This window comes from Myotis yumanensis, unplaced genomic scaffold, assembly GCF_028538775.1.
Source record: "Myotis yumanensis isolate MYYU_CA2020_CCGP unplaced genomic scaffold, mMyoYum1.0.hap1 SCAF_2, whole genome shotgun sequence".
NCBI lineage: Eukaryota > Metazoa > Chordata > Mammalia > Chiroptera > Vespertilionidae > Myotis > Myotis yumanensis.
Window position 1 is genome coordinate 190,123,681 of NW_027223753.1, and position 144,179 is coordinate 190,267,859.

Genomic DNA, 144,179 nt, shown 5'->3' on the forward strand with positions numbered 1-144,179 from the left:
ACCCAATACCACCCCACCAGCCACCTTCTAATTAATTTCCTTTCAATGTGCACAAATCCATGCACCAGGTCACTAGTGAAAATATAAAATAGAAGTTGAAAGGTAGTTAACTGTAACACAATTGTCTCATGAAGCTGAATTAAGAAAGTTCAGAAAGAAATGGTAAGCACTTAGAAATAGTGTTACTGGTCAAAGAATATGAGCTATCATGAGGTGGTAAACATACTTATGCCCTTAGGAATCAGAAAAACTTTTCTTCTTTGAGGTTATTGTTATTGTGCACATCTTAATGGAAGGCATTATTTAATCAGAAGAAGTTAGGCCTTCTCCCTACTTTGTGGCTGGCTAGAATGTGAATAGTTAAATGCACATATCTCCATGTTTTATTCTTGAAAATGTGGCCAAATGATCTGGGTGTTTGGAGACTTTCCCCTGCAGGATTGGCAATCAGTGCTGTGATAGTTCAGGAATGAAGACAGTGATAAGTAGTCAGTGGAACTAGAGCCAGCAGCAAAATCCTAATCAGACTGTCCCTGATGCATGACATTGGCTCTCTTTCCTGCTATCTAGATGCCCTTGGTAACTGCCCAATTTTTTTAGCTTGGTTTCCCAGCCTCTTGTGGATATTAAGAACTGGCACATGTCCTTGAAGCAAATTCCCTTTCTGCTTGAGTTTTTTAAAAATATGCTGGGAACTGTTGTTGTCATTCTGTTGAGACAAGATGGACCCCCTTCTAAAATTTAATTCTTATGTCAAAACTGATGGCACCAAAAACACACTCACCCAGAAGATATGAAAAGCTCTAGTTACTCATGAAGTGGCTGGCTTAGGAGAGCAGTACTGGGTCCCAATCTGGTCAGAAAATGGCTTTAGAGATCTTGGAAAGAAACTGGCTTGACTTTTATCATGATTAGGGGTGGTAGCTTGATGAAGTTTCTCACAAGTGCTGACCTCAATTGCATAGTCTGATCTTACAGTAGCCAAAGGTGGTAGCATCTGGGCTTCATGATAGCTTGCCTGGATGTGGAGTAGGAGGTCAAGAGAAGTGGTGGTTCTTTAAAGCTGTTAGCAGTTCAACATCAAAAAAATGGAGTTAAATTCATCATTAGAAAAAATACTATGAGCATCCATTAACCTAGACCAAGTTAACCAGACCAACATTATAATTAACTAGAGACCCGGTGCATGAAATTTGTGCACTCAGGGGTCCCTCAGCCCTGCCTGTGCCCTCTTGTAGGCCAGGAGCCCTCAGTGGATGTCTGACTAATGCAGAAGCAGGAGAGGCTCCTACCACTGCCGCTGCGCTCCCCAGCCGTGAGCCCGGCTTCTGGCTGAGCGGCGCTCCCTTGTGGGAGTGCATTGGCCACCAGGGGGCAGCTCCTGCATTGAGCATCTGCCCCCTGGTGGTCAGTGTACATCATAGCAACTAGTTGTTCCACCATTTGGTCAATTGGTATATTAGCCTTTTATTATATAGGATGCTTTTTAATGGAATAAAATTGTTGTCCAACTAAGAAAGATTGAGCACATGTATCTAAAACATGGTAAATGAAAAATTAGAGGCCTTTGAAATAGATATGAATTAAGTTCTAACCCATCCCTACATTAGCTAAGTAATCTTGTGTTAATTATTTAATTTCTAACCTTCAGTTTTCTCATCTGTTAAAAAGGTTATCTACATGATACCTTGATAGGATCATAAGGGTAGATCTTGTTTTCAACTAGAACTCACAATAGCAGAATTTTTCTATAATGAAGATTGTCATCTCAGGAGTCCCAGGACTTTGGTTAAAATCCCCATTATACCATTTACCAACTCAATAAACTTGGGCAAATGATGAAAGCTCTCAGAAAATAAGTTTCCTCATCTAAAAGAAGGGGTACCCCAGCTGGTTTGGCTCAGTGGATAGAGCGTTGGCCTGTGGACTGAAGGGTCCCAGGTTTGATTCCAATCAAGGGCACATGCCCAGGTTGCCAGTTCAAACCCCAGTAGGGGTTGTGCAGGAGGCAGCCTATCCGTGATTCTCTCTCTCATCATTGATGTTTCTATCTCTCTCTCCCTTCCTTTCTGAAATTAAAAAAAAAAAAGAATTATTTAAAAAATGAAGGGGTAAAAACAGTACCCTTAAAAACATTTTTGGGGAGGACTGAAGGTGATTATATATTTGGTTCAGAATACTAAATTCACTAAATATCAGCTGTTAATATCCTACCCACCAAATGGATCCAACTCTACTCTGCATTCACAGGGATCAGATAGTTTACTGGAGATACTGGGGGGATGTGACCAGGTTTTATGTTACACACCACACAGAAAATGCTTATTCAACATGCTGATTTCATGGCTTGTTTCTTCCTGATTAAGATCTTTTCTCTTCAAGTCACTTGTCACCTATCTTTCCCTCTATAAACACTAAAATTATCCCATAAATTTAATTCTTACCTTCACTCCAATACCCTAATCAGTCAAATAAAAGCCTGAGGTCATTGCATTGAGAATTGATAGTCCTCTAACATTCTCATGGAAGAGGGTCTTATTTGCTACCACAGCACTAGTGATTTACCATATTATTAAATCAAGAAAGCACCTGTCTGTATAAAAGGGAGTAAATCTCCCAAGAAAATAAATATGTCTAAATAGGGCTGCATAGGTGTTGTTATACTTGCCTCATTTAACTAGGTAATTTTGGTGAAGAACTTACTCTAATACCTTGCACATAATAAATGAACATTTTATATTAATATTAGTAATTCATATTAGTTACTCCCATTGTGCTGCATGAATCTATTCTGTGTTTCTCAGGATAGCATTTAATCTTATAATGGACCTGATATTTTAAAACTTATTTGTTAAATATTGTTTCTTATTTGTGAAGCTACCTTATTTAAGTTCAAGTGCCAAACAGATTGTATGCCATTGAAGGGAAAGTAAAAAAAAAAAAAAATAGAGGCATACCAGAGCAACTCTGGACTGATAAAATATACTCTTTTTATGGACCTTTAAATTTTTGTTAATGTTTCAACTTTGCTTTTTCTCTTTAGACTTATGAAATATAAATTAACTTGGAAAAGTGTGCAAAGATTCTACTTTTACATCCATGGAAAATATTCTAAGATTATAAAATGTTCAGTTTATTTTCTTGTCCCATACATATTATGTTTTTTTTTTAAAAAACATATTTTTATTGATTTTAGAGAGGAAGGGAGAGGGAGAGAGTGAGATGGAAACATCAGTGATGAGAGAGAATCATTGATCAATTGTCTTCCACATGCCCCCCACTGGAGATTGAGCCCACAACCCAGGCATGTGCCCCTGATCAGATTCAAACCTGGGACTCCTCAGTACATAGGCCACCTCTCTATCCACTGAGCCAAAACTGGTAGGGCTATCTATTGTTTTTTGATTTTCAGAGCCTCTATGTAAAAATTGCAAACAGCACATTTAACTTGTTCTCCTTTAAATATTTTGAGGGCATCTTTGCTTATTTATTATTTTAAAAACCTGAACAATGTTCATGAATACTTGGGAAAAAATATCTATATACATAAAAGCCTAAGTGACCGACTTACCAGCCAACTGGCCAACCATCCAGTAGCTATGACATGCAATGACCACCAGGGGGCAGACGCTCAATGCAGGAGCTGCCGACCTGCGGTGACTTGGCAGATGCGGTTCTCAGGTGACACACCAGGAACCAAAGAGGAGGGAGCCTGATTCCAGGTGTGTCACCCGAGAACCGCCCTCTCACAATCTGGGACCCCTTGGCGGATGTCGGAGAGCTGGTTTCCACCCGATCCCCACAGGCCAAGCTGAGGGACCCCACTGATGCACAAATCCGTACACTGGGCCTCTAGCAACTAGATAAAGAAGGTGAAGGGGTTAGCTGAAGAACAGATATGCATATCCCATGGACATGGACAATAGTTTGATGAAGGCCAAGGGAAGGGGAGATGGGGAAAGGTAGAGGTGGGCAAAGGGGGGTAAAAAGGTGGACATCTGCAATAATGTCAACATTAAATTTATATATGTGTGTGTGTGTGTGTGTGTGTGTGTGTGTGTGTTAGGTGTGCACATCCTCTGTCTGAAAGTTTACAGATCTCTACTAGTACTGATGTTGCAATTGTAGAATCCTAAATAAAATCCCATAGTCCCTTTCTCTTTCAAAGTACTAAGGCAGGCCTTGGGTAAATGGCTTAATGGTAAGTTCTTGCATTACTAACATACAATGTCATCCACCACAGAAAGAAGGAAGAAAAGGCCCAAGTAATTTTTAACTGTTGAAATATTATTGGTATTTGCACACAAGGCTTTTGGATCAAGCCTGGAGTGAACATGCAGAAAGGTTAAAGCTTTGACAAGAGATGGGTAAAAGATGGAGTTTGGTGGGTAATTCTCACCCTGAAACCCACTTCTTGAAATACATTCAATCATTCTAATGCTATGTTTCTGTACATCAGCATTTTTATTAGAAGAAGTGTATTCTGTTAAGTACAATGGTGAGGAGGAAGGGTGTTTCTGAGCCTGGTTAAATCTAGGTTGAAAGACAAAAAGTGATAAATACAGGTACAGAAACTCAAAGCCAAAGAAACTATTTACTAAGCAAGCAATCAAGAAGTGCAACAACATGCTTATAAATATATTACCACTGTGCAAAAGGAATACACTAGTCATTAGCAAGTGCTGAAGCAGGGGCGTAAGACTCAGACATTATTCAGTAAATATTTGTTGAATTTAATTGCATGTATGTCTTCCTAAATTGTTTTGATCCTGATTTGAAAACCAAGATCTATTTCTTCACAAACAGGACAGTGGAGCAACACTTGGTGTGACTAATATGGATCCAGAATAGCTTTTGATTTCTCAATGAGCATGACTAGAAATAGTTAATGAATCTTAGGTCAACGGTAACACTCTTCACAATCTCTGCCTCCAGTGAAACATCCTTAATTCTAAAGAGAAGCAAGCTGGCAAGCTCCAGTTTAGAGGAAACAAAGTGGGGACTGAGTAGAAGGGAGTTTAGTCTAAAAGCCAATAACAATTTAATTGTCAAAATTAAATTGCCATGACATTTATCAACAAACAAAGATTTATGTCTAATCTGAAAGATAAATAAAGATCTGTCCATGGAACCTACATGCAAATGATCCCCTGGAGTCAGAAAGAACTGCCTCTTTCCTATGAGATATGCACTCAAGTTCATTTAAGTTCCCATAATGCCTTGTTGTCTTGTCATTAACATTTCACTCTAATATATTGCCTTTAGTTCTACAGGCTTTAATCTTGGTACGTGCTATACTCCAACCCAATCAGGGTTAATACCAAAAACCATTGATATATAGTCAAATATAATTTTGCTCTTCATGCCCAACTCTGATTATTGAGCTTTTGTCCTATACCTACAATCCCATTCTTTCCATATACCCAGTTTATTGGATACAGTTTTGAACCCATGACTCCAAGTTCTACCATGGTAACCTGCCAAATGCCTGTAACATGCTAGGTCTTATAACTGCCCATTCCACCTTCCTCTTTCCCAAGTGGAGCCTCTCTCTGAATTCCAGTTATCCTATATAATCAAAGGCTATTATGCAAACAGTGGAACAACCAGAACAACCCAACAGCCGGTCACTATGATGTGCGCTGACCACCAGGGGGCATGTGCAGAACATGGCAGGCATTTGCCGTGGCAAGATGGTGGAGCAGGTGAGCGGGAGTGCCAGTCACTGTCATTGGAGCAAGCCTCTGGTGGTTACTGAAAATTCTTTGCTCTCGTGTGCCATGGCCCCACGTAGCGCTCATACCTGCTACCAGTACCAGAGATGCCATTTGAACCCACTGCCAGTGCCAGCCCTGCTCACACCTGCAGCTGGCACCAAAACCGCCACTTGCACCATCCACTGCAAGTGCCTGGCGCCCATCCAGATCACTCAGCACCATCAGCTGGTGCGAGTGGCAGCTGTTGGCCCAGATTTCCCCTGAGGGCTTCTCCACCTTGCCCTGCTCCTGAGGGGTGATCAGGGCAGCAGCTGCTGCTTGCACCCACTGAAGGCGCTGGCCTCACTCGCACCAGCTGCTGGCGCCAGCCCTAATTGCTCTGCGCTGTCAGTGGGTGCAAGTGGGCCTTGCGCTGTCACCCTCTGTGGGAGCAGAGGTGGGAGCAGGGCTTCCAGCAGACAGGGGGTCGGGGGCCACGGCGAGAGGGTCCAGGCAAGGGCGCGGAGGATGGGCTGAGAACTGCCCCTATGCCTACTGCAGCCTCGCGGTCCACAGTTCCTTTCAAGGTGCAGGAATTCGTGTACTGGGCCCCTAGTGTGTTATACATTTCTAATGGTACTTCCTGCATGCATGCAGTACCATCTTTAAACTTTCTGCCTTTATGATTCCCCAGTGTTGTCCTCCATATACCAGTTGGGATATCACTTCCCCAACTTAATGTTGTATCACAACACACATTGCACTAGATAGAGCTGCCTTCCAGAGGAAGAGCTCTGCCCATTGCAGTTCCTGTTTTCTGCTTCTATATGCTATCAACACTTCTTATGCCTTTGGAACACTCTTCTTCAGATTCAAATGCAGCCAAACCCTTTACAACAAAGTATTTGGAATTTCAAATCACTTATTTCCAATACTCTCTCACAATTCCTAAAATTGTTCTCCTATTTTACATTTTTATGTATCTTTATGAGACATAAGTAATTTTCACAGGTTATCATTGTCTAGTGAAAGTGTTAAGTTGCTCTGATATTTTGACGATAACTCATAAAGAATAAAACAAAATACCATCACAGTATAGAGCAGAAATATCATGAGGCATTTAGCTGTTTCATCTGAAGAATGATGGGGATCAGAATGACAATTCCCAATACCCTGTTTCTCGCATTTCTTGAGTTCCTAGAGTTAAATGCAGTTTCCTCGTAGAATGGGACACTGTAGCATCATACACTTAAATTGCTTTTACTTCTCTGTACTTCATTCTTTCAATTATTTTGAGTTATGTTAAAACCTATAGTTATTTTAATAGTCTGAACATAAGACTGAGAATTGATTGAAATAATAATATTGTTATTGTTTTGAATTTTTCCCTAATTACTATTTTTAAATATAAACATCATCATAACTATATACATATTTTATACATTTTACATACTTTTGAGGAGTCTGAAAGATAAATTATTTATATTTTATTGTATAGCTTCTGATGAATTATTTTTATTTTATCATAAGCAAAATATATGAAGCTAGAAAAATAGATTGTCATTCTGAAGATTTTGGACTTCTATAGCAATCTTATTATATTCCCACAATGATGTTAGACCAGTGGTCAGCAAACTGTGGCTCGCGAGCCACATGCGGCTCTTTGGCCCCTTGAGTGTGGCTCTTCCACAAAATACCGACTTCTGCGCACGGGCCATGAAGTTTCAATCGCACTGTACATGTGCGCCCGCACGTGGTATTTTGTGGAAGAGCCACACTCAAGGGGCCAAAGAGCCTTATGTGGCTCGTGAGCCACAGTTTGCCGACCACTGTGTCAGACCCTACTTTTAAATTATAGGATGTAATGACTTTATGCTTGTTAATAATTTACAATATGTATTATTCGATTATTAACAGAATTAAAACTAAACATTTTGTTTTTTTTTTCCAATTTAGAAAAACTTAAAGAGGTGACCTAAAGCATCATTGATTCTTGGGAAGTCTGATGAAGGCCATCTTATGTTTCATCCACATAAGGAGACAATTTTGAGAATGTTTGAAGCATTCAAATGTGATATTTATATTGATGTATGGAACATTTGCAGAACTATAGTTGAATATATAGATGAATTATCAATCTTATTTCAGTATCTGAAATAATTGCAATATTTAAATAGAGATAGTTTGTATGTATGCACATGTGTGTAATTTTTAATGAATTGCTAAACATCCTATCTAATAAAAGAGAAACATGCAAATTAATCATCACTCCCTCACTCCGCCACTCCACTATACCCACCAGCCAATCAGAACGACTATGCAAATTAACCCAACAAAGATGGCAGTTAATTCACATATGCAGGCGCAGAGCGAAGACTGAAGATGACTGAAGATGGCAGTGGTCACAGAGCTGGAGCAAGCAGGAGGCTTGGGTTGCTCCTGGCAACAGAGGAAGCCAAGCTTCCCGCTGGCCTTGGACTCTGCTCAAGGAGGGGCTGGGGGCCTGGGTCTCTGGGGGAGAAGCCAAACCTCACTGCTGCAGATGCAGTGGAGAAGCCAAGCCTTGCTGCTGTGGCCGGACCAAAGGCCTGGGTCCCAAGTGCCAGAGGAAAACGGGTGCCAGCAGCCAGGGGAAGGAAGGCCTATTGCGCAAATCTTCATGCAATGAGCCACTAGTCCTATATAATAAAAGCCTAATATGCCTATTGTCCCCTTCAGTGGACATTCGACCAGGAGTTAAACAACTCGCTATGATGTGCACTGACCACCAGGGGGAGGTGCGGAACATGGCGGGCGTTGGTGACACGGTGCAGTGGAGGTGCTGCTGGCCCCAATGGGTCCCTATGAGAACGGGACCATGGCAGGATGGTGGACCAGATGAGTAGGTGGCACCAGGCCAAAGTGGGTGTGAGCGAGGGCCCAATCGCCCCGCCAACTGCCCTGCATATGGCAACCAGCGGTGGAGGCAAGGGGTGGGGCCACCACCTGGCTCCCAGGCACTGAGGGCATCAGGCGGTGTGGGGGGCTGGCCCTGATCAATCACTCCACAGACAGGATGGTGGAGCAGGTGAGGAGGTGGTGCCAGGCCAAGGTGGGGTGCCAGGTGGGGTTGCGGGGCTGCAAGGCTGGGGGTGCGAGCTGGGGTCTGATCTCCACAGGCCATCCCAAGGGACCCCACCCATGTACAAATTAGTGCACTAGGCCTCTAGTTTAAAATAATAAATCCATGGATTCCAGAAACAAAGTGAATACTGGAAACTTGGAAGCAGTTAGGAGTAAAAGTCATGTTTCTGCCCAAACCTAGAAGCCTTAATCATCTAATTTGGGGCTATATCGGATATTGAGAAAAGGACCTAGAGCTTACTCCCAATATTATTTCTAATATAATGAAATATCACAGCATAAACCTGAGACCTGGCCTAAAGTTGAGACCTTGAATAGTTATAGTGCCAGTATAAGAACAAATGAGAAATAAATCCCACTTTGAAGGAAAATAATCTATAATGAACCAGGTATTGACTTGATGGGGGGAAGATATTCCCTGGGAATTTGTAATCATAGAATCATCCATTTGAGGGGTTTTTATTTAAATTAACACTAACTATTTGATCTGAAAAATAATCACAGATTTTTATTTAAAGCACCACCTAGTTGACTAGCAAGACCAAGGCAGGTGCTCTCTAGTGAAACCGGGCTTCTAGTTACTCTTCTAAAAAACGCCACCGAGTTATAAGGTAAATGGTCAGGCAGTTCACATTTGATTTCTCAAACATTTCATGAAACAATGTCCATGTATCAAAGCTAAGAGACAGGGTAGAGAAAAGTTCATAATTTTATATTAAAATCAGAGCTAAGATTTACCAGATACAGACTATAAAACAATCACGTATAATATTTCAAAAACTAAAAGAGAAAACAATGATGTGGAACAAAAAGAAACTAATCAGCTTTGCCAAATAACGAAATATAACTTTTAGGAATAAATAGGATAATAATTTAAATTCAAATCTCCATAGATGGATTAAACAAAAAATTAAACACAGCTAAAAGGGAATTAATAAAAATGACAATCAAGCAAAATCAATTACGCAGAATGAAATCCAGAAAGACAAAGCTAGGCAATATAAAAGGCATGTTAAGAAACATCAAGATAGAGTTTGGTTTAACATACGTCCATTTGGAGGTCCAGAAGACTAGAGAAGACATGAAACTGAAAAAGATAATTGCTTAAATGTTCCTATAATTGAGAAAAAGAAAAACAAACAAACAACAAGAAAAAAAACAAACTCATATCTAGAAAGCTCCCCTCCATATTGCTTGTAAGATAAAGGAAAACATTCTCCATCTGAAACATCATAGTGTAATTTCAAAACACACACATTTTTAAAGCTGTTTTTAAGAGGGACAGAGATTTTGAAAGTAGCCAGAAGGAACAATAAATCATGTAGGATAAAGCAATTAAACTAATTGCTCTTTTCTCAACAGCAACTGTAGAAGCCAGAATACAATGGAGTCACTGTTCTATGGTTGCAAACAAACATATCTATCACAAAGTTCTCTGTGATGATAGAAAACAACTGCCAACATAAAATCCTTTGTGAGGCGGCCACTGAAATGAATTGCCAAGATCAATGTTCAGGAATAAAAAATTTATTACACCAGTACCGGAGACGGTTTCAGGACAGCGCTGAACCCTTAGCCCACTTTGGGCCTTGTCTCAGCTGGAGAAACCTGCTTTACGGAGGTTACAGTTTCATTCTCATGCAGACCAGAGCCAGTGACTGATCAATGCCAGGGTTTTTCAAAGTCTTAGCATCCCTTCTAACTAGAAATAGCTTCCTTTTCCACCAAAAGACCTACATAGGAAATTCAAAGAAACGTATTTAGGAAGAAGGAGAATGTTCTCAGATAAAAATGGAACATTTATGAATAAAAAATTAGTATAAATATTATAACTAACTAATAGAGTAAAACTGAGCTGATATTTACAGTATAAATTGATATGAATGATGTCAATTTGGGTTGAAAACAAACCAGGACTATACTATTAACAGCAGAATAAAAATGGGATGGGTCATTCTATTTTTATTAATATTATGTTTATATTTTTACTGTTCAAACAGAAGTTAAAGATGCTGGTCAACTTTAGATTTTATTAAATTAATATTACTATTCAAATAATTATAAAATTATATACATGAAAAATACAATTCTCTTGTCTAAAAAATAAAGGGAAAAATGTAATGACCAAAAAAGTGGTACTTTGAAAATCTAAACAAACAAGGAGGTAGGACCTGGCCAGCATGACTCAGTGATTGAGCATCAACCTAGGAAACAGAAAGTCACATTTTGATTCCCAGTCAGGGCACATGCCCTGGTTGCAGGCTCAATTCCCAGTGGGGGACATGTTGGAGGTAACCAATTAATTATTCTCTTTCCTCATTGATATTTCTATCTTTCTCTCTCTCAGTTCCTCTCTAAAATCAATATATATATATATATATAAACTGAGTGGCCATATTATTATGACCACCCCATCAGTACTTTGTTGGGCCACCTTTTGCCTTCAATACTGCGGTGATTCTTCTTGGCATTGACTCCACAAGATGTTGAAAGGTGATGCGAGGAATCTGATACCATGCCTGATGAATAGCACTGTCCAATTCTGTGAGATCTGATGGTTGTGGAACCAGCTGCCTGATGGCTCTTTTAACTTCGTCCCACAAATGCTCAGTTGGATTGAGATCTGGTGATTGTGGGGGCCACCTAAGCATGGTAAAGTCTCCCTCATGTTCTTGAAACCACTCCTGCACAATATGAACACCATGGCATGGTGCATTTTCTTGTTGGAAGAAGCCATCTCCATTGGGATATACATCAACATGATAGGATGAACTTGATCAGCAACAATAGTTAGATATGTTGTGCTATTCAGATGTTGTTCCACATGAATTAAAGGGCCCAAATCATGCCAGGAAAACATGCCCCAAACTATAACACTGCCCCCACCAGCTTGAAGGGTTGTACTCATGCATGTGGGATGCATGCTTTCATTCCGTTTCCGCCAAATTCTCACTCTGCCATCTGCATGATGCAACTGGAAACGTGATTCATCGGACCACATGACTTTTTTCCAATGCTTGACTGTCCAATCCTTGTGTTCCTGTGTGAATTGGAAACATTTTATCTTGGTAATTGCAGACAGCAAAGGTGTTCAAACAGGCCTTCGGCTTCCATATCCCATATGATGCAGTGTACAGCTAATTTGCCTACAAATGTCAGGTGGTCATAATAATCTGGCCACTCAAGTTCAAATATATCTCACATTCAAAGGCTGTTAAATCACCTTGTTTACCCATATCTTCAGATAAAAATCACTTCTACTGTTGTGATAAACAACCTGCTTCCCTATTTATAATGGTCTGGACCTCTAGCAACTTCAGCGCAAAATTATAGCTAATTTTCCTACAAATGTCAGGTGGCCATAATAATCTGGCCACTATGTTTTTTAAAGAAGGTAGATGGGCAAGATTGAAAGAAGAAAGTAACACAGGACACAGGAGAAAAAAGTTGAAATAGTATGATACATAGTAGAAATAATTACCAGTACATCGCCAGTGTAGGGAGAGGCTCTAGAGTCAAGCCTCAGGGGGCTGACCTGTGGCAGGGCCACAAGTCCCAGCCTGGAGGGCAGAGCTCTCCTAGCATAATTAAGCCTGACCTTGTAGCCCTCCTTAATTCCTTCCTAAGTAGCTAATGGGCTGTGGGAGGTTCAGCAAGTGTTGCCAAAACAAGAACATTTGTTTGTTTTTGTTTTTTTTTTAAATATATATTTTTATTATTGATTTTTTTACAGAGAGAAAGGGACAGGGATAAAGAGTTAGAAACATCGATGAGAGAGAAACATTGATCAGCTGCCTCCTGCACACTTCCTACTGGGTATGTGCCCGCAAAAAACAAGAACATTTGTATACATGTTAATCCACCCTTGTTTTTATGTTTGTTTTTTTTGTGTTTTTTTTTTTTTAATATATTTTATTGATTTTTTACAGTGAGGAAGGGAGAGGGATAGAGAGTTAGAAACATTGATGAGAGAGAAACATCAATCAGTTGCCTCCAGCACACTCCCCACTGGGGATGTGCCCGAAACCAAGGTACATGCCCTTGACCGGAATCGAACCTGGGACCCTTGAGTCCGCAGGCCGATGCTCTATCCACTGAGCCAAACCGCCCAGGGTATTCCACCCTTGTTTTAATCAGACTATAAAAAATAAAGCATCGGCTTGCAGGCTGGGTCTTTTGTGTCCTCATCCAGGCATGGAAGATCTACCGAGCCCTGGCTGTATTCTCTTGTCTGTTTTTTCTTCAATCCTTCACTGCCTGTGGTGAGCCTGCACGGCCATGGCATACTCACCTTATGTGCCACCCCAGCTCAGCCAGGTTCAGTGACCCTGAGAGGGGATGGTGAAGGGTGGAGAAAAGACAGACAAGAGAATAAAAGCTGGGTCTGGGTGGGACGTTGCTCCCGGAAGGAGAGACAGTGCCATAGACTACAAGCTGTGTTTTTATTTTATAGACAGATTCCACGAGGCAAAGTAAGGGCATGGTCAAGTTGTTCAACATTCTCATGGGTTTCGATTCTACTCAATTACATGCACCTGAACTCTATCAAGTCCACATTACTCAGACACGTGGGGCCATGTGTTCAGACCATAGGTTCAAGCTTACAATTATAGCTGTTGGCTATAATTGTGCTGGGAGGGCTCTGCCTTCCAAACTGGGACTTGCACTTGGCCATGAGAAGACTGTACCCTCTCATTAGTCCAAGACTTGAACCTGTCCAAACACTGTAGCCGATCTCCACACTGCTCCTCCTCAGATTCACCCTTGGCCATACTGGCTCGGCACACTCAAGTATCAAAATAAATTCAATAAACTATTGAGTTAAAGATTGTCAAACTGGATTTCAAAAAATACAGGTATCTATAATTTCAAAAAATGTAAGAACATTAAAAAAATTGAAGTCAAATGTCTGTGAGCTATATATATAAAAAATCGCCAAATAAATGGTTGTGTAGTAATATTAACAGCAGTCAAATGGGTTTTAGAAACACTTTTCCCAAAGTAAAAAGGATGGAACCTAAATATAAAGAATTTAATTCTACAGAATAATAAGACATTTTTTAAACATGTCCAAATAAAAACAAACAGATACCCTCAAATAAGGTAAAATAAACATTAAAGAACAAATCCCACCCTAGCTGGTTTGGCTCAGTGGATAGAGTGTTGGCCTGCGGACTGAAGGGTCCCAGGTTCCATTCCATTCAAGGGCACATGGCTGGGTTGCAGGCTCGATCCCCAATAGGGGGTGTGCAGGAGGCAGTCGACCAATGATTCTCTCTCATCATTGATGTTTCTATCTCTCTCTCCCTCTCCTATCCTCTCTGAAATCAATAAAAAAAATATATTAAAAAAAGAACAAATCTCTATTGGTAATTAATAAGAAGGAGAAATAGAAAAGCAAATAGAGGTTTTTATTCAAGGCCAAAGTAATTATTTTTGTTTTTAATTAGGACTTTATATTTTTTTCTGAGCAGTTTGAGATTCACAGCAAAATTGAGAGGAAGGTATAAATATTTTCCATATATTCCCTGGCCCCACACATGCATAGACCCCCCCTATTATCAACACCCCCACTAGAGTGGTATATTTATAAATGATGACTCTATATTGACACTTCATACACCTTCAATTCATAGTTCATATTATTATTCATCCTTGTTGTACATTCTATGGGTCTATGCAGTTTTGGACAATGTTTAATGACCTGTTTATAAATCATTATGTTATCATATAGAGTATTTTCTTTACCCTAACAATCATCTGTGCTTTGCCTATTAATCCACCCAACCCAACCTTTGGCACCCACTGCTCTTTTTACTGACTCCATAGGTTTACCTTTTCCAGAATGTTATATAGTTGGACTCAAACAGTATGCAATCTTTTCAGATTAGCTTTTTTTCTTTTTACTTAGTAATATGCATTTAAGATTTCCCCCATGTCTTTTATGGCTTGACAGCTCATTTCTTTTTAGAAGTTTATTTTTTAGAAAGTTTTATGCCCTGACTGGTTTGGCTCAGTGGATAGAGCATTGGCCTGCGGACTCAGGGTCCCAGGTTCGATTCTGGTCAAGGGCATGTACCTTGGTTGCGGGCACATCCCCAGTAGGGGGTGTGCAGGAGGCAGCTGACTGATATTTCTCTCTCATCGATGTTTCTAGCTCTCTATTCCTCTCCCTTCCTCTCTGTAAAAAATCAATAAAATATATTTTTAAAAAAAGAAAAGAAAGTTTTATATCTTTTATCACTGAATAATATTCCATTGTCTGGCTATAACATATTTGTTTTGTCCACTACTGAGGGACATCTCAGTTTTTTCCAAATTTGGGCATTATAATTAAGACTACTACTAGTATAAGCATTCATGTGCAGGACATAGGTTTTCAGTTTTTTGGAGTAAATACTAAAGAGTGGGATTGCTAGAACCTTTGTAAGAGTATGCTTGGTTTTATAAGACACCTCCAGACTCTCTTCCACAGTGGCTGCATCATTTGCATTCCAACCAGCAATGACTTAAAGTTTATTTACTCCACATTCCCAGCAACATTTGGGATCATCAACGCATAAATAATTATTCTGTACTGTAAAGTATGTTCAATCAAGATGGCCACACAAGAGACAGTTTTATACTTGGTGTGCTGTGGGACAAAATATCATTCTAAAATAAACACCTCTTACAATTTAATAATTGATGGTAGCTCATAAAATCATTTTCTCTAATGGTTTAAATATACACCTTCTGCCTAATTTACCTTTTACCTATACAATATCTACACTATAATTATGTCTTTATTTCTTAGATGCCCCTGTTTTCTCTGTGTATCGTCTCTCTCATGAAAAAAAAAAAGTTCCTCAAAATCAGGTATTATTTCTTGAAACTGTTCTGCACTTCTTTGAACCAGAAAAATTCTCAGATGATTTACTTTCCCTTAGAGTTAGTTTAAATTGGTTATTTAAATGATAACATATAATGAAAAGTGAAAATTTAAATAATGGCTTTTGAAGTGGATAAAAATTTGTTATTATCAAATGAAAGCAAACTACACATATTTGTACCAGGCACTTAGCTGACACTAGTAATACATGAGTGACTAAACATAGTCTCTATTATTAGATTTAACACTTCATGGATGAGAATAAATATGAGGGTAGAGCTGCCTAAGAGTGATTACCAGATATAGTCCCAAGAATTAATCAAACCAAGAGGGATGCTTATCTAAGGAACCTAGGAAACCAGAAGTGTTTTCTAAACTATCATAAGTAATAGTATGGGAAATGGAACCAGGCTTTGTAAACATGGAGTGAAATGAAAGCAGAGGCTAAATAATGGGTAGTGTGTTTCTTGTTAGCTGATGAAGATGGAATCAAAGAGGAATCAGGTAACATTTCTGAATTTAAGAGAAAAACAAGATGCTTTCAATGTTGTAATCCCCAACATGATCCTGGAGCCAGCTGGTGGATTAAAGGAATAGTTCAGCTTTGAGCTCTATTTCAGACATTCTCAAATATTTTGCAATTTTGTATGTATCTGCTCAAAAATGTGAGCATTTTTGCTATATGCAAAGCCACATAAACATAAAAAGAGAGAGAGAACCTACCTCTTAGGATTCATTTATTCAGGTTGAGAAGATTTGATGCTCCACAATGGAAGCAAAATTTATTTATTTAGTTAGTTATTTATTTAAATTAAGAGACAGAAAGGATAAACTATGAAGACCTAATGAGTCATATAAAGACAGCTCCTAAATAGGCAGGCCTTACAGATTGCAGATTCTAGGTTTATGGAGGGACAAAAACCCTCCATAGATGAGGAAAATAATGCTTTGTGATGAACAAAAAAGACTTGACTTTCTGTTAGTATTGAATTCTGTAGCACAAAGGTTTTAAGACATTTGTGGATCACAGGAGTATAAAATGGGGCACTTCTATTCTAAGGAAGATTTTTTAAAGAGATGAATGGTGTGCTGTGGGACAAAATATCATTCTAGAATAAATACCTCCTACAATTTAATAATTGATGGTAGCTCATAAAATAATATATATATATATCCTATATAATAAAAGGGTAATATGCAAATTGACCCTAACAGCAGAACGACTGGGAATGACTGGTCACTATGACACACACTGACCACCAGGGGGCAGACGCTCAATGCAGGAGCCGCCCTCTGGTGGTCTGTGCATTCCCACAGCCAACCTCCCACGGTCCTTCCCCTCGGCTGGCCAGCCCCGATAGGCCCTGATCACCAGCCAGGCTGAGGGACCCCCCCACCAGTGCACAAATTCATGCACCAGGCCTCTAGTGAGATGTGGTGAATGGTCAGCAAGGTCCATAGACTTGAAAGATAAAAAAAAGTCATTGTAACTGAACTTGGCAAGGGGCAACAGAGAAGCCAGCATAGCCCACCAGTTAGAGCTGAAAGGCCAGAAATTAACCCCTAGAGTGCTGGGGAGCACAATTGCGCTCCTCCTGTCTTTCTCCAAAAGTGCCGGGAGCACTATCGCTTATTAAAATTTCTACTAGTATTTTATAATACAATCAGCAAACAATGTATGTCAAAGATGAAAACAAATGTAGTAAAGGTTTCCGTAAGTTTTTGAATATGTAACTTTATTTACTTGTGATTCATAATTTTTTCCTAAACTGCTGTAAAATCAGCAAAAATGCCTTGGCAATTTTAGCATAGTTCCTAGGATATTGGTTGGCACTCAAAGGGTTAAACCTGCCTTAGCCTATTTTATTTAGCATAATGTCCTCCAAGTTTATCCATGTTGTCATATATGGCAGGATTTCCTTCTTTCTCAGGGCTAAATAATATTCGTGTGTGTGTGTGTGTGTGTGTGTGTGTGTGTGTGTGTGTTACATTTTTTAATCCATTTATCCATTGAGGGACATTATTTACATTATTTCCATATCTTGGTTATTGTGATTAATGTTGCAATAGTTATGAGAATACAGATATCTTTTCAAGATCCTTATTTCAATTCCTTTGGATATATACCCAGAAGTGTGATTGCTGAACTATATGGTAGTTCTATTTTTATTTTTTTAAGGAAACTTCATACTATTTTTCATAGCAGTAGCACCATTTTACATTCCCACCAATAGTGCACAAGTGTTTCAACTTCTCTACATCCTTGTCAACACTTGTTGTTTTTTATCTTTTATAATAGCCTTCCTAATAGTTGTGAGATGATATCTTATTGGAGTTTTTATTTTCATTTCTCTGCTTGTAGGTGATGTTGAACATCCTCTCATATGCCTGTTGGACATCTGTATGTCTTCTTTGGAGAAATGTCTATTCAAGTCCTTTGACATTTTTTAATTTGTCCCCAAAACAAGTACTGCCTTATCCCACTTATATGAGGTGTATAAAATAGTCAGACCCATAGAAACAGAGAGCAGAATAGAGGTTGCCAAAGACTGTAGGGAGGAAGAAATGGGAAGTGGATATTCAATAGATATAAAGTTTCAGTTCTACAAAATCAGGTCTAGAGATCAGCTGTACAACACTGTGCCTAAAGTTAACAATATGTTATTATGCAATTAAAATCTATATCAGTGATGGCAAACCTTTTGAGCTTGGCGTGTCAGCATTTTGAAAAACCCTAACTTAACTCTGGTGCCGTGTCACATATAGAAATTTTTTGATATTTGAAACCATAGTAAAACAAAGATTTATATTTTTGATATTTATTTTATAGATTTAAATGCCATTTAACAAAGAAAAATCAACCAAAAAAATGAGTTCGCGTGTCACCTCTGACACGTGTGTCATAGCTTTGCCATCACTGATCTATATTAACCAAAGTTCTTACCACATTTTAAAAATTGAAAACAAAACAAAAAGGAAAAAACTTCAGGTGGAGAATCAGCACCAATTTTTTTGATAGTATAAATGTCTGTGGGAAGAAGTACTGCTAATGTGACAACATCTGGTAAACCTTTCTTTGTTGCTCCAAAAAGTCCCTCTTTGTAGACCTAAGAAGAATTTTTTTTTAAAGGTAACATTGGATTTCTCTTTTGTTTTTGAAAATTGGTTCACAAGTTGGATTTAATTTGTTTTCAAAACAGACCTTCTCAACTGAGTTTCCATGACAAAATTTCTCTCTAATGCCTGAGGCATCCATTGTGTATAATAAATTCACTCATCTTTTATGCATCTAGGATGGCACTAGCTGTGTACCTTCTTTGGGAGACCTGAAAAAAAAATAGTGGTGTTTAATTTTCTCAGAACCCTGGTTGACAAAGGCTATTCTAAAGTTGTAAATAAATATAACATGTGCTACACCCCAAGTGTTACACCAAAGTTCATATATGTAACATGTGTTTGAACATGTAGAGATACTGAATATCTGAGATTACAACAGAAATACTAGTTTTTCATTTTGACTAAATTATAAGACACATGTAGAGTTATGTTAAAAATTGCAAGACTTTTAAAGTGGGTGACAAAATTTGTCTATCATCCATTAAAAAATTAAAATTTATTTAAGTTTTTTGAGAAGGATGTTGGGAAGCTCCTGTAAAGCATATAATTTCAATTCACAGTGGGGGCCTCTGTGTTCTCCTTGGCAGACTTCTTCATGCTCCCTTATAAACTCTGCTATACAGTCACAGGAAAAACAATTTAAAAAATCACCTAACTTTGGAAAATCCCATGCTTGCCTTAATATGATTGTTAGAAACTAATCCAAGTGGACACATTGAGGGTAGGTTACTCTAAACTTCTTACAACCCAAAATTACTTACATGGGCTCCTTCAGGGACCTACTGCACAAATTCCCCAAGGGTGACTGATTCTCTACTTGGTCACTTCCAGCAGGTGACAGACTTGTCAAGGAATCTCACAGTGAATTTAGGCTGATTTCAATTGTATTGATTCCTTGCCACAGTTTATCTGTGGGGAAATGGCATGAACCTTAAACAGTGAGTTAGGTGATGGCCCTTAGGTTTTTTTTTATTTCATTCAAAATAGGGATGTAATGGGAACAGAGCTCAACTTTAGGAAGACTACTTTGATAAACTGGAGGAAGAATGATAGCAGATGCACGTAGTTAGGAGACATTTATGCTTCAATCAGGTGTTGGATGGGGTCTGAGATTATAAAAATATAAGAGACTTACCATAAGACATACATACGTAAGACACAAAATGTATATACAAGCCAATTAGTGAATAGCAAATCTTAAAATGTAACAGCTCACATATTTGACATTCAACAACAAACTTTTCATTCCTGTGACTAAAAAAAATAATTTAAAACACAGTATCATGATCTAAGATATTCTACTTCTCTCCTTCTACTCTGGAAATAAACAAAACAACTTCTTGGTCTATGTATCATGGGTAAATGAATGGATTTATAGGATGTGAATTATTTTCATTTGTGAGAACATGTCTTTTCTTTGTGTTCCTCTTTTTTGTTGTTGTTTATTGATTGTTTGTTTGATTTTTTTAATGTTTTTTCCAGAAATTGTTTTCCAATGTTAATTAAGAATCAATGCTATTGTTAGTTAGGTCAAATTTGATATGAACAACAAAATTTATATTAATCAGAAAATGGACTGACTTCTTTATTTCTTTTGTTCTTTGAATCTATCTTTATTCAGTTAGCCATGGTGCTGGAAATTTGCAAGTTTCCTGTATGCTACAAGAACCTGAGTGTCAGAGTGCCAACATGTTTTGGTTGGTATAAAATGTCACAGTATCCCAGCACAGTGGGACGTTCCATTTGTACATTAACTCGTCATCCTCAGGCAGTGCTCACAGTGAATTTGCTCACAAACAGTCTAATAGTGTAATTAAAAGTATTTAATGAGTTTGAAACAAAATTAAGCAGTAAATTAAAATAAAATAAACTTTCCAATTCAATCTATTTTTAATGAATAAACTAAAATTCCTCTATTTTCAAGTAAAATAGCATTTTAATTTAAATGGGAAACTTGGTGTAGAAATAACATTTTATAGTAAACAATTTCATACACAGCTAACTAAATATATATATAATCTCCAAGGAAAACAAATGAATGAATGAATATAAGACTTTTAATTAAAAGCAAAGACAACTTCAGACAAAGATCATTTAGTAAACCTTAAATAGGCACTCCCTGTTTCATTTATGCTGGTGAAGCTTTAAGAATCCACTGATCCACTGTTGTATAAAATCTGGGATCCTGGGGTGCTACGTCAACTATAAATACCCAGTTAATATATTTTTGTTTGAAAGCCAAGAATCAGCTTCTAGAGTGGGGAGAGACTCAGCTTTAATCTTCCTATTGTCAGGATAACCATTGTGATTTTTTCTAAAACCCTAAACCTAAGTACAGAGTCTTTGGCAAATTGCAAACATGGCCATTTTTTACAAAAACCCTCACTGATCTGTCACAATGGGTCTCTTGAGGAGCCATAGCATTGTCTCTCTGGTTCCATTTACCTTCATCACCTACAAATTCCACCCCAAGTCTAAGAAACAGAAAAAAAACTAGAGCTTCCCAGTTAATTTTCATAAGAATACCTCATAAACAAAATACCTTAATAATATTTTATTTTTAAAATTCTTCAAAAATATTTAAATTTCTCTAAGAGTTTTTGTCTTTGGAAAATTGATATCGTTGTGAGGATTAAATGAGACAATTTTTTAACACTAATAGTGTATCTGAGTTCAAGAAATATCAGTGATTATAATTGTTACTCTTCTTCTTTTTTTTTTTTTTAGTAAACTTGTTTTTTTTTTACCTCAGTTCCAAAACCCCAGAGCATATGCACAGTGATTTTGCATAATAAATAGTCAATAAATGCTTGTTGACCAAGGAGGCAATGAATTATAAAGGGGAAAGAAGTCTATGAAAAAATGCATCAAAAGCGGTGATGATGACACTATTCCATCTGCCAGAATGTGGCCTCATGGAGAATATGGGGAGAAGGATGGGACAACACTCTTTTTAGTAGTGCACCAGTGGACAGTTCCAGTGACTAAATCAGCCGTAGGCAAACTATGGCCCGCGGGTCGGATCCGGCCCATTTGAAATGAATAAAACTAAAAAAAAAAAAGACCGTACCCTTTTATGTAATGATGTTTACTTTGAATTTATATTAGTTCACACAAACACTCCATCCATGCTTTTGTTCCGGCCCTCCAACCCATTGTGGCCCTCGAGTCAAAAAGTTTGCCCACCCATGGACTAAATTCTCATCCTCATGCTTGCTTAAGTGCTACGCTTTCTTTTACATTTAAAAATATTTTAGCTTTATTGCGGTAAACTTAACATATTTTAACTTTACACCATTGTGATTTGATGTAAGTATACATTGTGAAAGAATTCCCCTCATCTAGTTAACTTTTCCCAAGTTTGTACCTTTTACCAACCACCCCTTCTAGCTTTATCCTTCTTTCTCAAGATTGCATTGGCTATTTTGGGTCTTTTGTGGTTCCATACAAATTTTAGGATTTTTCTCTATTTCTACTATGATTTTTATTTACTTATTCAATAACCTAGCAAATATATGTCTCCTGATATTTAAAGTTGTTTTTATAAACATAAGTTTAAATTTTATATAATGATTTATCTTACCTAAATTGTCTTTATTGATGGGCAAGCAGCATGGTTCTAGACTAGAGCCTCAATATAATGACTATTCTGAATAATGTCTTTCAGTATATTCTTACTGTGTTTTTATTTATTTCACTTCTAGTATAGGATCCTAGAAGTGAAATTCATGAACAAAGGAAGGTAAACAATTTTAAGATAGAATGTGCCTCCAAATAAACTACTGAATTGAGAAATAAGTTCCTATTTGGGAAAATTTACAATAGTTCAGCTTTCAAATCATTCTAACATAATATTGTGTAGATTTGCTGTCTGTTTCTCTGAGATAACAGGTAAACATCTTCTTTAACAAATTCCTTGAATGTCCTTCCTGCCACTAGAAACTATTAGAGAGAGGCTAAACAAGAGACCAGCAAATGTGGCAAAGCTGTAGTTCTTGGCATTACAACACTAACAACTGATTCCAGCACATTAAACATGAAAATCCCACTTTTCCTGAAAGTTTTGCAGATTTTCAGGCATTGTCATATTACAGTTATCACTTACGCATGTTGAAATTGCACCAATGTAGTCAGGAGTAAATTTTATAGCTCTGAATTTTCAAAAAAGAAATCATTATTTGGGTCACTGAAAATTGTAAAAAATACTGTCAGGCATTAATTCTTCTGCTTCAGCAGACAATAGCTACTATAGTACAAAAGTGGTAAAAATTGTTGTATTAATATGAAGTATCAGCAGTTCATGAGAAAAAAAACACAAAATCTAGCAGTACAGATATATTCAATCAGGAGCATTTTCAAGTGGCCACCTGAAATGTTGGAGGCAAATAAATGTTATAGATTATTCTGGCTGAAGCCAGGAGTCATTAGGTTATAGATGGTAGTGAAAGGAGTATAAAAATCATAGAGAATGAGACCTGGCCAGTGTAGCTTAGTGGTTGAGCATCAACCTGTGAACAAGGAAGTCACAATTCAATTCCCAGTCAGGGCACATGCCCGGGCGGCCAGTGTGGGGCATGCAGGAGGCAGCCAATCAATGATTCTCTCTCATCATTGATTTTTCTATCTCTCTCCTTTTCCCTTCCTCTCTGAAATCAATAAAAATATATTTTTAAAAATCACTGAGAATGGGAAAGCCAAGCTGAGGACTGGGAAATGGAACAAGAGCAGTGTGGAAGGAAAAAGTGAATCTTTCTCATTATAAGCAATTAAATTTTGTAATTTATTTTATTTTATTGATTTTTTTTACAGAGAGGAAGGGAGAGGGACAGAGAGTTAGAAACATCAATGAGAGAGAAACATCGATCAGCTGCCTCCTGCACACCTCCCACTGGGGATGTGCCCACAACCAAGGTACATGCCCTTGACCGGAATCGAACCTGGGACCCTTGAGTCCGCAGGCTGACGCTCTCTCCACTGAGCCAAACCGGCTAGGCCAAATTTTGTAATTTATTGCCACAGCATATCCTAGCCTATCCTGATAAGATATAATTTGATACAAGAGTGTGAACTCATGTTCCTAGCATAAGGATGGACTAGATCATGCTATAGAGACAAATAATAGGATAGCTTACCAGCTTTAAATGACAAAGTTTCATTTTTCTCTCATGTTGCATGTCCATCATGAGTTAACTGTGGACTCTGCTCCATGTTCTCCTCACTCTAGGCTCCAGGCCAACAGAGCAGTCACTGTCTGGATTATTGCCAGTTGCCACAGTAGAGAAAAAAAAGTAGGTGGCAAATCATACAGGGGCTCCTTCAGCCTGAATAGGGCACATGTCAATTCCACACACATTTCCTTTCAGTTTGGGTTCCTCAGAAGTAGCACTTGAGCTAATGGTTCCTGTGAAAGTAATATAAGTAGTAAGTGTTCACAGATAAGAAACGCTAGCAGAATGGGGAAGTGGGACTGAAAGGAATTGAAGCCAAGAAATGTTGCAATATCAAGCAAAGTGCCTTGAAATTTTGGCTCCATCATCAGGGTAGCTGTGGAGACTGGGCAAGTCAACTCTGAAACTTGTTCTGACCATGTGGGCACAGAACCTGTACTATTATACCTCTACTTGTCAGGTACTTTGTGGGGTTCCCACTGTGGTGATTAAAAAAAAAATTTTCAAGGCTTTTTGGGCTCCAGCAGTCCAAAGAACATCATAGATCTGAATTCTGGCAGTGAAAACACAAGAGTCTTTGTGCACTAACATGGCAAAGGGATCCTAGGGGAGAAAAAGGCACTGACAGTTCTGATATGCATTTCAATGGAAAGGCACAACACACCTAAGTTTACGGAGGCAGGGAAATGCAATCCTACCAATGGGCAGAAAGGGGAAGAACTGATAACAGTGAAGGGCATTAATCACCCCCACAATGACAGGAGAGATAAAATAGAAAGACATATGGAATTGTAGCTTTCTTAGAAAAAAACATGACTGGATAAAAGAGCTTTATCCAAGAGTCAGTGGGAAGGAGAAGAGAAGATAAGAGGAAAAGAGGAGAGTGAAGAAGAAAGATAAAAGAACTCACAGGAGGTTTTGTTATTGCTTTTTTATCCCCCCCCCCCTCAATTTGTCAGGTTTATTAATTATTTAGCAATAGACACATTAAATGATGACAGTTTTTATTCTCCATCATTTAAAAGTCCTTACTATATATCCTATATAATAAAAGCTGAATATGCAAATCGACTGAACGGCAGAACAACTGGCAGAACAACCAGTCACTGTGATGCACACTGACCCCCAAGGGACAGATAGATGCTCAACGCAGGAGCTGCCCACAGCCTGCAGGCCCCAGGCAAGCCAAGGTGGGTGCCAGTGGGGGCCCTCTGATCACCACGCCTGTCACTCCACAGATTGGCCCTGATTGCCAGTCAGGCCTAAGGACCCTACCCATGCACGAATTTCGTGCACTGGGTGTCTAGTAGTGAATATGAAAGGTGACTTTAAAGGTGTAAGTAATAAGAGATAATATATGAAATAAGGCTTTCCAGGAAGCACAAGAGAATGAAACCAGCTGATAGGTGACAACTTTAGCAAGGTGAATAAAAACCATTTACTTAAGTGAGAGGGAGAAAAATAGTTGTAAGACTTATTGGGAATGCAAATAAACCTGCAGACATGGGACTGGAGAAGTAAGGAAGACCTCAAGTTTGGCCTCCCTTTTCTCTCTGAAATAAAATCACCAAGGCAGCTCCTGGAAAGGTGGAAGGGGAAAAACCTGGGAGTAAGGGTGAGTTTGTAATAAACACCGAGGGGAGTGAGGGAGAGGCACCCCTAGGTTTATCATGAAGTGCATAACGGCAATTAGGACCCAATGAGGACCCAGAACATGAGGTTCAAGTGAATCAACCCATGTGATGGCTCCACATACAGCCACAGGGTATTGCAAGGTGGAGTACACAAGTGCAAGAGGGAAAATAGTTTCATGGTTTTGGCTAGAGACTGATTAAGTGAGATATTGTTTGGCATTGTCCTAAAAGGAAATAAGAGAGTGCTAAAAGATAGGGAGAGTAGAGTGTGTTAGAGGCTTGAACATAGTAGAACTAAAGGCATACGATAACTGTGAGGCAAGAAATTGTACATACACATAGTCTTGAACTTTTGAATTTCCGGAATTCTGTATTGAGTGATAAGAAGATTAAGTGGATAGCCTTCAGTTATGGTCAAGAAATTACAAGGTGGGATAGAGTGCTGGGCACTTTATTTACATGACATTCGTGTACTTGGGGCAGGGGTCCCCTCAGCCCGGCCTGCACCCTTTAGCAGTCCAGGAGCCCATGGGGAGTGGGCCTAAGCCGTCAGTCGGACATCCTTAGCGCTACCGCAGAGGCTAGAGAGGCTCCTGCCACCACCGCTGTGCTGGCCAGCCGTCGAGCTTGTGGCTGAGCGGAGCTCCCCTGGGGGCAGACACTCAATGCAAGAGCTGCCCCTTGGTGGTCAGTGCACATCATAGTGACCAGTTGTTCTGCCATTTGGTCAATTTGCATATTACTGTTTTATTATATAGGCTACAACTTGATTTAGACAGCGAGATGAGGAGATCAAGAATAATGTTGTAATTTTGGAGCATAATATTCTACAGTCCAAATGCACAGAGTTAATTGTGGAGACATTACTGTTGGAGTCCTGGATCTCTACAATTCAGTATCTAAAATGATAAATTGTGATTAATTATATCTGCCCTTCCTTCTTCATGGGTCATTATGGCTAATTATATTCTTTCTCTTGAAAATTAAATACAATAATAAATGTGATGTTTTATCTAATATGTAAAGTGTTAGGCAAATATTATGCTACCCAACTAGATTGTTTACTCAAAATCTCACAGTGCAGCAAGTCAGAGCTGTTCAATGTACTCTAAATTAAATAGAGCCATTATGTGAAAATGCCAAATACCTTTACTCTTATTCAAACGCAGTGTGATTAGAGAAAAAGTGGTAGCTGACTTCAGATCATATGGTATTGATCAATATTCTCCTTAGATAAACAAGAATCATTTGATCTAAGTTACTATTTGTCTTTGTCTAGAAAATACAATTGAATAGTCAGCAGGAAAACCAAATTGCAACTCCATTTAAGTAATAAGACACAGCAGGGTATGGCATTGTTACATTAAACACCCTGAAGTGAGTTAATGGGATTATAATGTGCCTTCCTTAAACAACCCAATTACAGCATGCACAGGTGATAAATTATTATCAGTATTAGTATCTAAACCTTAATCTTGCATTTTCTATTTATACATATACAAAAATTTTAAATGCATCACCATAAAATATGAATGTTTTTATTTTAATTCACCCAGCTGGAAATATTTTACTCTTCATTGAATTTTTTAAGTCTTTCATTTATGTCTTTATTCTTTTATTTACTTATATAAAATACTTACCAGTTAAAGCTAAATGGGGGATTTAAATATGATACCTGCTATATATGTGGTTCATGTGTGTATAATGACTATGTATTAAAGATGTCACATTATAACCACATCAACTCACTGGTGGGGGAGGAAGGGATACTAATATGACAATAGCTTAGCTTGCTGTGGCTTAATATTTAAAAGAAGATGGTTTTAAGGAGTTTATAATTTGATAGAGAAAGAAACATATTCAGAACAATAACTCAAATGTCAGGAAATAAGTGTGTTAAGCTCCACAGAGATAGAACTGAAAAATACACATGGAGATTCAGGGGAGGGAAAAATAATATTTCCTTGGAAGAAGAAGAGAAAACTTTCAACAGAAGAGAGTATTTCAAATAAGCCATGAAGAAAGAGCAAAAGTGCTACGTTCATAAATGAGATTTGTTGAGAGGAAAAAAGTTTATAGTCAAGTAGTATTGAATAAGTTCATTAAATAATGGGTATTTCCTTTTAAACTGTCTTTTTATATTGTTGACTAAAAATTGTAAGCTTCTACACTAATAAACATGGTAATTAGCATACGACCGCTACCCTTCCCATTGGCTAATCAGCATACCCTTATGCAAATTAACTGTCAGCCAAGATGGTGGCCGGCAGCCAGGCAGCTGGAAGCGAACATGAGGCTTGCTTGCTCCAGTGACTGCAGACTCCAACGTTCCCCGCCTGACTTGCCGGTCTCTGAGCTGCAATTCTAAGAAACTTTGTAACAAATATAGAAGCTAAACAAAACCCCAGAAGCCAGCTTTCAGGCGGCCGGATCTCAGAGCTGGAGTTATACATTGTTTCGATTATAGAACCGAAACAAACCAGATACCTGGTTTCAGCAGCGGAAGCCTCAGAGCTAGAGCCAGAGCTAAAGCTGGCCCAGAATAAAAAAGAAAAAAAGGAGCAGTTGGGAGCTTCAGTCAACTGCCACCCTGAAAGCAGCCCTCAGCCCCTCACCCAGACTGGCCAGGCACCTCAGTGGGGACCCCCACACTGAAGGGTGTGTGACCAGCTGCAAACAGCCATCATCCCCTCATCCAGGCTGGCCAGGCACCCCAGTGGGGACCCCACCCTGATCCAGGACACCCTTCAGGGCAAACCAGCCGGCCCCCAGGCCTCTATCCTATATAGTAAAAGGGTAATATGCCTCCCAGCACCAGGATCAGCGGAGCCACGAGGCCTCCTGGCACCAGATCAACATGACAGGGGGCAGCACCCAAACCCCCTGATCGCCCTGTGGCTCTGTGTGTGACAGGGTGCAGTGCCCCAACCCCCCACCCACAGGCCCTGCTCTGTGTGTGACAGGGTAGAGCCATAACCTTCCCCTCAGCCCTGCCCTGAGTGTGAGAGTGGTGGCGCCCCAACCCCCTGATTGGCCCTGCTCTGTGGGTGATAGTGGGCGGCGCCCCAACCCCTCCCCCTACATGGGCCCTGCTCTGTGTGTGATGGGGTAGAGCCATAACCTCCCCATCGGCCCTGCTCTGTGCATGACAGGGGGGAGCTCCCCAACCCCCTGATTGGCCCTGCTCTGTGTGTGACAGGGTACGGAGCCCCAACTCCCCTGATGGGCCCTGCTCTGTGCATGACAGGGGGCAGCGCCCCAACTCCCTGATTGGCCCTGTTCTGTGCGTCACAGGGGGTGGCGCCGCAACCTCCCCATCGACCCTGCCTTGAGTGTGATAGGGGGCAGTGCCCCAACCCCCCAATCAGCCCTACCCTGAGAGTGACTGAGGGTGGCATCGCAACCTCCCAATCTGCCCTGCTCTGTGCATGACAGGGGGCGGCGTCCCAACTCCCCAATCAGCCCTGCTCTGAGCCTGACCAGGGGCTGCACCTAAGGATTGGGCCTGCCCTCTGCCACCCGGGAGCAGGCCTAATCCAGCAGGTCGTTATCTCCCGAGGGGTCCCAGACTGCGAGAGGGCACAGGCCGGGCTGAGGGACTCCCTTTACCCCCCGAGTGCACAAATTTTTGTGCACCGGGCCTCTAGTTTTCATATAATTTTTCCATGAATATAGGCATAAGTAATGTTTAATCAGTATTTCTAGAAAAGTTCACTGAATGGGAACAGCTATTAAGAATCTGTAGGCCTGTGATTCCAAGATACAGGTGATTTATCTCTTTTTTAAAAAATGCTAAAATGAATGTCTTTAGGCATAGAGAATTTCCATAGTTAGGGAGCTGTGGAGTTGAAGGGGTCTATCTTTTCACCTTTCATGAAGTGGGAAGTGAAACAGGCCAGCTCTTGTACTTTTTCTTCCTGATCATTCAGATAACCCATCTCTCTGTCGTCTCAGATCCATTCCTATGTTAGCAATGAGACCCATCAATATGCAACTTGTCTCCGTATTTATTGCACCACATAAAAAGATATTGGCCAAACTTCTTGGAAAATCCCTTCCCTCAGATCTGAGGAGTGAGGTCTGCCATGGGCTTCTCCTCCTATCTACCTTTCAAGGGAGGGATAACCTCCTTCACGAAAGTTTTCTTGACAAAAAGTGACTACCTTTCTCTGCTCAATTATCAGACCAATTCAATTACTCTCACACTTGAAGGGAAACTGATAACACACACACACACACACACACACACACACGAGAGAGAGAGAGAGAGAGAGAGAGAGAGAGAGAGAGAGACTAAAAACAAAATCCTATTACTGATTTAACTGAAGAATCCCAAATTGGTGAGAGTTATTTTCCCAGTAACTGCTATCAACTATGCCCTTTGGAACCACACTTTCCCATGGGTTGTGATTCCCCCTTAACAATATATCAATTTGGGTGCACACATTTTAGTCATATTAAGAAGTTGCTCTTACTCCTAATACTAGTAGAAATTTATTTATGAGTGTTTAGCTAAGGAGTGACATGACATATTTAGTGTATTGGAAAATTATGCTGAATCGATATAGAAAAAGAATAGCCCGGGAAATATGGGAAAGTGTTTGGTAGAGACCTTTTAAGTTGTCAAAGGGAAAGAATATTACCTGAATTAAGAACGCAACAGAGGAAATGGAGATAAGTGGATGATTTTAAAATATAATTAGAAAGTAGAATCAGTAGGAATTTTGGAATTAGAGTTCTGCTCTTTGTGCAAAGTGAGGAAAAGAAGGACACAAAGATGATACTGGGTTTCTGCTTTTGACAATGATGTAGATGATAATGGTATTTTGTGAGGTAGGATGGACATAAGGAGAGGCAAAGGACAAACTATTGTCAGTTTTGATCATGTTGATCCTAAGCTAACTGTGTGTGATATTTGATATTCACTTGAGTGCATGAGTCTGAAGCTCATTAAATTAGTACTATTTGGCTAGCTAGTTGTAATCATTAGAATTTATGGGAATTGAGCCTTTAGAGGATGTGTAAAAACTCAAATACAATAAGAGACGTGAGAAGGAAAAATATTCTACAAAGAACCTGATCAAATGTAGCAGGATAATAGGGGAACCTGGGATATTGCGACATGGAAGTATTTAAAGGAGGGATCCAATGTAAAATGACTCAGTGAGCCCTAGCTGGTTTGGCTCAGTGAATAGAGCATTGGCCTGCGGGCTGAAGTGTCCGGGTTCAATTATGGTCAAGGGCACACGCCTGGGTTGTGGGCTCTAACCCCAGGAGGGGGTGTGCAGGAGGCAGCCAATCAATGATTCTCTCTCATTATTGATGTTTCTATCTCCCTTCCAATCTAAAATCAATAAACATATTTTTAAATGACTAAGTGAGTTGATAAAACTAAAAGTGTATATCTCAAAAATAAAGATATATGTGATATCACATACTAGTACCAGGGTACAAGTGAGAAATGAATCCATCTAACAGTAAATTGTGGTATGAGTGGGAGTGAAGAGGTACAGACACAAAGGAAATCAACATTTTGAAGGAGTTTGGAGAAGGCTATGGTAGGCACTGCAGGGGAGCTAGAAACCTAAGACAATGTGTAAATATCAGAGAGATGAGCATATTTAAATGCTATGAGAAGAATATACTAGAGAAAGAAGTTGAAGATACATATAGAACATAGATGGGTAATACATAGTGTGGAACTTTAGGAGCAAAAGATAAATTTTTGGTGGCCTAGAGAAAGGATTATCTTTAGAGTAGGAAAATCTAGTCCTACTTTATTTTAAAGGAAATAAAAAGGACAAGATGAATGAAATTACAGCTAATAGTTCAAGTTTGGTAGTTGAATTTCACAGACAATCCTAGTTGTAAAGAGTAGACAATGAAGTAATCTTCAGAGTTTGACTAAGGGCCCTGGTAGAATTGAGAATTAAGAGAAGGGAAGAACAAATGAAAATGCTTTGCTGAGAAAAAGGAGAGGCAGCTGATAGGACAAGCATAGAAGGATTTCTAGGCTGCATTATAGACCCAATCAAGGTTAAATAGCATGGATTTGGAAACAAAATCATCTACATAGCTCATTAGGGTTTTTCTGTTCTTTTCTTGCCCCAAAGTGAAAGGTCATCTGGCAGTGTTAGTTTTATAAATCCTATATAATAAAAAGGTAATATGCAAATTGACCCTAAAGGCAGAATGACCAGGAACGACTGCTTGCTATGATGTGCACTGACCACCAGGGGGCAGGCGCTCAATGCAGGAGCTGCCCCCTGGTAGTTGGTGCACTCCCACAGTGGGAGTTCTGCTCAGCCACAAGCCAGGCTGATAGCTGCGAGCTCAGTGGTGGTGGAGGGAGTCCCTCCCACCTCCTCGGCAGCACTAAGGATGTCTGACTGTGGCTTAGGCCCACTATCCATGGGGAGCAGTCCTACACTGTCAGTTGGATATACCCCGAAGGCTCCTGGGCTGCCAGAGGGATCTCTGACTGCCAGCTTAGGCCCGCTCCCCTGGGGAGAGCAGGTGGACATCCCCCAAGAAGTCCAGAACTGCAAGAGGGTGCAGGCCAGGATGAGGGACCCCCTTGAGTGCACAAATTTTCATTCACCAGGCCTCTAGTATAAAATAATAGCCAAGCTTACTGTAAAATACAATCTAATTTTGTCATTTTGTTCTTCCTAAGTTATTTAAAATATTATTATTATTTAGTATAAAACTCTTCTGTGTCTGGATTCTTTCATCCATGTGGTTATTCATAGTTTACTTCATAGCTCTACAGGAGGGTTTCTCAATCTTGCACTGGTCAGATTTGGGGTTAGATCATTCTTTATAAGAGGTGCTATCCTGTAGCATGGTAGGATATTTAGCAGCATCCTGACATCTACCCACTAGAAACCAATAGCACTCCCCAGTGTGACAACTGGAAATGTCTCCAGATGTTTTCAAATACCCCAAAGGAAAATTGCCTCCAAATGAGAACCACTGCCTCATGGGATTCAACCCAGTATTGCAAAAATTGTTAATGCATTTTACTATTTATTGACATTGAAGCTGTTTCTCTTATTTGTTGTTATAAACATTCTGGTACATGACTTATGGTAATCATAAGCAAGTCTGTTGGCTGTAACCATAGGAATGGAATTACTGGATCAAAGGATATACGTTAGTTTTCTAAAGTGGTTATGCCATTTTATTCTTCTATCAAAAGTGTTTATCACAGTTGCTGTGCAACGATAAAACAATCTCATACGCATTGAAATGAGTTAAATTGTTTATTCCACCTGTATGGTCTCTGTACACTAAGATAGCTCTATGGACTCTCCTGCAACATTGAGATGAAGTGACTAAAAAAAATTTAACTTACCATGTAAAAGAAACTGAAATTTATTTTAAATACACATTAAATAGAAAACTTGAACAAGTTCACAGAAGATTTCTCTAGTGCACATCATTTCTGTGAACATCACAGCCTGAGAAAACTATAAAGGTGAGCCATGGACATTGAGGCAGGATAGTAAGAAGCTAAAAAAATTCCTTGGCAAAGGGAATGGGAAAACTGAGAGAAAACATTTAAAGAAAGCCAAACAATTTGAACAATTTAGAGCCAGCTAGTGAATCACAAGACCTTATCTTTCCTAACTATGGGCATTTTAAGAGTAAATGGTTTATGCTTCTCATTTCTCACCAGAGAATAAAGAGCTTAAATCACCCTGGTCAGGGACATAGGTAACAGAGACCCAATTAATGCCATTTGTGCCAGCCAAACTCAAGGACAGATGAAGTCAGGGAAACAAATAACAAAAGCCCTATTAGAATCAGACAGACCCAAAAGTAAAGCAGTGAAATCAACCAGAGAATGATCCCAAACTCCCCTATACCCTCATTTTGATGCATCAGCATATTAAAAATACACCTGGAAAGCTGAAGAATATTCTGCTGAAAACTCCCCTAAGATTCTTGCCCATAGAAGAAAGATAAAAAAAATCTCAAGACAAAGACCCAGCACAAACTCTTTCTGGAACACACCCATGCCTTTCCTCAGGCATGAACTTTTACTATCTTTTCCTAAATTCTAAGGGTCCCCACGAGACTTGCCACCAGGAGAGCAGCAGGCAGCCACAGCTCCTCCCAAGCTTACCCCCTGGACCTGTCTCCAAGGCCCTCCATTTTTCTGATTTTCTAGTGAGCTAACTCAGCCCTACCTTGCCTCACTTCTTTCCTATAACTCTTCTAGGGAGCCAAAGTGGAGCACCACCTAGGCTCTCTCCTGCTTCTTCTTCGACCCCAAGTCCTTCCTTGTTTCACTGTCCCCAACTTTAATGAACATACTCTCCGAATCACCTGGACTCACCCGCTCCCAGCCCAGCCCCTGTCCAGTAACAATAGAATATTGTTGGTAACATAAGATGATGGCAGATGAAGGTCCACTTTATCTTAAGAGATAATGATATCAGAACAGGCTTTGTAAAGTAGAAAACTCCACATGGTTTGACACTCTTTTATAAGATGTATAATCATTAGCAAAGCCGTCCCCTCATTCCATTTAGCATTACATCACATGCTCTGTGAACGCATGTGCCTGCTACATTGCACATGCCTTACTGTAGAAAACAGGTGAGATTCTTTAACATACGGTTTAAATGTCTAGTTAGGTGTTACTTTATTAAATATTATTGAAAGAAGGAACAATCACAGATAAAACTATTTTAACAGAGCAAAATAATATTTATTTAAAGATGAACTGGCTTATTAAAATCTATTTAAGTTACTATAGTTTCTTAATCTTATTGTAAGTTTCCTAACTGACTCATCTTGGAGATTTCACAGAGAAGGAGATTTGCTCAAAGTTAGTGTTCATTTATAATTTGTTTGCTTGATTATTGTTCTTGTTAGTAACTATGCTTTTGTTGTTTCGAGGTATTGCTAGGTTAAGCCTTTAGTTGTGCTACCATTAAAATTTCCCAAATTACATTATGATGGCCAGTGGTCACAATAGGTTTTTTCCTCTATAATTATTTACTATATTCAGTCTAAATATCTAGCAGACTAATGTCTATTTTAAGTACAGTTTTACACATGAAGGCAAAGACTATATTGTCTTTCGTTAGCACCTCACCTTTGTAGGTACTCAAGAAATATGTTAAAATTATGTATGTATTTCATACACTTTTTTCATATTTAGTTTTCCTGTGCCTTGAACCTGTATATTAAATAAGTATAAGAAAATGCACAGAATGTGTGATAATTGATGATGGTAAACAACGGAATGCTAATTACTGATTTCATCTTAACCGTTATACAACCCATATGACTATATAGTTCTGCTCAGCTATGCAACTATCTACACTGACATATTTTTTTCATAAGTTCAGTGTCCTCAGAAAGGTTCCTGCTCAACTTAGTCATTTTATCCTATTTTTTTCTTGCACTATTTATTTTATTATCTCATTATTCTTTGGCCCCTATGACCTTATTTTACATTTATGAATTATTTTCTTCCAGAGACGTTTTAAAAATTCCAGTACCATGAATAGTCTGTTGTATCTAATGCTTTTAAACCATTGCTGCTTTATTTTCCAACTTTTCCATTACCCTTTAGACATTTCCTTAATATTTCAAAATCTAAATAGTACTTTTGTTTCTGAAGGAGCAAAGAATATACCACCCAAAAAAGTGCCACTTTGGCATATTGAACATTTTTAATATGTTTTTTATTGATTTTAGAGAGAGGAAGGGAGAGGGAGAGAGGTAGAAACATCTATGGGAGAAAAACAATTGGCTGCCTCCTGCATGCCCTCTCCTGAAGATTGAGCCCGCAACCCAGGTATGTGCCCTGACCGGGAATCAAACCAGCAACCTCTTGGTGCATAGGATGATGCACAATCCACGGAGACACATCGGCCGAGCCATATTGATCATTTTTAATTAAAATTACTTAAGAAATACTGGTTCAAGAAGGACACCCTTACCTCTTTGTCCCCTTGAAAGCAGGAAATACATTTTCCATGTGAAAGTTATCCCACTGTACCATGAGGGTAGAAAACATTCTTGTCACCAGAGATGGGAATTTCGGGGCCAAGAAGGTAGTATGAACCAAACTTGTTACTTCTTACCTAATTTACTACCCCAAACTCGAACTTCTTTGTCTTGTCAATTCTTCAAAAATGTATTGCTTATCTGTCTAAACAGTATAATAGCTGCTTGCTTTGGTCATTTATTTGAGCCTTATCTTTGAGTTTTGTGTATGTATAAAATTAAACTTGTTTTTCTCCTGTTAAACTGTCTTTTGTCAATTTAATAATTATATCAGCCAAAGAAAACTTTCCTTCTTTTACATTTTCATCACTTATTTTTCTTTAACTGCTCTACCCTGAACAGAAGTATTTGTTGCTGTTTTGTTTTTCATCCTTGAGATCACAATAAATTTGATATTAAATGAAAAAAATAAAAAATTAAAACAAAAAATCATGCAAATGCAATTATTGTGTAGGAGAAAACACTTTACATAAATATTGGCTACTTCTTTGTTTTTCAATGATATTTTATTTGCCTCTCTTTGGGGTAGATAAAGATTGAACTATTTTTTTTCATCCTTATGTGAGGTTATTTTCGCATTGATTTTTAGAGAGTGGAAGACAGAAGGAAAGACAGAAAGAAATCTCAATGTGAGAGAAATACATTGATTAGTTGCTTCCTGCACATGCCCCGATCAGGGCCCAAGCTGAGCCTGCAACCAAGGTACATGGCCTTGACCTGAATCAAACCCAGAACCCTTCAGTCCACAGGCTCTATCCACTAAGTCAAACCGGCTAGGAGCTGGCTTTGTTTTTTATTATTAAAATATCTTCAGTAAATTAATAGGTATTTGTATGTCAAGTTCTCTGTTACACACTTTTAGGGAAATATAATTAAAAACAAAAATTCCTCCCAACCCAGATAAATTTCCCACAAAGGTAGAAGAGAAAGAAAATAGTTTTATTACTGAGCAAGCTCTCGAACAAATACTACCCATATCGCAAGCAATCTAAGAGATTGTCCAGTCAGAAAGGATTCTCACGCTTTCTTATGAACGGTTTCGTATAAACCATTATATGTGTTCTCAAGAAAAACAATCACTAATCCTCAAATAAGAAGAACTAATAACACCATTTGTCACATATGTTCATCCTAAATTCATCTGGAAATGGGATGACCATTTGGGTTAGTTCATCAGTTTTATTAAAAAGAAAATAAACTCGTATCGTTATGACAGATAGTAATTTTGGAACGAGGAGCTCACTAAAATTAGGCTCCTACCCTCCCATAGAAACTAAGAGATGGCGGGGGGGGGGGGGGGGGGGTGGGGAGGGGGTGATTACATTTTAAAGAGATGGCTCCTGGGTCTTTGACAAAGACTTTTCTGGTCTGTAAAACTGAGAAGAGGTTTAATTAGGTTTCAGACAGGCTTAATTAGGTTTTTGCATGTCCAAGGGACAGAAAGAATGTATAATATTTTTAAATGAAATGCGTTGAGAGAAAAGAGGCAGGGAAAGGAGTCTTTTGTTTTTTAACCAGGGATTTTTAAAAATTTATGTTTACCATTACAAAACCTGGGGCTATATATAATTATTCCCTGAAAATCAATGTTGGTGAACTATTGAAGATGGCTTTAACAGGATTTTTCACCCACACACCCACAACACTAGGGTCTATGTGGGGCCAGTGGGTTGAGATCTCTGTTTCTGACATCTTTTAGCCTTTTAGATGAAGTTCATTTCAAAAAAAACCAAAAAACATTTATATACGTTAGTTAGTGATGTTTATATAAAAGCATCGCTCTTCATGTGTTGTTTTTTTTTTTCTGGTCAACAAATAATAATTAGAATGCTTCTTTGTTCAAATGAGAGTCCAGATTGTATGTGCATGAAACATTTCTTGCTATTGCTATTTCAGGTATCATACATTTTCTGAAGTTTGAAATAGGTTTCTTTTATCATCAGAACACACAAAAAGTCTATTTATAAGTTAAAAAAAACCTAAACAAATTATCTTTTAAAGAGTCTTTGAATAACTATAACATCATCTAATTAATGCATTTATTGTATGAGTTAATTTGTCCTTTTAACATTTGTCATTTTCAGTCCCACACACACCCCCTTTTTTTTTTTTCTTTAGTTAAATTATACTTTTCAGTGACAAGTAACGGTCAATGCCATGGCTATTTCTGGATAAATTTAGAACATATGATGTAAAATCGTTCACTACAAAGGACTTTCTGATTCTGACAATGCATGTATTGTGAGCTCTTAATTTCCTCTCTCAAGTCCTGCAGGATATTGCATTGACATATTTATTAAAACACTCCTGGGGGTACTTTTCTTGATAAATGAATTTATTTATATAATTTAGATTCTCCATTTGATAATGTTGTATTCAAGCACCCTAATTTTAAGTTTGCTTTTGTTACACAATCTCCCTCTTTCTTTTTCTCACTCTTCTCTTCCTTCCCTACCCCACTCTTCTGTTCTACCATTTAGACCATTTAAAAATAGTACTAATGCACCAAAGGAAAGCACATGTTTTCCATGGGCTATTTTATAGTAAGACTTAAGAATACTTAAAATTCTATCTGTTGAGAGACCACCAAGATGGCGGCATAGGTAAACACTGGAGACTGCTGCCGCAAACAACCACTTCAAAAATACAACTAAAAGACGGAACGGACATCACCCAGAACCACAGGAAGGCTGGCTGAGGAGAGACTCTTCAACTAGAAGAAAAGACAACAGCATACCAAGGCTCAGAGGAGGCGCAGTGTGGAAAATTTAAAGGTACTGAGGTGCGCGCGCCAAGCGGGCTGGTGGCTGAGGGCACGGTTGTCGTTTGCAATCAGGAGGGAGTCTCAGACTCTGAGCTCCAGATCCGGGCGAGTCTCTAGGGACTCAGACTCAAACGGGAGAAGTGGGCTTTTTTTTTTTTTTTTTTTTAATATATTTTATTGATTTTTACAGAGAGGAAGGGAGAGAGAGATAGAGAGTTAGAAACATCGATGAGAGAGAAACATCGATCAGCTGCCTCCTGCACATCTCCTACTGGGGATGTGCCCGAAACCCAGGTACATGCCCTTGACCGGAATCGAACCTGGGACCCTTCAGTCCGCAGGCCGACGCTCTATCCACTGAGCCAAATTGTCTAGCATCAGTTGGAACGTGAGGGCAGCTTTCTCTCCGAGGTTTGCAGCAGTTGCCGGGGTTCTGAGAAGCAGAGCCTCTGGGAACGGGACTGAGAGCAGCCATAACTGCTCCCTCTGCCCGCCCTGTTGAGCCCGCTCCGCCCAAGCCCTGCACAGAGCCATTTGCCAGATCGCCTCAGGCAAAGGCTAGATTAGCACCTCCCTAGAGGACAGAAGTTTTCCCACAGCTGATTCTCACAGCCAGTTGGCCTGGTGGTCAAATCCCTCAAGTATTAACTACAACAATCAAGGCTTAACTAGAACAAGACTGCGCACAAAGACCACAAGGGGGTCCACCAAGAAAGCATAAAAAATGCGGAGACAAAAAAACATGACAGAAATGGAGGATATAGAGCTAAAAAACGCAATTTTGAGGGCTGGCAATAAACTTGAGGAGAGCCTCATGAAAACTAATGAGACCCTCGATGCTATGATAAAGAACCAACTAGAAATTAAGCATACAGGGACTGAAATAAAGAATATTATACCCAATAGCAGACCAGAGGAGCGCAAGAATCAAGCCAAAGATTTGAAATGCGGCCAAAACCGGTTTGGCTCAGTGGATAGAGCATCAGCCTGCGGACTGAAAGGTCCTGGGTTCGATTCCGGTCAAGGGCATGTGCCTGGGTTGCGGGCACATCCCCAGTGGGAGATGTGCAGGAGGCAGCTGGTCAATGTTTCTCTCTCATCGATGTTTCTAACTCTCTGTCTCTCTCCCTTCCTCTCTGTGAAAAATCAATAAAATATATTTAAAAAAAAAAAAAGATTTGAAATGTGAAGAAGCAAAAAACACCCAACCAGAAAAGCAAAATGAAAAAGAATCTGAAAATACGAAGATAGTGTAAGGAGCCTCTGGGACAGCTTCAAGCGCACTAACATCAGAATTATAGGGGTGCCAGAAGATGAGAGACAGCAAGATATTGAAAACCTATTTGAAGAAATAATGGCAGAAAACTTCCCCCACCTGGTGAAAGAAATGGACTTACAGGTCCAAGAAGCACAGAGAACCCCAAACAAAAGGAATCCAAAGAGGACCACACCAAGACACATCATAATTAAAATGCCAAGAGCAAAAGACAAAGAGAGAATCTTAAAAGCAGCAAGAGAAAGAGACTCAATTACCTACAAGGGAATACCCATACGACTGTCAGCTGATTTCTCAACAGAAACTTTGCAGGCCAGAAGGGAATGGCAAGAAATATTCAAAGTGCTGAATACCAAGAACCTACAACCAAGATTACTTTATCCAGCAAAGCTATCATTCAGACTTGAAGGTCAGATAAAGAGCTTCACAGATAAGGAAAAGCTAAAGGAGTTCACCACCACTAAACCAGTATTATACGAAATGCTGAAAGGAATCCTTTAAGAAGATGAAGAAGAAAAAGGTAAAGATACAAATTGTGAACAACAAACATGCATCCATCAACAAGTGAATCTAAGAATCAAGTGAATAAATAATCTGATGTACAGAATGAACTGGTGATTATAATGAATCAGGGACATAGAAAGGGAATGGACTGACTATTCTTGGGGGGGAAAGGGGAATGGGAGATGCGGGAAGAGACTGGACAAAAATCGTGCACCTATGGATGAGGACAGTGGGTGGGGAGTGAGGGCAGAGGGTGGGGCGGGAACTGGGAGGAGGGGAGTTATGGGGGGGGGAGAGGAACAAATGTAATCTGAACAATAAAGATTTAATAAAAAAAAATAAATAAGTAAATAAAATTTTTAAAAAAAAAGGAAAAAAAACATTCTATCTGTGTTTTTACTCGGGCCACAATTTTGACTTTCATCATTAGAAAGTTCCAAATCGTTATATTTCAACTACCTACAGTTCTTCAAACCCTTGGGTAGAGTAAGTTGTTTTATTCTTCTGAAAGAAAGAAGTAGCACAGTCCAAAACAAAGCAAAATATAACTATATCTCAATTCACTTTCTCTGAAGCAATATTTCTAAGAGATTATAGATTTTTTTAAGTTAAGTATATCAGTCATTTGCCAAAGGGCATTAGCCATTACTAACATGAGCTCCTAGGAAGCACTTTTTTCTAATACATTCAGAGACAAGCAGAAAAGGGTAGACACCGAATAATATAATTAAAAATACATAATAGGAAACAACATATTATCTAAGACTTTTAATTTTATATCTTTTAATAAGAACTTAAGCACTTTATCCAACATCAAAATGCTTTCTTCTTACCCTGCCAGTGTGGCTCAATAGTTGAGTGTTGACCTATGAAGCAGGAGGTCATGGTTCGATTCCTGGTCAGGGCAGATGCCCAGTTTTGGGTTTGGTCCCCAGTGAAAGACATGCAGGAGGCAGCTGATCAATGATTCTTTCACATCATTGATGTTTCTACCTCTGTCTCCTTCTCCCTTCATCTCTGAAATAAAAACAAACAAACATATATATCTTATAAAAATGTCTTCTCTGGAATACATATCAGACCTGTTTTTTTTTTATTTAAATTCTTTATTGTTTAAAGTATTACATATGTCTCCTTTTTCCCCCACTGACCTCTCCCCAGCCACCCCCACCCCCAGTACATGCCCTCACCCCCTACTGTCTGTGTCCATTGGTTATGCTTGTATGCATGCATAGAAGTCCTTCCATTGATCTTTTATCCCCGCCCCCTTCATCCTTCCCAGCCTTCCCTCTGAGGATTGGCAGTCTGTTCGATGCTTCTGTGTCTCTGGATCAATTTTTGTTCATCAGTTTTTGTTGTTCATTATATTCCACAAATGAGTGAGACCATATGACATTTGTCTTTCTCTGACTGGCTTATTTTGCTTAGCATAATGCTCTACAGGTCCATCCATGCTGTTGCAAATAGTAAGAGTTCTTTCTTTTTTAAAGGAGCGTAGTATCCCATTGTGTAGATGCCCCACTGTCTTTTAATCCACTCATCTGCTGATGGGCACTTAGGCTGATTCCTGATCTTAGCTATGGTGAATTGTGCTGCTATGAATATAGGGGTGCATATAGCCTTTATGATTGATGTTTCTGATTTCTTAGGATATATTCCTAGAAGTGGGATCACTGGGTCAAATGGGAGTTCCATTTTTAACTTTTTGAGGAAACTCCATACTGTCTTCCACAGTGGCTGCCCCAGTCTGCATTCCCACCAGCAGTGAATGAGGGTTCCTTTTTCTTCACATCCTACCCAGCACTTGCCTTTTGTTGATTTGTTGATGATAGCCATTCTGACAGGTGTGAGATGATATCTCATGGTCATTTTGATTTGCATCTCTCAGATTATTAGTGACTTTGAGTATGTTTTTATATGTCTTTTGGCCTTCATATGACCTCTTTCTGAAAGTGTCTTTTGAGGTCCTTTGCCCATTTTTTATTAGATTGTTTATTTTCCTTTTGTTAAGTCATATGAGTTCCCAATAAATTTTGGAGATTAAATCCTTGTCAGAGATAACATTGGCAATATACTCACCCATGCAGTGGGCTCTCTTGTTGTTTTTTAATGGTTTCTTTTGCTGTGCAGAAGCTTTTTATTTTGATGTAGTCCCATTTGTTTATTTTGTCCTTAGTATCCATTGTGCTAGGAACTATATCGGTAAAGACATGGTACAACATATGTCTGCTATTTTGCTGCCTGTAGATTCTTCTAATATTTTTATAGTTTCCCATCTTATGTTTAAGTCCTTTATTCATTTTGAGTTTAATTTTGTGTATGGTGTAAGTTGGTGGTCTAGTTTTTTCCTTCCTTCCTTCCTTCCTTCCTTCCTTCCTTCCTTCCTTCCTTCCTTCCTTCCTTCCTTCCTTCCTTCCTTTCTTCCTTCCTTCCTTCCCTCCTTCCTTCCTTTTCTTTTCTTTTGCATGTATCTGACCAATTTTCCCAACACCATTTATTGAAGAGACTGTCTTGACTCCATCGCATGCTCTTGCCTCCTTTGTCAAATATTAATTGTGCATAATAGCTTGGATTGATTTCTGGGTTCTCTGTTCTGTTCCATTGGTCTATATGTCTATTCTTGTGCCAGTACCAGACAATTTTGAGAACAGTGATTTTGTAATATAGCTTGATATCTGGTATTGTGAACCCTCCAACTTTGTTCTTCTTTTTCAGGATTGCTGCGGCTATTTGGGGTCTCTTTTTATTCCATAAGAATATTTGGAGAGTTTGTTCTAGGTCTGTAAAATATGCCATTGGTATATAAATGGGGATTGTACTGAATCTATAGATTGCTTTAGGTAGTATGGACATTTTAATGATGTTGATTCTACCAATCCATGAACACAGTATATTCTTCCATTTGTTTATGTCTTCCTCTATCTCTTTTTTCAATGTCCTGTAGTTTTCCGAGTACAGATCTTTTACCTCCTTAGTTAAGTTTATCCCTAGGTATCTTAATTTTTTTTGTTGCAGTGAGAAATGGGATTGTTCTTTTAGTTTCTCTTTCTGTGAGTTCATTATTGGTGTATAAAAAAGCCATAGATGTCTGGGTGTTAATTTTGTATCCTGCTACATTGCCAAATTCATTTTTTAAGTCTAATAGTTTTTTGATTGAGTTTCTAGGGTGTTTTATGTACAATATCATGTCACCAGCAAATAATGACAGTTTTACTTCTTCTTTTCCAATTCGGATGCATTTTATTTCTTCTTCTTATCTGATCACTATTGCCAGCACTTCCAGTACTATGTCAAACAGGAGTGGTGAGATTGGGTATCCCTGTCTTGTTCCTGTTCTCAGGGGAAGTGGTTTTAGTTGTTGCCCATTGAGTATGATGTTGGCTATAGGTTTGGCATATTCCTTTTATTATTTTGAGGTATGATCCCTCTATTGGCACTTTGCTGAGAGTTTTTATCAAAAAAGGGTGTTGGATTTTGTCAAATACTTTTTCTATATCAATTGATATGATGATGTGATTTTTGTATCTCAGTTTGTTTATGTGATGTATAATGTTTATTGATTTGTAGATATTGTACCAGCCTTGCATCCCCAGAATAAATCCCAGTTGGTCATAATGTATGATCTTTCTAATGTAATACTGGATCCGATATGTTAGAATTTTGTTGAGGATTTTAGTATCTATGTTCATCAGCGATATTGGCCTGTAATTCTCTTTCTTTGTAGTGTCTTTATCTGGTTTTGGGATTAGGGTGATGCTGGCTTCATAGAAAGAGCTTAGACATGTGCCCTCCTCTTGAATTTTTTGGAATAGTCTGAGGAGGATAGGTTTTAGTTCTTCTTTGAATGATTGATAAAACTCCCCTGTGAAGCCTTCTGGACCAGGGTTTTTGTTTGCTGGAAGTTTTTTGATTACTGCTTCAATTTTATCCATAGTTATCAGCCTACTAAGGTTTTTTTATTCTTCCTGATTTGAGTTTTGGAAGATTATATTTTTCTAGGATTGTACTTTTTTTTTTGTCCATTTCATCTAAATTATCCAGTTTGTTGGAGTAGAGTTGCTCCTAGTATTTTTTTTTTTTTACAATCATTTGTATGTCTGTGGGGTCAGTTGTTACTTCACTTCTTTCGTTTCTGATTTTGTTTATTTGGGTCCTCCCTCTTTGTTTCTTGGTGAGCCTGACTAGAGGTTCATCAATTTTGTTTATCCTTTCAAAGAACCAGCTCTTGGTTTTATTGATCTTTTGTATTTTTGTTTGTTTGTTTGTGTGTTTTGTCTCTATGAAGTCTATGTACATGCTGATCTTTATTATTTCCTTCCTTCTGCTTACTCAGGGCTTCTTTTTTGGCTCTTTTTCTAATTTTTTAAACTTTAGGGTTAGATAACTTATTACCAGTTTTTCTTGTTTTTTGAGGTAGGCCTGTAGAGCTATAAATTTCCCTCTCAAGGTTGCCTTCACAGGATCCCATAGATTTTGGATTGTTGTGGTTTGTTTGTTTGTTTTGTTTGTTTTGTTTTTGTTTTTCTGGGGTTTTTTTTTTTTTTTTTGCAGCTGTCTTGTAATTCCTTCCCACAGATCTAACACAGTTCTGTGAGTAAGGAAACAACATATTTATTCTATGAGGCGTTTCCAATGAGGATTGTTGTGTTTTTATTGCATTTGTTTCCAGGATGTCTTTAATTTCTTCTTTGATCTCTTTGATCTCATTATTTAATAACATGCTATTTAGCCTCCAAGTATTTGATTTTTTTCATTGCATTTATTGTAGTTGATTTCTAATTTTATGCCATTTTTATCTGAGAAGATGCTTGATATGATTTTAATTTTCTTCAATTTGTAGAGATTTAGCCTGAGTCCTAAAATGTGGTTTATATTTGAAAATATCCCAGATGCACTTAAGAAGACTATATATTCTGTAGCGTTGGGGTGAAATGTTCTGAAGTTGTCAATTAATTTCATCTGATCCAGAGAGTCATTTAGGATTGTTGTTTCTTTGTTGATTTTTTTCTCTAGAAAATTTATCCAGTGATATCAATGAGATATTAACATCTCCTACTATGATTGCTGTCGATCTCTCCCATGATATCTTCCAGATATTTTTTCATGTATTTGGGTGCTCCTGCATTGGGTGCATATATGTTTACCAGAGTTATATCCTTTTGTTGTACCGATTCTTCAGTATTATGAAGTGACCTTCCTTATCTGTTGTTACGGCCTTCACTTTGTGGTCTATTTTGCCAGATATAAATATTGCTTTTGCTACTCCAGCTTTTTTTTTTTTTTTTCCACTTCCATTTGCCTGGAAAAAAAAATTTTTTTAATATATTTTCCTGATTTTTTACAGAGAAGAAGGGAGAGGGATAGAGAGTTTGAAACATCGATCAGCTGACTCCTGCACACCCCCTCCTGGGGATGTGCCCGCAACCAAGGTACATGCCCTTGACTGGAATTGAACCTGGAACCCTTCAGTCCCCAGGCCAATGCTCTATCCACTGAGCCAAATCAATTAGGGCAGCCTGGAAAAATTTTTTCCATCCCTTCACTTTCAGTCTGTGTGAGTCCCTGTTCTGAGTTGGGTCTTGTAGACAGCATATGTATGGCTCATGTTTTCTTATCCTCACAGCTACACGATGTCTTTTGATTGGAGCACTTTATTAATAACTTCAGGTTATTATTGATAAGTACTTGTTTGTAGCCATTTTTATTCTTTATTTCTGTGTTCCTTCTTCTCTTTCTATTTCTTCTTTTTATAAAATTCCCTTTAGCATTTCTTGCATTGCTGGTTTGGTAGTAATAAACTCCCTCACCCTTTTTTTGTTTGCGAAGCTACTGATTTCCCCTTCAATTTTGAATGAGAGCCTTGCTGGATAAAGTATTCTTGGATTCAGTTTCTTGCTTTGCATCACTTTTTGTACTTCATTCCATTCCTTTCTGGCCTGATGTGTTTCTGTTGAGAAATCACTTGATAATCTAATGGGAGATCCCTTGTAGGTGACTCTCTGTCTCTCTTTGCAGCCTTTAAGATTCTCTCTTTGTCATTAACATTTGCCATTGTACTTATGATGTGTCTTGGTGTGGGTCTTTTTGAATTCATCTTGTTTGGGACTCTCTGTGCTTATGTGACTTTTTTCGTCCCCATATCACTGAAGTTTTCTGTCATTATTTCTTCAGTTAGGTTTCCTAATCCTTGCTCCCCTTCTTGTCCTTCTGGCACCCCTTTTATGTGGATGTTGCTTCATTTAATGTTGTCCCAAGGTTCCTAAACCTCTCCTCCTGCTTTCTACATTTTTCCTCAATTGCTTTTCAGATTGGGTGTTGTTCAACCTTTCTTCTAACTCACTGATTAGGACCTCTGCTTCTTCTAGTCTACTGTTGAAACCTTTTATTGTTTTTTTTATTGTAGCTATATTATTTTTTATTTCCTTTTGGTTCTCACGGAAGTTGTTGATTTTCTCATTCAGCCTGTTTAGGAACTTTATAACCCTTATTCTTAATTCTTTCTCTTACATATTGCTTGCCTCCATTTAATTTAGTTCCTTTTCTGGCGATTCCTCCTTTTTCTTTCCTTGGGGGTGTTTCTTTGTCTCCCCATTTTTGCTCTCTCTTTCTGGTCCTGGGCATTCTGTTTGGGGATTGAGAGTTTGAAGGCCCTATCAGGCCAATGGTCTGGAAATCATTAGCCCAGAGGCTGGTTTGCATTGAGTCGCATGCCTTTATTGTCTCTGCTCTGAGTTGAATCCCCTTCTCCCACAGATCCGGTCCCTCAGTTGTCTGCTTCAGATGCTCAGGGTGGTGGGAGCACATGCACAGTTCCTCTGGTGTGCAACTCCCTGTGTGGATCCAGAACCCTCTAGCATGCAATTCACTGTGTGGCAGTGTGAAATCCCCACAGCTGTTCTTACGTTTGTTTTTTTACCAAGTTACCACATATTATTTTGGAACATAACTGGCAATGTTTTCCAAGGTAGAAAATAATCATACTCAACGATTTATTGTGAAAATGACCCACTGCCTTCAATGTCATTCCTTTTTTCAGAATTGTCTTGAGCATCTTGATCTGAACTTTTACACGTTTATAAGAACGTAAAATAAATTTATCAAGATTCCCCCAAGAAAGTATTGGAATTTTTATTGTAATTAAATTATTATATTTTAATTTGGGGAATTTAACATTTTCAACATTGAGCCTTAATATTAACAAACATAAATATCATTCTATTTATTCAAATCTTCTCTGATGAATCAGTTATTTTTTTATAATTTTCTCCCTAGAGCTCTTTAACTGTACTTAACAGTGTTTACCCAATGATTTATTACAGTATTTATCCCATTTATTTTTCTATTTGTTATAAAGTAAAATTACTCATATAATATGCATAAATTTTAATGAAGTATTTAGTGGTTTTTTTAAATGAAGTATGTAGTACTCTTTTATAGAGTTATAAAGAGTTTTGATTTGCATCAAATTAAAAATAGTGTTTTTTTCTCTTGGGATAGAAAGCACTTAAAGAGAATTTAGAGAGTTTCAACTGTATCTGTAAATTTTTATATCTTTAAAAAGAGAGGGTGAACAATTTGAAATAGACATAAAACTTTTGAATAGTGGGCCTACATATATTACACATATTCTTGTAATTATCTTTAATTTTTTATGTAATTAAACATATATAACAAGGCAAGACTTTTAAAGAGAAATATAATAAAATTAAATAAGCAAATAAGTACATAGAAATACAATATATATCTGTGTATTTGCCACTGTTGATTTAGCCAAGAGAGGTAGTCCCCAGTCACCAGAGGAGGGACCTTTCAGGATCAACAACACAGCGCTTCAGTATTTTACTTAGAATCCTAAGCAGGTACTGTACTTGGCTGGGCGTCAGCATATCTCCACTCAAGCTGACACTGCAAACCCAGATAGTAGCACCTCAGAAATCTTACAAAACTAATATTCTTTTGCCTACAATGACGTGTGCCCTCTAAACCACTTCCACGTTGATCTCTGAAACCCCTGTTCATTTTAAGAAGAACCTCCTTTAATCTGAAACTCTTCACAGAATTCTCCCTTCTTGTCCTTGCCTGAAGCTGACATTCCCCCCCACCCCCCAAAGCTTTCTTAAGGGGAAGAGGACCTTCATTCTTTTATACTCTGTGTGTCTCTAGACAAGGAGATAATTTTGTTAGTATTCTCTTAGTGTTTCATTGCCACTTCCAGACAATTTCAACTTCAAAAGTAGCATGTAGTTTAAGTTTGTTGATTCTGAGGTTAGATTGCCAGGGCCTGAAGTCTGGCTCTACCATTTCCTGGCTATGTGACCGTGGGCAATTAGTAATTCATTCTCTATCTCATTGCCCTTTACCTAAAAGTCAGATATTTAAAAAAACAAACAAACCTGTAGACTTGTGATAATTAGATGAGGTAATATACATAAAGCATATAGAAAGTGTTTTTAAACTAACTGATTATAATATGTTTTCATATACATTCATTACTATAATGTTTACTAGAAAAGACCAATTTCAAACATTGGTTTCATATAAGATGTCCGTAAAAATAAAAATCTCAAATATTCCAAATATTACAAATTTGTGTATAAAACACTGATATTCTCTTTAGTGTTCTTTATGGAGAATTTTAGTCATTTACTTAATGTATTCTCTTAAGATAGGATTTCAGACAATGTATAAGCTTATCTTCATATCTGAATGATGGTTTGATACTAACTTACATCTAAATTTTTAAACAGACAAACATAAAAATACTGATTCATTGTAAGTAGCTGAAATAATAAGTTTAAATTATATAGCTACTAGTTTCTAAACGTGTAGAATAAAAAAAATCAATGCAAATACATAAAAATATGAGGAAATATAAATTCTCTTTTTTATAATTCATAAATTAAAAAATGTATACACCATAATGCAGAGCTAGATGCACTGCACTGCAAGTGAACACTCCATGGCTCAAGTGAATTAATTTACATTCCAGTCAACAGGATAGAATCTCATCCTGTGGGAGCTGTGACTTACTGAACAATTTTGGTGGTCTCTCCTGAGCCCACTAAATCAGAATAAAAACCAAAACCAATGAAAATATAATTATGGCTCTAGAGATTTTATCTACAAGTTTATTATTTACTACAAGTTGTAAAAACTTTAATAAAAGTTGGAAAATCTTGTATATTAAGACAAGTAGCTTTGTCTAAAGCTTTCCAGATTGTTCCCCTTGAGTGATATAATGAAGATAAGGTGCTTATGCAAACCATTATAAAGTTAAGACTCTTGCAAAACTTTCCTTAACTCGCCAAACAAGATTCCATGCTTACAACAGTCCTGAATTAAAAATAATTATATGATCTCACCCCAAACATAAAAAATTAACTTGGACCAACTTGATGTGCTACATTTGTTTTGTGAAAGTTCAAATTTGCTGTATAAGTCTGACGTTCTGAGCTTCTTTGTCGTGAACTACTTTGATAAATAGTACTCTATCCAATATTACAATAGCAACATTAGTATTCAAGTTTTGATAATTTTAAAATAAGTATTAGTGCCTCTCAAAGTGTAGTCTATAGATACCTAGGTATCCTCCATATTGTTCCACAGACACCCCTGAGGGTAAGACAATTTTCCTAACAATACTAGAATGTTATTGCCTTTTTTGTTTTTTCACTGTCATGGCATTGGTAGTTCAAAAGCAAGGGCACATAAAGCTCCAGGTTCTTAAGCATGAGTCAAAGTAATGGTAGCTAACTGTTCCCTATTGATGTGGAGATAGGTGCTGGGGAAACAACCATATTCTACACCTATAATTCAACCTCTCTCTTTTAGTGTGCTTATATCCCTGAGCTATGACATTCACAAATCTTTCTGAGTCTTCTTATACCACTTGGGTGAGACAAGAAGGATAGAGGGGGTTGCTCTTTCCATTCAGGTAATACTTAGGTTAAGTATTTTCTTTTGAGGCCTGGTCATCATTACAAGAACACAATCAAAGAAGGACTTCTTGGCATATTTCAAAATAATTTATTACCCTCCCCTGTTGGAAGCATGAGGGGAAGTTCCTGCATTCTTCAGAGTGAGAAGCTGGTAGCATGTCTGGAAACAAAACATAGAATGACTTCTGAAGTTTTTAATTCTTAAGCTACTCTATACTGAGCATCCTGCAATTCCCCACTTAAAGTTAAGTGTCCCAATGGTATTGGCCTCAAAGTTATGGATAGACATGCCTACTGCCAAGTTCCTGGAACAGCAAATTGGACCCAGACTATGGCTTAACAGCCTTGGAGCTGAGTCACAAGACTGATATGTTCAGAATATATGTTGGACTTAGGTTGGTGGGTGTTCCATAGGCAAAATCTTAAAAGCAAAAAGATGACACATTACCTTCAAAGAAAGACCAACCCTTATTTTTCAATAAATGTATTTGAAAACTACACAACAATGCATAATATTATTAAAAGACTGAAGAAAAAGATTCCTAATACAGAATTCTATACCCAAAAAAGATACGCTTCAAAAATAAAGGCGAAAACTTCCAATGTTAGCTTTGATGTGTAAACAACTTGGAAGTTGTTGTTCTGACTGTCTTCACAACAAGGAAAAAGCTAAAGAATCTAAAGAACAGACCTCTTCTTAGGTCCATCAAAAAATTAAGTTCACAGAATGAACTGTTGCCTCCAAAACTGGTGAGAGAGCCCACCACTGGAGCCAATACTATCACTAATTAGCAACACTAATCATCAGGGAAATGCAAATTAAAACCACAATGAGATATCACCACATATTTTAGGAGGGCTAATATAAAAAAGGCAAGAGATATAAGACGTAGGGAAGGGTGTAGAGAAAAGAGAACACTTGTACACTGTTGGTGTGAATGTAAATTACAGAGCCACTATTAAACAAAAAAACACAAAAAAATAGTATGGAGGTTTCTTAAAAATTAAGAATAGAGCTGCCATATCTTTCAGCAATCAGCAATCTTATTTCTGGTAAATATGCAAAGAAAATGAAGTCTTACCTCAAAAAGATAAATGCACTCCCATGTTCATTGCAGCATTGTTCACAATAGCCAAGATACTCAAACAACCTAAGTGTTCTATGATGGATGAATGTGGTATAAATATTCAAAGAAATATTATTGTGCCATAAAAAATAAAAGAAAAAAAGGAAATCCTAATATTACAACAGAGATGGACCTGGAGAACATTATGCTGAGTGAAATAGCCATATTCAGAAAGACAAATATAAGAAATGTTATAGAATATGCTTCATGTTGAAAGGATATTCTATATATATATATGAACTGAAAGTATGGAGAAAGCAGTTGGTGTTATAAATGGTGAATAGTTTAAATGATATAAAATATTTTACCTGATATCTTTTTTTAATAAAAACTAAATTGTATAAAGCAACAATAAGAATATTGCATTTGGGGATTTACAAATTTGTAGAAGTAAATTATATGTATGAATATAGCACAAAGGGTAGAAGTAAATGAATTATATATTAATATGTAATTTAGTAACATATTAATGGTGACATTACTAATTTAAAAATAATTATTTGATTCCTTTACAAAATATAAAACAAAAAATAGCTAAAAACCAATAAAAGAATTAAAGTGAGATACAAATAAAAACACCAAAACTCTAATAAAAAGAAAGCAGAAAGAAAAAATAAATTAAACAAGAAGAAATGGAACAAATACAAATTATTGGAAGATGATAGATTTAAAGCCGACTAAACTAATTTTTATATTAAATGTAAATGTACTAAAACATTCTATATTTTAAAGTACTTAGTAAGTGCAGTGAATTCATATGAAATAAATTCACTGTGTGGTAGTTTGGTTTCTACTGAAGAAATATTATAAAAATACTTAAGAATTGTTCATCTAGTGTGCAAATACATGAATGAAATACTTTTACTTATTTTATGTATTGTCCATTGTTTCCTTTAATGATTATATGATGTTCACAGTATATTGCCTAGTTAATCAATGATATTTAGAAAAACACACAAAAAGGCTATTTTTCTCAGTGAAATAATGATTTTGTAATGTGAGCATATAAACAAACTGTAAATACCAAATACTTCAGTTCTAAGATTTGTACTTGTTTTTGAAAAGTGAAAATGAAAAATATGAATCTTTAGTGCCATATGTTTTTAATTCAAATTTTGGGATTTCTACTTAAATGTAATTAAAAAAATAAATACAGTATGTTTTGTTCACTGGAGAGCAGTCTGCTAGGATACTTTTTTTTACAAAAAGTTCTGAATTCAGAAGATGCAAGAAAAAAAATACACAAGTCAAGTAATATAAGTATCTTTTTTGTGAAAATAGATTTTACATAACTTAGCAATTGAGAAAACATCTTATGGATAACTTTTAATTTATGAGCTTTAGCATTTATTTATACCAAGTTCAGTCATTTATGTATGCTTACATTTATTAATATGTGGTCTATTTATAAGTCCTGATTGATAGTAAACGGAGCAACATGTTAATTTACTAGTATTAAAAGTAAAAATCATGAGACAAATGAAAATTTAAACATTGATAAAATATTTTATGTTACAGATATAATCTTTTATTAAAATATTCAATATTTAGGTATAATGATGTTTTAATGAAAGAAAAATATCTTTAGAATACATATTATATTTTAATTATATGACATCTGAGATTATGTTTGAGCAATATAGAAGGATGGGAAATTGACTAGGTCTGAATTGGGTACATATGGGACTGAATCAGTCAGATGTTAATGGTTAAGGGATGGCAATATGTTTATCAGGGTTCACTCTAATATTTTTGCTACTTTTGTCTTTGTTCAAAAATTTCTCCATAGAAGAGAGAAGAAAATTAATGTGGCTTAGTAAAAGTCCTTATGATATTTATATAAGAAGAATGAATGTTATATTCAATGTTCTCTTTGTTTCTGATTTAAGAGCTGTTGAAGATAAAAATTTTGAACAGTAGAAAATGTCTATAAAAAGTTAACATTTTAAAACAAAAGGATAATTTAAGGGTACCAGATGAGATTAGAAAGAAAATTGATACCAAAAGAGAGAATTACATGAGCTAAATATTCAGTTTTATCACAGTATCAAATGTGATTAGAAGTGTAACAAATATAATGAGAAACACACATTTTCACAATTAAAAAAATCATTAAAAAAGCGTCTTTTTAGGTGAGGAAAGTGGAAGAATCTTTCAAATGTAGAAACAAATGTTGTAACAAATATTGTTTCTCCTTGGAAACCATTCTTATTGTTCCAGAATAATATAAATAATTAAGCCCCCTTTCACAATCACATAGCGTCAGTACACACATTCATCAAACACTTACATTAAGCAGTAATCATCATTTGAATTGTTTACCATTCCCTCCCTGCTAATTTATAAGCTTTTTTCTAGGCAGAATAAGGTTGCACCTGCTTTGTGTGTGCAACATACAATATGGTGTCAAGCACAAACTAAATCAATAACACTCCCTGGTAAACAATAGGAGTGTCAGTTCACAAGTTTAAAAAGAAATTAGCAACATTTTGTTATTAATAATTATTTATCTCATGCTGAAGTTAGCCTGAAGTTTATTTTTTACTATCTCCTTTTCTATATTACATTCTTTAATCAACTTCCAGACCAAAATACATACTTGAACATATATGTTATTGCAGATATCAAGATAAATTTTTGCCAAAGATATTAGTTGGATGATACTTACAACTAATTTTTTTTTCTAAAATAAAAATTGAAGTAGAAACTTGGAGAAAAGTTTTTTTCCTATATCACATTAATCACAAAAGTATCATTTTCTTCTGAGAATAAAGACTTCAAAGAAATCAAGCAGCTCTCAGTCAAACATGAATCCATGAAGTGTGGATACAAAGTAAGGAATTCTGATTCATATGTTAATAAAAAAGAAATGACAGAATATTTTAAATGGAGCTGACAATATGAAAAATGTTGATAGCAACTTTGAAGATAAATCTTGAAGGCAACAAAATAACTTTGGTGATGGCTTCTTTCATCTTTGTTTCACTAAATTATTGTCGCAGAAAGCCTGACATATTTCATATTATCAAAGAATACTTATAAATCAATTTTTACTCCAATTTTATTTAAAAGAACCAAGTTACTAAGCCAAGGTTTTAAAAAAGTAATGTATTCACATATTTAAAAATTTGAAAAGTATGCAAAGTGAAGTATGCAAAGAAACTCTCCCCTGTATTCCTAACTCCTCTCATGCATCAATTTTTCTTCCACAAAAGCACTCCCTTTAGAGTAATGATTTTTATTATAAAAATATTTTAAAGTTTATATTTATGTTTAAAAAGTTAAATTTCCATCATATTTCTTAAAAACTTCTTAATTTATAGTAGAAAATACTTATATTTTCTAAAAAGGTTATAATGTAATTAATTGTGCCTGGATGTTTCAAATTGTTTTAATATAAACTTTTAATTATATTTTTCTTTACTATATTAAAGTGATGTGACACAGTTTTTCCCCTCACTTCTATAAAAAAATTTATATAATAACTTTTTATTTTCCTCAAGGACAGAAGAACTGGTTTTAGGGCTGGTTTTAGTTGATGTTTCTACATCTGGATTGCATAGGCCCTATGTGTCTCTTAAACTGATAATAATAAATAACATATGGATTTTCAAGATGGTTGCAGAGCAGGTAGAAGCTACACTCACCTCCCCCTGCCACCAAATCAGATTTACAGCTAAAAGAGCAATTAACTTGAATAACCAAGTAAAGGACAGATGAACAGGAGTATTATATCCAATTATTTATAGCAAAAGCTACACAGAGATTGACAAGAACAGCAGAGACATCTTAGGCCTGGACCCTGCACCCATATGCAGTGGCTGAGAAGCTGGAGGGATATCTGGGCTGGAAAAGTCCACCCTGAGGAGCATGGGGTCTCTATGCCACACTGGGACCCCCTACCCAGTGCACCAGGGCCAGGAAGGGGAGCTCTTATAGCATCTGGCAGTGAAAATCAGCAGAGACTCTATCCTTGGGAAGCAGAGGGAATCTGCTAGAACCCAGGTGCTCTCCTGAGGGGCCAGCACACAGGAGCTGGCTCTCAGGCACTCACCAGGGGCTCTCATAGAGGGAAGAGGGACTCAGGGCATATGGGAGTCGTGAAGAGAACACCAGGGTGGTGAGGCCCGAAGAGAAATCTGGAGGTCAGTTACTGAGGACCTGGTCCTGAGTCAAAATCCTGCACCGTCCTTGGGTCATCTTGGCAGGGTGCGGCACTCCTGTTCTGACAGCACCAGCCTGGGCAGAGCACTAACTCAGTCCTCCAAATACTAGTTCTGGCGGCACCACCCTACCAAGCTGGAGTCTGGGAGAAAATGAAAAGGGAACCCACTGTATGGGAGAACATTCTTGCCAATGATACTTCTGATAAGTGGTTAACATCCAAAACATATTTTTAAAAATATGCAACTCAACACCAAAAAATAAGCAATCCAATTTAACAAAATGAGCAAAGGACCTGAATAGACTCTTCTCCATAAGATATACAGATAGCCAATAGACATGAAAGGATGCTCAACATCACCAATCCTCAGAGAGATGAAAATTAAAATCACAATGAAATATAACCTCATGCCTGTAAGAATGGCTATCATAGGTAAATCAACAAACAAGTTTGTTGGTGAAGATGTGGAGAAAAGGGAACCCTCGTGCACTGTTGGTGGGAATGCAGACTGATTTAGCCACTGTGGAAAAACAGTATGGAGTTTCCTCAAAAAATTAAAAATAGAACTGCCTTTTGACCCAGCAATTTCACTTCTAGGAATATATCAGAAGAAACTTAAAACAGTAATTCAAAAGAATATATATGCCTCTATGTTCTTTGTAGTGCTATTTACAATAGCCAAGATCTGGAAACAGCCCAAGTGCCCATCAGTAGATGAGCGGATAAAAAAGCTGTGGTACAATTACACAATGGAATACTACTCGGCCATAAAAAGAAGGAAATCTTACCTTTTGTGACAACATAGATGGATTTAGAAATTACTATGCTAAATGAAATAAGCCAGTCAGAGAAAGACAAATATCATATGATCTCATTTATATGTGGAATTCAATGAATAAAACTACTTAACAAAATAGAAACAGAAGCATAGATACATCAGAAAGACTGACAGCTGTCAGAGGGGTTGGGGAGGTTAGGGGACTGGGTGAAAAAAGTGAAAAGTTCAAGCAAAAAGAAAAAATATACATATTACATAAATACAGACAATAGTGTGATGATAGTCACAGAGGGTGGAGAGAAGCAGAAGCCAAAGGGAGGATAAATGGGAAAGAAAAGGGACTTCACTTTGGGCAATGGGTGCAGGATGCAGTGTGCAGATGATTTTTTTTTTTTTTTGGTTACATATTTGAAACCTGTTTTGTTAACCAAACCACCCCAATAAACTCAATAATAATAAATAAATAAAAATAAGTATATATTTCTAAGAGAAATGAATATGGTTCTTCTGAGGGAAGAAATAAGAAAGGAATAATTTCCCCTAGAATAAAAGTAGGCCAGAGGACTATAGAGATTTATCAGGCCCCTGGGTCTGATGCTGGTGAAGTTCAATAATACGAATAGCTTGGAGAGAGCTGAGTGGACTAAGTAGAGCCACTATGAAGGAGCCTTATGGGAGAGTAGGAGTCCTATTCAAATGAAAACATTGCTTAACACTTCTCAATCTTTACTTTAGTGAGAACTTGTCATTGTTTTTGGCCCAGAAGATTATTACCATCTGTAAGTGGTCATTATCAAACCATTGAATAAAAAATCTACTTATAGCATACTTGCCAAATAACTTTAATGCAGTCACTAAGACTGAATAATTTTAAATGCACAAATAGAATCAGGACATCTGGAACTTTCAAGATTATTGCCTAGGGATCATGTACAATAGCCATTCACTCAGCACATCATTACTTTTTCAAAGCACAATTAGCTCATGATCTTATTTACTCCCCATAATAAAAACTGACAGTGAAGTACAATTAAGTAATTCTGGCCTAGGATTTAGGAATCTAAGATTCCATTTGGCTTTAGTTCCAAAGTCACTAAAATTCAAGGTGAAAAGTCACTTAATTTCAGTATGAATCAAGAGCTGGAATGTAGTTCTATTGTTTTCTTGTCAGTCCACCATTAAACCTCACTTATTTGCTTAAAAAAGTATCTATAAAATTTTCTTTGTCTAATAGGAGTTTATATTGTTCTGATGAGACAAGTCCCTATTGGCTCATGACATGAGGTTATTGCCTGGATGTCAGTGATTTAGTCATGAATAAACATACAAACCAATTATGACCAATAGCAGTATTACCTGGAACTTTTGTTAGAATTATAGAAAGAGTTGTTCTTTTCCCTGGAATTATGAGCTGGTAGAATGTAAACCAGAAGGTCTAGAAGCCCCCAGCCAGACAGCCTGCCAGTAAACAAGGCCATGTTTTCTCAATAAGTTGTTTTTTCAAACCAGTGTGAATTGGAATTATGTCACTTGTAAGAGGAAAAATTGTTAATTATATACTATCTCAACAAGTCATAGAAACAACTGATGGTGATGTCCAAAGTTAAATCACTGTACTGCAAACCCTAAAATAAGTGATTAAATATAGAATGTAAACCCCCTTAATGCAGGGATTCATTTTTCCAACTGCTAATTCATCAGCACCAAGAACAGTATCTGGCACATAGTAAATGTTGAATGTGTATTTGTTGAATAAATTAATGAATTTTTGTCCTCATATGGGAAAGTTAGTTTCTAATTCTGTCTCCCTTAGCAGTCAATGAGAAGAAAACAAAATATTTATTTGCAATTGGGTGTAGTACTAAGTTAAGTATTATCTTTACTTGGCTCTCAGGTAGTTTGGGGGGCCCCGGTGTCTTTCTTATCTTTATGAAACTGAGAAACACAGGCAAGTCTCTATTCTTCTTACTGGTGTGGCTGACCATGAATAAAGTTTCATGTTCATGAAGGTCTACAACATCTATTTTATTATGGTTATCCAAATATTTACTGAGCACATACTATGTGCTAGAATTGTGCTATTGAAATATGTTGTAGTAGAAATAGCAAAATAACTCTTCAATTTCCTTCTCTATTAAACACGAACAAATTATAATATTTACCTAAAAGAGCTTGTGAGGAAAAATATAATTATACATGTGAAAATTCATTAATATGTACATATAAGGTGTTTCTTAAGGACAACCTAAATCAGGACTGGATATTGGGTCATATTTTATGGCCAGGAGCAATTGCACTGTTCTAGACAAGATCGTTTCTGTAGAATATTGTATGAATGTAGAATATGGTGGAATATAGAATTCTATGGAATAGTCCCCTAGAACACAACTCTGGGAAGCATGATTCACAAGAATGGTGATACAGAGTTGTTGTCCTGGGTCACGTCAGCAATAATTACCTATTAATCTCAATTGTCCCTCTACTTTTACTGTCACTGAAACTTCAGTCCCTGGTAAAGTATCCTAAACGTATGTATATTCCAAAAGGCTCCTTTATATAAACTCATCAGTAAGTCCTGTAACCACATAGATTCTTTCCTCTTTTATCATTTCCAGATTCAGTTTCCCACAGGGATGTCTGTTGCCAAGACCACTCTGTTTAGAAACTATAGGAAGGCACTTTGACTTACACCGTGCCACTCATGACTGAACTGTTTCCATCCTGCATTGCCATCACTTTGACCAGTCTCTACTGCTTCCCACTTGCACTGACACCTTTGCTCAGCATATTGCTGCCTCTTCCCCTGCTGGGAAGTTTTATTCCTGCTGAGATGGGTATCTCAGAAAGCACATGTGGTTCTTGTAGAATAAGAAAATAAAAGTCAATAGCTCATATTTATTAAAATATGGATATATGAGAAAAGCACAAGAATGTTTTATGGAGAACAAGAAGTTTAAAGCCTACAGAAGAAAAATTGAGAATGTCCAAAGTTGAGTGTTTTGTAAAAATGTTTCACTGCTCAAATTCTTGAAAAGCATGAAGAACATGAGACTGTGTTAATCATGAGACAAGATACAGGAACAACAGCATAAATCTGGGATCAACTGGTTTTGGAAAAGGTTTCCTAAAAAACAGTTGGGAGCTAAGTTCTTGCTAATGTCAGTGGAAATTTTTATTCCTTCAGCACCTTCAACACTGAACCCAGTGGATTACCCATCGACACTATATTCAACGCAGAAGTGAAGAATGCTTCTCTCACTTTATCTGTTATGTTTTATCACAGGATCATTATAGTGCCTCTGAGTCTACATCTTTCAAAGGCTCCAAAGAAATTAGACATAAATCTATGAGAATTTGGGTCAGGGACTAATTTTTTGACAAATATAATATTGTACTGAGACCCACTCCTCCTATTATGAGCTGAATTATATCTCCCTAAAATTCGTATGTTGAAGATCTAGCGCCCAGTACCTCACAGGTGACTATATTTGGAGATAGGCTCTTTAAAGAGGTATTTAAGTTAAAATGAGGTCACTAGGATGGGATTTATTTCAATAGTATGGATGTCCTTATAAGAAGATGAAATTTGGACATAGACATGTACAGAGAGAAGACATGTAAAGACATAAGGAAAAATGGTCAATTATAAGCCAAGGAGTAAGGTGCTAGAAGAAATTAACCTTACCAGAATACTTATCTAAATTTCCAGCATCCAGATCTATGAGAAAATAAGTTTCTGTTGTGTTAGCCAGACAGTCTGCGTTACTTTGTAATGGCAGCCTTAGCAAACTAACATATCTCCCTTTTTAGATCTAAAGTTTTGTCAGTAGAAGAGGCCTGTTCTCTGATGTCCCCATCATCCCTTAAAATAAACTCTCTCTCTAAAGCCTCTCCAGTCCTCTGCTACATGAATCCCCTTGACATATCCAAAGGACTGAATTCCAGTATTGGATGTAGCATAAGCTTGAGATGAGACACAACATTCTCTCTTCTCTACCCAAACACTCTTATTATCCTTTTTTTTATGCATCATTTTTTTTCATTTTAAATCTTTTAAAATTATTTATTGATTAAGGTATTACATATGTGTCCTTATCCCCCCATTGCCCCCACCCCCACCCCCCACCACCTGCTCATGCCCTCACCCTCCTAGTGTCTTATTATACTTTTAATTAACTGCTACAACACTATTGCTGGACCCACCATTTTAATATATGCTCTTTTTAAAAGGTAATAATTATTTTGCTTTAAATCAGTCTGTCATTAAGGATCACAGACATGAACTAATAGAGAGTAAACGGCAAACTCTACTTTAAAAAAGAGAATAATGCATTTGTTCAATGTTTCCACTTTGTAAGAACATCTTTAGGAAAACCTCCCTATCGCTCTCCTGTTTGCAGTTTTGGTCAATACCTGAAGTAATGGTCTTGTCATTACACTCGCTTTAACATAAAAGCTTTGTGGTATCAGAGAGGACTCTCATTGAAAAAGGAATTGACTATATGGCACACTTGAATGTGCTTGTGCTTCTAAATGAATTTGTAAGCTCATTCTGATGGATGACACCTTGCACAACATCTTGCAGGGTTGGAAAAGAAAATTAAATACACGTAGATTGCACATGGATAAAGGATGAGGGCTCTTTTCTTTGCTCAGTGTGATTTAAAATCTTGTTATACGTTAGAATAATTCATTTTTCCTTTTCTTAAATTAACAAGTAGACTATAAATACTGGGGTTAAACAGAAATGAATTTGGATACTAACTCACCTACTTAATATTACAAGAACCCGTCCCCTCTTGCAGATTAGGCTACCCTAATCTATAAACTTGGGTTCATAATGTCTTCCACAGTAGTTGTGAGGATTATTAATGCAAAGTGCCTAGAAGTTCGAAAATGTTCAATAAATGTTAGTTGCTTTCAATAATGTTACTCAGCAAGCAGAGACAAAATGTTGGCATTATAATAAAATTAAATAGAATATAAAATGTGCTTATATTGCATATTTTTGAGAGGGTATAATAATTTCCTAGGGCTGTCATAGCAAAGTACCACAAAATGGGTTGCTTAAGACAAAAGAAATTTATTCTCTCATAGTTTTGGATGCTAGGATCCTGATAGAAGGTATTGGCAGGGTTGAGTCATTCCAGAAGCTCTGAGGGGAAAAACATGTCTCACACCTCTCTCCTAGCTTTTGGTAGTTACTGGTAATCTTTTGTGTTATTTTATTTCCAGACACACCACTCTCTGCCTCCATTTTCACATGGCCTTCTTATTAGCAAACTAGAGGTCCAGTGCACGGAATTCATGCAGCGGGGATGGGGGGTCCCTCAGCCTGGCCTGTGCCCTCTCGCAATCCAGGGCCCCCTGTAGCATGGGGCCTAAACTTGCAGTCGGACATCCCTCTCACAATCTGGGAGCTCTGGCTCCTAACTGCTCGCCTGCCTGCCTGATCACCCCTAACCACTCTGCCTGCCTGCCTGATCGCCCCTAACTGCTCGCCTGCCTGCCTGATTGCCCCTAACAGCCTCTGCCTCGGCCCCTGCCATGGCAGCTTCATCCAGAAGGATGCCAGGAATGACGTCCAGAAGGTCGTTCGTCTGTCCAGTCTAATTAGCATATCACACTTTTATTATTATAGATAAGGTCACATTCTGAGGTTCCAGGTGGGCATGGATTTTGAGGGACATTATTCACCCAGTACAGGAGGATATGTATTTAAAGTCAGGACATGAATCCACAGTTAGTGTATTATCTATGATGAATAGAGACTACTTAATAAAGCATTGACTGGGACAGAATTTACCAACATAAAGCATTCTCCTCCTACTTCCTGCACCAAGCATTTTTTTCAATAGAAAAAGCTTTGATATAAAAATTTAATCTTATTAGTTCAAAAGGTTTTCAGATTTCCATAGAAAAAAATGGCATTTAAAATACAGTCACAAATTGATCTGGCCAGTATGGCTCAGTTGGTTGAACATCCTTCAGTGCATCAGGAGGTCACCGGTTCAATTCCTGGTCAGGGCACATACTCTGGTTACTGGTTTCTTCCCTGGTCAGGGTGCATATGGGAGCCAGAGAATGGATGTCTCTCTCTCGCCCTCTCCCTTCCCCTCTCTCTCTCTCTCTCTCTCTCTCTCTCTCTCTCTCTCTCTCTCAAGCAGCAGTTCTCAACCTGTGGGTCGCGACCCCTTTGGGGGTCGAACGACCCTTTCACAGGGGTCCCCTAAGACCATCGGAAAACACATATATAATTACATATTGTTTTTGTGATTAATCACTATGCTTTAATTATGTTCACTTTGTAACAATGAAAATACATCCTGCATATCAGATATTTACATTACGATTCATAACAGTAGCAAAATGACAGTTATGAAGTAGCAACGAAAATAATTTTATGGTTGGGGGTCACCACAACATGAGGAACTGTATTAAAGGGTCGCGGCATTAGGAAGGTTGAGAACCACTGCTCTAAAGTATAAAAATATACTTTAAGAATACAGTCACAAATATATGTTGAGAAAATACAAAACAATAAAAACTTAAAAGCATTTCCCTGCTCCTACCAGTAGGTTAGCTTGCTGCTGAGGTCTGGCCAATCAGGACTGGGCAAGACAGGTTGGACACACCCTGGAGTTCTCCCCACGGTCCCTTCCCAACTGGCCAACCTCCTGCATCCTTCCCCGGCCCCGATCGTGCCCCGGTGGGGTCCCTCGGCCTGGCCTGTGCCCTCTCACAATCCAAGACCCCTCAGGGGATGTAGGAGAGCCAGTTTGGGCCTGATCCTGCAGTCCAGTCCAAGGGACTTCACTGGTGCACACACTTGTCACCGGTCCTTTAGTGTTTACATGATGAGAAATAAATTTTAAGTTGCTTACTGTTTGATTTTTCCAATAATTATCCTCCAAGGGTCCTGGTTGTTTTAAGCCTGACTTTGGGCAGAATTGAGGTGTGAGGGGATGGTGGAGGCAATGGAGGGATGTGCTGCTTCCTGTGGTGCTGGGCTGCTTTCACAAGACCCGCAGCTGCTTGTACCTCAGGTGAGCAGCAGGACTGGGAAGAAAGGCTCCAGTGGCTCCTGCCAGGCACGCTCCCTGCTGCTGACTGGGCAAAATGACTTTGGACAGGATTCAGAACAATAGTTTGACCAAAGCAAGAGGTATTGTGGTGGATAGAACAGTGAAGATAAAAGTGAAATGAAGCTGAAGAAGTAGGCAGGCGTGGGGGAACTGGAGAAATATTCAAATGCCATCTGTCTCCTATCACTCCCACTGCTAGCCCTTCCTTGCTCAGTGAAGGAAGGTTATTCAGAAACACTCATTTGGAACTCAGTCCTGAGCATTTGGGTTAGAAGAAAGAATATTCTGAAGTTCGCCTGGTGTTTCTTTTTGCTTATAGGGGCCATTTTTCTTAATTGTATTAAAATTATTTAATATCTGAGGGCCTGACCCCAAGCATGAGCCCCTAGGTAATTTTGATATAATTAATTTTGATATAATTTTTTTGTTGTTAGAAATACACACACACACACACACACACACACACATAAACACACACACACACACACACGTAAGCAACTGTTTTGACTGCTTGACCCGTTAACCGGTCACTATCTATGATGCACACTGAACACCAGGGGACAGACGCTCAATGCAGGAGCTGCCCCCTGGTGGTCAGTGCACTCCCACATCGGGAGTGCAGCTCAGCTGAGCAAGGGTGCCAGACACAGGGCTCAGGGCTGGCTGCTGCAGCAGCAGAGAAGCAGCAAGCTTACTGAGCAGTGGGGGCAGCAGGCACAGTGGGAGTGATGAGCAGGAGAGGCAAGCAGGAGTGGCAGGTGGTGTTGGACTGCTGGTTTTCGCCCAGTCACCACAGGCCACGCCAAGGGATTCCACCAGTGCACAAATGAGTGCACCAGGCCTCTAGTGTGTATGAATATATATATATATATATATATATATTTTTACTTTATGTACCCTACTATGATTCTCTCTCTTCTGACCACAGTAGCTTGAGTAGCACAAGCTACATCTTAATATTACATACTACCTTGCTTTTGCAAAATATCCAGTTTTCTGCCACAGCTTCTCAAGTTTCAAGGCACCACAGCTGTTTGCTGTGGGGCACCAACACGCAGCTGCAAATGGGCTGAATGGGAGGAACCTCCTTTCTCTACAGACTCAATGTGCTTGTGCTCACTGTCCACCACACGGAAGTATAGAAAGGACGTCTTACTCCTTTTAAGTGTATTTATTGTATTGGTTTTAAAGCAGTACTGCCTTACGGAGGTTTAGGAAAAGCAAGTTCCCTTTTTCAATTTCATTGGGGTTCAGAGAGAGTTAATAATTAATAAATGCACATATTTGGACAAAGAGTTGAAATAAAATACTTCTCTCCCTAAACCATTTAGTTAACTTCATTGGCAACAGTTTTTACACGGATCTTTTGAATGATATAACTAAATGTGTTCCCACTAGAATTGTGGCACAAAAATCACACTCTATTGAAATAAATTTTAAAAAACATCATAACTTGGCCTGGCCAGTGTGTCCCAGGGGGGTTGAGCATCGACCCAGGAACCAAAAGGTGACTGGTTTAATTCCCTGTCAGTGTACGTGCCGGATTGCAGGCTCAATCCCCAGTGGGGGGTGTGCAGCAGGCAGCCAATAGATGATGCTCCTCTCTCATGGATCTTTCTATCTCTCTATCCTTCTCCCTTCCTCTCTCTCTAACATCATCAATAAAAACATTTAAAATATATAAAAAACACATCTAATTTGGACATTAGTATATATCATTATTTACAATAACTGCCTCCAAAATGTCACTTTTATTTATACCATAATTATGGATATTATAAATGTTTCCATCCTTTGCTTTTTTTCAGAAATAGCTAAAATGAATAACCTCATACATATGAATTTTTCCACATATGAGAATCTATCTGGAGTAAGTTTCTGGAAGTAGAATGCCTTGGTCAAAGCCAATGTTCATTTAAAAGTGTAATACATGTTGCCATGTTGCACTCCATAGAGGCTACACTCAGATAAACTCTGCACTTCCCCACATCTACACTCCTTTTGACCTTTGTCAATCTGAAAGGTGAAAAACAGAATTTCCTTATAGTTTTAATGATTCTGGCAATATAATTTATGTTGAGCTAATTTATATGTATTTTAAAAGCATTTTTAAATTTCATTTGATGTGAACTTTTTTCATGTAGGTAACCCTTTTAAAATATTTTTCTTATTAAATAGGGCTTTAAATTATGTAGGTAAATAAAATTTTGTCTATGATTCATATTTAAAACTTCATCACTTGCCATATCAAAATTTCCCACTTTATCATTTTTCTATTGATTTTGTATATTGTTTTCCATATGAAGTTTTAAAATTGCTTTGGATCATCAACTCTCAACAATGTACTACCAAAAGTACCTCTTATTCAAGCAAATTTGAATTTAATAAACTTATTATAGCAAGAGAATATAGTACCTTGAGAGAATTTTAAGAGTGTCTCAAAAGGTGGATGTGAGGAAATGGTATTTAGAGGGCTTATGGTTCTACACTCAAAGGGTTTAAGGCTGTGTCTTTCAAGGTGGGGAACTGATTGAAATTGGCCAAAGTTTATGACATTGTGGTTTAGGATTGCTGGACACAGAAAAGCAAAGGCATTGAAGCAATTCTTGGTGTCCTGATACGTGAGCCATTCATCCAGGTGAGCAAGCTATTTGCCCAGAAGAATTAATTTGCAATAATTTCCTAAAGCAAACAGTAAAGTGATTTGTTGATTTTTAGTCTTATCTTCCCTGGGAAAAAATTTTCTGGGGAAAACCATTAAATTATGTTGACACAGGTGGTCTCTTTCTCAATCATAACAATTAGTTATGTTAATGCAGGTGTCTCAGTTCTTGTGAGTTTTGGTTAATATTTACAGAGGCCTTTCCCATTTCAAAATTATTTTTAAATATATAAAAAATCAAATTTCCTTCTAAAAATGTATAATATCCTCTTTTTTTTCTCTCATTCTTCTCTTTCATCTTTCTGATATAATTGTTTGTTCCAACTTCAATTGATTATGCTACAAGAAATGAGGTTGTAGTACAAACTATTTTTTATCTGCCCAATTGCCCAACACCATTATTGATTAACCTATATTTTCTCCACTGATATAAAATGTCATTTTTTCTCATGTAGTAAATTCCCATACATATCTGCATTAGATCTGGGCTCTTTTATTTACCATTGTTCTATTTATGAATCAATACTTTAGTATTTTAAATATAATATTTCATAATATGCTTGAATATCTTCCAGTATTCAAGTCTACCTGATTACTTTTATCTTTCAAAAAAATTTTAGTTAATCTTAAACATTTATTTATCCACATGAATTTTCTAATAAATTTGTCTAACACTAATGAAAAATGTTTTATTGGTAGGCTACAGGCATCACAACTTGCACATTGATTTAAAATTAGTTGAGATTCTTCTAATATTAAGTCTCTCTATGAAATTAGAAGTCTTTCCTTTTTAATAATTCAAGTTTTGTTTTGGGTCCTTTAGTCATATTATAAAAGTATTTTCATAGAAAGCTGCTATATTTCTTATTTAGAATATTCCATGTTATTCTATGATGTGTGGCTATTGTAAATGAAATATTTTCTTCCATTACCCTTCCTAAGAAGCTTTTTCTAGGAAAAATATATATATGTGTGCGTATATATATATATATATATGTTCACAAATATATATATATTTGTGAACATATATATATATAAACAAAGTAAATACAAAGTTAAAAATAGTTTTCTAAGAAAATCACATTAATATCGGAGGACAATCTTTAGGTATCAGTTGAAATAAATAAATAACAAAATACTTAATGAATGCATGCAAATAAAACTACTCAACATGACAAAATAACACAGAAGGCTATAGGTTACTGCAAATCTGAACTATAATTTTAAAAAATCCCAAAACAAATTCTGATGAATGTCAAAGATAACAACAACTTGTAATGGTAGTTTTAAGACTGAAAAATACCTTAAAAATCCAGAACATTTTAGGAAGGTCATTAATGCCATACTCTATAAAACTATAGGCAAAAATTTCGTCAAAGTTATCAAAGAGAGGGGGCCATTTTTGTTGGAAATATTTATAAAAAGCACTTCCTGGAGAGGAAATTAGAGTAGTTCTCAGTTCTACCCATCCCATCCACTTCCTTCATAAGCACACTGTTACATAGTCATTGTTATGTCTAACTGCATTAGGATTACCAGAGAAAATTGGGTTGTACTTTGTATTCTCAACAAATTAACTGAACACTGAAGAAAATTTGCTAAAAGCTCATTTTCCTATCAGTAGCTAACTTGAAAAAATTAAGAGTAACCACAAAGTGGAAAATGTACTTTTCAGGTATTGATACTGTGGAAATATCTACGAATTACTCAGATATGAAAGAATATCTATGAAATAATTTTTTCAAGCCCAATTTTACTAGCACTGGAAAATTAGAAATATAATGAGTGTCATGCTCACAGAGATGCACAATATCCATTTATAAGACTGAAACAGCTAACAAATCCCTGGACCCTTCCCTCTGACATCACAGTATTCTGTTTCAAGGGGTAAAACATTATAATTTAAGTACTCATTCAGTGAATATTTATTGAATGCCTGTATGGAACAGACTCTATTCTTGGTACTGAACAAATACATATATATATATATTTGTATATATGCAAATGCTGTTCCTGCATATCATTTAAGGCAAGAAGACAATCAGTTATATGAAGCTCTTGTCAGTGAAGTGAGAATATTCCAATTCCTCAAGGGAAGGATATTTTATTCCTGGAACTTTGCTATGTGAGCAGCTTCTCCCTTAGAGATTCATATTGACAGCAATTGGAGTGGATATTATACTCACTGTTGAGGATTACATTGTATATCAAGATTCAAAGCTTGTTTCATAAAGCAAGTAAAAAATGGAGTGAAGAAAGATATTATTTTGACAGTTAAGGTCATCTGATCCAACCCTACTGATTAGATAAGGAGACCTAATTTTTTTTCTGCCTCCACACCATTCACATTTGGGAGACAGTCATGTGTGTGAGATCTCTCGTTAGAATTTATGACTCTCAACTCGGAGGGGGATAAGAATCTTGGTATGGGGCAGCATGAGGTGGGGAGAGAAGGAACCTGTCAGAATTTCCAGTAACCAGTATATCTGTCTACCTCATTTAAGAGCATTTACACAAAAGCCATAACAGCAGTGACTAATGATAGTTAGTACTCACCATGTGTCAGGCACTGTTTGGTTTAAGTGCTTAACTCATTTAATCTTCAAACAACCCTTGATGAAAACCTGGGGCCCAAACTGGTTAAGCGGCTTATCCTAGGTCATGCAGCTAGAAAGTAACAGATCTGGGATTCAAAATCGGGCACACATACCAGAGACTGTGATGTTAACCACTAAACTATTCTGCTTGTGGTTGCATAAAAATTCACAATGATTAAAAAACATAAATACAGGGACTGACGGGAAGATGGCGGCATAGGTAAACACCGGAGACCGCTGCCGCAAACAACCATTTCAAAAATACAACTAAAAGACGGAACGGACATCACCCAGAACCACAGGAAGGCTGGCTGAAGAGAGACTCTACAACTAGAAGGAAAGAGAACAGCAAATCGAGGCTCAGAGGCGGCGCAGTGTGGAAAATACAAAGGTACCGAGGTGCACTCGCAAAGCGGGCTGGTGGCTGAGGGCGCGGTTGTCGTTTTCAGTTGGGAGTGAGTCTCAGACTCTGGGCTCCAGATCCGGGTGAGTCTCTAGGGACCCAGACTCAAACGGGAGAAGCGGGATTATCCGGCATCAGTTGGAACCTGAGGGCAGCTTTCTCTCCGAGGTTTGCAGCGGCTGCCGGGGTTCTGAGAAGCAGAGCCTCTGGGAACGGGACTGAGCGTGGCCATAACTGCTCCCTCTGCCCGCCCTGTTGATCCCGCCCCGCCCAAACCCTGCGCACAGCCATTTGCCGATCGCCTCAGGCAAAGGCTGGATTAGCGCCTCCCCAGAAGGCAGACGTTTTCCATACAGCTGATTCCTATAGCCAGTCTGCCTGGTGGTCAAATCCCTCTAGTGTTAACTACAACAATTAAGGCTTGGCTAGAACAAGACTGCGCACAGAGACCACAAGGGGGTGCACCAAGAAAGCATAAAAGATGCGGAGACAAAAAAACATGACAGAAATGGAGGATATGGAGCTAAGAATCGCAATTTTGAAGGCTTGCCATAAATTTGTGCAGAGCCTCACGAAAACTAATGAGACCCTCGATGCTACGATAAAGAAATTAGAAAGTAAGCATACACGGACTGAAATAAAGAATATTATACCCAATAGCAGACCAGAGGAGCACAATAATCAAACCAAAGATTCGACAAAAAACACCCAATTGGAAAAGCAAAATGAAAAAAGAATCCGAAAGTGTGAAGATAGTGTAAGGAGCCTCTGGGACAGCTTTAAGCGGACTAATATCAGAATTATTGGAGTGCCAGAAGATGAGAGACAGCAAGATATTGAAAACCTATTTCAAGAAATAATGGCAGAAAACTTCCCCCATCTGGAGAAAGAAATGGACTTACAGGTCCAAGAAGTGCAGAGAACCCCAAACAAAAGGAATCCAAAGAGAACCACACCAAGACACATCATCATTAAAATGCCAAGAGCAAAAGACAAAGAGAAAATCTTAAAAGCAGCAAGAGAAAGAGGCTCAATTACCTACAAGGGAATACCCATACGACTGTCAGCTGATTTCTCAACAGAAACTTTGCAGGCCAGAAGGGAATGGCAAGAAATATTCAAAGTGCTGAATACCAAGAACCTACAACCAAGATTACTTTATCCAGCAAAGCTATCATTCAGAACTGAAGGTCAGATAAAGAGCTTCACAGATAAGGAAAAGCTAAAGGAGTTCATCACCGCCAAACCAGTATTATATGAAATGCTGAAATGTATCCTTTAAGAAGAGGAAGAAGAAGAAAAAGGTAAAGATACAAATTATGAACAACAAACATGCATCTATCAACAAGTGAATCTAAGAATCAAGTGAATAAATAACCTGATGTACAGAATGAACTGGTGATTATAATAGAATCAGGGACATAGAAAGGGAATAGACTGACTATTCTTGGGGGGGAAAGGGGTGTGGGAGATGCGGGAAGTGACTGGACAAAAATCATGCACCTATGGATGAACACAGTGGGTGGGGAGTGAGGGTGGAGGGTGGGGTGGGAGCTGGAAGGAGGGGAGTTATGGGGGGAAAAAAGAGGAACAAATGTAATAATCTGAACAATAAAGATTTAATTAAAAAAAAACATAAATACATATCTATGGTTAAAACGTCATTATGCACTTGCTCATTCATGAGTACTTTCATGTTTCTTCATGGCAAGATCAGAAGAATACAATAATATGTTTTTGTGAGTAGTCAACAAGCCCTTGAAGCTTGAATACCACTGATTCAGAAGCCGTGGATGAGGTGCACACTTCTGGGTTTACTGATTACTTTCAATAAGTCTTGCCTCAAACTGGATTCTCATCCTTCAAGTGGTAACACTTATTTTTTTGTTCACTTCAACCACTTTAATGATTGTACTGTACTGATTTAAACTTTCACTAGATCTGAAAATATCCACCATAACAATAAAATCAACAATGGGACTCACCCACTTCCTTTGTTTTGACTGGCATCAGTATGCATGGGGTTACTGAGTGATTACATTCATGGGCCTTGTTCTATGGCATTGTAGAGGCTCCTTAAACTCTCCATGACAGTCCTCTTACCTATAAAATACTGTCAATAATAAAACATGAATATATAAACACTTGGCACAGTACCTGCCACATGTAAATAATCAATTAATGACATATGTCAGTTTTATTAACCTGTATGTCTATCAGAAACAGGGTGTTTTTTTTGGCTAAGTAAATTTAGTGAGTACCCACTCTTAAAGTACTCCTTAATAAAAAATAAAAAATGCTTATATTGAGATTGAATATAAGCATCAATGATTGAAAATAATTTTACTATAAATTTATAATTTATTATCTTATTTATTATTTTTGTACTTTTTTAGCTCATTTTGTAGGTGACAGGATTTTTACATAACACATACCAGTGTACAGGTACACACACACACACACACACACACACACTGAATATGCAGGTAGACCTGTTTGGGCACAGTCTACATTTCTTTATGCTTGATTTGGTGTGGTGCTCCTTCCCAATTCCTGGAAATTGATAACGTGTTGTTTTTCTTGCCTACTGAAATTTAACTGCACGTCATCATTTTCTTTCAGAACAAAAGTCCCTTCTCTGCTTTCAAAGTTGATAATAAATCTGATGAAAATGTCCCTGTTAATAGTGTGATGACAAAGTATTCCAACACCTATTTCTAGATCGAGATAATAACTAGCAACTCCAGAAATATAAAGAGTGTTCTTGGTAGTCTCCAAGAGATACTGATTTCACATCTATTACAGTTTCAAAAACAGTGATTTCAATGGTGGAAATTTAAAGCCAAAAACCAAAACATGGAAATGGTAACAAGGTAGTCTGAAAAAGGCAAGCTGAGGAGATAGTTAGGATTTTCCAGGAATCTCCAATTTGATCTTTATAGTTCTTTTATTTTAGCAATAATCATATCTTTATACTAATTCAGCAAAGGTACTTGATATTCAATTCAGGCATTGGCAATAAAAAAGTTTTTATATTTTTAGCATAAAATGACAGAGGTGTTTGTAATCACAAAAACACACACAAAGAAACCACATGACCAGCATTTATTATGTACCTGTTCAAATATTCATTTTCTGAAAAAGTATCATGTGAATGCTCTCATAAATTCTTTAGGACTGGCCTCAATCCACAGAAAGTGATAGGAAAGCAATATTCAGTTTCTTCTTTGGGGTCATTTATGCATCTTTCCACTTCCTCTCTGCTTTCCCAGATGCCACAGTAGCTGCCACAGAGCCAAATTATGTGTAATCCCCAGATGTGGCTCCTCCTTGTCTGCTTTCTCTTTAAGGAAAGGTGTATATATGGCCCACTTTTTGTAAATAACAGACATACCATAGATTTCAAATTATATATAAGTTCGCAATGCAGCTGAAATAAGTTTTAAAATGAGTACAACAATATGTTATCAATACAACCATGAACATGGAAATGGTTATTGGGACAAAGGGAAAATAAATTGTGCACTAAGACTACTTAATCCTAATTTTGGTCCTTTAAATATGGGTTGGGGTAAATTTAAAAGGAACCATTTTATGTGTTTCAAATGTATTAAGACTTTCCACCATGGCTCCAATCAGGCTCAAACTGTTAATTCTAAAGTCTATCTTCTAAGAAAAAGAGAAAAGAAAGAAGCTTAATATGACAGGCTAGAATAACTTGTCCTGAACAGTCTAGTATATGTATGTGTGTGTGTGTGTGTGTATATATATATATATATATATATATATATATATATATATGAAAAGACATGAGCCCAGCTGGTGTTGCTCAGTGGTTGAGCATCAACCAATAAACAGTAGGTCACAGTTCCATTCCTGGTCAGGGCACATGCCTGGATTGCCAGCTCCAACCGCAGTGTGGGGTATGCAGGAGGCAGCCAATCAATGATTCTCTCTCATCACTAATGTTTCCATCTCTCTCTCCTCTCCCTTCTTCTCTGAAATCAATTTAAAAAGACATAATAAATTACTATGTACTTCAGAATATAATACAGCATTAGGCAAAAGTAGGCTTGAATGGAAAGTAATACAATAATTAATAAATAATAACACAGAAATAAACTTTGCTTTTTGCATACTCACAGTTGTAAACCTTCTTTGTCCCCACCCTCTATATGCCCTGTGGGCAAGGAGCTTACAATCCAATTGAGAAAATAAAAGCAAATAATTAGTTTATTGATTTGTGATGGTAAATATTAAATTACTAGAGGCCCAGTGCACAAAATTCATGCACGGGTAGGGGCCCTAGGCCTGGCTGGCGATCAGGGCCAATCTGTGGGGCAACCGGTAGGGCAATAAGGGGGGAACCGCTGGCACCCGCCTTTGCCGGCCTAATGCTGCCTGCTCACAGGCCTGCTGCTGACACCTCCCTCTGTGGGGCGACTGGATTGGGGTAATGGCTGGCCTGGGGCCTGGAGGCTGGGTGCAACTCCTGCATTGAGCGTCTACCCCCTGGTGGTCAGTGTGTGTCATAGTGACCGGTCATTCTGACTATCATTCCACTGTTAGGCTTTTATTATATAGGATATGACTCACATTACAAAGACTCTGGATAGCTATCAAAATCTTAAGTTTGACATAACCAAGTTAAGTACCATTACATGCAAGATGAAAGTTAATTTCACCTGTATCCTACATTTCTACTCTTCCATTTGTATACCCTCCAACTGTCTTGCCTTTTCACCTTCTATCCTTCTAACACAACTAGATCATCAAAAAATTTTAAATTCTCCCTCTGTCATTCTGATTTTTACTTTTATGAACTTCATGATATTTTCTTTTTTAAAAATATATATTTTTTATTTATTTCAAAGAAGAAGGGAGAGAGAATGGAGAGATAGAAACATCAATGATGACAATCATTAATTGGCTGCTTCCTGCACATCCCCAATTGGGGATCAACCTTGCAACCCAGGCATGTGCCCAGGAATTGAACTGTGACCTTATGGTTTATAAGTAGACTCTCAACCAGTGAGCTATACCAGCGGGTGATATTTTCAATTGAATCTCAAAAATCCACATCCATTATTTCATGATTACACATCTATTGCATTTATTAGTCTTGCTTCTTCAAATAGATGCAAACTCCTTGAAGGCATCTATGTCTCTATTTTTTTTTTAGCTATAACTAAGAACATCTTACCATGTGTGTGCATGAAATAGAATATCACCATATGTTTTCTCTACATTAATTGAGGAGAGAAGATAGAAGAGTAGCATTTTTGTAGCCTCAACATTTTTCCTTGAGAGTGTGAAGCTTGAGGACACTCATGCTTCAATATTTTATTTTTTCATGTTAGTAGGTGCTCAAAATTCACTCAAATTATTAAAGCTAGATATTTTTAGTTCCTATGAATTATTTCTAAAGTAGAATTATATTTTTGCTGTTATTTGACTAAATGACTTGGCCTGAAGAATATGAGTATAAACAAAAATGACTCACATCGACAAGAATAAACAGGACTCAGTCAATAACCAAGTAGTACCCTAATACCTGCAGGTAATACTGATGGTCATGAAGCAACATTCATAATATGTCACACTTCAATGAATATGATTGCAATCAGAATAACATTCAATTTAGTTGGCTCTGTTTAAATGATGACTAAGTCTGACTAAATTTCAAAAGATTTCAGTTGGATGGCCTTAACAAAGATTGCCACCACCCACATTTTCAAATGTACTAGGACATATTCATGTTGTGTAATATTTTCATTGTATGGCTTTTATTCCATAAATGGTATTTTAATAGAGGACTATTCCATTAATAAACAGACTGGTCTTGCTGACACATCTTTCCTTTAAAAATATACTTTGGCTGAATTCTAACAAAACCATTTTGAATGCAAAAGGGATGCTTTTCAAGCCAGATGGTTTATCTAATAGGAATGTTTTCTGATTAGAGAAACAGCAGTAGACTCATGATCACAGCAGGTGCCAAACTGATCCTGTAGTTTACATGAATTTGCAACTGAACAAGTCATGAACTAAAGGGAATCTATTTTATAATGTGCCACAGTCTATTCTGAGAAGAAGGGGAAATATAAAAGATGCTGCCATAGCAGATAAAGTTTATATATCATATCATAATATGAATGTGCCATTATTGCATTTGTGGTAACAACATTTATTTGTATGCTACATTTTCTGAGTATATTGTTGATACTATTAACAAAATTTTCTATATATAAAAGCCTAATCAACCATTATGGCGGAATGACCAGAATGAGCAGTCACTATGATGTGCACTGAGCAGGCAGGCAGGTGAGTGGTTAGGGGTAAGCAGGCAGGCAGGCAAGTGGTCCCGGATTGCTAGAGGGATGTCTGACTGCTGGTTTAGGCCTGATCCCCACAGGACATCACCCGAGGGGTCCTGGGTTCCAAGAGGGTGCAGGCCAGGCTGAGGAAATCCCCCTTCCCCACTCCCACCCCCATGCATGAATTTCATGTACCAGGCCTCTAGTAAAATAATAAAAACTTACAGTGCATTATAGGATGGGGTAATAATCCAAAGTTTATTTATTTAGAAATGTATCATATTTTTTTCTTTCTCATTTTCCTTATTTCTGGTACCTGTATTTTCTATTTTTTTCAAGAAGCAATTTTTTTAAATGTACTAGGAAAGACGGAAACAGGATATTATTGGTATGATAGGCCCAACTATATCTAAGTATGCATAAAAGTGAGCTTTCTAGGCCCCATGCGAAAATGCAGATTCCAAAATGATAGAATTATTACTTGTTAAGATAATGTAAGTTGCTTTGGGGTACTAGCATGATTATTGGGGACATAAAAGGTTGTGAGCTCACAGATCCACACTCTGACTCAGTTGATCTTATTACCAATGGTTTGCTAAGGTGACTAAACAGAAGCACCTGGGTGATATGTAAGAGTCACAGCATGCTGTTGTATGTCCACACCTACTTTCCTATCTCATTACATCAGCCAGTCTGTTTATTGGCTTCTTTGGAGAAAATCAAAGTAAAAGTAACATAGAAATGAGTCCAAGTCATCATTTTCAGTCATCCTCACCCCAGGCAAATTCCATGGTCTGTTCAAAAACAGTTGGTTAAACAGTAGAGATTGTTAGGACCTGGAATTTGTTCAAATCAGAGATGAATTACCCTTAAGGATCATAATTTCCCAATTGTTTTAGTAATTTTACAACCTTATAAATATAAATATATAAATTAATTCTCTCTAAAGGTATTAAGCAAGCATCAAAACATGTCTAAGTGAAGTTAAAATTTAAATCCAATTTTTTTATGAAATATAGTGATTTGGCCAGGTTTTTTATCCTACATGGATTTTGTGTTGCAGTAATCAGAATTTTACTATGGTCCATTACTATAAGAATCTTTACTAGAAAAAATTTCTGTACCTTATATCATATAATTTCTCTAATTAATCAAACTTCAGAATGTTTAAAGTATTTATTATTTTTACCACTCACTTTGGCATTTTTCATAAAAAAGAATTGGAACCCTATACTACATAATTATTTGATGCATAACTTTTGTTTTTATTTTTTGGTTGGCTATGAGCATTTTCCATACAGAGAACATATCTTCATAATTCTATATTAGCAGAACAGATGATTAATGTGTTTATTTTATTAAATTTGTCATTTTGCCTATAAGACAGTAGATTCTGTTGAAATAGAAAGACCTGCCCTAAATGGTTTGGCTCAGTGGATAGAGTGTCCATCCTCAGACTGAAGGATCCCAGGTTCAATTCTGGTCAAGGGCACATACTTCATACCTCAGCTGCAGGCTTGATCCCCATGATCCTCAGCCCTAGTGGAGGCACATGCAGAAGGCAACCAATCAATGTGTCTCTTTCACATGGATGTTTCCCTCTCTGTGTCTCTCCTCTTGCCTCCCATTCTTTGTAAAAATCAATGGGAAAATATCTTCAAGTGAGGATTAACAACAAAATAATAATAAGAAGAAAGAAATAGAAAGACCTTTTTTTGAGCTCTTCTCAAGTTTTAGGTGTCTATTATAAAAGCTGCTACAGTATGAAGTAGCATTATAGCATCTCTCATCCTTACTGTATGAGCAAACTGATGAGAACCTGCACTTCCTTTCTTTTCAATTTTTTTCACTTTTGCTGTGGGTTGGTGTTTCTGAAACAAAAATAAGGTCTGCAAATATCTTCTGGTAATCACAAGTTTTTAATAAAAATAATTTAATTTTCCTCTTCCTTTTAGTGATGTATAAGCTCATATCAGGTTACCTGCATGGTCATTATAAACAAGCACTGTTAGGGGATTCCAGTGCCCACATTGTACATAGTTTGTAAATGAGTTGGTGACCTGAGGGGATACTTTAATGGCCCTGAGAAACTGAGAAAGGAATAGAGTTAGATTCAGAACATTAATTATATGCTCTTCTCCTTTTATAATATACATACTTAAGAAGTCAAGCTTAAAAGTTGCTAACCTTTTCTATTCCAACAGAGGTTTCATGAATGTGAATGAAGAATAATAGGAGAGCTGAATCATCACGTGGGGTGTAGTGGGGCCCATGTGCCAACTCAGAAGGCCCTGTTACATCAGGTAATGCCACTTTTATTCTGCAAACACTGATTTAGATTGTGCAAAATAACATCATCATTAAATCCATCTAATGTTAATTTTAAAATTATTTAAATATGTCTTGGAATACACACACACACACACACACACACACACACACACACACACTAGAGGCCTGGTGTAAGAAATTCGTGCACTGGGTGGGGGGGGGGGGGTGTCCCTCAGCCCAGCCTGCACTCTCTCCAACCTGGGACCCTGTGGGATTGGGCCTAAACCGGCAGTCGGACATCCCTCTCACAATCCAGGCATGCTGGCTCCCAACTGCTCACTTGCCTGCCTGCCTGATTGCCCCTAATTGTGCACCCTGCCCCTAACTGTTCCCCTGCCAGCCTGATCACCCCCTAACCCCACTCCCCTGCCAGGCTGATTGACACCTAACTGCTCCCCTGCTGGCCCGATTGCCTACAACTGCCTTCCCCTGCCGGCCATCTTGTGACAACATGGCCACGGCCATCTTGTGACCACATGGGGGCAGCCATCTTGTGCAAGGGCGTGATAGTCAATTTGCATATTACCTCTTTATTATATAGTATATATATATTTATCGTGTGTGTGTGTGTGTGTGTGTGTGTGTATTCAACATTTTAGCATAATCATGATTTTCTGTACCCATTCACTCTTCCAGTTAAACTCTGGAAATTGCTAACCAATTTCTTTGCTAAATTGTCAGTTGGTTCTGTTTTCTAGAGAACCCTGACCAATACCATGTCAGCTTGACTAGATCCAAAGGGCCTTCTTGTGTTATCCACACATACCATTGAACCAGCCCTGACCAGTAAACAACCCTGAGGTTTTGGAGATACTGTCACCTTCGTTCCTGATGCGTTCCCTTCTGTGTGCCAGGTGATCTTCCCTACTAAACAGAACTTGACTGGGGCCATGTGAATCCCCCTATTTAACTGTAAAGCCTCAAGTCTCAGAGACCAGGAACTTAAGTCTGCATCTTCCTTTCCAGAGTATCCCTATCATCTTTATGCAAATTGTATACCTCCAGTGTTCTCAACACTTTTAGAGTATATTTTGCTGTTTTGCTAGCTTCTTGAGGTAAAAGTAAGTTTCATTTATTGTCAGGCTTGTTAAAAAGTACATTTACTCCTATAATATTTCTCTTGAGGATGATTTTTATATATAATTCAATATCCAGTGAGTCTCATTTCCAAATTGTCTGTAATTTCCTCTTTAATACAAATAATAAGAAAAGTATTTATTTTTAATTCTAAAATATTAATTCAGGCTATTTTTTGCTTTTAAACTCTAATTTTATTGAGTTGTTTTCCATTAACATAACATGTATGAATTTGGCTTGTATTTTATTTATTTTTACTAATAATATTCTATGAGTATTTTGGGGGGGTGATAGCCTCTATATACTGGAATTTTTCAAGTCAGTTATTATGTGAAATTCTATTTCTAATAGTTTTGCTCCACATTATTTGTGGCCATATGTTTTTCAGTACATACAAGTGTATGATGGTAATATCTTCCTGGTGGATTGTATCCTTTGCCTTTTTGTTCCAGCTATTGTTGCTTCAGTTCTATAGCTCACCTTAGCTACCTAGTTCACCACTGATTATATCCAGGGGTCCCAGAAAGACTATCAGGCAACATCTTCTTTGCTTTTTGGTGTTCTGCTTCTATATTCCCTCAGCAAGCACTCAGAATTCTCCACAGGATAAGATGTTGTTTTTCAGAACAGTCAAATCACATTCCATTAACAAAAATATCAGATGTCAGTCTGCAGAGATGTACCACAGTGACCACATATTTTTTTATTATGATACAGAACGTTTTTACTGCTATAATGAAGAATCCAGAATAGCTTTTCTGATAGTGCAATCAGCTTTTTATTTACCTAGTTATACGGTTCGTTCAAGTGATTTTTCACGAATAAAAGAGTCTGTCTTAAAGATATATTTGTTATCTCTATTTCAAAACTGAATCTTATTTCCTTTAAAACCTCACAAGAGTTTTTGCAGAGTCTACTTTTTTCCTTCAAGATTTCAAAGAATCTAGGGCCCAATCAGAGTTCAATTTCAACATAACCAGTCATACATTCCCAGAAGTCTCTGTAAGAAAGAAGCTTTTCACAAGCTTCCTCTTAGCTCATGGAAGCAATTTAATATAGTAAGTCAGCTCTGTCATTAGAGGCAGGTGGCACTTGACCCAGTCCCTATTATTCTGCCATTTCCTATGAGACCTTAAAAATGTACTTAATTTTTTTACAACTAAATTTATTCAAATACAAAAAAATGGGAATGATAGTAGACTTTGCCTTAGACCGCTGTGCCAGGATTAAATTAGATCAAATCTGAAATGTGTGTTGCAAGACCTTGGCGCAGAGGGAGGATTCCAATACAAGATAGCTATTATTAGCAATGGAAGCTCAATCCTGGGATGATAAATATATGCCCAGCTTGCATATCTTATTCCAGAGATCATTACCTTTTCCCTGGGCAGAGATCACTGTTACACCTAGAAGCAAGGGCCAAGGAGCCATCAGTATCTGGGAAAGCACATGGAGTAACAGAAGACCGGGTACAGGAAGCAGGTGCTGAGTGATCCACTTAATTCTGATGGATGGCATGTGTCTGGCCTCGGGCTATTTTTAACTGGCCCAGCAAAATTGCAGCAGATCTTACTCTCTAGCCTCTTAAAGGCACTGCCAGCACCTGCCAGGCTCCAGAACCGATGGGAGCTTTGTGTAAAAGCGTTTGGTATCCTTTCTGGCCAACTATTATTTTTTAATTATGCCTTAAATTCCTTGCCACATTGTCTAATGATATGGCTTGTTTTCACTGTGCATCTATCCATTATAATGCAAACAGTGAAGTATATGTCGCTAGTCCTCATATTTGTTTCTCTTTTTATACTCATTATGTTTCTGAGAGTTGGATGTTGCCTTACTCCAGCAAGGTGAGTCAGCAGATAAAGTGACCGTGAGTGTACACTTCAAACAAAACTCATCCCCTCATTATGCTGCTGAGAATAAAAGGAGTATGGCTGCTGCTTCACTTCTGTCTTTCAAACCTCATGCAAAACATCTCTTAAGATCCATCTAGAATGTTCAGAGAAGGGAATTTTGGGAAACAAAATTCCAGATTATCTCAATTGGCCCAATATAAACCATAATAATCTCTAACTGATGTGTTTAGGCACCTCAATTCAACATTACAAACATAATCTCTTGATTTCTATTATTTTCTGCCTCAACTTCCTTTTTTCCAAGGTTTATTATGAAAGAAAATGGCTCCACCATTTATTTGTTCAGTCTTACAACATTGCAGTCACATTTTTTTTAAATCTCTTAAACCTCTTATCCAGTGTCTCAGTGATTAGTATTCTTGGCAAAGGGTCATCGTAGTTACCTTGAACATGTTTTTATTTTCACTCTTCTCAGCACCTCCACCACCTCCACCACCACCACCACCGGCAACCCAATGAAGTCATTATCATATCTAAGGTGGGCAATTTCTGTAGCCTCCCAATTTGCCTCTTTGTATCTCTCAATCTATTTTCCTACAGCAGCAAGAAGGATACCATTAGGTGGCAAATCAGATAATGTCACTTCTCTGCTCAAAACCTTTCCATAATTTCCCAACACACTTAGAATAGATTGTTGAGTCTTATTTTGCTTATGTCACTACTTGACCTCATCAAGCTTTCTCTGTGTCTTCATTTCCTACCATTTTGCTAGTGGTCTACTTCACCCCAGGAAACAGTGGTCTACTGTTTCCCTTGCTCTTCCTTAAGTACTCTGAGTACACTTTTGTCTCAGGGCATTTTTACTTGCTATTCCCTCATCCTGAAATACTGTTCTTCCACATACTTGCATGGCAGGCTTACTTGTACATTTGAACAAATTTCTGTTTCTTTATCCTCGTACAGAGTAGCTTTTTGGCTTATATCTCCACTCCTAAAAGACATGTCCTGTTGTTGTTTTTTTCCCTTAAAACAGCATCCGTGTCTGTCTATCCTATTATCCTTATTTTCCTTCATAGCCTTTACTACTCCTGCTATTTTGTGTATTTTTAAATATATTTTATTGATTTTTTTAAAAAATATATTTTATTGAATTTTTTTAAAATATATTTTATTGAATTTTTTACAGAGAGGAAGGGAAAAGGAGAGGGATAGAGAGTTAGAAACATCGATGAGAGAGAAACATCGATTCAGCTGCTTCCTGCACACTCCCTACTGAGAATGTGCCCGCAACCAAGGTACATGCCCTTGACCAGAATCGAACCTGGGACCCTTCAGTCCGCTGGCCAACGGTCTATCCACTGAGCCCAACTGGTCAGGGCTGTGTATTTTTATTTTATTATTTGTTCTCCCCATACTAGAATGTAAGCTCCGTGAAAGTGGGTCTGGGTCTGTACTATTCACTTTTGAGTCCCCAGCATGATAACACAACTTGCCTCATGGTAGACATGCATCAAATGTATCTCCTGTTGATTAGGAGGTATACGTTTGTTTTCTTTGTAGTGAGTAGAGTATGTTCTGCTGAGGGGCTAATAGGAACTGTGCTATATGAAACTGGTGCAGGGCCATTAGGTAGATTTGTGCAGCTTGTGCACTTTAGAATGCCAGGGGCATCCCTTGGATTTGCATCATATACAAACTCTGCAGCTGTTCACATTGGCCCTGTAAATGAGAAAAGAGAAAGGGCATTTTACAGATGCCCAAACTTGAAGCTAACAGAGAGCATTAGGGAAAACTGATAAGTTTTGAGAAAGTGTAGTAATAGCATCCTCAAGTCCTCCATTGATGATATGATCATGCAGGTACTAATACTAGAAACTATGATCTTTATTAAAGTCACTTTTCTTCCCAAATAAGTTAAGCAAAATGAATGCATAATCTTAGGCCAATAAAATATTGTGATTAATATTTAATAACTAGAATATGTCAGCTGAACAATATCATGTTAGGTAGATAAGATTAAATAATATATTGAGTTTATGAAATGTATTTGGAGAGATAAAAATAAATTTCAATGACTAATATAAAACTAATATGCTCAAATTAATTTTTCTTTCTACATTTTAAGAATTTTGTGAATTCTGAAAGTTTCAGGAAGAGATAGATATTCTGTATGAGGGTGTGTTGTTGTTTTTTTTCATACATCCCCAAGCAATGAGCTGATAGAGATTTCAAATTTATAAGTACTTTGAAGTTATCAGAACAGAGGAATCATCAATTTTAAGGTCTTTCCCTCTTTTTATTTCTACTGTTCCTTAGGTCATTTTATGCCCTGGACCATTTAACTCCCTCTTTCTTAGGTCTCTATCACTCATCTCAGATCTCTCTAACTTCTCTATCCTGTCTGGCATTTTACCTGTACTTTCTTCCCATTAAACCCACTACGAAGCTCACAAATCATGGCCTCTGGGCAGTCATTTATCTTCTACACTTCAGTTTCATCACCTATAAAATAAAAATACTACCGATCTCTTATGTATTTTACAAATATAGTATGCCACGAGGAAAATTATATACGTGGAGAATGATGAAAGATGCTGCAAGATTATATGAAGGTAAGGAAAGAGAAGGAAGCTACATCACCAAAGGAGATGCCACTAATACAGGAACAAGGCCAAGCAGGGGTCTGAAGAAAAAGATAAGGAGCCAAGAGTGGGAATCAGGTGATGGGGAAAGTAACTGTACATAATAGCTTACGGGAACAGTATGGAAATTAGTGGGGCATCTTGTGAAACTGAAAGATAAGCACAAGTAAATATAATCTTTTTGCTCATCTGTACGAACCAGGCACTGTGATAAATCTCAATATGCTGTTATTCTATGCATTGGAAATGAGTGAGTAAAAACATGGGCTGCCTTATTTACACTGAGTTGGGAATTAGTATTAAGTAATGATTGCTGCTGCTTTGTTTGTACTTAAGTGGAATTACATTATGATTTTGCTAATTGAATAACACATAAGTGTAAAATCTATTGAAGGCTCAACCTCTCACTCTTATCAAAGAAGTAAGAAAATGAGCAAGAAGTAATAGCTAATTAGGGTTTACAGCTACTAATCCCAAGAGAGTCTTGTGCAAGAGCCAATAATAGAGGTTGCTCAGAACAGGGATCTAGCTCAGAGTAAAAGATTGAGGGCCTGAGGCTATGACTTCCTCTTCATGCTTCTCAAATCGGAAGAATTTGGTATACCTTTCTCATTAAGGATATCTAAGAAAATCCCAAGGAACATTGGGGAAAGCTTCAAATATTAGGTTTTAATATAAATAGATCCCCTGATACTTTTAGAATTAGATACTAATGAGACTTCAGCACACTGTTCCTCTTAGGGAGAAAATCACTCACTAGAGCAATTCCTCTTACTTATTTTGGAACTCTGAAAAGGTGGCTAATTCTAAATGAGAAGGATTATTCTAATTATATCTGTGTACTCAGTTACCCAGGCATGGGAGTGCAAAAATGTAAAATTCCAATTAAATTATATATATATATATATATATATATATATATATATATATATACACATTGATTAGATGAAAAGCTGTATCACGATTATACCAAGGATTCATATCCAAAATTCCTGGAAATGGAGTGTTTTATTTTAATGGCTACTACCTGACATGTGTTCTCTCTAGAAAAGAATGTTTAAATAGTTTAACACTAAACTCCAAATATGATATTAAAAAAGAAAAGTTTTGTCTTACAGAAAGTAAAATATTTATATTGATAGAAAAACTCAAGTAATTATATTTAGCCTTATATGAAAATTTGATTTTATGCCACTTTTTGATATGGAGAAATTTATAGAAATGACCCAGGTGGTGTAGAAATCAACTTATTTTTCACAATACCACAAAATAGTGAACATTTTTCTAAGCTAATTTAATGTATTTAATAACAAAAAAAAATGGGTTTCAATTTTTTCTAGAAAACATTATTAAATCTTAGATTTCTATTTTTCTCTATGGTGTAATACTTATTTCCATTGATTAACTAGCTCAACAAATATGTGTGGAGTACCTACTATATGCCAAGGAAAAGGAGATAGAGAAGAAAACAAAAGAATAATCCCCCTGCTTTCTTTTTAGCTTGTTCTAGTAGTGAGAAAGATAGACAATAGATGATAGATGATAGATAGATAGATAGACCATGATAAAAAATAAATAGGTAAATGAGTGGAATTCTTGGTAATCTATAAACTTCAAGATCAAAAGAAAGAATATTTTTATCACGTGAGTGACAGTGACAAAGTCTAAAGACAGGTATTAGCAATATTGTAGAAAACAAGAGAAAACTCAATATAATTGGAACAAAACAAGCAGATAACATTGGGGAATAGGTAGAAACTAGATCTTAAAGGGCCTCATATGAACTTTCTATGTTCAATGTTGTATGACTTGGATATTCTATGTAATAAACCACTCCAAAACTAAGTGGCTTAAACCATAATATTAATTTACTTTGTTCACAGATATTCAATATTCTATGCAGCATCAGCTGAAACTTTAACTGGAGACTGAAAACTTTAAGACAGATTATGCACATGACTGCCATGTTGGTGTTGGTAATTAGATGGAAGCTCAGCCAAGACTGTAAGCCAGGGCCAGGTTCTTCTTCACATGGCCCTCTCCACACCAGTACCTTAGGATTATACAAACATAGAAGGTAGATTTTAGGAGCTAACATTCTAACTAAACTTGAAAGATGTATCACACTTTATAACCTAATCTCAAAAGTCATACTGTCACAATCTGCCCAGATTCAAGGAAAGAAAATAGCTCTCAATGGGAGGAAAATCAAAGTCATATTGTAACAAGAACATTTTGAGATAGGAAGTCTTGTTAAAGACATCTTTGAAAAATAGAATCTGTCAGTTTGTCAACATTTATATGCCTCTCACATGGAAATTATATTCTTCACCTTTCCCAAGATTTAAAAGTCTCAATTCCATAATTGTATCAACTCAAAGTCAAGAATATAATTATCTAGCCCTGGCCCTGTAACTCAGTTGGTTGGAGGGTTGTTCCATACATCAAAAGGTCGGTCGTGTGTTCAATTTTTGGTCAGGGCACATACCTAGGTTGCAGGCTCGATCCCTGATTATAGTGCTTATTGGGAGGCAACCAATCTCTCTCTCTCTCTTTCTCTCTCTCTCTCTCTCTCTCTCTCTCTCTAAATATCAATGAAAACATGTCAACAGATGAAGATTTAAATAAAAAAAATGAAATTATCTAAATCAAGTCAATGTATAGGTGATACTCCTTATATGCAGTTACTCAGATACAGCTCTTTGAGCAATGCTTTTTTACATTGTGATGTGATATGACACATTTAACCTAAAGAGATCATTTTTCTAGGTCTCCAAGTACTCAAAACAAAATGGTATAATGGGCATTGAATAACTGCTGTAGACACTCCCATTCAAAATGGCAGGAAAAGTAGTCACTAGACCAGTGATGGAGAAACTTTTGAGCTTGGCGTGTCAGCATTTTGAAAAACCCTAACTTTGGTGCCGTGTCACAAATAGAAATTTTTTGATATTTGCAACCATAGTAAAACAAAGATTTATATTTTTTATATTTATTTTATATATTTTTCCCCATTTATTTTAACCGTAGTCACACACAGTTCTCCTAAAAGCTTGAATTTGTCTCTTAACTCTCTTAACAAAGAAAAATCAACCAAAAAAATGAGTTCGCGTGTCACCTCTGACACGCGTGTCATAGGTTCGCCATCACTGCACTAGACCATAGCAATTCTGAAATCAAGCCAGGCACATGTTGCCAATTCCTTAATTACAGTTCAGCCTTACTCCCTGTAAGGTATTTTCCATTGCTCTTGGCTCAACTCAGTGAGCTCTTGTTTCTTTCCTCTGTGTCCACCTTCCTTTCCCTAAGCCTTTGTAAGCCTATGCCCTGCTTCTACAAGTTTTAGCGTTCAGGGCCTTTACTCATGTGATATTTCTAGTCCTTTTATCACAAGCAGATACAGTTCCTTTAGCATTTTGGTGGGCTTTCTGTATATTGATTGATAATTTAATTCACCAGACTAAAGCAATAACCACAAATCTTTTGCAGATAAGTTATTCTCTTCCTTGACCTAACCATGACACTGCTTGGGAATCACATCCTTGAGAAGATTATAAGCCTTATAAAGGAGAGCACAGAAAATTACACCATTAAGATCTTTAGAAGGGCTTTTGTCTGTTTGAAAGATCCTATGAGGAACCATCTCAGATCTGAGATCTTAACATAAATTTTACAGCACATTTGATCTTCTCCCTTAAGCCAGACATTAATTAGAGCATCATTTGCCACCTAGAGAGATTTGGGAAGATAAACAGATTTGTTTGAAACTAAGAAAATCTGGATTCTTTATTTTTAAGGAGTCATTTTATCTCATTCCTCTCTTCTCACATTATACATAGGCAACTTAAAAAAAATCCAGGTGACACTTTAAATATTTTGCCTGAAAATACCTAGTTTGATCATTGAGTTCATTGGAAATTTTCTTATATTCTATATTACTTCAGGTAATATTGTTGCCAAAATTTTCATCTCTTCCAACTATATTTTTCTTTGAGCTGTCAAAGAAAGGCTCCTCAAGGTTTTTAGGCTTTTGTTAACATTTTGCCAAGCTTCAAGGTTCCTCAGGTGTCCTGTCCCACAGCCACTGCTACAGGTCTTAAAGTTTTTACAGCAGCATGCCACTCTCAGGTGCCAAAATCTGTGTTAGTTTTATATTGCTGTATTTAAAAATAAAACTTTCCCAAAACTTAGTGACTTAAAACATCAATAATAATTTCCTTTGCTCTTAATTCTGCAGTCTCAACAGGGCTTGATGTAGATAGCCCATCTCTGATTATCCAAGCATGGGGACTGGGTTCAAAAGCAAGTGTCCAAGAGAACCAGGAATGGTTTTATCTGATTTTATCGCCTATAGTAGTGTCATTTCCACGGGAATCATAGTACCATCCAGAATTAAAGGGAGAGGACACAGACATCCACATGTAAAGGGTAGAAATATCAAGTCGCATTAGAAGATCAGAATGTGGAAGCTATCTTTGGAGACTAATAATAGCCCATATGAGAAGACACTGAACTGCTTTGAACTAGATTAGTAATGTGATTTGATTTTTTGCAAAAAGATGACTATGGCTACCACAGGGAAGACAGACTAATATGTGTGGTAAGACTGGAAAAGGAAGACTATTAAGAGGTTATTTCCATATTTTAGAAAATATATGATGGCAGCTCCCACCAGGGAGAAGTAGAGATGAGGAAAAGTTTGCACATACAATTCCACAGTCCTGATTAATATTGTAGGAAACCAGACAAGCTGAGACTCTTGGGAAAACAGCTGACAGTTTAAAGCTGAAAAGTCTAATAACCAGCCTAATACAGAGACCTAGAAAGAGCTAGTTCAGAAGATTCAAGATTGGCCCAGGAATTCAAAGTAGGTGCCACATACCCAAAATTCTGGGCACAGTGGCAAGAGGAAGATACAATCCCCATAGCATTAACCAATATTGGCCTGTGGCTTGAGATTAGTTACTAGGAAGTAAAGGGGAAAGCCCACACATTTTTAAAATCTGAGTGACAAGAGTCTTTTCACATCTACCAAGTAACACCACAGCAAATCCATCTTGAGAGATCATGGGAGGATCTGGAATTGCACTAAGTTATTGTGATTCACTTATCTGTGATGAAGAGGTAGGCCTGCCAGTCCACACCTGTATATACTTCCTGGAAATTGTTAAAACAGAGTAATGACTGGTTATATATTAACATATATCAGTGATTGCATATCATTTAAAAATCAAGTAAAAGAGCCATCTTTGACCTCCAGCTTGATTTAAAAAAAAAAAAATGAATTCTTATAAGAGTTATGGGAGCCAGTTGAAAATAAACCATAAATGATACTGAATGAGTCTCATTATAATAAACCCATTGATTGGGATATGGTATTAAAAGATTCTATACCTACTTGCCTCCAAGCTGATGAAGTGTTTCCAAATTTACCTTTTATTTCCCCATTTATTTTAACCATAGTCACACAGAGTTCTCCTAAAAGCTTGAATTTGTCTCTTAACTCTCTTCTCTTGCTTTGGCTTTATTGAATTTTGTAGCCAGTGTTTATTTTAGTTCCCCTTCATATGTAGAGTAAATGTCAGCCTTCTACCATGCACTTTCTAATGAGTCATCATAGTCCTGACTCCTTACCAATTCAAGAGGGGAAGGAGATTAAATATATAAGAATATAGACATGCAACAAAATCCAAGCACAATACAAATACTGGAAATGAAACTAAAGATTAGCAAATAAGGCAATTTCCCCCTTTCAAATAATTGCTAGAGAAGCTGAGAAAGAAAAATCAAAAGCACACAAATGAGACTATGCAGTGAAGACAGCCACAGAGATAATTCATGTGTCTTTTTACTTCAGAATAAGCAAAGTGAGTAGAAATTCCAGCTGAGCACCATTCACTTAAATTTAGGGTTTTAAAAGAATTAATAGGAGACCGTCAATGCACTCTTCCTAGTGGCTAAAATGCTTCCATTGCATTTGAGTTGTGTTCACTCTCAGTTTCTCTTGGAAATTATTGAGGAAAAAATAATGTGTCTACAAGCTTTTCATAGAACAGAGTGTATCTGTCAGCTCTACCCATGATTTTAGGCATTGGTGCCTCTGATCATCAATTTACTTTAGCTTTGCTTTTGACTCACAAGAAAAGTTAAGTACTCAAGGGACTAAATTCTAATCCCTTGGTGTTCTGTACACAAATAGGCTGATTTGGTCTAGTAATCAAATGAGATTTGTTTTACACGTAGATACGATAGCAATTACCGAAACTTAACACAAATAGAGGAGAACATTGCCAGGCCAAAACGAGTGTCAGTGTTTTAAAACAGGGAGATAAAGACTATAATAGGGCATCCACTAATGAATGAGACAAATATCTGTACAATTATAAAAGAAAGTCCTTGACTAAAATCCTCCTCTTAAATACTAGACATTTTATGAAGGGCAGTGATAACAACCCTATTTGAATTTCCTTCTTTCCTACTCTCTACAAACAAGCATAGATATAGCTTCATTTAGCAATATAGTGAGACTCAGGATGAGATTTTTTTTAAAAGAATAGTTTATTGATTTTTAGAGAGAGAGAAAGGGAAAGAGAGAGAGAGAGAAACAGTGATGTGAAAACGTAACATCAATCTGCAGCCTCCTATAAACCCCCTATCAGGTATTGAGCCTGCAACCCGAGCATGTGCCATGATTGGGTATCAAACCGGTAACCTTTCAATGCATGGGATGAAGCCAAACCAACTGAGCCACACAGGCCAGGATTAGGAATAGATTTTGAACTTCTAAAAATTAAGAACATGTCTTTTGTTGATTGACCCTGAAGTTTTTTGGTGAAAACAACAACATAGTTGTTTAATTTAATAATAAATATCAACATAAAAATAATGATATCATGAATTTTTTGCTTGTGATGCTACAATAGGAAAGAAAAAGAACATTGCAGAATCCCGGTGGAGGTTTTTACCAGTCTGTGGTGCAAAATTCTATGTAAACAGCAAATTCTGACAACCATGGGATTTTGATAAATTATCTGTGAATGACTTGCTTTTCCTGAATTATATTCTTTAATTTTCATTTTTGGATTAAATATATTCAATAATTAGTGGTTCAATCCAAAGCCATAAAATCCTAGAACTAAATGTTTTCCATTAAAACTTCTGGCCCTGGCCAGGTGGCCTAGTTGGCTGGGACATTGTCTCCTACACCAAAAGGTTGCAGGTTCTATTCCTGGTCAGGGCACAAACCTAAGTTGTGGTTTAGATCCCGGTCAGGGCACTTATAGGAAAAAAACAAATTGATGTTTCTCTCTCACATTGGTGTTTCTCTCTCTCACTCAATCCCTTCCCCTCCCTCTAAAAATGAATAAAACATATCCTCAGGCAAGAGTTAAAAAATAAACAAATTCTGGATTCAGTCAGTGCAAGGCAATAGGAAATTATTACAAGCAAATATTCACAGAAGATTGACTCATCAGATCAAAACTAATGGCATTCAAATGGAATACAACATTTTACACCACCAAGGAAGATGATTCGAAATGTCCATATGTATTTAAAAGCAATGTTTTATTATTATTTTCTTATTATTTTTTTAAGATTGGGAATCTCTGTGAGTATGGTCTGATCCTCAGTGAGTCCCACAATGTAGAAAAGTGGGCCCAACAAGCACACAATGCCCCTGGTTCTTAGTATCATCAAATTCCATGTGTGACATGGCCAATGATAGATGACTCCAAAGAAAATGCAAAAGCTCATAACTCACATAATTTAATAACATTGAACCACAGGGAAATTCCTTTCAACAAAAATTTATGCAGTAATCTCTGGAAGCACAATTCTTACTTTATCCTAACTGTAGATACAATTTACTTTGTATAAACCTCTTAAAATGTTTTTTTTTTCAAAATAATATTACAGTTTCAATGGCTCAAAGTGCTGCTTTAATCTTTCTAAGAAACGTTCTATTCCCAAATGGTGACTTTAACTCAGATATAAAGAAAATTTTATCCCAGCAACAACAAAAAATTATGAACATATAAATGCCAAAATAAATGCCAAAAATGTTTTAAAAGCAAAGAATTATAAACAAAGTAGCAACTGTGAAAAAATGTATTACATTAAATTACATTTTTATTTCTATAACCACTTGATGCACCAATTGCATTTCATGATAGATTATAATATTGTTAACTTCTAGATACACCCTAGTCTTGAAAATATATACAATCGTGATCATTATCATCAAACAAATTGTAAGTATTTTAAGTACTTGACGAGAATATATGAAAATTGATTATTTTCTTATGTAACATTGTTATTTTTAATCTTAATATATCTTCTAAACATTAATTGAGTTGCATTAACTAATTCACATTAACAAAATTTATATATCCTTTGCCTTACATGCTTATGCTAAGATATTTACACTGGTAAATTATTGTTTTAAATTTATACCCTTAAGCATAAACTTTCTGGTCACTAGACACAAAGTACAATTGAGTTAAAATGCTTATGATATAACATCTATTATGAATAAATCCTCAATTGAATAGATCTACTCTATCTACTATGAATGTAAGTCAACATGTGACAATTCATAAAGCTAACATATTTCAGAATAAAAGATTATACAATTAAAAAAATTAAAATACCTGTATGATTACCACTATAGACTAAACTTTTTAAAATATAAAAATTGTATTAGATGTTAATGACTTGCCCCTTTAAGAGTTGCTAAAAATTAGTTAATCTCAAAATTATGTCAGTCCTCCCACCACCCTACCACCCTCTATTGCTCAATATTTATTGGCATGACCCTAGATGTGGAATTTTCTTGAAATAGGTGATATGATGCTATTTCTGTGCATACAAGTAGTATCACTTAGTCTATATTAATCATATGAATAGAGGTTCCCCATTCTGTTAATTCTGACTTTCAGTTCAGTTCCAAATGTCTGTTTTTCCCTCAGCTGTAAAAGTAGTCTTCATACTTTCAAACATAAACTTTTAAATGCACAAACACAAATTTCCCACAAAGACTTTTAGTCTTATATTAAACCATATATTGAAACTACAAATGTCAAAATTATTTCTCCTCTGCTGAATGAGCCCAGAAATAAAATTGCATTTTGGAGACAGAAAATTAAAATGATTTTTTCTCTTCATACATTTGAAGTAACTGAAAGATATGGTGAAAATATATAGTACATTCAATATATTTTATAAAATCTAATTCACCCTTCAAATCTTCCCAAGCATAATGAACTGACAAGTCATATAATTTTCACTTTTATAATTTAATGCTCTTGGAATATACACATGTCAATACTTTCAGAAAACTAACTTTTCAAACAGTAATCTTGGCAAAGGGTAATCAAACTGTTTAGTTTCCTATATAAACAATGAAGTTTATATGAATATTTGAAGTTCAATTGAAATGCCTTAGCTATTCTTACTGGAAATAAACAACTGAAGTTACTCTAGACACCTTGGAAATATCTCTTTATGAATCAGAATTGTATATTATAATTAGGGCCCATATATAGAAAAACTACATTATGCAAGATACACTTCCTTCTTAGGTTGTATTAAAGTATAAGACTATAGCTAATCTGGTAATTGTTTGTTGTTTCTTCAAATTGATGTTTCATTCCTTGTCTTGGTGTCCCTCTATCACACTTATAGCTAAGTAGGTGGCTTGGGAAAGAGAATCTGAAAGGTATTTTTAAAAATGCCTCAGTATCTAAAAATTGGTGGAAACAAGACAAAATTTAAAAGTAAATAAAATTAAAAGGTTTTCTGAGCAGTTTTCTATGCTATGATCCTCTCTGAATTCTGGGGTTTTAATTTTCCTTCCTTATTCTGGTTCTGATTACAAATCTCCCATTAAATACCCTACACAAATCCACCCTACTGAAGATATTTCCCATTTTATATGTTAACTATAGTTGTGTAGTAGATGTCCCCAAGCTTAATTGTTTAAAATAAAACATTGATTATCTCACAGTTCTGTATACTGCTTTATCTCAGTGGTTCCATGGTTGCAGTCACCTCAAAGTTTGACTGGGGAAAGACCCCTTCTAAACTCACTCATGCAGCTGTTGACAGGTTTTATGAACTTGGTGGCACTTGACTGAAAACATCATTTCTTTGCCCTACGGGCTTCTCACCACATGGCAGCTAGATCCCCTCAGAGAAAGTGAGTAAGAATGTAGGAGAGGACACCCAAAGCAGAAATGATGACCCATCATATGCATTATCCTATTCATTAGAAGCAAGTCAATAATCAAGCCATACTTAAGGAAAGGGAAGTGCAGAGAACAAAAATACCAGGAGGTAAAGATCACTGGGGAGTCATCTTTGAGGCTGCTGACCAAACCCATGCTCCAAAAATAAAATGAGTTTTCATGCCACTTTTCCATTAAATATTATCTTAGAGATTAAATGGAAATTTTACCTAATTTATTGAGTGTCTGCTATGTGCCATGTTTAGGCTCTAGTGAAATGGTGTGCACATGTGTAGCTTTCATTCTACAGAGAATGGAAAAAGCAGAAGCCAATATAAGTGACATGAAAAATAAAAATGAAACAGTGATAGAATAAAATGACTGGCTGATCTAGTTAATTATCCTATTGACCAATAGTACCCCAATAAATTTAAAAATAAATATATAAATAAGTAAAGTGAAAAAGGCAAACAAACAAACCAAACAAACAAAAAATACTGTCTGATAGGATTAGGGCTGATTATTTTGATTAGCATGGAAAAGTTTACCTGAGATAATTCCTTTGAATAACAAGAAGAAACTAGCCTTTGCTCTCATTGGCACATTGTTGGGAGCAGAATATTGTAGACAAAGTGAAGAATGAGGGGCAAAAATTCAAGGTGAGAAAACCCCCCAAAATTAGAAAGATTATGGAATGTCCTTGAGACTTATATGAACTTAAAGGAACCAGATCATATACAACCTTGTGGGATGTGGTAAGGATTTAGTCTTATTAAAAGAACAGTGGAGCCCTAACCGGTTTGGCTCAGTGGATAGAGCGTCGGCCTGCAGACTGAAGGGTCCCAGGTTCGATTCCGGTCAAGGGCATGTACCTTGGTTGCGGGCACATCCCCAGTAGGAGGTGTGCAGGAGGCAGCTGATTGATGTTTCTCTCTCATCGATGTTTCTAACTCTCTATCCCTCTCCCTTCCTCTCTGTAAAAAATCAATAAAATATATTTAAAAAAATAAAAGAACAGTGGAAACCCCTGAGTTTTCTTTGTGTGTGTGTGTGTGTTAATCTTTGCCTAAGGATATTTTTTTCCATTAAATTTAGGGAGAGTGGGAGAGAGAGGGAAAGACAGAAAGAAACATTGATGTAAGAGAAACACATCAATTGGTTGCCTCCTGCACGAGCTCTGACCAGGGCATGGGATGGGGAGGAGGCTGCAAGCAATGTACATGCCCTTGACCAGAATCAATGCCGGGACCTTTTGGCTCTATCCATTGAGCCAAACCGAGTAGGGCAACCACTGAGTTTACTAAATGGTTAAATATCAATACTGTTTTTGTAAAACAAAATTTCACCTTAATTCACCTAATAGTTTATAATTTACAAAAAAGAAAACAAACAACAACACATTTATGACCCTCTGCACCTGAAGCTTAAAAAATAAAAAGAACTAAACAGCAACAACAACAAAACAAAGTTGTCAGTGCACTCGGCGGTCCCAGATCTGTCTCTTGCTTCAACAGTATTTGGAAGGAACAGCCCCAGGGACGCCCCTCCTTCCAGTCACCACCTTCAGAACCGCCTCCAGGACCACCCAACACACCGGTTTTCTTTTTACAGAACAACCTTGAACTCCCACATTCATCAGAATTATTCCACCGAAGCGGAGGCTGAGGCCAACCGCCTGGCCAGCCTGCAGCTGTGGGACCCCCACACCTACCTCTCTCTGGACAATGTGGCTCTGGAGGGCGGGGGCTACTTCTTCTAAGAGTTGGCAGAGAAGTAGGAGGGTGCTGAGTGTCTCTTAAAGTTGCAAAACCAGCGCAGTGGCCTCATTCTCTCCAGGACATGCTGTAACCTTCCCAAGATGAGTGGGCAAAACTCAGGGTGCCTTGGAAGCCGCCCTGACTTGGAGAGGAACCTGAACCAGGCCCTTTGGGAGCTGCAGGCCCTGGATTCTCCCCTCGCAGACCCTCAGCTCTGTGACTTCCTGGAGACCCACTTCCAGGGTGAGGAGGTGAAACTCATCAAGAAGATGGGCGACACCTGACTCACCTCTGCAGGCTGCCGGCCCCCAGGCCGGGCTGGGCGAGTATCTCTTCAAAAGGCCCGCCCTCAAGCACAACTAGGAGCCTGTGGAGCCCAGAGGCCTTTGAGAGGCCCCTCTGCATCCCCTGGTGTCTGGCTTTTGTCTGAGCCTCTCCCTGAAACTACTAGCCATTCTTTTAACCACCCTAAAGCCCTCTCCCATGCATTGGACCAAATGAAACAATAAAGCTTTGTGCAGAAAAAAAACACACAAATAAAAACCAAGTTGTCTCATATACACTGTCTTATTTAATGACTGATCTGAGACCTAGATAGCAATAGTTTTTTAAAAAGATAATTCTACCTACTGTGCTGAAAATGTATTGAGAAGGGGGAAATGTGTCCACAGATCTGGTAGCTATTTTAGTTTCAGATAACAGAAGATGGTAGCTTGAATTAAGGTGATTCAGTAGAGCTAAAGACACAGATGGATACAAGCTATATTTTTATAAGTAAGGCTGAGAGTCTTTCATAATGAATTAGATCTGGGAGATGTAGTGAACTTTTGTCATATTTTAGCCTCCAGAACATTTGCACATATTTCCATTTTTATTTGCCAATTATAAGTACCCTCTGACTAAAAGATAAGTCTGAAAATTCACTTTCCTACCTTCTTTGAAGGTGAAGATCAGGTATGTGAACTCAGTTCTGCCAATCAGACCTACAAAGGACAAACTGATACAGAAGAGCAAAATCTGAGATAAGAGGTACAGATGTGACATCCAAAAAGCCAAAAGAAGAATGTGTGTCCAGAATGAGAAAATGTTCAACTATTGTGAATGCCACTAGGAAGTTTGAAGACAAAGGAGACAAAGATGTGAATGTTATTATAGCAACAACAACAACAAAACAAAGAGAGAGAGAGAGAGAGAGAGAGAGGCAAGGGGATATCTGAGCCGTATTTGAGCAAGATATGACATTTATGAAATGTTAGAAAGAGGAAATAGTAACTACAAAGAGATATCTTTTACATTAAGTTTTGCCATTAAAGGAGCAGAGAAAGTGGGTGGTAACACAGGGAAGTTAGAGATCTAAGGGAGGTTCTTTTTTTTAAGATGAGAGATATTAAAATTCTGTTTGTATGCTGGTAGGGATGCTGTAGAAAAGAGGGAGATGCTGATAAAGCAATAGAAAGAGGTCAGGTTTATTATTCAGTTTTCAGCAACTACTTATTGAATCTTGCACATCAGACACTGTTCTAGAACCTGGAGATATGAAACATATTTTCTAGTGTGGTTATAAAAATAATAAGCAAGGAGCATTAAGTAAAATACAGGATTTACCAGTTTACTAAAGAGAAAAGCAGATCTGAACTGTGTGGCTCAGTTGGTTGAGCATTATCTCATGCTCACTAAAAGGTCTCTGGTTCAATTCCTGGTCAGGGTACATGCCTGGTAAGGGGCATGCAGGAGACAGCCAATGGATGTTTTTCTCTCATATTGATTCTCTCTCTCTCTCTCTCTCTCTCTCTCTCTCTCCCCTCTCTCTCTTCCTTCTTCTGTCTCTAAAATTAAAAAAATAATAATAAATTTTAATTTAAAAAAAAGAGAAAAGTAATGTGATAGTGTGACCAGGAAAGATCTCACTGAGAAAATAATATTTGAATAGAGGCCTGGAAAAAGGTAGGAACTATATCAGGGGTGGGCAACCCCTGGCATGCGTGCCAAACATGGCACGCCAGTAACTTTTGCTGGCACGCGAAACCCTCTCTTATAATCTTTCATTTACAATTTTTTTCTTAATATTGACTTTTTTATTTTTCAGATAAATTCAGTGTAGGTGCATCTTAGATAAAGAAATAATTTTACATAACAAGTTATCTTAAAGACCACAGACATGGATTGACAAGAGAGGGGAAGAGCAATTTCCATGCCTCTGCCTTAACTCTCCCTGCCTTCCTAGATCCGACCAGTGTTTTGGTTTCATCCACATACGCTTGTGAATCTTTGTTCTCAGTGATGAATTTTGTTAAGTCTCGTAATAGGAGTAGCCTGACGGATGAAAGTAGTAGCTTGTTCATATCTCTGAAGGTCATGAAATATAAACCTGATGTAAAATCTCTGTCATCAGTGATGCAACAGCAAAAGTCCCACTGATAATATCAAACAGAGTCATAAAGTTTTCTGTGGAACTATCAGTGTACATGTATACATTAAAAATAAATGTATTTTTCATCATCATATACTGTGTTTTTGTTGCTCGAATGAATTTTATTATTTCTTCAAGGTTCTTCACATACATACACCTTAAGAGATATCAAGTAGGCGTAACATGTCCTCAAAAAGTTAGGGTTGGCACACAGAAGAATTTTGAGTCAGAGATTTTGCTGGTTTTGGCACGCACTCACAAAAAGGTTGCCCACTCCTGAACTATATCATGTGGATATCTGAGGAGAGAACTTTCCAGAAGAGAGAGCATCCAATGCAAAGGTCCTATTCAAGAGCATGTCTGATATATTTGAAGAACAGCAAGAAGGTCAATGAAACTGAGGTCGCATAAATGAGAGTGTGGAGAAAACATCAGAGAGATAATAATTAGGAAGCCAGATCTTGTGGGCTTGGTAGATCATTTAAGGATGTTAGCTCATATTCAGAATGAAAAGGAAAGCCATTGGAGGATATTGCACAGAATAATAGCATAATTTCAAGATATATTAAAGGTAAAGTTGCTGATGTATCAAATATTAGATGTGAGAGAAAGAATTCAAGTGTGAAGTAGGGATTTTTAATTGCGTATGGGAAGGAATGGAGTTGTCATTTACTGAGATTTGTAAGACTGACGGTGGATCTGTAACAGAGAATAAAGAGTATATGATCTTGTACTAACCAAAGTAAATTTACTAACAATCCTGTTAAAACAGAAGCAGGAAAAAGAAAACTTTTGCTAACAACCTCAATTTAAGTACATTTCAGGGACCAGCAGTTTCAGTTCAATGGGAGCAGGAGCTGACTGACCAGAGCAATTCAACAGGCTGCCACCAAGATCCTTAACAAAACCAGATAGAATGCTGCCTGTACATATCTACTTCCCCTCTCTTTCCTTATGAAAGTCACTGACTTGACCAGAGAAGTTAAGATGTCTATATATATATATATATATATATATATATATATATATATATAAAATTGATTTTAGTGAGAGGAAAGGAAAGGGAGAGAGAGCTATAAAATCCATTATGAGAGAGAATCATTGATTGGCTTCCTCCTGCACCCTCCCTACCCGGGATCAAGCCCACAACCTGGGCATGTGTCCTGACCGGGAATCTAACCATGACCTCCTGGTTCATGGGTCAACGCTCAACCACTGAGCCACATCATTCTGGCTTTAAGATGGTTTTTAAGACAGGAGTCTACCATCTTCTTGGGTAATTGGCACCTGAATAAATATCTTTTCTTTTTATGAGCACCTGTCTCAAGAGTATTGGCTTTTGTTGCAGCACACAAGCAGCTGAACCTGTCTTCAGTACCAGGTCTATTTGGGAAATTTCCCTGATATCAGTTTTGAATAAAATAAAATGACTATTAGGCATTTAAATGGAGATACTGATTGGGCAGTTCTATGTAAAAGGAAATGTAGTTCAAAGACAATGTCTAGAATATGGATATAAATTTACAGCCATTAGAAGCTAGATCTGTGAAACTAGATGAGTATGTCGGAGGTGAGGTTACTAGTAGATATTAAAAAATAAAGATTCCAAGGCCTAAGCCATGAGAAAATGAAGAGGAATCAGAAAATGAAACTGAAAAGGTGTCATGGGAAAGGTAGAAGGGAATTAAGAAGAGAAAGAGAGTAGTTTTCAGGAAACCAAGGCTTTGGTCAGGAGTTAAGTGGGGGGAGGGAAGGGGACACGGTGCCAAGTAAAGCCAACATTAAAAAAGAAGGAAGCATTGTATCAAATGCTATTGATGGTCCAAGTTAAATGAGAGCTGAGAATTAACCATTGCTTTTAGCAATGAAAATGTTATTGGTGACCTTGAAAAGAGCATTTCTGTTGGATTGGTGGAACAAAGGCCTGATTAAGTTCAAGAGAGAATTGTAAGAGAAACTGGAGATAGTAAGGAAAAGACTTCTCTTTCAAAAAGTGTTGCCTAAAGAGATGGGGAAAAAAATAAAACAAAACTGGTGAGAGCTGAAGGAAAATGTGGAATTAGTATGGAAGAAATACCAAAACATTTGTATGCTAATAGAAATGTCCCAGTAGATCTAGGTCTTTTTCCTCCATCTCTGACCATATCTTCTCAGTCTCCTTTTCTGTCTCCTGCTTCAATTCCATGACTTCTAAATATTGGAGTGTTCCAAGTTTCAGTCCTTTGATCTCTTTTCCATTTTCATTAACTTTCCAGGGGATTTGTTTAAACTCATGGTATCTACATGATCACTCCTAAATTTATATTTCCAGCCCAATCTCTTCCCTGAACCCCAGATTCATAAATGCAATTTTGTTTTTAACAGCACTACTTGGATGTTTTAGCAAACACCACAAACACAGCATGCCTGACACATCACCTGATCTACCCCCACCCCACCCTGGACAACCCCTGACCAAGCTGCACCCCCCAGTCTTCTTCCCCATTATTTTTTTAAAATATATTTTATTGATTTTTTACAGAGAGGAAGGGAGAGGGATAGAGAGTTAGAAATATCGATGAGAGAGAAACATCGATCAGCTGCCTCCTGCACACTCCCTACCGGGTACGTGCCCACAACCAAGGTACATGCCCTTGACCGGAATCACACTGGAATCAAACTGGGACCCTTGAGTCCTCAGGCCGGCGCTCTATCCATTGAGCCAAACAGGTTAGGGCTTCTTACCCATTATTTAAGTAAATAATCCTTCACTGTTTCCAGTTGTTTAGGCCTACATACTACAGCCCACCCTTATCCATGGGGATAAGTTCCAAGAACCCCAGTGGATGCATGAAACCACAGATAGTACCACACCCTGTATACACTGTTTGTTCCCCTACATACATAACTATGATAAAGTTTAATTTATAAATTAAGCACAGTAAGAGATTAAAAATAACTAAAGTTAAAAAAATTGTAAAAATGTACTGTAAAAATCCTTATGTAAATGTGATAATATTAAGTAAAATAAGGGTTAGTTGAACACACACTGGGATATTGCAATAGTTGATTCGATAACTTAGCTACTAAGTGACAAATTGGTGAATACAAGCTTGGATATTCTGGACAAAGGCGTGATTTACATCCCAGGAGTAGTAGGGCAGGACAGCATGATACTCAAGAAGGGGTACAATTTAAAACTTAAATATTATTTATTTCTGGAATCTTCCATTTAATATCTTTAGACTGAAGGTGAGAATTGAGGAACTCAAACTGTGGGAAGTGAAACCACGGATAAGGGGTCCAATGTACTTGGATAGCCTTGAAGTTTTTTTTTAATAAACCTTTTCCAATTCACTAGTCGAATCATTCATTTTTATCTTCAGTATATTAAACAACTCCAATCACTTCTCACTATTTATATTTCTACCTTTGGTCCAAACCACCATTTCTAACTTGAATTATTGTAATAGTCTTTACCTGGACACTCTCTATCTAATCTTACTCATTTGTCTATGCTCAACTAATGGCCAGAGTTATCCTATTAGGACATAAGTTATATAATTTTATTCCTATTTTAAAAACTCTCAATGACAACCTGTCTCATCCAGAATAAATGTTAAATAACTTGCAAAGGCCTGCAAGGCCCACTATATATCCTTTCTTCCTACTGCTCTCCCCCTCACTCACCTGGTCTCCTTGCTGATGCTCACTCCACACATGCATACAATACAGGACCTTAGCATTTGCTATTTCCTTTTCCTGCAATATTCCTTATCCAGATATCTGTAAGGCCTGTTCATACAATTCCTTTAGCTCATTGCTTTAATGCCTTACTAGAGCTGCTTCCTTAACTAACCTTCATAAAATAGCCTCCCTCTGTTGGCTTTGCATTTTCCCCTGCTTGGTTATTATTTCCAGTCCTCCTATTGAACTGAGGCAGAAATAAGGCTGTAATTACTATTTTTTTCTTTCCTTTGTCCCCGCTTTCAGTTCCTCACCAGTTCCTGTTGTGGCTTTACACTCTCATAGTATTTAAGTTCCCACATCATTTCCAATGGAAAATATGTAATACTCTCAATGGCCTCATTCTTGTTCACATTTTTTTCTCCATGTTGGTTCTAATTTGATTATGTTAAATTGTTAAGGCCTTTATATAATAAAATACCTATTCAGTGGATGATATCTACACTAATAAAAGAGAAAGATGCAAATTGACTCTACCTTCCCTACACCCACCAGCCAATCAGGAGTGAGTATGCAAATTAACCCAACAAAGATGGCTGGTTGATTTGCATATGCAGGTGCCCAGTGGCTGGGGGCAGGGTTGGATGCTTGCATCATCACCATGGCAATGACGCTGGAGTTCTGCTCCGCCCCGAGCTGCTCCGGGCCTCTGGGCAGCATGGGAAGGCAGAAAGGCGGCTCCAGCCTGAGTGAAGGCAGTGTGGGTAGCCAGGGGAAGGAAGGCCCATTCTTGCACAAGTCTTCATGCATCGGGCCTCTAGTAGTATATAATGAGCATTGTGGTAGATAATTCAAGTGCATTGTCCCAGTTAACAACCCAGAATCCTTTGCATAACTTTAAAGATCATATACAAAAGCCTTATTTTGGTATATATTGTCCTTTATCATCTGACTCCAGGTGCTTCTTATGGACTTCCTCCTGTCTTCCCATCTCACATGCCACAGATGGAATAAGTTGAAGTACTTGCTGCTCTTTGATTGAGAGATGCTCATTTTGGATCTTTGTCTAAGCTGCTCCCTGGCCTACACCACTCTCCCAACTGGCTCCTACTCAGGACAGATGCTTCCTTTCCTAATGTGCAAGATCTGTGTTCCAAAGTGCCCACAACTGCCTGGCTGGTGTGGCACAGTGGTTGAGCATCAACCTATGAACTAGGAGGTCATGGTTTGATTCTTGGTCAGGGCACCTGCCCGGGTTGCCAGCTTGATCTCCAGTGGGGGGCATGCAGGAGGCAGCCAATCAATGGTTCTCTTTCATCATTGATGTTTCTTTTTTAAAAATATATTTTATTGATTTTTTACAGAGAGGAAGGGAGAGGGATAGAGAGTCAGAAACATTGATGAGAGAGAAACATCAATCAACTGCCTCCTGCACACCTCCTACTGGGGATGTGCCCACAACCAAGGTACATGCCCTTGACCGGAATCGAACCTGGCGCCTTTCAGTCCACATGCCGACGCTCTATCCACTGAGCCAAACTGGTTAGGGCATAATTGATGTTTCTATCTCTCTCTCCCTATCCCTTCTTCTCTGACATATATATATATATATATATATATATATATATATATATATATATTAAATCTCAACATCTATCACAGTACAGCAAACTGATATTATCATCTGGCTACGTTATCTATCTTACTCTGAACTAGAAAATAAACTTTGTTGGTATGTCAACTTGCTTAGGTTATAGCCCCGCAAACACTAATCTAGGTGTTGCTGTGGGGGTATTTTGTTAATTCCTAATCAGTCAACATTAAGTAAGGAAGATTTTTCTTGATAAACTGGGTGGGCTTAGCTGAATCCCTTGGAAGGCTTTTAAAGGAGGTCTGAGTTTTCCCTAAAAGGGAGAACAAATTTGCCTGTGGATGAGAGCTTCAACCTGTGCAGTGGAGTTTCTTCCTGCCTGAGATCTTTCCCACTGGTTCTAGTTTTCTGATTGAACACTCGCTGATGAACATGGGTTCTACCTTTTGTGTGTGTTGTGCATGTCCTATGCAAAACCCAGTGCCTGGCAAACAATATGCACTCAGTACACTTTAATATTTTTAAATTTTTATTGAATTTTTGGGGAATGACACTGGTTAATAAAAGTATATAGGCTTCAGGTGTACAATTCTGTAACACATTATATGTATATTGTATTATGTGTTCACTACCCCATAATATTTATTCCCACTTTACCCTCTTCTACTTCCTGGCACCTCCTTTCCCTCTGGTAATCATCATACTATTGTCTGTATCTTTGAGGTCCTTCCTTCCTTCCTTCCTTCCTTTCTTTCTTTCTTTCTTTCTTTCTTTCTTTCTTTCTTTCTTTCTTTCTTTCTTTCTTCTTTCTCCTCCTATCTTTCTTCTCTCCTTAATCCCTTCATCTCTCACCTGTCAGAATGGCTATCACCAACAAAGCAAAAAAAAGGAGTGTTGGCCAGAGGTGGAGAAAAGGGAACCCTTATGCACAGTTGGTGGGAATGCAGGTTGGTGCAGGCACTGTGTACAGCAGTATGGAGTTTCCACAAAAATTAAAAATGGAACTGCCTATGACCCAGTGATTTCACTTCTGGGAATATATCTGAAGAAACCCGAAACACTAATTCAAAAGAATATATGCACTCAGTACATTTTTAAATGAGTAAAAATGAAAGAATAAATCAATTTCAAAATAGCCAAGACTTCTGTCAGAAACTAACCGCTGAGAGCTGTTGGAGAAAATTACGGAGGTCAATACTGCAAATATGTGTGCTGTCTAACTTCAATGGAGCCATACAGATCGCTCAGGACATTTTTGAATGTCTCAACTATTCCTTCTCCAATTCTCTTCAGTGAAAAGTTGCTTTATTTCAATTATGTTCCTCAACAGTCTGTGACCCTTCTAATTCACACCAAAAATAAAAGGAGAACCCTAGGCATGAAATCCTTTACCTAAAAACATACTCATATACCAAATTGCACTTCTTTGTCCCAAGTTCTAAAAGAGGTAGTTTTTCTCCTTCAGTCCAAGCATAAATCCCAAACCTTAATTTATCTACTTACAGTATCCATTCTTTTATCTTCTATAAAATTTTCCTTTCTCGGTTATACTCTCATCTTCTGTCTCTGTGTGGTTTTCCTTATAATCTCTTTCTACTAAAATGATAAAGACTTTGTTCTTTTTGTCTATCCCATACATTGCTCCACTGAAGTGTTTCTTAGTGAAGTAAAAAGCAACCTTCTAACATAATGTACTTATCTCAAGAACACATAATTAGTAAGAGCAAACTCCTTTCCAAAAAAAAAAAAAAAGTACATACTCATTGCAGCATTACTCACATGAGCCACGAGGTGGGAGCAAATAAATGACTGTCAATGGATAAAGAAAATATGGTCTATACACACAATGGAATATTATTCAACCTGAAAACTGAAGGAAAGTTGGTCACATGTTACATCATGTACGAAATTTGAGAACATTATCCTAAGTGAAATAAGCTAGTCACAATAGGACAAGTATAGCATGATTCTAAATATGTAAAGTACTTAAAATAGTCAGACTTTTAGAAGCAGGAGATACAATAGTAGAGGGCTGAGAGGGGGAAAAGAGGTGTTGTCCCCTGGATAAAGAGTTTCAGTTTTGCAAGATGAAAAAGTTCCTTGCACAACAATGTATGAATAGTTAACATGAGCACTTGAGATCATTAAGATGGTAAATTTCATGTTATGTGTTTTTACTATAACAAAACAAAAAACAAACAAAAGGAAACTAAAGAAACTAAGTGCTGTGCTGTTTGTTCACATGGTATCTAACTCAGCTAAAAAAATAAAGAAAGCAAGATGCATCTATAAAGGTATATTAGTTTGTGATATACCTCTCACAGAGAGCTTTCAGTGAAAGAACAAATGTACCATTAGAGCCAGTTTCCTTTTGATTGCATCTTTCTTAGAAGTGATGACCCACTTTTATCACCTAAGACACTTGCTCCAAAAAAAGAATACCATGGATGTTAGAGGTTGGGGTCTACCTCATTTAAAAGCCAAGGAAATGTTATCGGTCTTCTCAAATATCCAGATTTTCTGAATCAAACCCCTTCTTGTGTCTGCTGCTAGTCACAGACAACTTCCTGAAGTGTTTCTCAAACTGTCTCCCCATCTCCGTAATCTTGTTTCTCACGTTTAGAACAAAATGACTTAACTGAAGCCACACGGAGAACAAAAGTGGGGTTGGGAAGAGCAAATCTGGAGAGTGATGGCAGTGTCCCCATTGGTTATGGACATGCGGTCTCCTTCGCTGTCAGGCAAAGGTATGAACCAAAATTAGGGTCAGGTAATTACTACTACTGAAGCCCACACACATGTTAATACACCAAAGGACCAAGGAACAAAGTATTTGAATAAAATTCAAGTTTCAAAAGCCTTGGAACAATAAAGTGGGGTTCTTTCCTCCCTTTTACATTTCATGGCTTGGACACACACACATATACTTATACAGGAGGTTTTGGTATAGGTAAGGCACCTGTCTCTGCTTGGGACTGAAAGGTTTTGTTTTTATTCTTTGAAAGTTTTAAAAATTGATTTGCTTCTGTTTATAGTCTGGAAACTTTACAGTCACTGCTTCAGATAATCAGTGGAGCGAATTTTCCATCCATTTTTGCTTCTGCCTACATTCTTCTGACTTAAATTTAGGTGCCTTCTATGGGGGTCTCTGTAGTGGTTTAACTCCTCGGCAATCCTGGCAAGTGGGGTGGTTTTTCCTGAGCAGGATGCAAGGGTGGTTTCTTTCCCGGGTTCTTGTCCAGGTGGATTCAAAGATGAAGCCACAGACAAAAGGTGGTAGATGAAAAGGGTGCAAGTTTATTGGAAACAAGTACAGACTCCCACGTGGGGAGGGGGTCCCAAAGGGGGTAACCCACCAAACTAATTTTTGCTCAGGTTTATAAAGTCTGCAGTCCTCTGTCTCTTGGTGCTGCTTTCCAATTGGTAGAATATTGGCTTCAAAGCTCAAAACCCACATGGTACCCCCCCTCCTACTCTCCCCCTTCAGTGGTAGAATTCTCTGTCTCCTGTGAAAACCTGTTCTCCTCTTTCTCCCCTTTGTCAGCATTTCTCTATCTTCTGTGAAAGTTTGTTTCCTCCTTCTCCCCATGCCCTGTGGCCTGTCCCTGTCTTCTGTGAATGGATGTCTCCCTCTCCCCTTATCCTGCGGCACCTTTTGTTCTCTGTGACTGTATGCCTTTTGGCAGCTCCAAGCCCCCAACCAACTATGCCTTCCTCCCCCATGGACCCTCTTTATTTCTAAAACTCCCTAAACCTGCCTATTTTACCCCTAAAACTCCTTTCACGGGTATTGCTGTGAGCTTCCTTTTCTAATGTTTCAGCGTTCTGAGAGTGTAATTGATGACCTTCCCCACCTTGACTAATTGTTGTAATAAAACCTTTAGAAAATCTTTAGAATTCCTTGAGAAATCTATCTTTTTTTTAAATATCTGTGGCTTCTAGAAGGTATTTTTAACATCTATTAACTTCTTGAATACTAAAATGATTATACACGAAGGTATTTGGAATCCTGGCTTCCCATTTTATTTCTTCATTATCTCAGTTTCCATAATTTCTGAAGTAAAATTGTTTTGTAGTATATTATTAAGTAATAAAGCATACTAGTGGTGGCTTACATTTATCCTGTAATTGAAAGAATAAATTCTCCCTAAAACAAGTTTGAGTTTATTTTTTTTAAATGAAAATCAATTTGAAGCATAGGAATTTTTAAAATGATAAACAAAGAAATAAAAATTCCAAACAAATATTTGTTTGCTTGATTTGGTTGATTTTTATCTTCTCAGTGTGTAGATTTTATGCTTATTTTAATTAGGAAAGTAATTTGTAATTACCTTTATTATAGATCTTTGTAGTCACACAACCAGATCAGTGTCCAACCCTCTATCGTACTTCTTTCAATGGTAAAGATATGACAGAAGGAATCTGTAGGAAGTTCATAGTTTTAGACACAGACTGCTAATTTTACTGGCAATAGAACAAGAAATCTATACAGCTGTCATATGTCTTGCTACAGCACCAATTCCTGAACAAAGCAGCATATTTTACATTTTTCTGAGGAATGTATTTTGAATATAATATTCATATAGCTTTACAGGAATAGGTGTCATCTGCCAAGAGGAGTTCATAACAAAACAAAAAAAAAAAAAGGAGAATTTACTCCAGGACCTGTATACAATTTCTCTGAAATACAAGTGATCATCATTGTGGTTGGATTTTTTTTTAATGGTACCATTTTCCCTTTTTTTGGCAGATGAAACTCAATTTTTCAAACAAGTCAGCCTCCATTGTCTAGTCCTAAATGTAGAGGCAGCTTTACCAGCTACAGCTGGCATGAAAGGCTATACAAATCTATTTGGCTGATTTAATTCACTTGAAAAAGCAATTTTCTAAATAACCCCTATTGGCCAGAAAGAGTTAGGGTGCTGCCAGTGGACATAAATGAGATTGTTGCTACAGGTTTCTGTACACACAAACAAGTGCAACACTGAGCTAAGCAAATGGATTAGTGTGCTTTCTATATTGGTGGGCTTCCTTAATTTTGTAACCAAAATATTTATTTAAAATGTATTTCTAGTATTTTAAAAATCAAGAGTTTAAAATATTTATATCATGAATTATAATTCATATGCAGAAAAGTGTCCAAAACAAATCTATAATGCAACAAATTATCAAAGAGAAGACCCATGTCAAGAAATAGACCACAAGCAGAGAAGCCTCTTTATATCTTCTCATTCTAATAACTTTCTTCCTCCCCCAAAACAATCACTAATATATGAAACAATAGTTTAAATGTGGCAGTGTTAGATTTTTTAAAGTAAATGAATAATACAGTGTAATCTACTATTATAAAAAATATTGTTTGAATGATTTGTTTAAATCTCCGTGAAGAAGAACATCAAGACAAAAGCCTTTATAATCTTTATAATTTTCAGATGATATATTTCTAAAGTATGAAAAAGGAATATATCTGCTGAATTAGGAAGCATACATTAGTTGTTTGTTTTTTAACATTATAACATATGAGCACAAAAATATTCACCTCCATATAATTTTCTATTGTAATTTTTACACATATTCCTACATGAAACACAGCACTTGTAAAAGCATATCTCTTCTATTATTATTGTCTCGGTATGATCGATAGTGCCTGGTATATTGTGAGTTTTCTATACAGCTTATAAAATTGAATGTATTTGATAAGTTAAAATAATTATCATCAAAGAACTCAGGGGCTACTTTAAAGTGGCTACTTTTACCTTAGGTGACTACAAAGATGCATACAAAACAACTATCAATATAAAATGCTATATTTTTGTTTTATTTGGTACTGAGTCCTAAAATATTAAAAATAACAACAAAATGAAGAAACATACAATATAAGTCATATATGTGAAAATATTACATGCATGTATCCAATGATATCAGCAAAAATGTAATAATTTTGTTAGGATAATTTGCAAATAATATATTCATTTTTAATATGATATAATATTTATTAATACTTTTCTAGTTTTTGACTATGTGAAGCACTCATAGTCACTCAAATTTATGAACTAAATGAGTTTAAGGTTTTTCTTATCCCAGGATCAGGTTCACTGAACAAGAAGCCTCAATCATCTTTTTCCGGTCTGTCTCTGATTTCTTTTGAGTCAAGATCCAGATAAGAATTATCCTTGGCAGTGTATATACACCTGCTATGGTTTATAGTGAAACCTCTAATTGTGTTTGGTTTCATTTTAGTCATCAATGTACTCCTTCAGGTCAAGAGCAGTAATAGGAACCAAGATAGCGGCATAGGTTAACGCCGGAGTTTGCTGCCTCGAACAACCACTTCAAAAATACAAATAAAAGACGGAACGGACATCACCCAGAACCACAGGAAGGCTGGCTGAGGAGAGATTCTACAACTAGAAGGAAAGAGAAATCCATACCGAGACTCAGAGGAGGCACAGTGCGGAGGTGAAATACTAAGGTGTGGAGTGCATGTGGAGCGGGCCAGCAGCACAGGGCGCGGTTGTTGTTTTCAATCTGGAGGGAGTTTCAGGCTCTGAGCTCCAGATCCGGGAGAGCCTCTAGGGACCCAGACTCAAATGGGAGAAACGGGAAGGCAGCTTTCTCTCCGAGGTTTGTAGCGGTTGCAGAGCTGCTGGGGACGGAACTGAGAGCAGCCACAGCTGCTCGTTCTGCCAGCCCTGTAGATCCCCTGGGACCTGCCCCGCCCAAGCCCTGCACAGAGGCATTTGCCGAATAGCCTCAGGCAAAGGCTAGATTAGCACCACCCTAGAGATTCAGCACAGAAGCTCTCCCACTGCAGACACAGCTGACTCTCATAGCCAGTTAGCCTGGAGGTCAATTCACCCCTAGTATTGCCAAGAACAATTAAGGCTTAACTACAACAAAACTTCGCACAAAGACCACAAGGGGGTGCACCAAGAAAGCATAAAAAATGCGGAGACAAAAAAACATGACAGAAATGGAGGATATAGAGCTAAAAAACGCACTTTTGAGGGTTTTCAATAATTTGCTAGAAACTGCAGATAAACTTGATGAGAGCCTCAAGAAATCTAATGAGACCCTCAATGTTGTGATAAAGAACCAACTAGAAATTAAGCATACACTGACTGAAATAAAGAATATTATACAGACACCAACAGCAGACCAGAGGAGAGCAAGAATCAAGCCAAAGATTTGAAATGCGAAGAAGCAAAAAACACCCAACCGGAAAAGCAAAATGAAAAAAGAATCTGAAAATATGAAGATAGTGTAAGGAGCCTCTGGGACAGTTTCAAACGCACCAACATCAGAATTATAGGTGTGCCAGAAGATGAGAGACAGCAAGATATTGAAAACCTATTTGAAGAAATAATGACAGAAAACTTCCCCCACCTGGTGAAAGAAATGGACTTACAGGTCCAAGAAGCGCAGAGAACCCCAAAAAAAAGGAATCCAAAGAGGACCACACCAAGACACATCATCATTAAAATGCCAAGAGCAAAAGACAAAGAGAGAATCTTAAAAGCAGCAAGAGAAAGAGACTCAATTACCTACAAGGGAATACCCATACGACTGTCAGCTGATTTCTCAACAGAAACTTTGCAGGCCAGAAGGGAATGGCAAGAAATATTCAGAGTGATGAATACCAAGAACCTACAACCAAGATTACTTTACCCAGCAAAGTTATCATTCAGAATTGAAGGTCAGATAAAGAGCTTCACAGATAAGGAAAAGCTAAAGGAGTTCATCACCACTAAACCAGTATTATACGAAATGCTGAAAGGTATCCTTTAAGAAGAGGAAGAAGAAGAAAAAGGTAAAGATACAAATTATGAACAACAAACATGCATCTATCAACAAGTGAATCTAAGAATCAAGTGAATAAATAATCTGATGTACAGAATGAACTGGTGATTATAATAGAATCAGGGACATAGAAAGGGAATGGACTGACTATTCTTGGGGGGGGAAAGGGGAGTGGGAGATGCAGGAAAAGACTGGACAAAAATCGTGCACCTATGGATGAGGAAAGTGGATGGGGAGTGAGGGCGGAGGGTGGGGCGGGAACTGGGAGGAGGGGAGTTATGGGGGGGGGGGAAGAGGAACAAATGTAATCTGAACGATAAAGATTTAATTAAAAGAAACATATATATATATTTCTTCAACCTATACCCAGGATATACTTAATCGTCCAGGTCTATTGGACAGAGTTTTGTCTTTAGCTGATGGTAAAGAATTTTAATTTGAAGAAATGTTGGTTCTCAGTCCCTTTTGCTTGTGGCTCTAGTCCTTGAAAAGAAAGGTACTAGCTCATCTTTTTCTATCAATATCTAGGGTCCCTTTTCTCCTTTTTCCAATTACCCCCTACCCTCCATGTTCCCTTCTTCTATATGCAGGTCTACTTTTATCTGATCTTGGTCTACTCTGTAGGCATATAGATGAATCTTTCTTCACATACTTACATTTAAGTCCTTGTTTCTGCTTATCCATGGACAACTTGAAGAGAAATAACATGGCCTTAGTCAACAATGTGAAGAGGGTAAGAAAATGCTAGAAAAACAGACAGATTAATATTTAGAGGTATAATTGTGGTATGTACCTTATTTATGTACCTGAAAATCAGAAAAGACACAAAAATAGCCTATTTTATGCCTACTATGTGCCGGACAGCATGAAAAATATGTTTACATTTAATAAGAACCACAATCCCTTAAAATAGATGCTTATAGATGAGGAAACTAAACTTCAAAGCAGTTCATTGATTTGCCAAATGTCACATAGTAAGAAAAATAGTACTTAAAATTCAGTCCTACTGGATCTAAGCTAGGCCTCCAATTGTTTTTCTGTTTAATACTTATAATTCTATAGGAGATATAAAAATCCACATCTTAATCCATGTCTTTGCTCATTTTAGATATTATTGTGGCTTCCTCCTCACAGACTAAAGTCATTTTTCACAGGCCCGAATATCCTATTCCCTGGTGCTCCAGCCAAAAGAAGAACAAAACAGGGTTGATTCTCCTACTTATCCATTTTGGCTGCCATTTCAAATGATGAATTGCACTGGAGTACCCAAGTTATTGTATAGCTATTATTTAAAAAGGGTTGTTGGACATGTAGGGAGAGGAAGACTTGTGTAGGGGAATAGGCTAATAAAAAAAGAAAAATGATCATATTTGCATTTGATAAGCCTTATTATTAGCCACACAAGTTATAAAAAGAAACCTTTGCATATGTTATCTAATTATTAATGATATGGTCATTAAGTCTTTTAATTCTATGAAAGAAATACTGCATTGTCCCCCATTTTATCTATACTAATAAAAGGGTAATATGCTAATTAGACCAGGTCGACCGGCCATCTTCCGGACGTCTGACTTCCTTCCAGACAAAGCCATGGTGGTGGGGGCCGAGGCAGAGGCAGTTAGGGGCAATCAGGCTAGCAGGAAAGAGCAGTTAGGGGCAAGATCAGGCTGGCGGGGGGTTAGGGGAGATCAGACTGGCAGGGGAGGGCAGTTGAGAGCAACCAGGTCAGCAGGAAAGGGCCATTGGGGGTGACCAGGCCAACAGAGGAGGGCAGTTAGGGGCATTAGGCAGGCAGGCAGGTGAATGGTTAGGAGCCAGTGGTCCTGGATTGCGAGAGGGATGTCCCGGGTTGGAGAGGGTGTAGGCCTGGCTGAGGGACACCCCACCCCCATGCACGAATTTAGTGCACTGGGCCTCTAGTAAATAATAAAACAAAATAGAAAAGGCATAAGAATAGTTTTACTGTAGTGATAACTTTAAGTCCTTTAAAGCTATTTTGGTTATCTTTACAATTTTTGATATTTGTGCTTTAGATACCTACTTCCTAAACCTTAGGGTGCATCTGAATCACTTGGGTATCTTATTAAAATGCAATTCTGACTTAATAGGTCTGAGGTGGGGTCCAAGATTTTGCATTCAAACACATTCCTACAGACCCTATTTTGAAATAAAAGGCTTTAGATCACTGATTTTTTTTCAATCAGCTAAGTCGAATTTCTTTTTTTTAAATTTTTTAAAAATATATTTTATTGATTTTTTACAGAGAGGAAGGGAGAGGGATAGAGAGTTAGAAACATCGATCAGCCGCCTCCTACAAATCTCCTACTGGGGATGTGCCTGCAACCAAGGTACATGCCCTTGACCGGAATTGAACCTGGGACCTTTCAGTCCGCAGGCTGAGACTCTATCCACTGAGCCAAACCAGTTTCGGCCCTAAGTCAAATTTCTTAAGGGCCTTCATACTAATTTATGTTAGTTGATAATTTGCCCCGTATTAATATTTAGATTTATTAAATAAATGCTGATAGCCAGATATATTTCAAAATCAAAAGACTATTTCATAAAGACAACAGTGCAACTTACAGAAAAATAAATTTAGAAGACACACCTGCCTCTACTCTCCTTCGGTATGATTTCTGTATATATTAAGGGCATAGGCATATACCCTATAGCAATAAAAATAGATATCTTATATAATAAAAGCCTAATATGCAAATTGACCAACTGCAGTACAACCAGCAGAACGACCAGTCACTATGACACGCACTGACCACCAGGGGGCAGACACTCAATGAAGGAGCTGCCCCCAGCCCAGAGGCCCCAGGCCAGTCAAGGTGGGTGCCAGTGGGGGCCCCCCGATCGCCTTACTGGTTATCCCACAGATCGGCCCTGATCGTCGGCCACACCTAGGGACCCTACTCGTGCACGAATTTCGTGCACCAGGCCTCTAGTCACTTATAAAGCATTTGCTATGTTCCAGAAAGTATACGAAGAGCTTTAATGTTATATGACTTATACTACCAGCCATCTATGAAGTGCTATTATTATCCAATGTAGAAGCATTAACAGTTTAACTATCCAGTGTTGCTAGCACTAATTTCAGTACCTTTTGATTCAGTCCTTATCTTGCATTTCATCTTATCTCCTCTGAATTTTGCCATATACCTATCTCACTGCTTATTTCTGCTCCATACTTTGCTTCTTGATATTAAATAAGGAGATCCTGCTGACTTAGAATCTAGGCCCAGAGGTCAAGGCGAGAGTCATAAGTGGGCTGGAGCAGACAGTGGAACAAAGCAGTCTGCAGGGGAAGAATCAAAGTCATAGTCAAGCTGGGGCTGGGTTATGTCACAGCCAAGGGGACAGCTAGTAAAGCTGTGGACAACTTCAAGGCACAAATGGAGTGACGGGCAGAATATGTCAGGGTACAGAGCAAAGAAGGGTCAAGTACATGACACTGGTTATAATAAGGATCCAGGCATACATGATAGTCTTGGTTGCTCATGTGGACTGGGTACTGGCTCTGCAATCCAGTATCACACCTGATGATTGGTAACTTAACAGGCTATGCAAGAGTCAGTGATTATTGATGTTGTGACTATGGATCTGGCTCTTCATCCTATCAATGTCTCCAGAGACTGACTGAACTTTCCTGCTTTGTACAAATGCTGGAAAATGTTCCCAATCACACACTGCTCCAGGAGCTACTGAATCTGTTCTAGCTTTGGATTAGTTTTCTATAACCACAAACCTAGTGGCTTCAAAAATTACCAATGTACGGTGTTGTGTGTCAACCTGGTGGGCTCTAGAGAAGAGTCTGTTTTCTTGGTCATCCAGGTTATTAGCAGAACTCAGTTTCATTCCGTTGTAGGACTAAGGGCCCCATTCCTTTGCTGGTTGTCAGCCGAGAGCCAGTCCCTGGCTTCTGGAGATTGCCCGCATTGTTTGGCTCATGGCACCTCACCTCCATCTTCAAAGCCAACAACAGCAGGTAGATTTATTCTCATGCATAAAATCCTTCCTCCCTCTCCTTCTGTCGCACTGAGAAAACGTTCTCTGCTTTTAAGGATTTATGTGATTAGGCTGGGTCCACCTGGATAATCCAGGATAACTTCTCCATCTAAGTCTGCGATCTTAATCAAATCTGCAAAATCCTTTCATATATTCACAGGTTCCAAGGATTAGGACGTGAGCATCTCTGGGGGATAATTATTCTGTTAACACCAGCCTGCTTTGTGGGATAGTGTTATTGCAGTCTGGCTTGTTAGCAGCAAGACGAGAACAAAGTAAGTGAAACAGAGGATAACTTTATGAAACAATATAAATCAGCCCTCAGAAGTTCCAGGAGGGCCAGGAAATTTGGTTTAGCAATGATGCTGCCAGAAATAACACCCAAACCAGACCATGAAACTTCTCACAGGCTTGATTCTAGCACAGGAATTCTAACCATGTACATGGGACTCAGCATTTCTGTCGTAGTTACGAATCCGACAGTTTCTACGCCAAACCCTGCCATACATCAGGTCCGACTTTCTCAAAAAGCCTGCTCCGTCTGTTTTTTTGTTTGCTTGTTTTTGTTGTTGTAGTTTCTCCTGCTGAATTGAAGCATTGTGGAGGTTCATTTCACCTGGTTAAATGTCTGTCTCTTAGTTGCCAAGCATGCAGGGAAATTCAATCTTGGATTTTTCTTTGGTATCAATTTTGCCAAATATAGTGGGAAGTATACCCCGCCCCCAAAAAAATGCTGCACCCCAAATATGACCCTACATGCCCTATGATCGTCTGAGAGGATCGTGTGAGGATCTGAAAGGTATAATCCTGCCCCGACTAGTCTTCACCTCCAAGGTAGAATGAGAACGCTTTTCCAGGCCCCCCAAAATGCTCAGAGAGTTCTCTTTACACAGTGCTAATGATAGTCACGGTTATATTTTGAAATGATTACAACATTTAAAGAATAAAACATCATAGCCCTAGCCGGTTTGGTTCAGCATATAAATCATCAGCCTGTGGACTGAAGGGTCCCGGGTTTGATTCCCACCAAAGGCACATGCCCAGGTTATGCGCTAGATCCCCAGTAGGGGGTGTGCTGGAGGCAGCCCATGGATAATTCTCTCATTATTGATTCAATCTCTCTCTCCCTCTCCCTTCCTCTCTGAAATCAATAAACATATATTAAAAAAGAATAAAGGATCATAAAAGTTAAGTCCCAAATACTTGAGAGTTCCTATAATTCTGAAGCATACATAATTTTTATATTTGTAGGATTTCATATCAACTCAGGATGTTTCTCCCACTCTGGAAGCTGGGTGAAATGACACTAATAATAGCTTGTTTTCTAGACATTACTTCTTAGCTTGCAAATCACATTAATCACAATATTTTCTATCATACTTTATGCTCATAAAATACGATGAGCAATAGTATCTTAAAGTAGTCTTTATTGTATTGGAGAATAATTATTTAAGATTGTGTTAAGTTGGGAAGACTTAGGTTTGAATTTCCTCTCTGTCTCATTTTTTTTATCTCAAATTGGGATATCAATATTTATTTCATTGAATTGTTTTGAGACTTAAAAGAGACACAGTGTACATATTGATAGCTATTACTTTCAAGCTGAAAAGAAGTTTAGACAATATTTAAGATAATTTCTTAACAGTGGCCTAACTAGTCAACAGATGATTCAGGGTTGGAGATGGGAAATGACTGAAGTTTGTTCACATTTGGTCCCAGATGGTTCCTTTAGAACAGGAGGCATTTTCAACTAGAGTTGGGAGTATGAACTCTATGGGGAAAAATGTTTCCCCTAGAAAATCTAATTTTGACTCTGTGAATTGAATCAGTGGCCATAGCCATGAACTCTCTAGAATCATGATATGCAGTATAAACTGTAACTTAAAGGCATTTCCATAAATAGCAAGCCATAAAATCATGTCACAAGAGCAAATCAAGTTACTTGGTCAAGCTATTCACTATTCATCTAGTTTATTCAATAGTGATGTTTGAGTTCACTGAGAAATATATCCATGAATTCGAGGCTCACACTCTGTCACTTGCAAATTCAAAACAGTCCCTAATAGCACTGAGCAAGGAGTTAGCAGCTTGGACTTGAATTTCTTTCCCTCCCAGTTACTAGCTGTGGGCCAGTGCAGTCACTGAATTAAGGATCAATTTCTTATTGAGTGATTGCCTACCATGTTAGAGCCCTATGTTGAGGGCTATGGCTGCATTCACAAGGCAGACACCACCCCAGTCTTCACAGAGCTTATAACCTTAAGGATGCTAGCTGCTGAATGGCCGCCGTTCAACAACTAATTACAGGATTATTCAATTACAGTTTGAATTAGAGCTAGTAAAACTAAGTGATATGTTCTCTATAACAAATCTATTTCTAAAGCATGTACTATGCCACTCTATAAAGACCATAAAGTAGAAACTATACTAAGTTTAGAGGTGGGTTAAGGATGCCAAGTAATGGTCAAAGAAGTTACTTTCTAACATTTTATCAGTGAGTGTCTTTCTTAAATATCACTTTTAATTTGAATGTAGCTTTCACCAATTTGTTATAGCTGGTCAGAATTTATTCCATGGCACAGCACCGTAAACAATAGCTTCACAGGCAATGTGCAGTAGTAATTGCTGTCTGGTTATCAGCAGTGATCTATGATTCTCGGGTTCATAGTGTTATTGCTGGTCTTTTAAAGTGAGTGCATCAATAATGATACATTCCAAGAGAGCACAGACTAAACTTTTGGTAAATTTTAGCGTATTTGGGGAGCTATGGATTCCATTACTTTAATATCTCAATTGTTAATAAATGTAACCTGTTCTAAAACAGCATTGTAAATTGAGATCCTATAATCCTTTGATAAATAAGATTTAGAATGACCATCTCAATAGCTAAATATTAAGTATTTTTGCATAGATAAATATAAATACTATATACTACATTTTGAGTACTTTCACTAACTTAAAACTATTATATTGCCTATGAACTTAATCACTATACCCTGAAATTTATTTTTATTAAAAATCAGTTACCCAAAAACTTTTTGGCAAATTTTAATTCCTTATAACTTTGTTATGAAATTTTGGCTAAGTCCCTGAGGGGGGCGGGGGGGAGTCTCCTTTCAAATTAAGTGGCTATTGTAAAATCAAATTATTCATGCTATCACTGTAACTGATTCAACACATTAAAACTATAGCTCTCTGGCACTGACATCAAGCATCATGTGCTTCTCTCTAATACCACGGTATCTCCATTTGAAGCTGTTACAATATTCTTGAAAATGGTTTAGCTTGTCTATGTGATACATTTTCATTAAAAATATCTCATTTGGGATAAATCATAGTGATTCAACTGATGACTTCAAAAGACAATAATACACACTACCAGTGAGCATTAATATTATTTTAATAGGATTTTTCAGTTTTCTGACAGAAAAAGATTCTGTTCATATTAAAGAAAAAGTATATTATTATTATTTAGTGTCACAAATATTATGCATAATTCAAGATGTCCAACATACCTCCATTTAAAAGGAATGAAGCACTTGGCTGTTATTATTTTCTTGAGCATTCAACATGAAATACTTCCAATTTTAGAAAAAATATGCTCCTACCACTTCTATTTATCAGCATAGCAATGTTTGAAAGCAGATTTGATAGATTCAGCAAGTCCTTAGCTTTATAAGGACAAGTGAGGAGACTACTTTTTTAATCATGATATCACACAAAACTAATGCACATACTCATTTAATCTCTATGACAGCTATTAGAGAAAAAACAGTTAAAAGAGTTTTCTGTCATAATTACTAATGATGAAATTTTTATCTGCTTAGCAATGGTAGTCTGTCCAATTAGTTTCTATGGCTCTGTGGTTCTGCATAAACATAATAAAATTTGCTTGTTTCCATCATGATTTTGCTGAGGCTCTCTTGCCTGGGCAAATCTCCAGATTGGCAAGCTCAAGCAGATTTTAAAATATCTTTTCCATATATCACCCACACTTGTTCTGCTTGCAGATGGATTGATGTCTAAGCTCAGAGAGTTGTAACTAAGCTGCTTTTCTCGGCAGAAAAGTTCATTTTGCTTCAGCTGTTGCAAATATCTCCCTTACCTCCCACTAATTCAGTGTTTTCCCCTTGTTCCAGCCAGCGTCCAACGACTCAGGCACACGGTTCAAGGATCACAGTGAAGAATGCCAAGTAAGGGTATCTTTTTCCAGAGGGCGGGTCCAAAGTCATTCTTCTCTCTTGACACATTGCATACCCTGTCTACATGCGTAAGGTATGATAATGTATTTTATTTGTCACTCTAGTTCAGCAGGAGATAATTGATAGACTGGCTGCCTGAAGGTTTGGTTTTGAAACTTAAACATTTAACTTCTTAAGTCCTTGTATTTTATAGCTTGTTAAATAATTTTAAAAATACTCAAAGAATAAATTCTATTTTCTGTGGTTTTGGGTTCTTTTCTAACAGAACTGTTTCTAAAAGAGCAGGAAAAAGAGGATCTCAAAAATAGAAATTAAAAATGGAAATCTCCAAGCCAACAGTATCTGCCACATATAGAGAGCAACCTAATGTATTTCATTTGGGCCTCCTTTTGACTATTACCCACTATTAATGAGGCTTAGATTCTAGGATCATAGAATGTAAGAATATACCTAGAGGGAATCTCCAACCTCCTCATTTTAAGAAGAGAAAGATAATTCTTATAGAGTTAGGTGACTTGGCTAAAGACAGATGGTTACTTATAAAGGGGAAATTAAAGCCACCTCCTGCCCCAACTTCTGTGCCATTGTACTCTCTTCTGAAAATAATTATTGTAGCCTATACAATCCCTCATTCATGGCAAAATAAACCCACACATATGTCCTTAGACCGTGAGTGGATCAGGGTCCTCATCTTCATCTTCAAATAGCAAACTTCATTTCTCAAAAACTAATCATGAGCCCAGCTGGCATGGCTCAGTGGTTGAGTGTCAACATACTAGTATGAACCAGGAGGTCATAGTTTGATTCCTGGTCGCGGCACCTGCTAGGTTTGTGGGATCAGTCCCCAGTATAGGGCATACATGTTTCTGTCTCTCTCTCCCTCTCCCTTCCTCTCTGGAATCAATAAAATTAAAAAAAAAATTAATCATGAAATTATATCTAATAGATGTCCACTTTTGATGTTCATAGCAAAACAAAGAAGAGAAGCAGGGAAATAGTACTTATAAGTTCATAAATCTCTGGTAAATGTATATGAAATTGTTTAAATGTATATTCAACTGTTTTAAATAGCAGTTAGGTGTTCAGAGTATATTTGTTCTACTGTAGAATATAGCAGTTGAGAGTCAATTTTCTGAGCCAGGGTGACTGGGGTCAGATCCCAGTTTGCTCGTATGTAAAACAGGGGTAATAAAGGACTGAGCTCAGGGGGTTGTTTGGAGGTTAAATATGTCAATAAGCTTATGCTGCTGATGCTGCCTTTGTTGTTTCCACCATCATCCTTATTGTTTTCTTTAAAAAATTATAATGATAAGCTATTTTTAAAAACATGGCTGTATATTTTTCATAATTTTGTATTCTCTATAAACAATACATTCCTTTTGATAAAACATTTACTAGAAAATTGCATCTGAGGCATTTTCTGAGTTGAATTTAGAGCCATGAGGAATAAGATTTCAACATTAAAAATGTATTATATGGAAATAACTTTATACTGAACTCCAAATAAAAATAATTACTGATTAAGGTGTTAAAATATACTGTAAAAAGTTATTTCACATATATTATTTATTCTTCAGTTGACTTTATATATATTCTCTTCCTCAGTTTTCTTATATGGAGAAAAAGTATATTGACAAGATCTCTAAGAAGCTTCCAGTCCCAAAAGCTCTATGATTGTACAGTATTCTTTGACTCTATCATTTTCAAAGGGAGCTTTTGCACTCTGAATAACAAGTAAACAAGTACCACTATTTTTGCTAAGACGTAAATATTTTACCTTTAATTAACAGAGTGATCATATTTTTACTTACTATGGTATTTGTATATGTTATTCTGAATTTTTTGGAGACCTAAGTCTCCAAGAACACTGTAGTAATATGACATAGGGAATAGCGTTTCTAAGAGTAAAAGGTAGAGAACCTACATAAAAATTAAATAAATTTTAGCTAAATAAGGGCATAAAATTAGTAGGAAACAAAGTTTCCTATAAGATAAACTTGAAAGAATCAAGATTTTTGTAAGTGCATATACAAAACTACAACTTCACAAAGACTGGCTAGAGTATTGATTGGGAGAGAAAGGCTAGATAAAAATACTACTAGAGGCCCGGTGCATGAAAATTCATGTACTGGAGGGGGTGTCCCTCAGCCCTGCCTGCCCCCTCTCACAGTCCTGGAGCTCTCAGGGGCGGGAGGTGACCCAGTGATCAGGGGAAGGTGATGCCCCATCACACATAGGCAGCTGCCACTACCAGCAGTGCAAGCCTCGGCCGGCCCTGGTTACCTGTGCCTCAGGCAGCCCTGGGAGTCTGGGCAGCCACCATTCGAGGCTTGCCTGCACCTCAGGTTGTCCCTGGGTGGCTAGGGGGCTGAGGGCACTGGGGGACTCCAGCAGCAGGCACACCGCAAGGCCAGGCCCACCTGGGGGGGAACCTGGCCTTGCTGCACGCCTGTCACCCCAGCAGAGCTAAGGGGCCTGGGTGTCGCCATCTTTGAGGGTGGGGCAGTCAATTAGCATATTCCCTCCTTATTGGCTGTGGGTGCTGCCATCTTTGAGGGTGGGGCAGTCAATTAGTATATTTCCTTTTTATTGGCTGTGGGCTCTGTCATTTTTGCGACGGCATGAGGGTCAATTAGCATATTCCCTCTTTATTAGATAGGATATGTAGGAGGTGTATAAAAGCCCTGCTTCCTGATCCCAAGTCTTGACACACCACCTTGCCATTTATTCTCTAAAGCTGCTAGGGGATTATAACTTAGATTTTATCTAAAATGACATTTTTTGCATCTCCTTCCCAACCCCTATTCTGCTTCTCCCATACCCTTACTAATTTCTCCCAAGAACACCCCCTTACTTAATTATGAGCATAAAATTTTTCATTGCAATTGTGCTTCTAGAGAAACAAACATAAACAGTAACTTTACAGTCTTTGGAGAAACCTTGGAGGGTAACAGAGAAAGTAAATATTTCATTTACACTTTTTTCAACATCTTCTCACCCAATCTTTATTTTCAATTTTTATGTTCATAAACCTTAATTGTATAGAGGTATTACATATAAATAAATTAATGTACACTTAAGTATATAATAATTACTTATACAAATTAATATCTCATATTTATGTACCAATTTGTAGTTATAGATCTTGTCTATGCTTTATAGGTTTTCTAAAAGTGGGTAACCATTAAACATTATCACTCAAAGAAGAGCATTTCAAGTCTAAAGTCAATAGATATTCATAATCTTCATTCTTTTATGTCATGTTTATCATAAATGCTGCCTATCATATTCAATGTCATCTGCTTTTTTTTGTCATTTCACTAAAGTACCTTCTTTTCTTTTTCACATAATGTCTTTTGTTTGATTAACATTCCACAACTGTGTCCTTCAATAGTAGAAAAGAGGAACACGTTCAATCTCATTTTATGAGGCAGCATTACACTAATATTAACGTCAGACGAAGACAAAACAAGAAAAGAAAACTATAGACCAGTATATCCCTAAGGACTTGGAAGCTACCTCCCCAGAATTGGTGAGCAAAAGCCATACACATTGTTTATTATATAGCAGTTCATTTTGACTTTTTTTTTTCTCTAATCAATATACTCTAATATCTACTAAGTATTATTCAATACTGTGTTAGCTATTAATATTATGGGTTAAGTATTGAGAAAATCAGAAATACTCACTTTTACAAAAGTTATTTATAGTAGAAAACCTCTGGCTAGAAAGTCCATAGCACTAAATTTAAGCTTCAAGGTGGTGGAAAAGAAAGAGTGTGACGTTCAAGTCAGAGACCACGGGTTCAAGCTGGTTCTGCTATATACTAATAGGATGATCTTGGATCAATCATACCCCTTTGGGGTCTCAGTGGGCTATTGTGAAATGATGTAATAACTTGGCTAACTAACAAGTTGGTTGTGAAGAAATTAGCTAATTTTTAGAAATTAGCTAATAAAAATACAATTTTAAAGCTCAGTATAAATGTTATTTTTTAAGTCCTAGCTTTGCCCACTCCGCCTAACCTTATAAAACTTGTAAGGAATAAATGGGTACAATAGCTGATTTGTTCAGTTAAATGTACATACTTACTCGTTTAAACAAACCTGACAGAAAGGTGTGGGTATCAGCATTTTTACAGTTAAAGAAAATAAAGTCACAAAGATTGTACCTTGGATGTGTTCACATGAGTGACTGCCAGAGTGTATTTAGGTTGTACTTTTCCACATGACCCAGCTAAATGGAGGAGCTGAACTACATAATCCCTAAAGTCTCTTTTAACTCTAAAATTCATGATTTTTTTTTCTCATAAAACGTTTGCAGATCCTGTGGTGAAACACACTAGTGCCCATCTGACCTCACCAGAGCAGAGGCCACGGTGCTGGGAGGGACTGGGAAATGGTGTGCAGCTCTAAAAGCAAATTAGTGCAGCAAACTGTCACAGAAATCTGATGCACACTGCTTGAGAGGGTTATTTCAGCAGTTGGTATAGACAAGGTTAGGCTAGGTTATGTTATGATAACGAAGTACATTAAAATCTCAGCGGCTTAACATAAAAACTGATTTCTTATTCGTGCTATATACAGAACAGCAGAGGTTCCACTGGGGTAGCTGGAGTTAGCAGCCCAGGTTACACAAAAGCTTAACGATGAGTTCAGCTTTCCTGGAAAAGGATGGTGAAAAATCATGGACTGGCTTATAAAATTTCTTTTTTTTTTTTTTTTGGCTAATTATTTAGCATCACAGAGGCAACAAAGGACAGTTCAATTGTAAGTCCAGAAGCAAGATTGTGGGACGTATTTAGTAAACAGCTGTAATGACTACTATTGTCACCTACTTTCTGTTTTATGATTATTTTATAAGTTACAAATCACTTTCTGACACATTATTTCATTATCGAGGACAATAGGAAGCTACATTGGTGATAGCTCATAAATAAGTAGACATCCCATATATAATTTTAATGCAGGGCTTTCAAACTTACCTATCTCCTTTCCATTTCACTAGTGTCCTCCTGGAAAATAAACTAATTTATCACACCGTGCAATTCAAGCAAGACAGGTAGTCATGCTCTAGCTCAAATATGTTAATTATGTAAAAACTAGAGGCCCTCTACATGAAATTCGTGCATGGGGTGGAGAGGTCCCCTCAGCCCAGCCTGCACCATCTCCAATCTGGGACCTCTAGGGGGATGCCCAACTGCTGGTTTAGTCCCAATCCTGAGGATCAGGCCTAAACCAGCATTCAGACATCCCTCTCACAATCCTGGACTGCTGGCTCCTAATCGCTCACCTGCCTGCCTGCCTGATTGCCCCTATCTGCTGCCACCCCCCTGCTGGCTTGATTGCCTCTCACTTCCTCTGCATGCTGGCCTGATTGCCCCCCCCCCCCCGCCCCCGCAGCCCACTGGCCAGGTTGCCCCCAACTGACGTTCTCTGCTGGCCTGTTCACCCCCAACTTCCTTCCCTGCCAGCCTGGTCACCCCTCACAGCCCCCCTGCTGGCCTGGTCGCCCCACACAGCCTGCTGGTCAGTCGTTTGGTCATCCCTCACTAACCCCTCCTGCTGGCCTGGTCATAGGCAGCCATCTTGTGAGGGTGTGAGCTTAATTTGCATATTACCTCTTTATTATATAGGATTTTGGCATTAGGTTTTTGTAAGCAAAGTAGTATTTCTAGACAGAAACTGGTTATATCCATATAGGAAAACCCTTTAGTTCAGGGTCCAGGAAAGAAATGAATATAATGAAGCAAGCTTGACATTTCCCTATCCTTTCTCACATATACACTTAAATTTAGGTAGGAGAACCATATAATTTAATTGCTTACCCCAGGGCATTGCCCATTTTAGGGAATGAAAGTGTGGTTGGCATGAGCAGAGCAAAACTTCTTTACAGGTTTAATGTTTTTATGTTAACAAAATGTTTTAGTAAATAAAATATTTTAATCATAGATCAGTTATATTTATGAAGAGAATAATTTAAATTTTATCTAAAAACATATAAAATATATATTCAAACACATTAACCATATAAGTAAGTTATTCCCTGGGGGGAAAAAAAAGAAAAAATTTAAAAGCTAATCTAAAATACTGTTGATAACTTGGTTATGTATTCAGGATTTTCTGCTGTTGGGGAGGAAGCAATGTTCTTCTACCCTTAAGGTTCCTTCAGCTGGTCTAATAATCAAATAGCCATGAGACAGATAAGTAAGGGAAAGTGGCCATTTAATTACATACAAATATGTGAAAACCCCACATTCAGGAGAGGTTCAGAGACAGGAAGAGAAATTGAGGTATATAAGTCCCTCTGAGCTAAGAATGCGATAAGGCACGTTGGGGCTTCAGCAGTTAATTGCAGGGAGAGGGCACATTCAGTAATTTGCCCTGCCAGACAGATAGGTTATCTGTGATAATCTCATACTGGGCCAGGCCCCTGATTCAAATTCTAGGTAGTTCAGAAGGGGCAGAAGTTTCTCTTGAGCCTGCAGGTTCATGGTTGCCTTCAGCTCCAAAGAATCTGCAGAACCCCTACACTGCACTTAAGAAACTTGAAACCAAGGGACCTGGTAAGTGGACACAAAACCACGACCACATGAGATTCCCACAAATATGGCTAACAGCTAAATACTAATACCATGTGAGGAAATCCACCTAATGAGAGTTAGCAAACACACAGTCCATTTTACCTTTATATAATGACTAGAGGCCCGATGCACAAAATTTGTAAAAGGGGCTCAACCCTCACAGTGCTGGCTGCCTCACGGCCCCGAGGCCCTGTCCAATGGTCATTCCAGAAGGTCGTTCCAGAAGGTCATTCTGCTGTCTGGTTAATTAGCATATCAGCTCTTTTTTATATAGGATTATATTTTTATATTACTTTAACAGATGTTCCAAAAATATTTTCAAATAATTACTAAGGTGTTTGATAGCAAAGAATAAGCAATCAGGAGAGGAGGTATGTTTTCCAGCAACAAGATATCCAAGAAGGGTGACAAGAAAGAAAGACATACCTAAATCAAAGGTATTTGTGGCACAGAATTGCACAAAATCTCAGAATGAGTAGAGGTCAGTGTGAAGAGATGAGAACAAAGGCAAAGCTGTGTTATTCCGTAACTTGTTGCAAAGCAAAAACAAAAGGAAGCTGCAGATATAGAGACTGGAGTTAAAAAAGAAATTACCAAAAGCATCTGATAAGAAAGACTAATAATATGCCTGTCAATGACAACAAATGCTTCCTCTGCAAGTTCTAAAGATGGAGGAAAGTGAATAAGTGATAAGCCCCCATTTCCCTTTAAAAATGCCCGACAAGGCAAACCACAGAGCAAACTCTGGAGGAAGATAAATGGAAACAAAAGAAAGTCACATTTCCTTTATTATTAAAATTATTTCAGATTGCACTAAACCATCAAATATCTGCAGCTCCTCTTTATCCTTTATCCACCACTTTCACTTTCACATGCTCTTGAATACAATGAGTATTTCATTTTCCCTGGCATCCGTCCATCTTCCTCATCCTTCTCACCTCTTTCTCCTTTACTTTCAACTATTATCTCTTAAAGCGTTTCAATGCCAGTCATCATTCTGTTTTAATGCAGTAAAACTTTAATTTTATGAGTATAAGTTTAAAAAAATTAAAAAGAAGGTGTAAGGTGAATTGTAATACATTAACAGAAATGTTGTGTTCCATATTTTAATATTAACACAACCACAAACAAGCAAAAGCATACCATCCTGATAAATATAAAGTGTCTTTATAAGGATAAACTATGGTGTTTGGAATACAATAGTAAATTTTAGCAAAGCATAATTAAAGAAAAGATCCAGATTGCCAAACTTTAGTACATTATCAGGAAATTGTCAGTATGTCTATTGAAAAAAAGTGTAACACACAAAAATTCATCTATTGTTCTATTTGAAATTGTTTTCTCATCACTTTCCAAATTATAAATTTCATATTATAACAGTAGTAACAATAATAATAAAAACGATTACAAGATATTCTGCCAAGTATTATTCATAATAAAATATGAGCAGAAAGAGTCAAACTGAAGTCTCATCATGGTTGTCATTCTCCTCTTAAGAATTAAACTTTATTAACATTTGGTTAAATTTTCTTGTAAAACATGCTTTTAATTCATGAATTCAAAATACTAAGATCAATATTATTTACATCTCTATTGCTATTGAAAAGAATTAGCTAGCATTTAATTTATTTATATTTATCATTATTTCATATTTTCAGATAAACTGAGAAAAATAAAATTGGGAGAAAACTCTCCTAGAATTTATTTGTATATTTCTAATAATTTACTATTTTTTTCTGTGTTATGTCCTGAACAATCAAATTTGTTTTTAATTCTTGTCTCTACCTCAGAACTTACATGCTTTGGCTTTGTTGTTTAATTTTTACCTAACCTAACTAAAAAATTTCTAAATGTTATGTAAGTACCTGTGGTTGTTAGCATAGGTAGCTAGATAATAATAAAGGAAAGAAGAAAAGGGAATTAGACATTAAGAAGCCTAATAAATAAGGGATCAGAATGGGACAATAAGCCTACTTCAATAGGAAAATACAGCTTACACACTCCCCCAAGGGACCACTGCATCCTTCATCCTTGGGGCTTAATCTCCGAAGTGGGCAGGGAGGATCCTTACTGGTCATTAACCAGGATTACCAAGGGAGAGAGAAAACAATAAAGGGGGAAATTCTTCTTTGGGTCCATGCCCCATAGAACTTGAGATGGTTCAGGGGAAAGGTCCTTCTATTATGAGGTATACACAATAGAAGCCAAGATGGTGGGCATAAAGGCCTATCTATCTAGCCTGGGAAAATGATCAGATTGGACAAGGGACATGGAACTTCAGAAGATCTAAGAAATGGATTGTTTAGAGGGAGGGCCCCAAATCAGTCTGTGAAGGATTGGGCCTTTGATTGGTTAGGCTTTTGTTTGTTGTTTTTTCTTACTGATTTTTTAGAGAAAGAGAGGAAGGGAGAGAGAGAGAAACATTGATGTGAGAGCAGAACATCACTGGGCTGCCTCCTGCATACCCTCTACCAGGGACTGAGCCAAAAACCCCAGCATGTGCCCTGACGGAATCAAACTACAATGCGAAAACTGAACTGGAATGCCCTGAATTTCCGGGTACTTGTCCTGATGGATTTGAAGAATGAAGCCACAGACAAAAGGTGATAGGTGAAAAGTACAGAAACTTTCTTGCAAGCAGACACTACCTCTAAAACCAAATTCTAAATTCTAAGACTCAGGCCCTCCTAGACGGACAGAGGGGCCCCTGAGAAGGGTGACCGCTGCCTTCTTTGTCTTGAGGCATTAAATAGGCTGCAGTTCTTTATATGAACCTGACCCCTTCTTATTGGTCATTCTGCTACATAGACTTAGTTTTCAAAGCTCAAAGCCAACATGGTGTCTTCCACCTACTCTCCCCTATCTTGTTGGTTGGAGTCCCTGTTGATTTATCTTCTAGCTGTCCCTGTTGTGTTAGCAGAGAAAGCCTTATCTGATAGCCCTCCCAGTTACTCAGGTCAGGGCTACTTTTGGTCTAACTTAGGGTCACTTTAATTGCTCAGGCCATAGATACCCCTGTCCTTGGTTTATGGCTGTCTCTAATTGCATGGGCCAGATATATTTCTATGTGTCTATGCTATTTCTCTATCCTCTGTACAAGTAAGATAAACACCCTTCCTATGGACCATTTTCATTCCTAAAACTTCCTAAACCTGCCTAATTAAACAAGCCAGCTAACCCTTTCAAAGCCAGCAATATTTCAGGGTCCTCGACCACACTGAACCAACCGAGCCACACTGGCCACAGCTTCTTGGTTAGTTTACAAGAGCACCTGATCCAAGATAATATAATCCAAGCTTGACAAAGGCAAACTCTCTCTTGATCCCTGGCTAGTTTGGTAATACATGCTCACCCTGTTTATTCACGTGTTCTCTCCCTCCACAGCAGCCATGTGGGCCTAGCAACAACCCGGGGCAGCTCAGGAGCCATGTGAGGTAGTGCCAAGCTCAGGTCTGGATACAATAACGGAGCTCCAGCCCGAGTGAACCCAGGTACAGAGACTATACTCTGGTCATCCAGGGACAAAGATTAAACTGGCCTAAGCTCTGGCATGTACTAAGAGCAGAATTTCTGGACCCTGGTCTTTTTCCTGGGTTTGATGAAGACAAGGCTGAACTTCTCCCACAGCTGGATGGAGCTGAACTCAGGACAGTCCATGTTGTTTCTTCCATCTTCAATAAATCCCACAACCATACCTCATACCCCATGTGTGGTCCCCGAAATGCTTTTCTTGTGACACTGCAAAGACTCCATTTCCATCAGCAATATGGGAGGCCACTGAGACTGCAGAATTGGTCTAAAGATTATTATGAAGGGAAACCATTTGAGCTACAGAGGATGCACAAAGAAATCTCTGAACTTCTTTTATCTAACTCAAGCAGAACCTACTGGAAATACAGCTGCCATTAACCACTCTCTAAGGAAGTTTCCTATGAATTCAGCTGCCATGAAAACAGAGTGCCCATTACCATTAGCATAAAAAATGTCAAGTAGAACCTTGTACAGTTTCCAATTGATGCCCTAAACCCTCCCATCTTCTGTTAAGTTTGGTAAATAAACCTTTATCCCTAGCCATTCAGCGAGTTCTCTCTAAGCAACTCCCATATGTAAATGTGGATAAACTTTGTCTATTCTCCTCTTAATTTATCTGTTGTCAGTTAATTTGCAGGCCCCCATCACTGGACACAAGTTGGAAAAGGAAACAGGTTTTCTTTCCAATCGTTTTGTTGACTCAGATATGGTTGTTGGGACTCCCTGCTAGCTCCATAGGATGCAATTAAGATCCCAACACCTCAGACCAATCCAGCAAAGTAAACTGCATTTATTAGTCAGGCTCCTGGATCTTTGTTGGGGTTTGGCTGAGTAAGGGCTTCTCCTGGTCTTCTTTTCTAAAGGTATTTTTCAAAGTTTAGATTTACAGTAGGAAATTTATGGTTAGAGCTAGGTCCTTGGATATTGTGATATATATATATATATATAGTCTCCATTGTGTCCTATTTGTCTCTGTCTTTTTGTGTTGTTGCTGCTTGTTATAAGGAGAATAATAGGGTAGGACACAGATCTTAAAAGCTTATTGTCCTAGCTCACTGGTGAGTTTGTGAATCACCAATAAAACTGGATGAATTTCTCCTTCCATCTCAATGCTGTATTCTAAGAACTTGGCTTGGGTACAGTGTTCTCTCTGGTTTTCTGCCTGCCTGGGGTGGATTTGAGGAGGCTGCTGTAAGGTCTGACTGCAGGTCAAGTTGGGGAGCTGAGAATTCGTAGCCAACCAGGCAGAAATGTGGGCAGCGGGTGTTAGGTAGGAAATTAGACATGAGTGGCGCCTGCCCTGGGATCCTGAACAAGGGTCGGACCAACACTGCCTTCTAACCCCTCTCTAGGGGCAGCCCAGCAGCCAGCAAACCGCCAGCAGGCAGGTTCAGAGCCAGCAGGTTCTTGGTGCAAGTTGAGAGGAAAATGACATGACCTCAATGTGACCTTACTAGGGCCCTGGGCTAATGATAATGAAATTTGCATTTTGATTTTGACCCCAGCACCCATGGATTGTTCTGTGTGCATTATGGATAAGGGCATGCCCAGGAAAAATATAGTTTCTGTCAATCATCCCTGAATGCAAATGAAAGTCTCTACTCAGAAATTCCCTTTTTTAAACCCATGAGTTTGGAGCCATTCTCTCTCTCTCTCTCTCTCTCTCTCTCTCTCTCTCTCTCTCTCTCTCCACACTCATGCCATTCCTTTCCCCCTTCCCTTCCCCTGCAGGCATGTATTCCCCAAACTCTAAGGGATCCTAAGAGACTTGCAAAAATGGGCAGCTGCAGTTCGACTGGGGCTAACCCCCTAAACCTATCTCCAAGGCCCCCTTTTCTCTGACTTCCCAGTGAACTAAAGCATCCCATTGTTCTCTCTCTTTCTCTCTCTCTCTCTCTCTCTCTCTCTCTCTCTCTCTCTCTCTCCACACTCATGCCATTCCTTTCCCCCTTCCCTTCCCCCGCAGGCATGTATTCCCCAAATTCTAAGGGATCCTAAGAGACTTGCAAAAATGGGCAGCTGCAGTTCGACTGGGGCTAACCCCCTAAACCTATCTCCAAGGCCCCCTTTTCTCTGACTTCCCAGTGAACTAAAGCATCCCATTGTTCTCTCTCTTTCTCTCTCTCTCTCTCTCTCTCTCTCTCTCTTCTCTTCTCTTCTTTTCATTTGGAATGTATCTGCAATATGCAATAAGCCCCACTTTACTTTCATTTCCTGTGTGGACAAAAAGTACCAAGGTCCCAGCCCATAACCCCAGTTGGTAAAACCGGGATACCACTTGTGCAGCTTGCATCTTAATGACCACTGCCAGCTCTTAGGAATTTTGTTTTAGTCTAAATGATGGGACTCTTGTCTCATTCCTGTTGCCTTTGCTACTAACTGTAGCCAAGGGGTCCTTGCTTTCTCTCCCATTGGCTGTTTTTGTATAGGGGGGCTATCCATGTCCTCTTTAGGGACACCTTTTGTGTCCATGGTTAAATCACAAAAACACTTATTGGTTTCAGTCACATTAAAAATGGGTATTCTCTTTGAAGTTAGGTTAGAATCCGAGGCTTCTTTGTTTGGAAAGTACTTCTAAGGATCATTTAGAAGTTCACTGACTCCTTTGAGAAAACATAAATCTCCAAAGCTGACTCCATTAAGATCTTCCTTTCCTACTTCAACTCCTCAATTCTCTGTAGTTATTGGAACTTTAGACCACCCTGTGACCCTCTGGGCCTCTCAGGTGCTCAGGGACTCTCATAAAAAGAGAAAACAATAGTGAGATAATTGGTAAAAAAAATTTAGTCCACAGACTCCATAAGATTGTACATCATTATGAAAGAAAATCTTTAAAAAGTCTTGACAATTAGTTAGGGGAAGTTTTAGCCCTCATACTGAGCAGGTAACAACTTCTTCCATCTGCCAGAAACACAATACAGATAAAATTATATAAGCGGTCAAAGAAGAGAATCAACTCATTTAAAGTAGTAAATTTATATTTATGACTTACTCATTAAAATTTTATCATGAAAGCCATAAAGATCTCTATTTGCATTTGTCTATCAGTTTGTATATATGTTAAGTATACATGACATCTTTCCACCAAATTAAAAAAGGAATTCTATTCTAATTGGCCTAGAGAAAATAAGCCTTTATATAGATTATGTATTTTGAAAACTCTCAGAAATATAGGAACTAATCTAAATGCTTTTCAAATTCATGTGATTTGGAGAAGCCTTTGGTAAACAAGAGTAGTTGAATATTGTTGGTTCAATAAAACAGGCATGGCCTGGCCAGAGTGACTTGGTGTTGAGTATCAACTTATGAACCAGGAGGTCCTGGTTATATTTTCCAGTCAGGGCACATGGCTAGATTGTGGGCTTGACCCCCAGTATGGAACGTGCAGGAGGCAGTCGATCAATGATTCTCTCTCATCGTTGATGTTTGTATCTCTCTCTCCCCCTCCCTTCTTCTCTGAAATCAATAAAAAAAATATTAAAAAACAAACAAAACAGGCATGCCCTCAGAGTTGACAGCATTACCTATAATAAAGTCATACATTTTTATTCTACCTAAGCTTACTAGTCAAATAAGCTAGTAATATATCTACTAAATGTTTAATATTATAAAATTTATAGGTTTAATTTCAACAAAATCTAGTCATTTCTCTGAGAAACTTTATTTCAACAATAATTTTGTTTTATTATATGTCTGCTGACATATAAAATCTTTTTGCTAACTTGAAATCTTAGAGTTATTCTAAGTAATAGATATTCAATAAATATCTGGATTATTTCTAAATAAGTTAAAGTGCTTCTTGGGAAGAAAGTAAGGAAATGTGGGCCAGTTAATAAACATGTTCTTTCTATCACACTGAAAAATTGTACTATAAAGAAGCATATGTCTCTAGAAATTGTGAAATGATGTAGTCATAAAATTTGCTAATCTACTATAGAGTGTTGGTATATGACTGGCAATTCATAATTGTCTATTTCCTAGTTTTCACTGTAAAGTGAAGGTTACTAATGGTTAAAAATTATAATAAAATTATGCAAATAAAACTACTATAAACAGCAAGGGTAAAGGAAAAATCTTTGTATGAAAAGTATACTAGTAAAGAGAAAAGAATTGTATATGTAGTAAAAATACATAATATATACATATGTACTTTATACATTTATTATAAGGAATTGGCTTATGTGATTATAAACCTGATAAGTCTCATGATCTGCCACCTGCAGGTTGGAAACCCAGAAAAGCAAGTGATGTAGTTGAGAACTAGGAGAGTCAATGATGTAAGTTAGTAGAGGGCGTAAGACTGATGTCCCAGCTCATCAGTCAGTCAGAGAGTGGATTTGTTCTTACTCTGCCATTTTGTTCTATTAGGGCACTCAATGGATTGGATGATGCCCAGTTACATTGAGGAGGGCAATCTACTCCATGCAATCCACTAATTCAAATGCTAGTCTCATCAAGAAACAACCACACACACACGCACACACACACACATACATACACACTCAATGAAATAATGTTTCATCAGGGTATCCCATGTGCTAGTCAAGTTGACAAATAAAATTAACCATAATAAAAAAATATTCAAGGTATATAGGATGTGTTTTGATTAAGGGATAAAAAGCCTGATTTAGCTCTAAAGTAGTTGTTTAAGGTTAAAGTTTGTTCCAAAGTGAATAAAAGGAAAGTGTAAGAGAAAAGCCTAAATAGCTATAGGAAGTTATAAGGGGTCTGAAGAAAAGGAAAAAGTGGGAAGACTATCTTATGTGATCAATATAGCTAAGATTTACTCGGTTTTTAATGCGCTTTAATGTCAAAAGTGTATGATGAAAAGCTTGAGCTCCGTTTTCTCTCTCTTAAAGAGATGATTGGTCTGCTCTTAATAAGAAGATAAAAGACTTCTCTTTACCTTTTGACTAATCTACCTAGGAAAGAAAAATTCTGTATCAGAATAATTTCTGTGCTTACTGTTGTATTTGCCATGTCTCCATTATTTACGAGAAATAAGTTATATGGTAAAAGAGTTCAATATTGTTGTTTGTTTGCTCTGTAGTAATGTTACCTCATACTTATATTTCATAAATATTTTATTCTCACTTTGGTTGAATAGATAACTAAGAATTTTTTTATGATGACCTGTGATCCTATTTAATCAAGTGTTTAAAATTTTTGACATTTTTGACAAGTTTTGACATTTTTCATTTCAAAAATAAAATCCTAAATAAATCATGGTCTTGAGCTGACTTTGAGGTTACCCAGAGGGCCCTTAAAAGTCTCAAATCATTTTTTTCTTTTTTACCTTGTAAAAAGAGGGTTGTTTTTAAATAATTGGTCAGGTGATATGTTGGCTGGCATGAAAAGCATTGTCAAGTAAGAAAAGATTCTTAATCTTCTCTAGTTTATACCTGTATGGATAAATGTTATTACTATAAATATGTCAAGAATTATATAAAATACTTAGAAAAATTATAACGCCCTTGCTGTCCATATGTCCTTATGATGCTTTATCTGATAGTACAAAACAATGGTAAAATGTTATCATTCATAATTCTACTTATTTAAAATGTTGTACATCACAGAAACAACCAAATTTCCTTGTCAATTACATTATTTTGATGAACTCTATTCAGATCTTGCACTAATCATTATTTTACTCTAATGTTTCTTGAAACTTTTTGCAATCAGTTGCAACCCAAAATGCTTCATCTTTATCCAAAGGGACTGTCTCAGAAACCAATGGAAAAGATTGCTTAGCAGACTCTGAGGTGTATACTTCTGATAGTGTTAGGAACTCTGAAATTATACCACTGGACTAAGTAATGATTTCTACAACTCTGGAGGAGAAGTTGATGGTTTCATGAAACTACTAACTCAATATCAAGAAAAAATAAGAGTTACAAGGGATTAAATAAAGTGATAATGATTAAGTTTTATAAAATTTTTTTGAACATTACTTATTTTTCATATTCTATTTTTCAGATTTAAGGAACCCCTTTTCTCATTTTCTTAAGCTATCTATACCATACAAATTGAATAGATTATACTTTTGCACACAGAAGTAAAACATCTTTTCTCCCTGTATGATCCCTCTAGAATTCATTAAGCATTCTCATTAAGTATTCTTACATGGCAATATGGTTATTTGCATAAATTCAATGAGAATGTGTTATTTTTAGAACATTCTTGGGAAAATTGATCATATTATCAAGGCTTGAACTGGAATATTATATTTGAGAATGATATATATAAAATCAGATGTGATTAGACAGTTTGAAGGAACTGAGACTGACCTTATGAGCCAATGGCATATAACAGTTCTGAGCCTTACACATAAGAAAAGCCACCTCCTGGAAGGCTCTGGAACCCCAGGATATTTTGAGGGACCTTGAGAGGAGTTCATCCACATCTACAGGTCTCTGCAGGTGAATGTACAACAGTTCATTCCTGGCTCTCCAACCTGAGGCTCTATATAGCAAGTTCCAGTAAAGCATATTTTTTAAAAAGCTTATGTGGTCAATTACTATTTGTGCTGCACTTATGTAAATTAATAGTCCAAATTTAAGAAGACTAGTTGTAGTTTGTAAACAAAAACCATCTAACTTTATATTTGTCCAAATGGGTGTTAATATAGGGATAAATTTTATGTTTCAATGGAAAGTCCACCGTTTGGCTTATCAGATTCTGGTCCTGTTCATTGTCTTTGAACTATTTTTCACCTCTTTGTAAATTAGATCCTGCTATCTTTAGCATTTGTCAGTAATTAGTTTGTCAATAATTAATGCTTCCAATTTTTCTCCCACCCTCCTGACTTGGTATCACTGAGAACTAAAAACTGACTGCCCAGATCTTTACTGGGATGCTAGGCTGTGTAGTAGCTACGCTTTTCCCAAAGCTCTGGAAATTAAAGCTGGAAAACTTGGCAGAAACTTCAAAAGAGTTAACACAATAGTCAGGGTCACTCGGGGAGTTTACCAGAGCACCTGCATCTCCCATGCTCTACTCCTGAAGATGATTATGCCTATGACATTGTTCTCACAAACTACAAACCTGGAAATCCACCAGATTGCCATTACTGTCCTCGCTCCATTATCTAAAGGCATTTTGAGCTTTACATCTAGAATCCTCTCAACTATCTGAACTCTGGACTCAAAAATTAGGTTTATGTATAGTCTGCTCCAAAGCTTGCTATTTTCCTATCCTGTCGATTTTATACCAATGTCTCTTAGTGGATGACATTTATTGCCCTCATCATACAAAGCCTTCATTTGATGAGTGCCAGGCTGAAAGAAATCTTACTGAACTTCTTTTATCTGACTGAACCAGAGCCTCCCTTAGAGAAAGTTACCTGTGAATTCATTCAGCTATTATGGAGACAGATTGTCCAGTCCAATTAGTATAAACAAACAAGCAAACAATGAGACAAAAAAACAATAGAACCTTTCATACCTTCCCATTGAAGCCCTATAAGCCCCTTCTCCATTTTTGTTAATTTTGGCATACAAAATTAACTCTTGAATGCAAGCACAAGAAACTTTCTTTTTCTCCTATTAGTCTTCTTATTGTCAATTAATTTCCAGATCCCCAAACACTAGGCCCGAGGAGGAAGAAAGAATTTTTTTTTCCTCTCAACACATCTTACATATATTCCAAAGATTTTCATGTAATGAGCATGATATTATTATAAAATATGAGTTTCTGTTCTTTAAGTACATTTAACAAGTTTATTTTAATATCATTCATACAGCCTATACATAAAATAAAAACATGTTAGGTTATGGAGGATTATATGCTGGTTAAAAATGGCAGACTAAGCACAGATGTTTTCTTACTCTCCATTATAAATTTTGAGTTTAAAAGACAAAAGCATATCATAAAAATAATATTAAGTTAAAAGTTACTGAAACCACAAGAGCTCTGGGAAAAGGAGAACTGAGAGGGCCTGGAAGATAAAAGGCATCCATAATTGAAAAGTGGAGAAATGACAGTAGTAAAATATTAGCCTGAGGAAAGCAAAGTACATATTGTCCTTTCCAAGAGAGTTTTAGGGATGCTACAACCTCTAATTCAACACGTATATGGAACAGGGGACTGAGGACTTACAGCATTCAGAGCAGTTTCCTTTTCCCTCCTTAAACCAACCAGCAAGAAGGAGCAAGCTCTGCCTGAAGGACCAACCCTCCATGGAAGGAGGGCTCTTTGTCTGCAGTAGACTCTGGGTGAGAGCTCTGAGGCTCAAGAGAAAAGTAGAGCAGCACTGAGCTACTTCATCAGTTTGCAATAAATCAAAAATAAAAGGAAAACAAAGTCATCTGAGGAAAGAATGATATTAAGAATACCATCTCACAAATCCACTTGAACTTGGAAATGGTGGTGACACCAACTAAGTCGCCCTTTGCTGTCCATGCATTCTTCAGAAAACCCTGGTTGTCAAAATGTACAGTCCACTTCCACAGAACCACAGTCACCGTCCCATGCAAAAGTGAGGTCTTAAGGAGATACCCCTGATGTCGCAATAAAAACCATTGCTAGTCCCTTACAAAAATCAGTATATTTTACCCATCAAAGTGAATGAAGAATCCAGGAACATTGGAGGCTGAAGGGGAAACAATTCCAATAAAATAAATGTAAATAATAAAAATTAAAAATGGAAAAAGTGACACTCGAACACAGAGAGTAATTCTATTTACTACATTCAATGACATTTAAGATAAAACCATAAAATAAGAAAATAAATAATAAAAAAGGAACACTAAAATAGAAAAGTCCTGGTGAAGAAAACTACATCAAACATGGAGATAAACAAGACAAAATATGGCGATTACTAAGTGTTTTTCAGTGCAATGCTGGGTTTGACTTTCTAGACTTCCTACTTACTGGGCTCCTTTACAAATATAAAGGGTCTGAGCTTAATGCGTGAATTTTTGATTGGTAGAAATTCAGGTAATTATTTTCTGTTTCAAAAGATCTCTCCAAAGCGTACAGGTTGTAGGCATTAATCAGTTTGAATAAAACCCAACTATCTCATTCTATCATTGTCTTAAAATTCCAGCCTCTTAAATGTTGCTTGGTATGGCTTTATCATGTTATTGGTGCCCTCATTAAGCTGAACAAAATCTTTGATACATGTTTTCTTTATATTTGCATGAGAATCTTGTTTTTTCACTGTTAACAATAGTGGGGGTCATTTACTTTGATTCCCAAGGAAACTTACCTGATGAAGTCAAGAAAAGTGCACCTCATGGGCTGCTTTAAGCCCAAGCGACTCTTCGCCTCTCAAAGGGAAGCCCAGAACTGATTCTCCAGTGTGCTTTTTAATTTTTTTTTCTTAGCAATTTTGTGTTCTGCGTTTGTGTTTGACTTGTGCATGGCTGATAGGCTATTCCTCTGATGGCTGCAGTCATTGGGAATTTGGTTTTATGGTTGGAGATCTCTGTCAGATGAATGATAGTGATCTATTTTCAGTTAGGTGAAAGATGACAACATTGTTATGCTAGTCTTCTTGTGTGTTTGTTATCTACTCATGAATTCAAATCCCTTAAGAATACTGTATCCACTGGAAAGGGAAATAGCTTTTTGATATCTGAACTGGTGGTTTTGTGTTTATGGTTTACTTCTGACCTGTGACTGATGTAGAACTAAAACCACAAGCTCTCTCTGTGTCTGGAATTCAGAAAAGCTTTCGCCTTTCCTGGTATGAGAGTGATGTCTTTTCCTACCACCAGAGGGCAGATGATTAGGTTTCTTAAAGTAGCATTGCTCTGATTGTTTTATAAAGACTTATATGTAAATCCAATGTTCCTGAAATTCATAGAAATAAAGGAAAGTGAGCTTCTAATACCTTAAGGATGCTAGACATCTTAAAAATTATTCTTATGGAAACTGCTATCTCATACACATTAAAAAAATCCAAATCACATAATTAAAGTAATACTTTGAACAAATTAGGCTAATTTAATACTTTTGATAAAAACATAAAAATAATAACTATGTTTTGGCTCAGGTTTATCAGTATGGGTTTAATGTAAGTGTATGTTTTTTTTTTAAAGATTTTTTCTTGTTATTTCATGAAGTGACTAGTCAATCTAAATTACCTAGACTTCTTATATTGCTTTATTAATCAAATAAGCTAATATTGGTCCTACATTATGTTTATGATTATAAAAAAGTAAATTTGTATTTGACTAAATTGAATCATAATTATAACACTTTTAATAACATTAATTATATGTGTAATATGTCAGATTAATCATAAATTTCAAGATTCTGAGGTAGCTTAAAACTATGAATAATTATTATAATCTTACTTTCAGAGTATGATCCAATATTGAAGCAATGATTACAAAACATCATTTTAAATATATATAGTTTTGTTATTTTCATATACTATAAAATGGCCATACCTTTGTGTTATGATAATGAGTGAGTTTATGTTTACAACTTTAAAACAGTGTCAATTTATTTGTAGGGATAGTCAAGTCAGTTTTGGTGATCTAAATAAATGCTTACATATGAGAGATATCAATTATCTACTTCTCAATTTACTATATAAAACTGAAGTTAGTTATTTTGGTTAACATTAAAATCGATACAGTTGAGACTGTAGTTGGGAAAATGGTGCTAGTGACATGAATATGGAGAAAAAGTAATGGAATATTTTTTGTTCATCAAGATAAAATGTAGTTTTGTCTTAAAGTGTCTGCAGTCTAGAATGTGAAAGAGGTCAGTGAAACACAAAACTAGATAGCACTCAAAAGTTGTAGGTGTGGCCTGGTCAGTGTTGCTCAGTGGTTGAGCATCAACCTATGAACCAGGAGGTCATGGTTCAATTCCCTATCAGGGCACATGCCCAGGTTGTGGGCTTGATCCCCAGTGTGGGATGTGCAGGAGGCAGCCAAGCAATGATTCTCTCATCATTGATGTCTCTCTCTCTCTCTCCCTTCCTCTCTAAAATCAATAAAATATATATTAAAAAAGAAAAGCAAAAAACAGCCAGGGCAAGGCTTATATTACTGCAGAATATTACATTTAACTTTATCTCTATTAAAATGATAAATTGGTCTTAGATTTATCATTATAGAATATTAAAAATTACTCTTTACCTTCTGCCCTGACCGGTATGGTTCAGTTGGTTTGAGTGTCATTCGACACACTAAAAGGAGGTGGGTTCAATTCCCAGTTAGGGTACATGTTTCTCACTGACATTGATCTCTCTCTCTCTCTCTCTCTCTCTCTCTCTCTCTTTCTCCCTTCATTGCTCTAAAATCAATTAAGACAATATCCTTTACCTTCAGTGTATTTTTCTCAGATAGAAGATATCAGGTCTCTGTAGAATAATTTCCTCTACTTTGTGTATTTATAATATCCTTGATTACTTACAATAAATAAAACCACAATGTAAATAAAAACACAGACAACAAAAGTTTCCTCCTTTGTGAAAAACTAGAATTCCTTATAAAATTGCTACTTTGTTTTATGTTTATTTGAAAACATGTCATCAATTTGATTAAATAGGTACACAAGTACAGTTTCTGAGGCATCTAAGATCCTCACCTTATTAAATATCCAAATCTCCTTTGACAGTTCTTTTGATTTTTCCTTCCCAAGATCAGATCCTAAGTTAAAAACTGAAATAAAATAAAAATGTCAGGTTATCTTTCACAGCTAACACTATCTTTGAGATTTTCCAGGTGACCTCAAGAAAATCACTAATATTGGTTATTTCATCTTGTACAATGAGGGTGGGCTCTAGAATAATAAAGTTTGTTAGGCAGGCTCATATTTCTTAGTTAGCTCAATTGTATTGTAAGATCTACATAGAAAAAACTCTCAAGTGCAAAAAGACACTTGCCTTTTTTTAGGTTAAGTTTACAGGGAAAATGTTTTTAATGTCAATATTTCAAAAATTGTATTCTTTTTGAGAAGACTCTGGAGGTTTTTTTTTTATGTTCTCACTCTCCATAAAATGTTTTTGCTTTTCGTGAAATATCGATCAAACGCTTATAAAATAGTTATCTGTACCCCAAAAGAGAAATCTCCTTTTCTCTATTCTGATATCATCAGTATTTACAATAAATGAATGGTCTCTTTATCAAATATGTTTCTCCTTCCCTGTGTTTGCTAGGAGTCTCTTCTGTAAGTTACAGACTAGAATTACTGTCTTCACCAAACACAGTCAGCACCTCATGGAAATGCTATACCAGGTATTCAGAACTGTTGATACTTTGATGCATAGAAAAAAATCTAGGTGACCTTGGGTTTGATAATGGGTTTTAGCTATAACATAAAAAGCATGATCCATAAAAGTAAAAAAAAAATCAATAGTTGGACTTTAATGAAATTAGAAAGTGCTGTGCAAAAGGCACTCTTAAGGGAATGGGGAAAAAAAGCCTCAAACTGGGAGAAAATATCTGTAAAACAAATATTGGATAAAGGACTGTTACACAAAATATATGAAAAATTCTTAAACTCAACAATAAAAAAGACAACAACAACAAATAACCCAATTGAAAAAATGGGCAAAATATCTAAACAGATACCTCACCAAAGAAAATATGCCATTGGCACATAAACATGTGAAGAGATGTTCAACATCATTTATGATTAAGAGATTATGAATACAGCAATAGTAAAACACAAATACACACTTATTAGAAAAGCTAAAATGCAAAATTTGACAAGCCAAATTCTAGGAAGATTTTGGAGCAATTCCTTTCATTGCCAGTAGGAAGGAAAAATGGTATTGTCACTTTGGAAGACAGTTTGACAGTTTCATACAAAACACTTGTGATATGAATCAGCAATCATTCCCTCAGGTATTTACCCAAAGTACTAGTATTAGATGTCCACATAACAACCTGCACATAAATGTTTATAGCAGCTTTATTCATAATCACCCAAAACTGGAATCAACCAACTTGTCATTCAATAGGTGAATAATTACACAGTGATACAGCCATGCAATGGAACATTATTTAGCAATAAAATAGAAATGAGCTATCAGGCCACAAAGAAATATGGGTAGACATTAAATGCATATTGCTAAGTGAAAAGAAGTCAGTCTGAAAAAGCTATTCACTATATGATTCTAATTATATAAATTTTTGAAAAATGTAAATCTATAGAAACTAATACGATCAGTGGTTTGTAAGGGTTCTGGGGAGAAAATTAAATAGGTGTAGCTTATGAACTTTTTAGGCAGTGATACTATTTTGTATAATATTGTAATGTTAGATGTAAAATTATGTATTTGTCAAAACATATCAAACTTTAAAGCACAAAGGTGAACCTTAACACATGCAAATTAAAAAAAAATATTTAGAAGGTTGAGGAATCCCAGGAAGAAAGACAAGGAGGCTGTAATCTAACTGTATCATCAATGTATAAAATAAGATGAGGAGAAAAAGTGCTGACTGACTCTAGAAAGAAGTAACTCTGGAAAGAAGATAAGTCTGTAAAACTATAGGCATAAAGACTGCACATACACACTGTATTTCAGTTCTTATGGGGGTTCACAATCTTGATACTTCTATGAACATTCTGGAATTGAATAATTAAGTAAATGAATGGCAGATCGTAGAAGCCAGGTTTTTGTGGTGTTGTTTTTTTTTTACTGGTGGAGTTGGCTAATCAAGGAAGAGGACTAGAATGATCCATGTGGTAATGCATTAGCTTTGCAGACATCTATAGAACCAATGATTAATTAATGGATATGGATTGTAACATATAGAAATTATACACACATATTTTCTTGCTCTGTCAGCTGAGAAGGCCTGAATGCAACAACATCTCCTTAGCAACAAGCACACACAGTGACCAGATCTTGGTTTCTAATATTATTCTACAATAAAAGAAACCAAGACTCTGAAGAAATGAATGATTTTAGGACTAGAGCAGTAGATATACAAGATGAGGCTAATGCATCTTGTAGTGCGAGAAAGCGAGTAATCAAACCAACTATACATTATGGGGCTCTGTCAAAAAGACCCAGGAGCCTACAGAAAGAGTTTTCAATGGACAACAAAATATAAAAGATAACATTAAATTATAGCCTAAACAATAACAACAAATCTGATTCTATACTGATATAAATAAATTAATAAATATATAAAGGAATAATATTATAAATCTCCCATGCAGAACTATTTCAGTAAGTTATGCAGACATTCCCCCTTCGAGTAAGACAGCAGAACTCCCCAGGCATAAGTATGGGCTCAGCATAGTGGCTTCCTTCCAAAGAACACAGTAGGGAAAGGGGGTGGGCGGGAAGAGTAACTTTCAAATGGAGAAACCTACTGACACTATCTTTGCCAGATGATCAAAGTCAACCTCAATAGCAATAAATTATGTAACAGTCTGTAGTCTTGACATGATGTGATGAAAATGGTACTTTACCTCCATGATCTTCCCCAAACCCATAACCTCAGTCTAATCATAAAATAAAAATCAGCAAATTCCAAAAGGGGCATCCTATAAAATATATGAACAGAGCCCAAAACTGTCAAAGCTAACAACAGCAACAACGACAACAACAAAATCACAAACTTTCACAGTGAAGAAGAGCCTGTTATGGACTGACTGTGTCCCCCCAAATTCACACATTGCAGCTTTAATCCCCAATGTGATGGTATTTGGAGGTGGGACCTTTGACAAGTAATTAGTTTTAGATGAAGTCATGAGAGTAGAGCTCCCATGATAGGATAAATACCCTTTGAAAAAGAAAGAGAGACAGGAGATATCTCTCTGAGTTCATGCACCAAGGAAAGGCTATGTAAAGATAAAACCAGGAAATTAGCTCTCACCAAGAACACTTATTCTGGCACCCTTAATTCAAACTTCTAGTCCCAGAACTGTGAGGAATAAATGTACATTGGTTAAGTAATCCAGTCTACAGTCGTTCATTATAGCAGCTTAACTGACTAAGACCGAGTCTAAGAGATCTCATGACTGAAAGTAAGGTCCTAGCTCGGATGGGATCCTGAAGAAAAACAAACAAAATAAACAAACAAAAATCCCATTAGGAAAAACTAAGCGATCTAAAGAAAATATGGCCCTTTAGCTAATAAAAATGTATCAATATTAGTTCTGTAATTATAACAATCGTACCAAACTAATATGAGATATTAATAATAAAGAAGACTGAGTGAAAGATATCTGAGAACTCTCGATCATAACAGTTTTTTTTCTGTAAATCTAAAACCGTTTCAAAAAATAAAATCTAGTCTAAAAAATAAAAACCTGAAAAAATT

The 144,179-nt window shown here is 37.4% G+C and overlaps 1 long non-coding RNA gene across 1 annotated transcript; it reads right to left on the bottom strand.

Annotated features, from left to right (window-relative positions):
* Nucleotides 1-23,962: 23,962 nt before the first annotated feature.
* On the bottom strand, nt 23,963-71,044 carry LOC139004126 (uncharacterized). The gene is made up of 3 exons (XR_011470335.1): nt 70,923-71,044; nt 41,016-41,199; nt 23,963-24,208 (listed from the first exon to the last, which is right to left on the bottom strand). It is a non-coding gene; the product is annotated as an uncharacterized lncRNA (long non-coding RNA).
* Between the last annotated feature and the right edge of the window lie 73,135 nt (nt 71,045-144,179).